The sequence below is a fragment of the Brachionichthys hirsutus genome, chromosome 11 (assembly GCF_040956055.1).
Source record: "Brachionichthys hirsutus isolate HB-005 chromosome 11, CSIRO-AGI_Bhir_v1, whole genome shotgun sequence".
Classification (NCBI taxonomy): domain Eukaryota; kingdom Metazoa; phylum Chordata; class Actinopteri; order Lophiiformes; family Brachionichthyidae; genus Brachionichthys; species Brachionichthys hirsutus.
Window position 1 is genome coordinate 4,535,942 of NC_090907.1, and position 142,245 is coordinate 4,678,186.

Below are 142,245 nucleotides of genomic sequence, written 5' to 3' on the forward strand. Positions count from 1 at the left end.
CCCGTTGCTGACTCATAATTACTCTGCCACCATTTTCTTCTCGCGTGCAGCGTAATGTGAAACCGTATTGACTCGATTCTTGGCTGCAAAACAAAGCTGGCTTCCACCTCGTTGCTCGAGGATGCTAAATAGCAGGGGCGTAACGATCGCTGCAAACACACACACACACACGTGCACAGTTAGTCAATAAATAGGTTTATTCAAGGTGGCATGAGACAGACAGGACAAAACAGTGCACAGAATCAGGTTTAACGTGCAGCTGATGAATGAAACAGTGATAGCAGGGCAGAGGACTATTGTTTCCATCTAGTGGCTGAATGGGGGGGGGGGGGGGGGGTGTCCTGCAGCTCCACAGCTGTCGCACTGATCTTTTCTCAAACAGGGGTCAAGCTCAAGGATTCTGGCTTGTCGCCAGGCGGGGCTGAGTTGGTTGTTGAATGCATACTGTTTCCATTACTGCCTGAGTTAGGACTCTTGTTTTACATCAGTCTGGTGTGAGAATGACTCGGTGCTGAGGGGGGGGGGGGGAAGGAGGGCGCTGCTGCTGCCGCCTCCTTCATGCAGCCCGGAAAGGCACAAACATTCTCAGGAATAGTGCAACAAATGGGATGAAAAAAAGTAGATGTGATCCTTGTAAAACAAAAAAACGAACAGACGGTGGCATAAAAACTCTAATTTACTGCTTTATTTTGGGTTCTTTACAAAAAACAATTACAGCTGCGACATGGACCAAATCATCTTATTTTAGTTGCTGCTCGTAAAATGAAAGCCACGTGAGCCGCCCCCCCCCCCCCCCCCCCCAAAAAAGTCTTTCCACTCGATCAGTCGCAGACTTTAACCTCGTCTTTCTTCGTCTTCTTCTTCTTTCTTATTCGGCTTGTCTCCACAGCAAATCAACCTTCTCCACTTCACCCTGTCCTTTGCATCGTCCTCCCCGACACCAGCCACTCTCATGTCCTCCCTCACTACGTCCATGTATCTTCTCCTGGGTCGACCTCTAGCCCTGTTCCATGGCAGCTCCATCCTCAGCATCCTTCTATAGTCCCTGTCTCTCCTCTGGGCATGTCTGTCCTCTCTGACCTCGTCTCCAAAACGTCTAACCTTCACTGTCCCTCTTATTGTCTCATTTCTAAACTTTAACGGCATCTTTTGTGTCTAAACAAGCATTTTTCCTAAAAATGACCGTATCTATATAAAAAAACGACCTTGTCTAATGAGGTGTAAAAATTCCGCTGCTTAAATACTACACTGTGTATAATGAGGTTATGAATCAGCCACTCCTCGTTTCATGCTTTCTATATGACAAATTGAGTTGGATGAAGGCGGTGTGGGGCTGCTGTATCAGATACGGCCTCCAGAATCAAGTTAAGCCAGATTGAGCGAGGGAGGAAATACATTCCAGACTCCGAGATGATATCTTACTGTGCGTCAGCGTCCGAGGTTATTGGTGAATCAAACCAAAAACCTTCGACAGTTCCATCGCTGCTAAACTGCCTCTCCAATACAAGCTCTCAGAGATAAGGGCTCGTTGGAGACGGCCCCCGAGCGTGGCCTTTGATAGCGAGAGATTATTATCATTAGGCTGATATCGTTCTCTAAAGTCGAGGCACACGAATCCAGATGCATTAGAATCCAGGCCGTGGAAGCATCTTTTGGTAGGAGCTAGCTGACACAGCACTTTAGGTTGGGTTTGATATTCTCAGCTCGCTGTTTGCCGTTTGTTTCTTATGCTAACCTGAGCTAATCAGCTGGAAAAATACTGTAAGGCAGTTTTAACCTCCCGGCTCCAAGGGCACAGCTAGCTTGGAAAGCTTCTAATGTTCTAGTGTTTCTCATGCAAAACTATGCTAACCTTGCAGCTTCATATTTAGCATTTTCCTTACTCCACTGCGACGCCGCTCGCCGGCTTGATTTACAATTAACAATTGGGCAAGATTGAATTTGCGTGCCTCTTGTTTCCCCAGTAATCAGTTTAGGAGACACAAGGTCTGACCGCACCACTGCTCCGTGTGCGTTGACCCTGACATGGGAAACCATTGTGCTTTTCTTTTTGTGTTTTTGTTTCACCTAATTGTGTTATTTTTTTTATTTTATTTTCTTGACCTGAACAGAGAATTTGTGGAAAGAGCAGGAAACATTTAGATTTTTTTTGACATTCATTGACTTGCAGCTGATTTGTTTTAAGTGTTTTAAGGTCAATGCTATTTACTTTCCCATTTGGTGAAGGAAATGGATATATGCTATTTATTTCTTACCCCCCCCTGCTAACCTTCACCCACTCCAAATATTGCTGCATGTCAAGTCTCTGTATGTCTTTGTAATAACTAGCCTCCCCCCATCTTTTATTTCACGCAGCCATCAGGCGAGCCGGTGGAGTGCGGGCCTTGTAATTACTACCTCTCACTTATTGGTTATCACGTATCAGGGACAAAGCCATAAACATCCCACGGAGAACAATGGGGAAGCCTTGCCATAGCGTCTGGGACTGTTATGAGTGTAATAAGAGAAACCTCGCACTTGAAGCAACACATCTGGAGCAGGGTATTACCTTTTGACAGGGAGTATAAAGGCATATTGTTGAGGCTCTGATCATGTAATTATCTCTTTATTCAGTATTTTCGGAGAATGAATGGGCGGTCACCGGAGACTCGCGGCAGATGGAGTTTGTAGTTCTCTTGTTTTCTAGAGACGTCTGATGTCCCTCTTTAAGTGATTATTGCTCACTTCTTAGCACAACTTGGAATGGTTATCCCGCTCTAATGAGAGGACAGTGCGCCCTAAAACGCCCCACATTTGCTGTTATGTCATATTATATAGCGCTAATAGGGCATTGGCCCGATTCATCACCTCCGTCCATCTGTGTTCCTCGTTCTCCATTATTTAATCATGAGATAATGTCCTTTGCAGCCTGCGGTAGGTAGCAGCAGCGACAGCGCTGCCATAGTCAGAGCATGATCATTCAGTTTGGTCTCTATCACAACGTTTTCTAATCACCCCGGTTCTTTTAGACACAAAAAAAACCCAGTCTGTTTGTGAATATAGATAGAAAAATACTCTACAGCTAAATACATTCATTTTATAGAATGCATAGATGCATAATGCCACATTCAATTTTTTTTACCTGCAGAGACCTTGTAGGTAAGATCTTTAGGTTTTATACAGGTTAAATTATTAATGTAAGTTTAATTAATCAGCACATCAACAACAGAAAATAAAATAAACAAATGTATAAAAGAATACAGAAAATATTTCACTTTGTATTAAAAAAATATTAGCCTATTATATTACAAACTATTGATATAGATCAATGCAAATGTATCCCAAGAAGAATCCAGGCAAATAATATTAGATAATAAATACAATAGATTAAACACAAACATGAAATGAAGGCCTTTTTATTGATGCTATAATCACGTCCTTTACGATTGATCTCATTGTGTAACTGGAAACGTCCATAAATGAAAGTAATAAACCCACAAAATAAAAATAACCCACTGCCAACTGCAAATTTACGACGGTCAAAGGCTGCAGATGTTTTCTGAAGAGTAAAACATCCGTTTGTTGCGTGCTGGTATTGCTGGTGTGTTGTGTCAAGTGAACATAGCGTGTGTATTCTGCAGTGTAAACATGTGTCTTATAGAATTCGTGCACAGTCACTGCAGCTGTTTGGGACTCTTGTATTTGTTATATTTGCACAACTAGTGTGTTTAGCTCCAACCAAACACTGATAGTGGAAATGGGGCAGAATGTCTCTGGCCGGCTGCAGGAACTGTTGACCACTTCGAGTTCTCTTTCAGGGGCAGCGGCGGGTTGTTCCCGACACGCTGCTGGACGATGGTTTATATAAACGGGATATAGTTTCTGAAGGCTCCTGAAGCCGATCAGAAGCGAACGGGATTCCGTCATTGTTGAGGTTAGGGTAGCTGCATCGGCATGTGACTGGGGAATGGATGGTGTTGGGTTCTGGTGCGATATATATATATATATTTATTATTATTTAGCTTTAACTTAGGACAGAAAGCACACAGTTATTTTTACATACCGGTAATTGATTATGTCCACCTGCTGTGAGATTGGCCGTTATTGACTTCAGGGCCACTGAGCGACATGGGCAGTTCCCACAGAAGATATTTTTACCCCCGCCACCCAAACCTGTCTGTCTCCCTGTCTGTCTGCCTGTCTGTCTTGACGGGTTAGGAGGTCCTGGATTTGCTCTGATACTATCAGTACTTCATTGCCAGATTGTTTAATGCACAAATTTGCACCTTTAATTTTTCCTGCTCACATACTGTATATTAAACCCAAGTCTTTAATGTGACATTCCTGGCATCTATTTTCAGATCATTAAATTCACCAACCTAAAATCGTTCCGTAGCTCAGTTTGATAACATTTTTTTTTACTTGATTAATGGTGCACTTGTGTAACCGGATGGGATGTAATTAGGCAGGCAGGTGTGGGATGGAGCACCTGTGGCCCATTTGCCACTGATTGGGGGGGGGAGTATATAGGTGCTTCCCTTCCCTCGTTCCTGTCTTTGTGTTTTCCCCGTCAAAGGCAGGTTGGCCATAGACTGTCGCTGCCTTGTCTCTCCTTTTCATTTGTTTTTAGAGTCTTAAATAAATATTTTGAATTAGTAACTGCCGTGCTGGTTTAAAAAGTATTTGCAATCATAGACAAACAAATCAATCGTAGGAACATAACACTACTTTGTGTAACAACAGCTGGTTTCTCTCTGAATTATCCCACCCCAACTGTGACAGAAGTACAAAACTGCTCCTATGGGATGAAGGTCGATGGGGTTCAATTCCTGCTGCTCAATCCTCAAACACACAAACACAAAGATAGAGCTACTGACGTTTACAACAGCAGGGAAGCGTCATCAATGGGAGAAAGAAAGGCTTTTGTGACGGGGTTTTATCACAGAAGTCAAAGAAGCAATGCTGAAACTTAGTGCTACACAGTTTCTGTAAATACGGCGATTCTAAAGCGGCAACAATAGCAAAAATATAAAGCAATCAAAAGCCATTCAACCGTGTTAAAAAGACGTAAACATACCAACGATGTTTGTGCTTATGCATTCACTCATGCAGCATGGGGGTGTTTGCGTTGGAAGGCCAATGGGGAACGGCTCAGTTTGTGATTGTCCAATGTTCCCTCTTTGTTTTTAAAGGCTGGAGTTTCTGGCACGCTCAAGACCTCTCCTGGGCGTCCTCGGGGAGCAATGCAGCTGAAAGCAATACTACCACGCGGTCGTACAGCTGCAGCAGAGCTGAATGGTTGAGACTTTCTGCCAAGGGAAAGCGGGGTCAGAGGATTTAGGAGTATTTAAAGATCCAGTTTTAAGGGAGGGAGGTGTAAACAAAGACTTTTATGTTGTTGTTTAAAGGATATGAGAGGAAACGTCGCCCATATTCCAGATTGTGTAATGGGAGAAGACGTTATATTGGTCTTTACCGCCGGCGTCCTGCGCCGGTAGGTGTTGGGGTCGATTGTGTTTCACTGTGGGTCAGAGTGCTGCTAGTGAATGAGTTTAAACTGTCAGGCCGACCCGGCCTGGCTAAAAATGGACTGAGGGGGGTGGTGAGGCAAGCAAGGTTAAAGGAACAAGTAGCATATCTGACTTGAAATAACACTTGCAGTTGCTATTTATTTTGGAGAGGCTTGTCAATCAACTTTATAAGCTGTACTTGGGAAACCCGACAAAAACATTAGCCTGAATTTCAGATTTATTTATTTAAATTACTAGTTCAAAATTGTTTGCTTTTTGTTTTGTTGGAACATTGATATATGAAGAAGGAAAGTAGCAGAATTAGCTAAAGAAAAACATTCTACATTTATGGAGAGACTGAGAACTTCTTGATATAACAGACAAGTTGGTGAAACTTTTGTATATTTTATTTTACCTCTCATACCATGGTTAGCATAGCGCACTTATTATCACTATTTATCTTACTTGTTTCCATGTAAACCTTAAAACAAAGCATATACATGCAGATAAATATAAAAATAATGCATTTATTTGTCCATATTTGGCCAGAGTCAGGTCAGCTGTGTGCGTTTGTCTCCAGTCTGCATGGTAAATTATGTGTGTCCAAATGATTTTGTGCAAACCAGAGCTAATATTTTCCTAATTTCCCTATCTTTGGACGGACAGAGCCACTGGTTGTTGCCTCAACGCATTCCTTTAATTTAAAATAATCTATACACTTCCAACAAAGAGGCATATTGGTAATTTGCAATTTCAATCTGACCAGCAAAAACAATATTGGCGGGGATTCTAATGACATTATATTTTCTTTGTGAAGCGTATAAAAAGGTAAATGTTTAACAGATATTCACACGAGCGGATTAGTAGAGGTGTTCAGATTCAACTCGCGCCCCCCCCCTTGCAAGGCCCTCATCCTTCATATCCAACCTGGCAACTAATAAACCAGCAACTCACAGAGGGCACATTGCTTCTTGGAAAAAAAAAAATAAAGGGAGAGGATTACTCCTCACAGCTGTGCAGTCCCGAGACCATATCTAAGGCGCCGCCGCCCGAGAGATCGACCCTTTTGCGGTTTCACACTAGCCTTCAAATCAATCACGTGTCAAGGCTGTGAATAGCAGGCCAATAAGATCAATTAACGCCAAAATGCTCTGAATCCGTGCCCTTCTGCTGCCCGTCACCACCTCCCGGGAGAGGCCTCTCAGATCCCAGGACATGAGAAGACACCGCTGGCCTGACCCATCATACACGCCCGGCCAGCCAAAAACTGCCCCTATCAATCTATAGGCACATAACTTAAGCCTGCACACACACACACACACAGCGCTGTGCCTATTTATACATCACATCCTGGCAACGCACATGGGAAAACAAGACCCCTGCACTATCAGTATATCCACTGTTGGCTGCCGCTCACCGCTCTGTCCCCTGTCTGTTGGCGGAGGGGACAGAGATATAAGATAACTGTTTAGGATATGGATGGCTGCCTGAGATAGCTGGAGACACCAAAACAACTTGATTATGCATTTGGCAAACACGGAGCAGTTGTTGATATTCTAGATGCTGCATTCCCGCCCCGACATTCCTGTAATTGCCTGCAGTGTCGTGTTATCAAATCATTACCGACACGCGTTCACTTCAATGAAACAGCAAGACGGGGCGATTCAACTCTGCCTCTGGTGCTTTTTTTAGTTGCGTGAGCGAAGTAAAAAGACGCAAACAGTAATGGAACCACTGCTGCGTGGATCTCGATCCAACTGATACCTCTTTCAGAGGAAAACTCCTGAGCACAAATAGACACCGCAGCACGATAAACATGTGGTGGGGCAAAAAATACCCCGAAGGCATCTACAGTAAATATGACCCATGTGAAATGTAAAAGCCTTTTGGTCTCGACTCCTTCTGTGAAAGCCTTCAGAAAAACTGAAAGCGACTGCACAGCAAAGCAAATGAATCTTTTTGTAAAGATTTAACCTGTCATTGAACTTTTTCTTTTCTCTGAGTGCGCTTTTGTGGAGGAAAAAGACACTTTCTTTACAAACGTTAGCTTAGCATAGAGATGGAAGTTGCTAAAAAAAAGAAAAGCTCCACCCAAATTTAAAATCAATTTGTGTTTTTCTCCACTCAATCAGACTCTCTGTTGGGGAAATGTGTCTGCAAAAACACTTGTAATTCAAATATTAACACGTGCACTCGTTTTGTGCTGCAGCCAAGACTCTTATGTTCAGGGGCGGGTGGAGACAAGGGGTTTCGGGGGCTCCATTAAAATGATGAAGCACAAATATCTGGTACCATTTGCTCTGTGTGTCTGAGCAGTTCGATTACAAGCTGTCAACCAAGCTCCAGCTGAAAGGAGAGAGATACCATGCAATGATGATGATGATGATGATGATGAAGCACAAATATCTCCTGCCATTTGTCATGTTTTCATGTGTTTGACCATTCCAATTACATGCTGTCAGCTGGAGAGAGAGAGAGAGAGAGAGAGAGCATGTGCATGCCAGAGAGAGGGCGAGTGACACATGTTACACGGAGTGAGTGAGTGAGAGGGGACACATGGTGAGGAGAGAGGGCAAGAAAGGAAGAAGGAAAGGAAAGACAGAACGCAAAAAAAAAGGCAGGGTTGAATGTGAGAGAAAGCTGGCAGCAGAGAGAGAACGAGGTTACTGTATATAGAGAGAGCGAGAGCGGCTCGAGGACAAGCACAAGGATATCAACTACCTTTGACCCTCCATCGCCTTCTAACGACCCCCCCCGGCGCTGGTACGTCAAACCAGTCCTATTAATAACCTGTGGACGGATGAGGGAATCAGGTGGACTCTCAGTGCACATATGAAGGTTGCATCTACGATGGCATCCGTGCGTATGAGCGTGACTGCATCATGTTCCTCGGATGATCGTCTTCAGTCTTAATCACCGCTAAAGTGACTGTCCTTGACTAAATTACCTTTTCATTCCCAAAAAGGTTCAAGCACGCACAAACAAAAAGTTCAAGTGTGACCTGGGCCCTCAGGTTCTTCCACTCTGGTCATCTTTAATCTGACTGATTGTCCAACAGGAGGAGTGAAGCCGATTCGTCCATGCAGCCAGTCTGCATGTGACTTATGGACTTGCAGAATGTTCTGGACCGTGTGGTCCACGGAGTCCGGTGCGGGTTACAGCGGATGCACGGGGTACAAACTGAGAGTCGTCTCTGAATTCTCCCAACACAGTCAAACGGGATCTTTGTGGGCGTTTGAGTCCAGGTTCCGACCCGCATGAGGATCTGGGACATCCGAGGAGCTGTGTGACGCAGATGAGGGCTGGACGGCTTCGGGACGGCTTCGGGACGGCCTCCCTGTGCAGTTTTCTTTTGACACTGGAGGGGGCCAGGAATCTACAGAGGTGTTAGAAGACAAATTCAGAGTACAATTAACTCATGAATCTATTCTAGATGAAAAATTATTGAATTTGCATGGCGTTTGAGACAGGAAGTGAGCTTTGAGAAATGTTGTTTGTCATCTTCATCCGACCACGAGGTTTGTTCACAAAGAACAACCGGCAGGAGCTGATCTAAAAGTCTCCCCCAACTCATCCTCAGCAGTTTCTCCCCTCTCCTCCCTTTGGCTGTCGTAATCAGCGTGTGTGTGTGTGTGTGTGTGTGTGTGCCCATCAGTGGAGGTGTGAGGCTGAACCTGCCCTCGCACAGGACAGCTAATAGGCTCATCCATCATGGAGGAAATGAGACAGGGTCTCCCTCGCTCTCCACCCAGACACACGCACACACACACACACACACACACTGCAGAGTTCTCCACCAGGGTACCTTTTCTTTATTATTCCAAGTGAACAAGGGGGCCCTTCATAGTCAGCATAATTTATCCAGTGTCTTATTTCACATTAAAAAAAATAAAATGAAAACGAAGCCCAGGGTTGCTGCGGCGAGAAACCTCCAAACCTTCCAGAGCGGGTAACGGCGGCCGCGGAGGGTCATGAGGAGGCCCATTCAGCCCTGGCTCTGTTTTGACACCAGCGAAAACACAGATCCATCAGTAGGACCATTTACAAACTCCCACATCGTTCCCATCTTAGTAATTTAGTTGATCATTTCCAGCTCGGGTCTGCAGTTTCAGAATACCTCACGGGCTGGAAGAGGCTGCGGGGCTTCAAACATTCTGAGGATCTTCTGATGGATGAAACTATTTAGAGCCTTCGGTGACGTCACAAACAAACCTACGAGTGACTCTTCTGGAATATTCCTGGTTTACCTGCTGTAAACGCCTTCTTCCAAATCACACCAAAGGTTGTTTTTGTTTTACAAGATTAAAATCAGGTGACAACATCCACTCAAATAGAACTATTTTGAAAGTCCGAAAATACTGACACAGAATCTTCAGCATTATTTCACTGTTACGCAAACTGTAAGGATAATTCAAGCACACACACACACACACACACACACACACACACACATTTTGATAAAAAAATAATAATTTTATTTGGTCCCAAGTGCTCTACCTAGACGTCTGCATGTTTCCCCAAAAGCAGGAAAATCATAAAACGTCCAGGATCCTAAATGACAGTCACTCAATGAGTTCCTTTCTCCCTCTCGCTCGCTGTCTCCATTCACCTCTCCTCCTGCCAGCCTCCCAGTCTCGGACCCTTTCCTGCTTCCACCAGCAGCAATGGGGGCTTTCTCTTGTTTCCTGGTGCTGGCGCTGCTGGATAAACACACAACCTCCCCCTCGTATAAAGGCCCAATTCTTCTCCATCATGTTTAAATATGGATACAAAGGGAAACTTGTATGATAATTTTTGGCATATGGTGGTGGGGGTCAGCGGCAAGGGTGTGTGTGTGTATAAGGGAGTTGGTGGGGGGGGGGTGCAGGCCAGACAGAGTTCTGCCTTGTTCTGATACTTGTCTAAGATTTAAAGGTTTTTGTTTTATTGAAGACCAGAACGATGCCGTGCGTGGGACAGCGGTTTGTGTTTTAGTGTGAGACTTTAAAGCATGCCCCCCCCCCCCAAAAGTCAGGCACGCTGATACGATAAGTTTTGGCAGGGTGTGCCGCAGCATAAGGCGGCTCTGTCGTGGAATTTGGCTGGCATGTAGAAAACTCACAGAGAAGTCCCAGATTAAAGGAAGCCTGAAGGCGATAGGCTCGCCTCTTCAATAAGGGGCCGTCTGGTCCGGGAGGCGGGAGCATGCAGATCTTTCATTTGTGATTTTGCCACAGAATAGAAACTGAGCCAGAATCTGACTCCTGCGATGGAGCATGCCAGAGATAACACGGATAGCCAGGGTGATGCCGATGACCTGCTGATAACCTGTAGAACACTTTGCTGTCCCTGTGTAGACAGCACTACGGTGGGACATGGGTCAGAAACACCGACTGCATCAAGTGATACTTACAAAAGATACAAACAGCCACATATTAATAATTCACCAAAAGAGTAAGGCTATAACAAGGTTCTTATAAAATAAGATCTAAGGGCTATTCTCATGTTACGATAAGAGATATGGGTTTTTTAAAAAGATAATTGAATGCATTGGAAACATACAGTGAAACCACCTGAGGTGTGAGGTGGCGTGTGATTGGCTGAACAAATCATGTGACTGTCTCACCTGAATCCTAGCAGGTAAAACCAAACTAGGATTCAGAGCCTGATCGCAAAACCTCAGACAGACCTCTGTCTGTTTTTCCATGTACGTAAGAGCTGAATTTATCATATGATGCTTATCGACGCTAGAAATGTAAGTTAGAGGAAAAGACATCAGATAGGAGTCGGCTCCGGAATTCTTTCCAGTGTGATCCTGATGATAAAACAGGATCAAGCTGGGATTCGAGTTGGATCCGGAGTGTGACAATGAGAGTAGGTGGAGTGTGGAGACGGCCGTTTAAGATGTGAGGATGTGGATTTTCCACGAGACAAAAAACGACAGCGATGGAAGACACCAAGGTGGAGATCAGACTCTCCGCTCTGCATATGGAGACTCCACAATCCACCAGAGGAACTCTGGGTCTGCCGCACATTATTATATTGCAGTGATGAATATACATGGAACCAAATAACTGTGAATTCCAGCCGCGTGTGTGTGAAGGAAAGCCGTAATGATCGGCGGCCGTGTGCAGACGCAATAAAGTGGTTCATTCTTCTGATCTGTCAGAATACAGAGCGCACATTCACCCGCCGCCAATGGACACAGCCTCCTCCGGTTCGCCCGGGAGGATATTATAAAAGTCCTGTTTCTTTTGTAAATCATCCCAAAAAAAAAAAATCTGACTTGCTATTTTAATCCAGTCTCACCTTCACACTGTCTCAAAAATGAAAAACTCCAAAGATCCGTAAAACCAACACATTAAGTTGATATTTGGCTCGACTGTTTCCATTTATTTTATTTTATTTGATTCCAGTTAAAGGAATGAATATGTTTTTTGTGGACTCCTGTGAGTACAAGTGATTACTCATGCCTACTTTACTGACACTTATGGACAACAGATGGATGCTTGTCCTAGAAATTAGAGTCCAGAGAAAGTCTTCTGTGCTCTTAAGTCTGGAGTGTTGCTTTTCACTCCACTTATTAAACCCCGGGGGGGTCTTTACTTCACTAATTACGGTGATCAAGAGGTTTATAATGTTATGATTTCATTGCCCTTTCCAAGGATTACTGGATTACATTTAGCTCACTGGATGGATTTTCATGAAACTGGGTGGGAGGGTTGGACGTACGTCAGGGAAGAAATCATAAACTTCAGGGCTGGATCCAGAGCTTTTTGCTCTCTCTCGCTTTTTCTTAAACTTTATGTTTCTATTACGCACAAACTACTTGACAGATTTTGATGTGTAGCCGGAAAAACGCTTTAAATTTCAGAGTGAATCTGGATAACGAGGTGGAATTATTTGGATGGTGAGCGTATCATTGTTTGGAATTTAGATTACAGGTAGGTTTTAATTTGTGTGTGTGTGTTGGGTCACCTCATCTAGCGCTGAATCTCAGGAGGAGATTATAAGAGACGCGCTGTAGGCAGGACGATGCGAGATAAACGCGCCCCTATGTCAAACTGTACAGCAGAAAACTGATCCCGGCGATAATAAAGATCTAAAACACTGCAGCTCAGGTTTCCAGTCGGTAACTCTGACTCATAACAGCCTCCTCAGTGCAGCGGGCATGAAAGAAAAACCTTGAATGAATATGACATATGGAGGAGGGACAGATATGGTCGGTGAGAGAAGCAGGAAGAAAACAGATTCCGGTGTCGTGACCTCATCGCGCTCTCAGTGTTATTCCCCTTTAAGTGTTGATTGGCCTGATTGCTAATTCTCCTGTCGTTTCAGATTCGGACGCTCCACCTATCACCTGGTTTTCTCCCAGTCCCAGTCCTGTATACCAGCATGCCTTTGCCTGATCTGGATCCCGGTTGGATCTCTGCCTGATCACCCAAGACCCAGAAGGATTTCCCTTTCTGCTCCTGGTGCGACCCCTGCCTCTCTACTAAGAGTCAAGACTAAGTAAGTTCTCTTAAAAAACGGCCGAGCGTTGCAGAGGGCGGCTGCTAAATATGACGCTGACCAAGGAGACGCTCCCAGTGAACATGGCTGATCCGACCCAGCGCTTGACCGACTGATGACCAACGAAGCCCGACTTGATGGTATGAAGTACCGTGGTCGTTTACTTGCTGGGTTTGGGTCACAAACCAAGCCTGCAGTGCCAACATTAACTCTGATCTGCTTCACTATGACCCGACTGGCCTCGGCCCATCTCACAGACTACGTGTTGGCGTCCCTCTCAGACGCGCTCACTGGCTCCCGAGTCCAGTGCGTTTCAGTAGTCGCACAGCGGCGCGCAACAAGCGAAGCCATCTGTTCATTACGAAGCTCTGTAAATCACAGATAGCCCAGCCGGAGCAGCTGGAGAACATCAGGGGGAGGGAGCCAGGCAATCATTCCTCTTCCTCAAATATGATCCGGTTTCACGAAATTAAGTGAATCGGTAGCAAAGTCATAATTCAGCCAAGTAACAGGTCTATTTATGGTATCGGTGAGTTGCTTTGCTTTTGGATCAGCCAGCAGTCTATCACATGCAGGATGCCGTAACACTATTAGCAGAGCCGGGGTCTGGAAGTCTGCCGCCCAGGTGCATGCTGGGAGGCTTCCCTTCTTTTATTACCAAGTTTTTAATGTTTAAAAAGTTACTAAAACGGACTCGACTGAGACCAGAGTGATAAAACAGGTGCGCTGCGCTGTCTTTGTGTACGGCGGCGCGGCGATGGTTTTTGGAATGCGCCCGCTGTGCAGGGCATGAAGCATGTCAAAAGTCAACAATGGGTTTAAATGTGTTTTTGATCCGAGGGAGCTCCAGCCCTGCCCCCCCCCCCCCGCCCCCCCTTCGCTGGATGTGAACAAAAAACTCTTCCTCTATAACAGATTTATTTCTCCTGACCTGAGAGGAACATGAATACACGAGTGTTGCCATGTTTTCTAAAATACACATTTGGGTCATAAACCATCGAGTTAGTGCATGTGAGGTAACTTCCCGGATTAAAGCCCGTTTCGGTCCAGGTTAGGCAGACGTGAGTTACGGTACGCGTTCACCGACAGGAGGTTTAACTTCCTACCGGGGGTCATTGTTCAGGCCCGCTGATTCACAGCTGTTTGCTCCAAACTCAGATAGGTGGGAGGCCAAGCTGGGACCAGAGCGGCCCAGGTCACGCTGGGCAATGTGGTTCCGCTGGGAGGCATACTGGGGTCTAATAAAGCTCCAGCATGTCTGAGAGCAGAGGCCCCCACCGATCCATGGGAGGGTAGTCAATCTGTCATGACCCATCAGGGAAGCGGCGGCTTCATTCCTGGCAGCGTTTGTTCTGCGCTGCCGCCCCCCCCCCCGTCCCATAAATACTATATGCAGTGATGACTAAGACGGGACGGCCGATTAAAGCTTAATCCTAAACTTTAATGCGACAAATGATGTTGAGTAACGTTGCATTACGTTTAGCAGCTGAGCTGAGCTGAGCTCTGCATGAACACGACATCTGGAACGGGAATGAAATGACCCCCTTTGATTCACCTGGAAGCAGAACTTACGGCGCAGATGATGAAAACACGCTGACGTCCGGTGAAGTTCTCACCGTTTATGTATTTTTCTTCCGACGCCACTTTGAGTCTGGGATCAGTTCGAGGGTTCTCCCTGTTATGAAGCAGTTTTTCCTCCTGTTTCCTTCGGGGATCGTTTGGCTCCCGGTAGAATCAAGAGTTTAGTCTACAGTCCTGCTCTTCTTGGAAAGTGCCTTGAGATCACTTTTGTTGTGATTTCACTCAGTATGAATAAAATAAAATTCAATCGATTATTAACTTCTGATGGAACTCGCTAAAATGCTTCTCAGAAGACTGTTTGAAATGAAATAAAAATGTCAGATGCGTTTGCTCGATAGCAGTGCTTCTATAAGTCTTCAGTTTTGACTCTTATTATCCGACACGTCGCCTGTGACTCGAGGAAGTGAAAGCACAGAGCCAATCTAATCTAATCCAATCTAATGTAATGCTCCCAGCGCTACATTCAGTTTAGCCAAGATCATTTCCATGTATTAGTCACAGTGTATCTCCAGCAATACCTGCCAGCGCTTGCTGCAGCCAGCCGCCGCCGCCGCCAAGTCTCTTCTGTCATCTCTCGATGTTTTTTTGACATCAGTGGACGGTGGAAGAATCCAGTAGAGAGAGAGAGAGAGAGAGAGAGACTCTGGCTCGGATATGATTTTGTTTTATCTGACAGGGTTCTCCAGCTCAGAGTTGAAAAGTGCATTCTGGTCAGATGAAGTGACGACTGCGCACTTTGCTTCACGTTGGATATGCGTGTGAATTGCAGCTCAGATGACCGGCTCCTTCCCGGCGACGGCACGGCGATGGGAGCCTCCAGGAGCTGACAGGTGTAGCGTTTGTGCTCCAGCTGCTGCTCAGGGCCAATTCAAACCCAGTCGCAGCGAGAAGGTCGCGTGTTCAAATCCGGCCTTTCAGTGAGGAGTTTGCATGTTCTCCCCGTGTCTGCAGCTGGGATAGAACGCATCCCGCGGCCCGGTTACGGATAAAGCGGTTGAGAAAATGAACGACACAGATCATCTTATTTTGGTAATAAAACAAACGGGATAATATGCAATATGTGGCAGGTGCCCAATGGAAGACAGATGACTTGAATTCACAGAGGCTACATATTCTGGATGGGAAAGATCTAAATGGGGTAATTTGTAGAAATGAAAAGAGTTTTTTTATGGATAATATTAACTTCAGCCGACGGGTGTTTCCGTTCCAGAGGCAGCGGCTCTGTGGTGTCAGAGTAGCACAAGTAGTGGCACAGTAAAGCACATTGTACACCACATTTCATACACACAGCAGGCATTCAGGAAGAAGAATTGTAACCTGAGTAAGGGGGGGCTGAGCCCCAGTGGGGGGGGGCAAGGCCCCTTCTTATATCTTCTTTCAGTTTATACAGTTGAACCGGTACCGATTTTATTTCAGCATTGCTTAGACATTTTAAGTGTTTTCAGTGCCTGAAATTTAATTTCCCTTGATGCTTTGCGCTTCAATTTGCGCCCCCACGACTTCGCCTTCAGCAAAGCTCACACTTGAACTTCTTTTGCCCTCGTTTTCTAGTGCAAACTATTTTAAATGCATTCTAGTGCAGATCTCCTGCGGCTGTAGAGGCTGTCTCAGATTTCTTAAATGAATCTGCATTTGGTCGGTTTTTGTTTGGATAGTTTATACAATATAGCACCGAACCTGCATGGATGGAATAGCTATACGGTGTTGCTTTAAGTGCAAGAAGACACCCCGAATAAAAGTGGCATCAGGGAGACTTCTAAGAATCCCGCGTGGCTGACATCGAGCTGACAGACGCGCCTCTCCTCTCCGCGCCCTCCGAATACTGCCCACTGTGTTTTCAGCCCACAGAGGAATGCCAGCTCGATGTCACGAAGGTCTGACCCTCTGCTCCATACAGCTGCGCATCCACGACCCAGACCAGCATGTGGAAATGTCACGCCCGGGTCGTCTGCTGCATCTGTGCGAGGAATAATCGACTCCCCGCGGATTCCAGTTTCAGGATGACCCGGCCTCGCTAATACATGCTAATGAATTCTGAGTGGACCGCATTTCTCTGCAGCTTGATTTCAACTGTAAGTCCATGCTAATGTTTAAAACATTTGACCCCCCCCCGTGTCCCCACGACGTCACCGTGTGAGGCAGCGTGGCCTCGGTCGTCGTCCGGTGATGAAATCTCTCTGCAGCGCCATCACAGAGCGCATTGGCAAGGGATTACCCCGACGAGCTGTGATAAAGTGCTCAACTGTTCCACGCTCGGCTTTCTGGGCCACGGGGGGCATTAGAGAGCGGATGGAAATGGAGGGGGGGGGGGGAAGAGAGAGACAGAAATAGTAAGCGAGAAAGACGGACGCGGAGTGACGGGGAGACATTGAGCGGAGACAGAGGAGGACAGACGGCCCGGGCAGAGGAGGAGAAATGAGAAGTGGCAGAAGCGACAGACTGTGAGTGTGGGATGGCAGCGAGGGGAGAGTGGGAGGAAGAGGGGCGAGTGGGAGAAAGAGGGGAACAGAGAGCATATTGTCAGTGGGCACTAATCGTCCCCTCGGAGGCTGCCAGAGACAACAGGTGAGAGCAGTTTGACTCCCTGCAGGCTCCATAAGGCTTCCAGGGCTGTGTGTGTGTGTGTGTGTGCGTGCGCAGGGGCCGCGGGAACGTCAGGAGAAGTCATCCAATGCCAACTCAAACGGCAAATGAGGGGCGCGCGCTGCACCATCAAAGGCTTCTTTTCAGAAATGCCAGCTCCTTGACTGTGCGTGTACAGACTGTGCACGCGCGCGCAAGTGTATCGCGTTCGCGTGTCCTTTTGCGTGTGTGCGTTCTCTCTACAAGGCGCACGCGACTTCCCAGAAATCCTCCGTATCCTCGTGGTAATAATGACCCATGTGCGAAAGCAACAACAAAGGAAAGGCAGCGTTTGATGTTTACAAGAGAACGTGGGCTCGCGTGACGGAGCTCGTGACGACACAGAGCAGCTGCTTCCGGGACTCTTCCGGGACTCTCACCTCCTCCATCCGGTTTAATACCCAGCGCGCGTATTAAACCGGATGGATCAATCAGCTGACCCAAGGCTGAAAACACACCTGTGAAATAATCGTGCGTAAAAACCACCTTGAAGCAGGATGACAGCCACACACACAAACGCGTTCTTCTTAAATCTCAAAGAAACAACGCTCCAAAATCTTAAATCTTTTACTTCGTTTTGTAAAAACAAAACAAAAGTGTGTGTGTTCGTGTTTTTATTGAGTGTATGAAAGGGGGGGGGGCACCGGTGAATGATTGGATTGTGTTTCTGCGGTGGATCAGCAGAGTGGAAAAGAGTTCCAGTGGAAATATGTAGAGCTCTGTTGTGCAGGGCACGGAGAGCAATGCGGGGGCAAACAAATGGACCGCAGTCACAGCAGAGCATAGAAACATCTGGGGGGGGGGGCAGATGTTCGTCATTCGTCGAGATCAGAATAAGAGCGATGGGGTTACATTGAGGAGTTTTTAGATTCGAGGCGTGTCGTCGCTGAACCCGAGTTATGATCCTCGTTACCGGACCGGCAACCTGAGCTCGGTTGGAGCTGCCAAAGAGATGCTTCTCGATAAGGAGGCGCTTGGAGCTGAGCTCTGCGCCACGCAGCACCCAGGAGAGGCCTTGAAGCTTTATTTTCCATTTGTCAACCAACATATTGTCCAAAACACTCCGAGGTTGGAGGTAATTATAATGAAAGAAGTATTCTGTTCAACCGCAGTATTATGTTTGGACTGCAGGGTTAATAGCTTTCCATCCGTCCATATCAGAACAACCCATAATAATAATAATAGTTAATGCTTTCTGCATCTGAACACTCTGTGTTTTTATTTTTTAGTGTCTTTAATTTAATTCATTGATTTATTTGAGCGTCTGAGGCCAACGGTGCGCAGCCACAATGAACAAAACAAAACGCCACACACCACTCAGGGAGAAAACCTCCGGCAGGGAAGCTCAGGTTTCCCCATGATGTCATAGAGCACCTCAAAGTAATCGCAGTTTAACACTCGCGATGTGGCTCATTGATCATGAGAGCCGATACCTCCAGAATTTGGAGTCACGTTGGTGTCGTTATCGGTTCGATATGAACCGCTAGTAAAACAATATTTCACTAGCGGTGGGTTCAGATCAGCAACATTTAGCATTTAGCATTCAGCAACCTTCCTGGATCCAGACGATGACCCGGATTATCACCAAATCTAATGGAATGTTCCTTTGGTTCTCCAAAACGAAGATAAAATAACAATCAAGATCCATTCTTAACTTTAATGCTACAATCACATAAAGCAACACCAGCAGAGGCAGCGAGTCCTTCATCATCTACAGTACATCACGCTCATCTTTACTATTTTAAACCTAAACTCTCACCCGGGGCGACGCATGAATCCCTAACATGACGTCATCTGAACGCAACAAAGATTCCGGGCTGCACAAACAGACATCCTCAAGAAAGAATTTGTGTAAATGAGGCATACCTCAAGGATTCCAGACTAAAGAATAAAATGCTCTCCCTCCTTTTCCTGCTGCAGAGTCGGACCAAATGACTCACGCCATGAGGAGTACCTGCGAGGAAATACCACATATCTCAGACTCCTTACTCCCAGCAGCAAAAAGACCAGTTCACACGCTGAGACACACACACACACACACTCACACACACAGAGGCACCGACCAGGACCCCCCCCCCCCTCAAAGCAGCATGCTGTATTGTAATTAAGTACATTAACAGATGCACCACAACTTCTTCTTTTTTTTTGTAAGGGTTAGAGGTTCTAAAGTGTTTCCCTGATGCAGTATTCTGTATCGTTCTATCCCTCGCCCTTCGTTTGATGTCCCGATCTTCAATCAGGCTGCAAGCAGAGGGAGGAGGAACATCAGAACACTTTACGCTCCATCCAACTCGGGTTTCAGGATGCTGTAACTTTCTCGACTTCAAACTGTTTCCTCTGGATTTTCTACTTGTGGTTCGAGAAGTTTATTTCAAGTGACGGCTGACTGGAGAGAGAGGGGGGGGGGCTGCGATGGTGGAAATGAGTGAAGTGTGAAAATTAAGCAGGAGGGTGGAAGTTCAAAATACTGGTTGCAGCTGGAGCCCAATAATCAGATTGAACTGCAATGATTCGGGTGGTGAGATTACTTATTTCACGGCTGGGGAGGGTTGTAGGAACTAGTTAAAATATTTAAACATGCATTAAATCAGAGGGGGGGGGGGGGGGGGGGGGTTATATGCAGAATCTTCCCCTAAAGGCATCTGCAGTTGCCAAAAAGAGACTGTGAATATGGGTAGATTGTTGAATTCAGGTGGCTTTTTTTTCTTGCTTGATTTTGTCAGAAAAAGTAAAGTCTTAAAACGAGATGCTTTTTGCAGTAAATAGAGCGAGCATGCTGCGAAAGCTAAAAGCCGACCGAGTCTGAGGACTCATGCTGCGTCCGGCTCTTGGCAATGAAAGGGGTCTGAGGTCTGGGCGCTATGGAGACTGCCCACTGGGCCTCAGCGGGGAGGACGATCACGCACACACGCGTTGGTTCTGTTGGACCGACCTCCAGGAATTCACTTATTTGTGTAACTGTTAAGAATTCAAGCGATGAAGGATCAAACCGTAACCAAAAACAAAATGCTTCCCGAGCATCACCTTGGATCCTCCAGGTCTTTCTTTTGTTGAAAAAAACAAAAAGAAAAGGTCAAGACCTTGCATTATAGCTGTGAGTGTGAGACCAGGAGCGACAGCGTCCCCCCTCCCCGCCCCACGGGTCAAACAATAGCCCCTCTGTCTCTGCTGTTTAATCACATTCTCACCTATGTGTCCCAAACACAGACGCAAATGACTGGAGACACAAACCCGCAGCCAGGGGAGGGCAACAGGGGAGGGCAACAGGGGAGGGTAACAGGGGAGGGTAACAGGACAGGGCAGAGCTGAAACATGGCCTTTGATGTAAATCCAGAACATGAGCATGTAACAAACGCTGATACCAAATTACACCCTGTCCTGTTTGATCTGAGAAACCCCACGCCTGCTTCGACAGAGGTAATGCGACGGTGTGTGTGTGTGTGTGTGACAGCATTTATCAGCGTGTGAGAGACAGTGTTTATTGAGATGTGTGTGGGGTTTTGTTTGCATATTTTCCTGCTTCGTGCATTTTTTTTTTCCCCACATTCAACCCAAAATGCAAATTGAACATTTTATTTTAATGACTACTGCACTCAGAAGTATTCGGCTCCCCGGCACGCCCTCGACGGAGCACAATTTAGAAACCAGGCAGTGTAAATTAGCTTCATGCTTGGATTCAGAGATGTTTCACTGAAAAGCCCAAAGAAGAATCGGCTTCAATATTTCAAAAACTGTCTCGATGAGACAGAAAAGATTTAGGATTCTGTCCTGAGCGATGAAACAAAACTGCCATTTTGGAGTCTATGGACCGAGCGGCGAGTCTGGAGGAAGAATAATGGTGCATATCCACAAAACGACACCCGGCTGGACCTGCAGCGAAGCATGGCGGGGTCCTGCAGATGCTCTGGCTCTGCTTGCATCCGTACTGGGTACTGGACACCTGCAGTGTGTTCAGGGTCAGGTAGAAAACATCTCACCATCTGTGAGGAAGAAGAAGCATGAGCACGTATCCCAAACACACCTCCAATAAGATTCCCCAGGAACGCCGCCAGAGGCCGGTGTCTGGGTATAGATCATGTTTGCAAAGTGCTTGAATCCGTTTGAGAGTTTGGGGAAAACAGCTGATCTCTTTAAATTCTTGTGTAAAGAACTGATAAATTACACATAAAACCAACACAGGTACATGCATGTGTGTGTTGCGAAGTGGCTTGAGCGTGGGGAACTCAACCCTGGAGGAGTCCTTGTAGTCGCCCGGGGGGGGGAAACCGTGCCCCCGACGACCTTGTGCGGCGTTCATCTTGTCGTCGCGTCTTCCACGCCGGACCTCCCACCGGCGATCGGGTTGCGTCTTGGCTTCACATCTGAGCCACGTTCTAATCTCACGGCAGTTGAGCGTGAATGGAACCACTTCTCAGCCTTGTAAGGTCACCCCCCCCCCCCCCCAGAAGGAGCCGGCACACCATGTTTATATGTCCCTCATTACTTAAATATGTCTGCGGCTCAAAGAGGCGCTCTGGGAATTTTATTAATTATATCTGACCTTTGTTTGACCGGGTCAGTCGAGAACAGATTCCTATTTAGAACGGCAGCCTGAATAAAAAACGAAGCGATGTCATGAGGTAACTATGAAAACACCATGGTTACCAGGATGTTTTAAAGGGACAGGCGCCTCTCTTTTGAGACTGACTGGCTGCTGGGGTGAATGATGATTCTCACAGATGAATGAGGATGAGGATGATCAAAGCGCTGTTAACCCTCGACACAGCCAGAAGTTCTTTGTTCAAAGATTTTTTTGGGGGGGGGGGGATTTGCTTTATTTCACTCCGTCTCAGACAGTGAAAACAAATGAATGAGGCAGAACAGATAAACACAGAACGGAAAATGATGTCAGGCCAGGAATGTGACACAATATTAAAAAAAAAAAATATCTAAAAAGGTCATCATTGAGTCAGATCTAAAAACCATTCACCCACTGACAGTGCTACTCTTTGTGTGTAAAATAAGTCATGAGGGTGAATCTTGATCAAGAGTTGAGAAAGCTACAAAAATCTGAATAAAAAATAAGACAACTGGTTAATCCCGGTAGTCCAAATATCTTGATTCGTCAATATTAATCAATATCCACAGATTTCGTCCAATCGGGGACACACACCTGGACGGTGTGAACAGATTCTGATCTTTTTCCTTTGTTTTGTTTTTTTGGTAATTATTCTACCCGTCTCTAGTTCGAGTTCAGAATCACGAAGGCACTGGACGGGGACGGGCGTGTGGCGACACTCTGTGGCGAACGCGTGCTACTACAGTCTGTTGCGTTTTTTACATGTTGCCGAGACTACATTACCCACACTGCCCCGTGCTTGATGAAACACGCACATATTATTCCACCCAAAAGCGTGCATGGAACCGTAGCTCAGGCGCAGTCAGTGACATCCTTTATTTTATTTTTTTCATTTAACAACCTATAAAAGTACATTTGGAATAAGATGATTGACAATTGGGCGCTTTCATTTAAATGACACTTAAAAGTCCATTTTCTCAAAAGTTAAGATATGCTGTATTTAAAAATGTATTAATTATTAATGATTTGAGTAATAATTTTTAAAAAATCGGTTTGAATTTTTTCATATTGATTCGGCATAAATGAAGGCATTTATGTTGAGAATTGTTTAATTCTACTTTCCTTGTAACAAACTAGTTTTATAGTGGCGTATTTGTACCTTTTCTTAATCCGAGTATCTCCGTCTCGTCTTTACTCTTTCACACCAGGCACTTTGGACGTGTAAGAAACCTTCAGGGCCTTTTGCACATTTTCATGGGGAGTAATATTTTTGACCACAGAAGAAACGATTACAGAATGATGCACGATCTGGACGTCCAGACGGTCTCGTGACCGTTCAGCTCCATGCTGTTCAACTCGTCGAACACTCCGCTGTCAATCATCTCCTGCTGCCACTTAATGGAGACGGCGCCTGTGCTGAAGTCCCTGAAGAACTTCTCATCCTTGGTGTCGAACTTAATCTTCTGCACCTCAGGGGTGTACCTGAAGTCGTCCACATCCTTGGCGTAGACCACGTTGGATTTGGGCACCCAGGGGGGTTCCACCATCCCGGCCTCCAGACGATGGAAATTGATGCTGTTGAAGAATGCGTGGTTTCGTGGGTCATCGCCGCTAGAGGTAGAAAGAAAGTTTACACAGTTGCACCCTGTCATAAAAGTTAAACTGCGGCCCCTGATGACATCTACTTACCAGCACCCGAGGCGATTCTTCACCTTCTTCCTGAGGAAGCGGCCGATGATATCTTTGGTGGGAGCATCAAAGCGTTTGTGTTCGAACTTGCACTCCTCCTCCAGAGTGCGACGAGTCACCTCCTCATACTGCACCTTTTCTTTGAAGTCCCTGAAAGGCAAGCGGCCGGCCACCATCTCATAGATGCTGCAGCCCACGGCCCACCAGTCCACAGACGTGCTGTAGCTGTCCTGCCTCAGGATCTCTGGAGCCATGTAGCCAGTCGTTCCAGCCTGACAAACCCAGACACAAGGAGGAGAACACATGAGGGGAGGCTTCAAAGAGCCGTGGAGTCGCCTTCATGCTTCTGGGTGCAACAGTAATTGCAATTTTACAGTTTGATCACTGGGTGACATTCCCGGGGTCACAGATAAGAGATGTGAAACATTATTAGCAGAACAAAGAGGTTCATATTATTTATTCTTGGTGAAAGGACTCGACAAGGCAGGGATCATCTGAAACATTTTACCGTTTGTCTCTTTTGGTTATTTTGGTTATGAAGCTGAGTGAACGCATAGAAGGAGAACCGAAGCCGATCTGTAGGACTGTTGGGTTTAAATACCACCAACTCTTCTCCAGAATCACCTCCAGCACTTTTAATTTCCGTCGCCAGCAGGACGGCCTGCTGTAAATCTCCTGACTCATCTCCTTCGACAGGAACGCGGCGGCCATACTTGGCATTAGTGGAGCAAAGATTAGCAAGATAATGCTAACAGGCTCTGGTCAGTCTGTACCTTTCTCAGCCGGGGCAGCGTCTAACTGGGGACGAGGTCAGGAACCTTTTAATAAGATCAATTTGGACAGATTTATCTTCTCTTGTCTTGTCTGTCAGACACGACTAAGAGTTTATCATGGCTGATAAACTCCTTGTGGTGGAGGGTGAACAACTACACAGCGCTGCGTAACAGCAATAGAATGTGATCGGATATAGACCGTGGAAGGTGAGGATGAGTTTCTGTGGCGACTCAGAAACCGCATTGCAGCACAAACTGCGGGTTCATCTGGGGACAGGTCACCACGCTCACCTTTTGGCAGATCGTTGTTCCCTTTGGCAGTTCCACAGCCAATCCGAGGTCCGACAGCCGGCATTGTCCTTTAGAGTCCAGCAACGCATTCTCGGGCTTCATATCCCGATAGACGATGCCCATGGAGTGCAGGTGGAGAACTCCGGTGGTTATCTGGGCCGCGTAGTAAACAACGCGGTCCATACGGAGACCGCGTTCTCCAAGCTCATAGATATGGAACCGGAGGTCTCCTCCGTTCATGAGGTCCATGACCAGGCACAGGTGGGTCTTGTCATCATAAGCGTAGGCCAGGTTCACAACAAAGAGGCTATTAACCTTCTCCAGAATCTTCTTCTCAAGAAGGGCGAGTCTCTCGCCACCTTTAGTCGTCAAGCGCCGCTTGTCCAGCTTCTTGCAAGCATACATCTGACCTGTGTGCTTTACCTGAACAGCACACACCTGGAGACAGGGTAAAGGTCATTTACTATCTGTTATTGCCAAGTCGAGTTCTACTACAGTAGTGAGTGTGAGCTTGGTCAAGTTAACACATGGAATACCACGACTAGAACTTCCAAAGTCTTTAGCATGATAGTTGTTGGGATGTCCGGCACCTACCTCACCAAATCCGCCTTTTCCCAGTGTCCTGAATTCATAGAAGTATTTGTTCGTGATCTTCTGCTTCTCGCACTCCTTCCACCGCAAGAACCTATAGAAAAAGGGGCTTTTCAGATATTCCGAGAAGGGTTTCCCCTTCAGGAAGTCTCTTGTGGCTTCTCTCAAAAGGTCTATCGTCACCTCGTCAAAATTGTTGTCTGATAATTCCTTACATTTTTCTGCTGCCTCTCCCGTGAGGTAGGAGAGAAAACACCGGGACTCAGGCCGAGAGAAGTTAGCGAGGATGCTCTGTTTGCTCTTCTGTCTGGGTTCGTCTTCGGCGAAGGTCCAGTGATTCATCTCCGTCAGGAACTCGACCGCGGCCGCATATCGAGGGTTGGCGGCCAGGAGGAACTGCTGGAACAACTTCCTCCCAATTGGCTGCAACTCACACAGCGACTCGTACCTCCTCCCCACCGCCAGTTGGAGAGCAGAAGACTTCTTCGGTTTGGGCAGCATCAAGGAAAGGCTCTGCTTTCTGAGCTTGTCGTGGTCTGCTTGTTGGGCCTTCAGGTAGGCCGTGTTGGCCACCAAGGTATCCAGTCCCACCAGGTCACCCATACTGGATGCGTCCCGAGATGTAGCTGGGCCCTGAAGAACTACAACAGTTACAGCTCAGCCATCCGCAGGTTCCAGGCACAACCGAGCACCCTCCACCTCTTCAGCCATGTCTCCCAGAATACTAAATGTACTACTGTCCACTGGGATTTGCTAATCTAATAGCCTCGTCTTCGCACGCTCCTTCGGCACTAAAGGGAAGCAACTTATGTGGTTTGAACTTAAGAGGCTTTAGGCTCATTTATTTTTAGAAGATGCTCGCGGTCAGTAATTGGGCCGCCCGGATGACACGGCGAGTTCGCAGATATTGACTGGTTTAAGGTGCGTTTGGCTTGAGATGAAGTCATTATGAAAGCCGAGGGCTTATATTACCAGCACACATTGGTCTATATCGAAGAATGAAGGCTTTACTGCTCGGGCAGTGATTAGTAAAGTAGACAGCCAAAGAAAGACCAGCCAAAGATGCTGTACTGGAGGATTTTAGCTGTTCACCACAACAAAGCCTTTATTTGTAAAATGCATGTCCTTAATGGTCCCTGGGTCTATTAAGCACAGACACGTCCCGTCATCGAATTCATTAGTGCAGTAAAAAAAAATCACAATTGCAAAGAAGAACCAGTTCAAAATGTGTATAAATGTTACTTCAGAATTCACTTGGTTGCAATGAATTAATCTTTTCAAGCGCTCATCACCAAGGCAACAGGATCAGACAGGGTGTCCCAACTGGTGTGGGTGCACAGACCTCGTAGGACACAAATAACTATGGAAAAATCCATCCCACAATACAGCGTCATGCTCCAAAGAAGTTACCATCAACAAAAAGTAAATCATTCACTGCATTCAAAGTTTAATCGAGAAACGGTTTTCGTGAGCAGAAATTACTGGAAAAAATCTGCACTTAATTATTTTACAATCTATTGACAAATAATATCTTTAGTATTTTATCATAGATGAGGGTATGAATTAAATATGAATCAATTCGACCGAAGTGATGATGGAATACATGAAATAAATAAAAAAACGTTTACAGCTGTGCACAATTATTTATTTTTAAAAAACAGTCGCATAGTCAAGATGTGCTGAACACCACCAGACAATAATGATAAAGTAACGGTATAACATGTGACCAACTGCAACAAAGCTCGTCCTTCGCTTAATGACTCTTACTCCTCCAGAGACCTGCGCCGCTTTGCTTTCGTCCTCCTGGAACATGCAATCAATCACAAGTAGGAAGGCGGCCGTCGATGGCGTGTGGGTTCTCCCCTGGACGTCGCAGTCATCCCTGTCACGCTGAGGTCTGATGACATTCAGACCCCGGGGGGGGGGGGGGGGGGGGTTGGTGCTTACTTCCCGATTCTCTGAACCACCCAGTCCTGCTGGCAGAGCGGACACCGGTTGTTCTGCTTCACCCAGAGGGACATGCAGCAGTTATGGAAGGAGTGGTTGCATTCTCCCCATACGACTGAAACAAGATTAACACAGGAGGCCGGCGGGGAGAGTGGGTGAATGATCTGGCCATAACAACGGCGTATCAGAGAAGACAACGTTTACACCAATGCTGCTGCGTTACTTTGTAGTGCCTGTCGGTGCCAACTACATTACAGAAAAACTGCTCCAAATATATTCATGAAACTTGTTGAAGTTACAAATGTTACACAATGACATCAGAAGATTTAACATTGAAATGGTGATCTGGAATGCTTTTCAACAGTCTCAAGGGAAATTTAATATTGTAAATGTATAATGCTGCAGGCGTGCAACCAAGATCAAATTGAAGATCCTGCGGTGCTGATTCAACAGGATGACAAATGTGAAGCCTATTCAAGAGTTAACGCGCTGCGTCCTGAAGGAAGATACCATTTTATTTTATTTTTTTACTCATGCTATTTGATTAGCTTGTTTGGTCACTTTGACAGCCCCTATCGAACTAGCTATAGCTAAAGCTAGCAAGTTAAATGACCCTGCCGGGTTGTAACTGAACACGACTTACCAACACAGTCCTCCTGCTTGTTTTCTGCCTGGCAACGGAGACAAGCATCTAAAAGTAATTAAAAAAAGAATAATAATGTTACACGGACATCCGGACCTGAGCGTATAGCATTAATGGGATTGTTAGCTAGCTACATAAGCTTAGCGCGGCAAGCTAACGCCCCAAGCTCCTCGGACTCACCCATCACTTGTACCCGACAAATCGCACACGTATCACACTCCACGTCCCAACTCCACATGGCGACAGCGTTCCACTTCTTTAGGGAAAACATCTTGTCCCCGCCGGATTTAGCGCTCGAAGAAGTGCTGTGAGAGAGGACTAAACCCGGCTCATCACCGTCATCCATTTCTGCTGCACACAGTATATATGGGGGCAACGTTAGCCAGGCGGCTAAGCTAAACAAAATGGTCGCAACGCTGAGATTGCTAATGCTAGTAGGTTGAACCAGTGAACTCTGGCGTCTTGCCTGAATAGTGACACAAGGGGGCGCTGTTACCCAGAATATCAAGAATATGGAAATAAGAACGTCAAGATTCTTGTGCTTGATGAACGCAATTTATTACAGATTAAAATCTGGATTTAAACATGCAGATGTATCAAATAATTATTGTTTCTCTTTTTTTCCTCAAATAGATAATTGTAAATCAAGCTTGAAAACAACGAGTAACGATAAAATAAATGAAGGATTTTACATGTGCATTTGTTTATGAATATTTTAATTAACTATTCTTAGAATGCATTATAGCAATTTCTTAGACAACTAATATACTTAATCACAAATAACATAGTCAAACGTATTGTTGTTATTGTTTTTTTAGTTAAAGGGATACATTTTTACCCAACTAGGTATTTCACGTTTGAATCTAATCAGTCTTGCATCAGTTTAGCAAGGCATCAGTCTAAATGTTCCTTCAAGCTGAAAGCAACCACATAAAGAGACGTTTTCCTTCAATATCAACAGCCAGAAGCTCTAAACCGACAACCGGAGGACTTCTGGTGCTCGTGAATCTGACGATCCTCCTACATCAAGTCGTAATGATGCCGTCTGACCTCTTTTCAAGAGATAACCGGCTACAAAAGCCGAGAAAATTCACGAAATAAAAACAAAGCATGTTTGTTCATTTGAAAAGTTGTTTTTCAAATGAATCTTCTCTGAAGCTAATCGCAGGTGGAGTTAAAATGTTTATTCCTGTTCCAACTCAGCAAACTGATTATTGGCAGATGTTACTGCGATCTCACATTTGGGTTGAATTACCAGAAATGGTTGCATTTTGTGGGAACAAAGCACCTCTTGAAGTCGGTGCAATCTTCTCTTCTTTTCATTGGAGAGCACCTTCATGCATTTCCCTGCAGCAGACGGGCAAAGCTGCCCCACAGAGACTCCCTGTACTCACAAACACCTCACAAAGGCTGAAAGGGAAGTTTCACACAGCTCTACTTTCCATTGTATTTAAATATTACAACATGTTTTACTATATTTTGCTCAATGACTGGTGTTTTCTGCAGTTTCAAAACGACAAAAGTGTCAGAAAAGCTGAAAAAAGAAAGTTGACTGTAAATATTACAGCGTGTTTGCGTAAAGCTGCTTTTACTATGAACCGTAATTCGATGGAGAAAATCAGAGACGCTTCACAAACAAAGACGCTGGCAAATTATTTATTGTGAATTGCTTCAAATGGGCACAGATGAGACAATGTAGGAAAAATAAAATATTTAATGTGTATAAAATAGAACAGACATTGTACTGAAGCAGCGTGGAGACATTCAGCTGCCTGCGACGTCGCACTGAACAGGAAGCTTTTCCCTCTATTGAAACGTCTCATTGATTGTTGTGCTTCCGCTCTACCAGAACAGACGACCTGATTGTTCCTCTAGTTTATGCTGGTTTCACGCTTTCATAATAAATTGTTGAAATTATTTGCTCCTTTTCACATACAATTGGAATTTTCCCTCATTACTGTGATTTATATCAAGTGCTCTGTTACATCACCTCTAATATACATATATAATATCCATTTAATTAAACGTGAATGGGCCACAGTGTCTCCTAATAAGGTACATTTTTACTTTTGAACAATTAAAAAACAATGAAGGACAATTCCTTTCCTAAAATAAACATTTCCTGGAATAATTTGAAATGACAACCAGCACAGGTTCACCTTTATATTAGCGGCTATAAGAACTAGCAGAGCCGACAGGCAAGCGGTCTGTGGTTGGGTTTGGTTGAGAATCAGTCCCACGTATTGATCGTCCGTCGATCGGATTCGTTTTGTTTCCGATTGCACCTCGCTTCCAGCCTGCTTGCAAACATCAGCAGCTGACGGGACTTTACACACAACATCAATTCAACACCACTGAGCTGCAGTCGACAAAGGCAGTCACTGCTACACAGTCCGTAAAAGGGACGACAAAGAAAGCCTCGAAGAAGCGCTGCAGGCAAACAAGTAGATCAGCACATTAAAACAGGGCTTAAAAAAATATACAGAACACATCTTCTTACAAAAATATATTAAATACACAAGACAAGCATGATAGAAATATGTGACGGCCTAAAGACAAACCCACACACAAAGAATACCCCCCCCCACAGTTAACCCTCCGCTATCAGCGTTAATGTCTGTCGTTAAATTAAGTTCAAGTATCTTTTATGTCTCTTCAAAACTTCATTGTTCAATCGGGCAAATGATGGAAAAACAGGAGGACTAAAAGGAATAAAGAATCAAAGTCTTGTTGTTTGATACAATTTCTCCGAAGAAAGAAAGAATCATATCATGAAGGGAACATCTTTAACTTTCAGATCCCAACTGGTGATCAGACGCAGAAAACATTTCTTTTCTCACTCACATCCAGACTAAAATCGCTTGTAGCGTCTGCAACGCTTTAACGTGTGAAGCTGCGGCGCGTCGCTGGTTTGAAAAGTTAAATAAAAAGGCGTGACGGGACTAATCGATCATTCTTACTGATTCCACTTCATCATTTCACACACACACACACGTGTCCAGATGCGTTGCGACGCTCTCAACATGACAGCACACTTTACCCACGACTATTCACAATCACAGAGAAATACAACTCCACACCATGTGCTATCGGGATTCAAAACGGAACACACCGTCCGCTCGCCGCAAGTGACTTAAGAGTCAAGAATATGTTAGCAGAACATGAAATACATACACACACACATATATATAGAATTTGTATCCATTTTTAAAACATTTGTATTCAAAATACATAAATTATTCAAAAAATTTCAAGTCAAACCTAAGAAATGTTCTTTGGTCAAAAAAATATCTTAAAATCTACAGGCTATAAATGTTATTTTACAGTAATGAAACGCATTTGTTCTCCAGATCATGAAACTGATCGTAAAACGGGAGCGCTGATACCACGTATCGATTCATATCCATCTGGAATGCTCCAAATATTTAAAGTGCTTCTGCATTAATCCCTCGGCATTTTAACGTGAAAGAAACTTCCCTCAGATAAGGCAGATCGGTCGGGTTTAGTTCCCTCTTCTAAAGGACACAGGGGCACAGATAGATAGAAGTCAATTGATCTATTTGATTATTGATGCTGGAGCAGAACCCTAAACAGCCGAGAGGGCGTCGTCGTCACAGCTGTCGATATAAAACCAGGTGAATAAAAAAAAAAAAGAGGAAATAGCAGCCTATTCACGCACCTTCTAATGGTGCCCTTTTCCACACAGCTGTAGATGTGAGAGGACAGAACTTAAGTGTCTTTTTAAGGGGACCTGTGATGAAGAGGAGGGGAGGCCGGTGAAAATGCCCGAGAACATTCTGGAAAAGCTCAAGTCCTGGTGCTGCTTCCCGCTGCGAGACTCGTGCTGTCTGGAGGTCTGGGCTCCTTCGGGACCGGGTTCGGGTTCTCTGCGGTGCACGGATACCTGCTGGCACCTCCCTGCCCTGGTTAAGAGGTTTTGCCTACTATGGGGTTGTCTCTGAAACAGAAGGGGGCAAAAAAAAATAAAAGCTTTGGTGCCGCATCTCTCCGCTAGCGTAAGCGCTAATCTACGTATTGCAGTCGTAAATGTCGCACGCAGTAGCAGCGGCCCGGACTTACAAGCTGCCGTACTGAGCCACGGTGTCGCTCCGGATGTTGTGCTGCCTCTGAAGCTCCTCCATGATGTTCCGGAGCTGCTTGAGCGTCTGAAAGGTCTCTTTAGGTTCGTGAATGGTGAACTTGGAGTACTCCTCCTGCTCCCGCTGGGGGCCCTGGTACACCGCCATGCTGGCACATGCATCTACAGGGAGGAGAGACAGGAGCGCGGCGTGAAGGTCAGGCTACGCCCGCTCTGGTTGTGTCCATGGTTGTGTATTTGTGCATCAGAGATCGTTAACGGTCATGCCGTCCACCCACGGCTAAGAGAACGTGCTGGAACTACGGTGCTAGTTAATTAAGACCCCCTTTTGATCCAAGAGCGAGCAAGCAGGAAGTAGTGCGTTCCACCAACAAACACTGACCCTCCATGCTCTGGAGCTTGGCATCGTTCAAGGAGAGGAGGGAGAAGATCCGCTCCGTTTCCCGGTCGCAGTCGATGTCCAGCTGCAGGTTGGCCAGAGCGGCGCTGAAAGAGGAGGAACGAGAAACATGAGACGCCGTCCAGGTCGGAACACCGAGAGAGAAGCCGGCGACGTATTCCTGCTTTGTTGGTTCACGCCGCAGGTGGTTTCCGTTTTCATTCATCTCTGCTCAATGCCCGCCCTATTCTGCCTCTGATTGGCCCGTAGGTATGTAGGTGCTGATGACACGGGAGAGGACTCACGCCGTGCAGGGCTTACAGCCCGCTGCGCTGCTACTCGGACTTTTGCAACACTGCCAGGCTCCACTGCTGTGATTGGATGGATGGAAAGTGGCCAGGCGTCCCTCGTTGCACCGGCTGACCTGGCCGAGGACCTCCAACCACTCGCTGGCCTCCACACAGTTTCCCGCTTGCACGTACAGAGGCTTCTCCGAGTCGACCACCTGGAACATCTGAGAAAGAAAGAGTTTCCATTCTTTACTTCAGTTCCCAGTTCAGCTCGGGGTTAAACTTCAGAAGAAAGAATTGAACGAGGGCAGGCTTACGTTTTTGCGGTTGAAGGCACTTTCATCCAGTTTCTCCACTGCCTGAATATTTTTGACATTGATGACGCAAAGGGCGTCTTTCCCTGAAAAACAGAAGTCGTACCGTTTGGTATGCGCAAGTGGTAAAAAGACATTAGACAGCGACAGCCGGACGTATAACAGACATGAGCTGCTGGTTTATGCTGCAACATTAGATAATATACAACATTATAAGGCACCTCGGGTATTTTTTCCCCCCAATATTATTAGTATTTTAATTTAATACTCAAACTGATTTGTTTTGCACTCTCGTTACTTGACACGCCCTCATTCCTTGAAGTGATGGTTTCCTCAAATCTTGACTCCTTATGTCACTTCATAAAGCCCAAATTAGGGCTTTCTTGAATCTCCTTTATTGGCTGTGCTGTTTAAAACAAATTCTGTATACATAACTAAATTTTAGGAAACTAAATCCATCCTATAAATTGATGATTGGAAATATATTTCCCGTGACCCCATCTGGTGGATGAGTTTGGTACTGCAATAGAAAATACGTCAATCCTATTCCATTCATCTAATCCTATATGCTCAGCCGCTCACACACACACACACACGCACACACTTTAAACATGACATATTTCTCTATGGAAATAGATTTCACCTTTGTGTTTGTGGTAGGAGAGCTCCCTGCTCGTCACTCTCAGCCACCTCTTCTTAAAGTTTTTCTTGCCGAGACGTCTTCTCCCCTGACCTCGTTTCTGCACCTCCCTGTGTAGAACGCAGACAAGATTCAAAAATTGAACCGCAAAACAGCAATAGTATTTCATTCTTTTGACCACATTAAAATATGATGGTTCTGATCTGAGATGAAAACACTCAAAGAATGAAACGGATTAAAAGACGGACTCATAAACACTCACCCCTCCTTGAGAACCACTGCGTCCTCCAGCCCACAGGACTCCTTGCTGACATTGGAAGAAATCTCATCCAGAAACTGGAAACAAGAATCGATGACGACATCAACACGAGGCATTTTATACGACGTAGAAATTCATAAACGCTTTCTGCTGACCGTTACATAAACAAGAAAAATACCTTTTTAACTTTTTCAATACACTTGTCTTCTTGGAACGATTTGAAGAAGTCATACATGTAGGTTTCTTTGAAACTAGACTATAAAAAGAGAGAAAAAAAAACAGGCTTGCATTTTATTTATTATGACCCAGTCAGAAAAGATCAGTTCTAGTTTTTGTAAACTATTTAATATTCCCCCGTAGACAAACCCTTATAATGGTCAGATTAAATCATCATTAATCATTAAAAACCATGCCTCATCATCACAACCAATCAGACGCTCTCATCTCGACTGTTCACCTTACCAGTTTTTTGGACAGACTCCCCCAGCTGCCCAGAGTCTGGATTGTTTTCGAGATGAGGGTGAGCGTGCGGGAAACCTCAGGATCCTAGAGTGAGAGAAAACGTACAAAGACAATAACGTCCTGAGGTTTTAGTCTTCGGTATACGCCTTAAACGTTGAGCTGCGGCGCCAGGCGGATAAACTTACAGGATGGTGAGGACGGAGTTGGAAAGATTGCGGAGAGAGAACAGCGACGGCGAAGAACCGCAGGAAAACGAAGCTGCTGACGGCCGAGTATTGAACATGAGGGTCAGCTGGAGAGAGAGACACGAGCAACCGATTCTACATTTGATGGTCACTGTAAATAAAAAGGACTCGACCCATTAAAGCGTCTCAACATGAAACCTGAAGGTTATAGGTCAATGATTTCTCCTCTTCAGGCTTTACCTGGGAACCGTTTGCAGGCCAAGTGTCTCAGCGACCTGAACACATCACACATAAGTGGAGGACAACTGGAGCTGGACTGGGTGATGGACGAAAACACTTTCTGGACGTAACCCTGAAGGTTCTCCTGCAGCGGTGACAAAAACATTTGGCAATTGTTGAAGAGAAGAAAGCAAAGGTTCGTAAAGCTCTCCGTGGACACATTTCTGAGAGGATTTACCTTGTTGACCTCCACGTTGTCTCCTTCCTTCAGTTTAACGGGGTCAATCTCACACGTCTTGTTGGATTCACAGATCTGTGGAAAGTTAAAAAGGACAAAGATTTAAAATCAGACCTGATGCATCAGAGAGAAATGTGTGTGTGTGTGTGTGTGTGTGCACGCTCATACCTCATCTATTACAGGCTTCAGGGTAACCGCCAGGTAATTCTTCCCCACAATCTTCATCATGTCATCAATGCAGCGCGTTGCCAGCGAGTTGCCGCGGAATATAGTGTTAGCCTCCCTGAATGTTCCGCCGACACAAACCGGACATTATAACCGCTCAGCTTGAACACATTGCCGCCCGCAGGCATCTAGCAGAGTGAGCACTCACTGAGTGTTGTCCAGCTCTAGCGCGGCCACAGCAGAGACAAAAGGCACAAAGCGATTGTGGTGGAGCAGCAGTCGAACCGTGGGCAGCACAGCTTCGTATCGCTCTCGGCAAATGTCCCCCAGGATGTGTGCTGCCGACGCCGAGATGGGCTGGAGACGGCAGGGAGAGGACGGAGCGTAAAGCGAGCACGCTTTTAACGGGTTTTCCCTCCGACATGCCCGAAGCTCCGCGTTACCTTCACATCGGGGGATTTGAGCAGCAGGTTGCAGAGTGGTGTGTAGCAGGAAGATGGCAGCACTGTGTCTTCTATGTAGGTCAGCTTCAAACGCAGCGAGCCCAAATCGTCGGACTTGGACTTGCTGCCGTTTCCCTTTGGCTGGAGGAGATACCTACGACACCGACAGAAGACCTTGTGTTACTGGAGGACTCGGTTAACCGATGGGAGGAGAAATAAAAACAAAGTCAACCAAACATGATACAATTAGCAGACAGACACACAGACCACATGTACCAGTCAGTGTACAGTAATATATCAAAGACAGCAGCAGGTCAACAAGGCTATAATAATGCATGGTTATGTATGCACTACAGAAATCAGGCACACGCCTTTGCCATCAGTTTTATTATTATTATTTATTGCTGATTATTTTCCCAGGTTTCACTAAATTGTGTGGATTTATAATTTTTATCGAACTGAATTTAGCAGAAGAGAACGATGCTCCTTTTTCTACCAGTGCACGTCTGTGTCGATACCAACAGGGGGCGCAAGGCCCCACGTGAATATGAGCTGAAGTACAGCGTTGAAAAGACGCAGCCATAAACCGCTCGATCTTCACTAGCGGTGCCGAGACGCGGACCAACAGACCACCGGTGTAGATTCCATGAAGCTGAACCGAGTCCGATGCGGTTCAGCTTTACAAAATGCCCATCATAAATGAAACTGAGCACGGAGTTCTGCCACCACGCAGAAAGCCTCCCACACACACACACACACACACACAGAGGAGAAACTGCAGCATGCTGAGAAACCTGGGAGGAGTTTTTCAAATCGTCGTAATAGAAAAAGGAACACGAGAAGTTGTCGACAGATATGGAAGATCGAGAAGAAGTCGGAGCAGCAGTGTGAGATTTGTTGGGTCTTTTAAATAGTGTTTGTTAAGATTGAACCTGAAGAGAGAAAAACTGGACCCGACTCCATCCAAGTTTCCGATCCAAGAATCCGATCTGTGGCGGATAATATTCAGGGGGCGGGACTGCTACGCGCTCAGGTCTCAGAGTTCCAGGGTGCTTCTCTGATTTCTAGATGAATGTTTTGGTTGTTGATCCTCAGTGATCACAACGATCCACATCTCCCACCGCCACAGAAAAGAGAGCGCTAAGCAGATTGATGATTTCCCGTCTGGGATTTCTATATTTGAGGTCCGACTACTACAGACGAGCTGCGACGTCACATTTTCTGTTGAATTATTATTTATTTGCATTCATATTAGACAGTGAAGGTTTTGTTTTTCTGTCTCGTTCTCACCAGGCTTTGTGGATGTGGTCGTTTCGCAGTATCTTCACAGGGACCCGGGATTCTCCGAGAAACACGTCCTGAGCCAGATTCTCGTTGTTCCACAGATCTACTCTGCAAAGAGAGGGGACTGAACTTAAAACAAGCATCACGCGTGTTCATTCAGGGCAAACACGCCACCGCAAAATAAAACGAAACGTTCCAACTCAAAGCTGCGACCGAGTGGTGCTTACCTGCCTGGTGCACAAGAGTCGACACAACGCCCGTCAATTAAACCACCTCAAATCCAAACCTCAACGCCATGCAGGAGTGTTTACCTTTGAATCTGTCTAGTCTTACCCAGTGAGCTACGAGTCCACTGTGAGGGGGGGGGGGGACACTTATCCTTAACCAGAAGCCAAAGCTCTCTATCAGTAGTCAGAACACACCAGATCCAAGTTTCAGAGAGATCATCTTTGTTCTGCGGCGATAAAGGATGGGAAACAACAGAAAGAGAGAAAGCATCTTACTTGATCTCGAGTTTTTCGATGTCCTCCTCCTCGACTTGGAAATGGGACTTTTTGGAGTAGCTGCTGGAGCGCGTGACCTGAGGACGAACGGGGGGGGCGCCTCAACTTTAGCGAAGTCGTGAGTGCGTCTTTAATGCAGCAGCAACGTAACCTGTGACGTGTGCAGACAGCAAAGTGTGTCGCTGCAGGGTTTACCTCAAAGAAGAAGGTCTCTTCAAAATGAGGGTTACTGGTTTTCTTCTTTACCTTTGTCTTCTTCTGGTCAGACCTGAGGAGACGGCGCATGGAAAGGATAATGAAAACCTTCCCTGCTGGTCAAAAATGGATTTAGCCTTGTTGTACGGAAATCTTAAGCGTGCTTTGTTGTACGTGTGGCATGCGAAGTTACCTGGCAGGTCCAATGAGTGACACGGTGGCATAGGGGTCACAGTTCTGGCCGCTGATCAAGGGCAGGCCCTGGCACTCGATGATGCTGCAGGAGGCCGCCGAGAAAGATACAAACTGAACGTTTATTATTCTTTACTTGGTAAAAATGGCTGACTTTTCCCCAAATGACTTCAATGGCTTGCATTAAGCACTTGTAGAAAAAAGGATGCAGGGAAACAAATACAAAAGGCAAAGGAAGCAAAGTACAATGGGGAGATTTCCAACCGAGTTCTCCACTTTTATAGCATTTATTTGTCAAAAAAAAAAACCTATGAAATTTTATGAGTTTTGTCCAGTGGATGAGTTCTCAGATTTACTAATGAGAATTCAATGACAGCATTACTATAAATTCCCAGTACCGCGATCAGACTTTAAGTAATATCAGATATAATATCTAACCCAAACCCTAACTTTTAATCGGTTTCAGGAATCCTTCCGCGAGCTAGTACCCGACCTGTTGGGGAAGCCTGATCCACGCACTCACTGGTGCGTTGCCCTCATGTTTGGTGCGCCTCGCTGTTTTTTCGCAGCCGTTGTTTTCAGATGACAACAAACAGGCAGTGTAGCCACCCTAAACAGGATGTGGCTGCTAAGCAGGGGCCACCAGAGAATTAGAATGAATTCAGACCATCAGGGACAAAGCAGAGCAGAGCAGATGCCAGGGTGTTTGTGCATCACCTTCCACAGCGCCATGACATTATTATTCCCTATAGCATCCATTCAGCTGCACCCCGTTGTGCTCCGCACATCTCTGGTGACGTAGAATGCTTAGATACCTGCAGTATTCATCGGGTGTGATCAGATTTACAGTGAATGACGGCAGCAGAAAGACGCTGTGGTTGCAGTGCGAGGAGCGCAGACTTCCTGCTCGTGCGTCATCGCTTCCACCGCATACCTCCGAGCATGAATGAAGAAACAGCACACGGAACCGGCAGCAGAATCATGAACACGGTCGGGTCTTCAAGCTTCCACCGGTGGCGTATCACGATGTTCAAGCAAGTGGGTAGAGCGTGTTTGATAGGGCGTCGGGTCAGCTGACCTCGTTATTGGATAAACGTGCACACCAGAACGAAAAGCGTGTTAAGTGTTTTCTCCTGTGTGGTTTTCAGGTACTTTCTTTGATTTCTGATTATTGAGACTAGATTAGGTAACGACACGTCTGACTCTCCCTTCCTGTCCATGTGAACACAGACCTTTCAGACCCCCCCTGCCAGCTTCCCCAGTTCATAAAACAACCAGAACAAACCCGACTGGGGGGACTCACCGGACTAGGAGGTGCTGACATACGGATCCGTTCTCTGTGATCACCTCGTTCAATCGCATCTCCAGGTGAACCTTACCCTGTTGGACACGAGGACAGCGACCGGTGAGAAGTCAGAGATGTCAGACACAAGCTAGCATGTTTGTCGTGAAAGACGTCCGCATGCCTTTGTGATTCTTAACACCTTTCCTTCTTTTCATCTCCCCATCAGTGTAAATATTTTTAATTTTGTTTGGGACACGTTTCTCCCGATGGAATTTCGGTCAAGAAGCGTGCGTTTAAATCTTCAGACGGAGCGCCTGGACCAACGGGCCGGCTCGATCTCACGCTCCGTGCCGTTCTAGCTGAATGCAGCCGCCAGCTGAAAATATTGTCATGACTCAAAAGGATCTTTACAAGGTCGGATGCGGTGAAGGCCGCTGGTCTCGCCTTAGGAAGTGTCACACAGAGCGAGCGAGCGAGAGAGAGAGAGAGAGAGAGAGATAAATAAAACGCCCACACACGTGCACTCCGTCTCTGCAATTCTGCACTTGGCTCAGATGGCAAGTACTTCTTTCTGGTAGGGCTTTAAGCCAATAACACCCCGACTATGCTGAAGTGATCCAAATGAGCCGACAACATCGGAGAGCGATGCTTGAATAGCAAGCGACCTATGGATTAAGAATATTCTATAAAAAATAAATCGTTTGTTGTTTGTCCTTATTTGCTGGAATACGAGTCGCCACTGCTCCCAGGCTGCCGACACAAACCTCTGTTTGAGCGAACGCTAAACCCGAGAGGCTGGCAGCAGCACCTGCATCACTGACGGATGTAACTTTGCAGCTGAAAGTGTCTACTTGTGAGTGAAGCAGCGTAACAGCACATGCCCAGAATAGTTTGGCGTGGGCTAATGGCAGCTGGAGCGAACGCATTAGCTATAGCCGCACAGAAGCGGTAGCTTCCCCCGTCAAAGGGAAGAAAACTACCGAATCTAGGACCGTTTTCACGCTGTCAGAACGAGTGAAGGTTGACGTACGAGCTTGTTGAACGTAGGTAGTTTACGGTCCACCTTTCACATGATCACAAGAAAGGAGCAGTTCCGCTGCAGCGATATAAAATACGACATCAAAGTCAACCGGTGACTCTCAGAATCTTATCCAGAGTTTTGAAGTATGATATTTGACTGCAGATTTCTGGGGTTTGGTTCCATTCAAATGTTGCTAACAGCTGTGCTAGCCGCTACACTGAAAAAAAAAAAAAAGCGGTTCAGTTCGGTTTTTTTCACAGTGTACATTTCTGTGTCTCAAATCCAAAACGGTTGCTTTGCATAGGATTCTTGCTAAAAAAGTCATCAAATCTCAGAAATATTTCTCTTAATGACATCTTTCGGCTTGTCCCGTCAGCGGTCGCCACAGGAAATCCACCTTCTAGTCGATTGCATGCCTAATTCTGGAAACAATGACATGAAACTACCTGAACTTCTGAGTTTGGATCCACTGGATGAAGGCTGAACCAGTGCTCCTTCCCGCTGTATTTACACAGCTCTTCCTTCCGGATTGATACCTTGCCTGGTAAATACGAACACAGAAACATTCATTGAACTACAGTTTGTTCTACCGGTGCGTGTGCACACATGCGATTCAACTTACCCACAGGTAGTTCCCTTTGAAAGACGCTTTTGGCATAAACATAGAAAGACAAACACTGAAACAGACGAGGGATCTCAAAGTAGAAGTCCTCTCCATAGAAAGGGCTGGGAAGAAGGAAGACATTTCAATTAGATCAGATGCTTTATTCCAGACAAATTCACTGTATGAACCTGGACTGTGTGGACGCAGAGCAGAAGCTAGGAATGTATTACATGATAAAGTATTGTCAGGACTTTCATTAATCACATGAAGGGTTGCGTTTGCCACCCAAAACCATTCAACCTCTCACTTCCTTTCCATGTAATTGATTATCTGTGAAGAGACTCTTTTGTCCTTGCCTAATTAAATGTCAAAATATAAAAACGCACACAAAAAATATCTGAAAAATATAATGAAAAAAAAAGGGAAGGCTTTTAAATTGGTGAAAGGAGATATTTTAAGAATGGACAGATGAAGGAGGACAGGCCACCAGCGTGAGTCAGAGGATTAATAAACAGTATTGATACAGCAGATTCATGTTGTGGTGACAGACTACAGGTTAACAGATTGCTTTGGTACTATTGATTTTTTTAAGGAACCTGTTAAACATTTACAAAGTCATTTATTTAGATGTGTTTAGCATGCCAATAATTTTTTTTGTCAAACCTTTGATCAGTTTGATCATCAAGTAATTCTCGCATACATTTGCTTTGTTGAAATGTACATCAATATCACAAAAAATAATCGGATTAACAGTCATGCAGGCGCAAAACAGCTGGTCCACTGCAAATCCAACGCACAAACGCACGCCTGTCGCCTAACCTGTCTTTTGATTGCAGCAGGAACCCCATCCAGTCATGGGCGGAACATGTTCTATAACACCGTCTGGGGATTATTTCTTCTGTTCAGCACAGGGCCGACTGCCCTCTGGGAGCTGGCACAACACCGAGTACTCGGGCATTTGTGTCACCTGCCCCTGCCAACAGCACAACTGATCTGCCTCAAGAGTCAAGACCAAGCCTGTGAGCTAGATAGGGTCATCTGACACGGCCAACTGTTGGTTAAGCACCCCCTCAGTGTAAAGTACATGTTACCTGCAGATGGACCACCCGGTCCAAACATACGGCACAGCCGTGCTGCGAGAGTTCAAGAAAAACTAAAAACATTTTCTGACAAGTCACCTCAAGTTTGTGAGTAATTATTTGCGGCCGGCATTATTCACCACTTCTGTTCCACTCAGGTAGTTTCCCTGTCAAACATTACTAGACTTTATGAGTCACCACACCGTTTCTATTCGTTCCATTTTCCCTATTCCAAAAAATTCAAACAGGATCTGGAAAAGCAAGCATCGCTCAATCCATATTCACTACTAATATTGAAAGCAACAGGCTCTACAGCCCCTTGAATCTGTTATTGACGCTTCTTGGGTGGTGAAATCTCTTAAGCCTTAGCACAGAGTTTGGGCAACACATCTAGAGGACGCCCACACACCTTCCTCACCATTGTATGGACTTATGCACTATAACCTCCTCGTTATGTACACGCTCCAATACCCACTGTACTCCCTTCCCTCCTGTTGTCGTCCGAACATCTAAAATAAAGTGAGAATGCCAGCTGTGTTGAACACATCTACCTTATCAGCTAAGGTATTAGCTGCATTTAGAGTGTCCATGCAGCTTTTAACCCACTCGAAGCAGGGTCCATGCAGCAGGCGCGAGTCAAGCACCATAAAAACAAACCTCACAGTGGGCCGAAAGCGAGCGATCATTAAGATGTGCAAAACAGAGTTTCTGGTAGTTGAGAGTGACACAGAGATAAAGACAGGGGAAAGCGTGGGAGGACACACTTCCTCAGAGACTGTAGAATTATTTCGAACGACACCCAATCCAGGAGTTAAAAAAAAAATGTTGTGAAATACCTGAAGAAGACAGGCCCATGTTTACAGCCAGATGGAGATAGAAACCTGAAATGCTTCCCGGTGTCCATCTCCCACACATTTCTCGGACTCGTTTGTGAACGTGTAGCGGTTTAAAAAATAACATTTGTGCTAATTTCATTCTGAATCACTAAATCTTTCCTTGCTTAAAACGGTACCTGGCTCAAATGTAGACTCAAGACACAAACTAACAGAAAATTAATTCCAGGGTGGAATGATTAAATCATGAAAATAATGGTCAGACTAATCAATAATGACAAAACAATATTTTCTGCAGAACTATATTCAAAGATATTAGAGTTTAATTAAATATTAAATCTATATACAGTAATATCAATATTGAAAACAAATAGTCGCTGCCACCAAGTGTTTAAACATCCACCACTATTTATATATATTTTTTAAACCATGTCCTGTGTAACTTTGTAATTAGAGTATGAAATGTTATGCAAGGTGAATGAATCAACAGGAAACAAGACAGTAAGAAAATGTGGTTTATAGAAATGTGAGCGAAGTACTCGAAGCTGCTTACCTGACGCTTTTATCAAACACCTTGGTGCGGAACACCTCCTCCTGATCCAGACTTATGGTGCAAAAGGTGCAGAGATCCCTTTGTCGGTTTGGACCTGAAACCGGCCCCAGGTTCTTAGCTTCACCTGCAGCACAGAGAAATCAACATCATTATCAGCATTCAAGTATCAATTCATAATGTTTAGGGAAACAGTAACTTTCTTCTCAAGGTTAACACAAATAATATTGCTGATTATTTTATATTTCTTCTTAATGAAAAAAAAAAAATCACTACAATTATCTACAACTGTTAGCAACGTCCAGGCCAGCAAAGACACATTTGGTTCTGCAGACGCATGTGAAGCAGGTAAAGTTCATAAACACGACAGCCACCCGCTGATCTTCTCCCCCCTTTCTACTCTTTGTTTCTACTACTTTTTTACAAATATATCTGCAACCGTTTCCAGTCCACATTTGCAAATATAAATTACAGCTTGATGCAAAGTAAATTAAAGTGTCTCTCCTAAAGTTTGACACGTCTGAAAAGCGATTTACCAAATATCCTGCTGTTAATCAAAAATGTGCAAACAGTGCTCAAAAAAAGCAGGTGTTATACAACTGGCAACAAACTGTATTTATATTTAATAAATCAAAAATAAGCACATGTGATTGCAATAATACATTTAATATGTTTTTACACACAACCTCACGTCCATACTAGGGCAAGGGTTCTTTCCATACAGTACGGCGGGGTAAGTTGCAGAGCGGATGTAGCTCAAGCAGACTTGAGGCTCCGATGTGGTTTTAAGAACATGAAACACCGACTTCCTCAGCAGAACCAGTGGCGACGGTTCAGCGCTGATTCACAAATGACAAACACCTTCATGACGCACCGCATTCGACTTGCTTCAAATCGTAAGCAGACCCTGAATGCGAGCAAATGTTTCCGTGCAACACAAACGCCTGTCCGTCACCAGATAATATAAAAAGGTGATTCTCAAGAATGATGAGAAAGTTACTTTTTTTTTTATTGACTTAATTTGAACAACAAAGCAAATAAACGACCATTAATTAATGATAATTTTAAACTGATATAAGAACACGTCTCCGTAGAAAGCCACCTCGACTGATGTAGGCTAAAGGAAAGGGGCAAAGTGTGAACCAGGAAGAATGGAGTTTCGTAACACTGCAAAGGGAGTTACATGTCATTATGGTTCCTCTATTTTGTTCTGCTTAATGTTGTCTCATTAATTCATAGTAGTGAAACGGCTGCCTTCCTATTGTGCATCCAAGCGTAGGCGCCTCACTTGCAGCAAGAAATGCGTGTTAGACTTAAAGACGCGTGTCAAAATTCAGAAAAATTCTGGTACGGCAAGTAACATCACGCTATCCATCATTTAAGTGTATAAATATTTTATATCAACATTTGAAAACGGGGAAAACCTTGAAACGGGTGTCCTGGACCAGCCTCACCTGAGAATGAGCATTTTACTTTAAAGCTGCAATCTGAACTCTGGTTAGGTGCATGACTAATAATCAAATAATTACACTTGGGAAGAGGGGGGGGTTACAACATTTACTTGTATATTTTACTGCTGAAGGCAAGACGCTGTATACATCAATCATGAACTTAATAACTGACTAATTAAAGTGACATGATAATTGTGTTTTAATGTTTCTTGATAAATGTCTTGGAGAGCAAAATGGATTCCGAGACCTGCTGAAAGATAATAAGTGCTGAGAGACTTAACCGAAGGCATCTGCCCTGCTGCCAATCATTCAGCATCCTAATGTGAAGCACGAGAACCAAAGACTTAATATAAACTAAGTATCTCATAAGACATTTGAGAAGCCGAATTTAAACTATTAAATCTGATATAATATTCTCTAATTATGTTAAATGAGAAGGAAGATCATCCGGTTTCCTTTTTGGAGAATAACTCAGAAATTTCTTGGTGATTTTTCATCAAACTTTCTCCAAATGGCAACCAAGTGATGCCGCTCGCTATTCATTGATAAAGTTGGTTTTATTATTTCTATATCCATGGTTACAAGTTGGACTTTGGTTCACTCTGTTCTCATTCCATGAGTAAGACATGTCTAACTGAATTTACACTGCTTTATTTTAAATATTTCTAAATAACAAAAACTTTATATATATATATATATACACACACACATCCCATATACTGGAGAGGCATCTTTAAATGATTGGAAATTTTATGTATTTTTAAATTTTTACTTTTCCAATTAACAAGAATTTCAATAAAAAAAAAGTGGAAACTTAAATAAGTCTATCTTTATCAATGAATTACACTCGTACGGAGGGGGGTTACAGGTTGTTATAACGATTGTTATTACGACGTAACGAACGGTCGCCGTGTTACCTGACCATCAGATGCCTGCAGTGCTATAACTGAACGGTTAGTTACGATGGACAGAAAGGCTGGAAGTAGCTAGCCTATTTTGCCACCATCGTTGCCTTAGCTTTTTATTTTTTATTTTATTCTTAATGCCCCCATTTTGAAAACATTTTCATTTCTTCAACCCGCATAAAAACACACAGCTCGTCTGAACAGCCGCGCTCTATGAATGAAATCATTCACAAGATAGTTAGTAGCTGCTGCTGCTAGCATGCTAGGCTAGGCTACCTCGGCGGTAGGCACCAGCCAGCAGACGGACGGACGAGTGGCGGACTCTGCCTCCGCACTCGGCGGACTGTTGATGGCACGCCGCGCCCCTCCGGCTTCCCCTCTCGCCCGTTCTGCCGAACCCCTCCCCATCCCCATCCCCATCCCCATCCCAGTGACAGAAAACACAGACTCGCCGGTCATACTCACATATTTTGCCCCGAAGACTCTGTAAAATCCGAATCCTCCCGTCGCCCTCTTCCGCCATGGTCAGAGAGCTGACTGGTGTCGCTGCTCCGGAGCATTCAGCGCTGGGTTATCATATCCGTTTGTGAGTGCAGGCAGAGTGGAGGAAAGAGCCAGCCCCACACTGCCGCGTCACACGCTGGTGCTTTAAAAAACACGGACAAATATAAAGCTTCCTCAACAATCCCCGTCCCTTGCTTCGGCTCGTACCTGTTGCTTCATTCCGGAGATGGTAGGAGGTTTTAATCAGATTTAAATCTCCTTTAAAGTGTCGCTTAAACTGCAACGACAGCGCTCGCGGAGATTGTTTGACTTGGTGAGCTAATCTTTAGCCACCAGAGATCTGGGCTGGCAGCGACGTGCTAGCGTGAGGCTAATGGCAAATGTGTGAATGAATCGCTGCTCTGAAGCTAAAATCCGAGGCGTATAGCTCGGTTTTCGGTTTAAGAGCTCAGTGAAACATGGAAATTATATTTGTGAACTATACTGTAAAATAAAAGAGAAATATAATTACTGGAAAATGTACGCAAAATGGTATTTAAATGCCGAATGAACCATTGCTATTCGCTTCTAACTTAGAAAAGTTCCCCATTAAGTATTGCAAGCTTCTAATTCACAAAAAAAATAATCGTGCAAGCATAGCTGTGACGTCATGCTGATAAACCCCTCGTTCAAAAAAAAGGTTGGGATGAAATGCAAAATACATAAAAGAAAATGTGATGATTTGATTTAAGACATTTAGTTCAATTACACAGAGTGCAAAGGATTGAGTTTTGTAAATATATTATTGAGTTTTATGCAAGCAGCATGTCTTAAAAAAAAGATGGGTGCGTTTTACTGGATGCCCTAAAACACCTGATTGGGTCATTAATTAGGTGAATTGGTAACAGGTATTATGACAGAGCCTCCTATTCATGGAAATGTGTGTGACAAATAGTTCTCCTGTTCTGAAGAACATATGCTGCCATTCAGATAATGTTTTTCTTTTTCCATGGTGGCCCCTGATTATTCTAACAAAATTATGATGGTAGCAAGCCACATTCTGCTGCCTTACAACAGCGTGGGTTTGGAATAAAAGCTTCCTGGTACTCGTCTGACCAGTGGGACCTGTATCCATATTGAAATAATGAATCACTGGTAGAAGAAAAAAAGAAAACAGACCATGAACTGTTGAACAGCTGAAGTCGTGTATTAACCAAGAACAAAACGGAAATCTAATTTGAAAACTTCAGCAGTTAGGTTCCTCTCTTCCCAACACAATGCTGCACTCCCCTTTCCTGACGGTTTAGAAACACGTAATAAGCATCAGATTCTGTGTTTATACGTACCCAACACAAAAGTGTCATCAGTTTGCACATTAAATATCCTGTATTTGTGCTGTATTCGTTCGCAGAAACATATCTGACCGCAGATTTTTATGTTTGCGAAAAGAACTGTCATGTTTTTCCACTTTCATGGAACTGAATATTATTCATGATTTGGTTTGTAATACTTAACTTGTGCAACAACTTCTAATCATTATGGGATGTTGTGATAGTTTTGAATGTGTGATTTATTTGCACAGACAATTCAAATGAGTCAGCAAAAAAAACACACCCGCAGACATTTTTGCAAAAGTTTCTTTTCCAAGTATAATCAGAATTTTTAATCTGTGCAATTAATTTATTCAATCCAGATCCATTATCTCCCTTGAAAATATGACATATGGCATCCTTTATCTCTCCCTCTATCTCAAGGTGTTCCTTTCGGTTGGTGTAAACACGGGTGGGGTTGTTATCACTGATGCTAGCTGGGAGCCCATCATGGCAGACAGGTAAGTTTTTACATATATTATATTTTATATTTATACTGATAGCAGTCTTCTATGTCATTATTAATTTAGCATATACTTACTGGTATAATGAACTCAGAATGATGCATGAGACCATCAGCTATGTTTCCAACTATTGATGAAAAGGAAGTTAAAATACTGCACAAATTGGAATGGCACCAATAGCAGCAAATGGGTTGTTTCTATAGTTTTTTTACACACTACACTGGTACATGGGCTAGAATGTTCGGTGTTGAACAGCAACTTAGACCTACAATTTATGATTCATTCCTTCTGCTGCATCATAAAGCCAGTCTTAGAAAAAAAAATTGAATTTAGAAACATCTGGAAATTTTGTCTCTGACACGAAATACAGATGCAGTTTGTGTGGAAGAATGGGGGAATGTTCTCAGACGCATTGCAGGTCCCTGACCATCAGCAGAAGGCCACAGCACAGCTTTATATTGAGGAAACTGTTTGCTGTGGAGTGGGATTTGTGCCAAACCTTAAAATCGAATATTTCTGTGACTTATTCTGCATGACTTCAAGGATTTTTCTAATCTTTCTTGCCATAGGCAAATAATTACCATTTCTTTGATCAGACTTAATAAGGACGATTGTAACGGTTTCGAAGATCAGCAACATTTATTGAAATAGTTCATGTTTATACATAAACACACAAAAGTGGTAACTTTGATCTCAATGGTGCCTTATGTTAAATATAAATCAGAATTATAATAATGGTGCTTAATGAGAATGGAATATCAAAGGATTACCCAACAGATTACCATAGTCTTACTATAAAGTGCAACTCACCATGGCCACTAAACTGAGTGGGTGATTCAGAAATGTGACAGCTGTACAAGTAATTTTGTTTTCCCCAGGCATAGATTTTAAACTCAGCTAAGAGGCATTTCAGTTCGGGAAGCCTTGTCTACATTCAAGTCACTCCTATCACTGAGTCTGCTCTATATGCATAGACAATGGGTAAAGTACAGTGCGATTCAGAAGGTCCTATATCAACACATAGATGGAAAACCACTCTGTAGTTGAATTTGGAGAAGATGAAATTGCAGCCTGTGTTATAATTAGAGCCGGACATTTATTGTCGCGTGAAGCCAAGTTTGTTACAGGCTTGGTTTTTTCAGGTGCGATGCGTAGAGCGCCGAGCATTGGTCCCTTTTTTTCACCATTTTATATTTCCCCTTCAACGGTGTCAGGGAAAGCAGTGGTTCGATACAGGGGGGTAATGGACTTTTAATGTTGGAATATGACATGTCTTGGTAAGTATTCATGAAGTCAGTTGTATCCTCAATTTTAGGCTTAATTTTATCGCTGGAAAAATATTCTGCATCTAGCGTTTCGTTTTTGATGTCAGGCACCCCCTGAAAGTCGCTGTCTTCGATTTTGATGGTGTCGTGTTCATCGTCTTGACTCGGGTGTGCTGAGCATTTAGAAGATGGTATGAATTTGTCATACTCGTATCCCTCCTCGTTTGTCTCCTGGTGTTTTTTCTCGTGACTTTTCTTGGTGGCGAGGTAGAGGAAACGCTGGGGACAAAAAGAGCAACGGTACTTCTTCTCTGGGTTGGGGCTCCGGGGTGTGTTATCAAAGCAAGAGCCGTTTTCCATACAGCTGTTGCAGATGTAATCACCACCGCCTGGCGCCTCACCGGGAGGACCTTGTTTACCGCAGGTGCGACAGAAACACGGGTGAGACCCAATGATATGAACTCTCAGACCGGTCTCTGTGATAAAAGAGCTGTCACAAATGTCGCAGTTGTAGGCAGCCCTTGGGCTGGAATTCCTGCTGAGGCTACGTTTCACCTCTCCGCTACCACCTGAGATGCTTCCATCTGTTGTCCAGCACATTTTATCAAGGTGGCTCTCGCTGGCAGTGGTTCTATCTCCAGATGTTTCAGGATAATGGTGACACTTGGCCTTTTTGTGTTTGAAGCTTAGCTTCTTCCTTTTCTTGTTCTTTGATTTGTATGAGTAGTATGGACGCCAAAGCATGTCAGCTGTGTCACAGTCATTGGGTTCATCACATGCCTCCGGCTCTGTGGCGGCGATGGCTTCCGGTCTAATCCGGAGTCTGGGGCTCTCCGAGTCTTCCCTTTCTGGGCGGCACTGACTTGTGGTTTCCTCCTCGTGAAGTTTTCTAATTCTCCTTTTCTTTCTGGGGAAAAGCTTAGATCCTTTTATTTGACGACAAATGATTGCTTCATTACCAATTTTCACCGTTATCTGACAGAGTGGCATGGCAGCACCGTCCGCGGACGGGCCTGGGCACGCAGGTTTGGCAATATATGTTTCCGTCTTTGCCCTCTTCACCTCGTCACGCACCAAATTCTCAGTGCTTGATTGAAGTATCTCCTTCGTCATATCCTCGACTCTCTTTGCAGAAGCTGATAGCTCACCTAACTTTTTAAAAGTGTTTAAAGAGTTTAAGTACGGCATGCTAGGACTCATGTGCTCGGAGTTACTTAGTACTGGAGGGCCGTCTTTGTAGTCCACTGCTGGAGAATCAGGATGCAAAGAAGAGTCATAGTTTAAGAAGGGTGAATCTGCATCCTCACTTCCGTTCTGCTTGCCTGTCTGAATGTCCAATTCACCGTCGAGGCTTTGGTTGTTGTCCCGGTTGCACGGCTTGTCGAAGCTGATGCGAGGCATGACATGCGCCACCATCTTTGTCGTTGCCATGAATGTCAGAGGGAATGGAGCGCTGTCGGCGTGGCCCATCAGACCATTTTCTTCGAGGAATGGAGGGTTGCCCTCTCGTGAAGCGGGGTCACTTCTTTCAACACCCTCCGAGTATGTCTGACTGTACGTCTTGTATTGCCTCTTTCTAAACTTCATTGGGAGAAGTCTGTAGAGTTTGATTGGATAAAAGCTGCTCTCAGATTTTTTCTTAGCTGCTGCCACACTGGGGTCAATGTCATGAAAAACCTTCTGATGGTTCTTTAAGATATAATATGTCATGAACACCTTCAGGCAGAAAATGCATTGATAGCGGCGCTCACCTGTGTGCCAGATTTCATGCTTAGTGCGGTACTCTGCCAAGGCAAAGACTTTGTTACAGTAATGACAGGGGTAGGCCCTCTGCCAGGAATGCACGTTCTCATGCCGCTTCAGACTGGATAGGGTGACATAGACCCTTTTGCACACACTGCAGTTATATCTCCTCTGACTGCCTCCTGGTCTTACTGCCCTCCTATCCTGTAAAGGTTCTGATTGGCCCACTTGAATTGGTTCTGGGGTGGAAAGATCAGCAGAATGGACCTGTGTCACCATTCTCTCCTTGTTCGGATCATCGTCTGAAAGGACTTTGGTTGGTATGTTGCCATTTACAACTGGCTTTAATGGCCGTCTTGCGGCTTTGGGGCAGACCTGCTCGTGGTTGCGCAGCCATTTGAGGTGTATAAATCTTCTGTCGCAGAACTTGCAAAACAAAGGACTGACAAAACATTTCTGATGTTTCTTTGAGTGAATGGTGAGAAGCGCTTTATTTGCGAACATCTCTGGGCAGCGGTCACATCTGCAGATGGAAACGCTGTCCTCCGTTTCAGAGTAAAGGGTTGGTGGACCTAAGTCGCGTTGAACACCGTCAGCGGCTGCAGGTAGTCTTGAGTCAATGATTCTGTCTGTTTCTGCTTCGGACAAAAGCGGAGGCGGAGTCAAGGTTGCAAAAGGTGTGACAGAAACATCATCATGTAATGTGGGGGTTATTGCATTTGGTTTATCTGCATTAAGGTCAGCTGGTGGGGGGAACGTACTTCTACCCAAGCTGCCTCCCAGCCTGTGGCGCTTTTTAAGAGGTCCGGTGTTCCTGTAGAGGAGTTGCTTTGGCTGTAATAATAATGGTTTACAGACATTGTTGTTGTCCCAATGACTGCCATCTTTGCCTTCAGCGTATTTGTTCACAGCATACGAGTGCTCCAAAAGGGCTTGGGTGATTTCACCGCGCCCATTGAGACAGGAGTTTCTGGGACCAGTTGATGGAGCCCGTCCCACATCTGCTGACTGCGTCTCCCTATTGCTTTGGAACAGAGGATTGAAAAGGTTGTCTTCAGGACACACTTCAGTCATAGAAAATGCATTTGTGATTCGTGGCCCTTTTGCATTGTTTATCTCCTCAAGCCGAGGAGCTTCTTTCTTGGTTTTTTTACGTAGTAGGGCTGCACTTGGGTCTGAGGATTTTTCATATACTTCCTGCCTCTCTTGTTCTGCCAACTTCTCTAAATAAGGAATTCCAAGTCTTTTTCCAGCTGCCAGTAACCGTCCGTTGTCTTCGGCACCAGGTGAAATCACCTTGGAACAGTAGATAAAGTTGAGGACACTGGCAAACACCTCCGACTTGAGGTCCATCAGCTCCAGGACTTGGCTGGAGGTCAGCATCTCGGGGGTCGTCAGAGCATTCCTGAAATACCCACTGCAGGCAGCCAGTATGTTCTTGTGGGCTCGAAACTTAACGTCCTCCACCACAATGGTGACATCACAGAAAAGGCCCTGTGAGCGCTGCTCATTGAGTTTGCTGAGCACAGTTAGAGGATGATTGCTATCCATCAGGTTCAGTGCATGGGGGACACCACAGTTGTCTAAAAAAAGAGAAGAGAAGAAGTAATGAGATAAGATTATCAGACCGATGTTGTCAAAGAGAGGCATGTGCTCATAGCTGTTCTTGGATTTTAACACTAGATGGCAGTAATATCTTAACATATGAGAAAACACTGATCAACAGTCGTTGGGTATTAAGTCATTATGATTCTGTTTCAATAAAAAAAAAAACGACATTAAGTGTAATCATTATGCTATGGCTAAAAAAGGCACACACACACTCTGGATATTAATACGTATATTACATCACACATGATTCATGTAATTTCTTTTCCATTCCAAGACTGTTTATTTTTTGTATTTACACGTAAATATTCTTCCCTGTACAATTCATGTAAATCACAAACTAATCCTAGAGCAGAGTCATGCGAATACCCATCAAATATATCATGATTTGTCTCGGTCAATGATTGTTTTATTTATTATTCTGCACGAGTCCTCGTGGCATTCTTGTTCTCCTTAAGGACGTTAATGTGACGTCGACACGTGGACTTCGTACACTTATACCTGTCTTGACTTCTGTCTATTGGCAGTAGAGGAGCATCCCTTTGCTTAACACGTATAACACGTATACCGTGTTAAGTAACGCCAATAGCTAGCTGCATTTATTTTTGCACATGCAGAACACTTTCCGATCAGAGCGGGAATGACATAATTTTTGTTCTGTAATAGGCCAGCATTTGTGAATCAGGTTGATCTGAACAACGCACTCCAATAATCTATAATCTGTGAGTCTTTCACCAATTTCAAGCGTATTCATTCTCCTTTTTGATAGAGGATGAATCACTCAGTGTGACATTCTCGTGGTGGGCTATTGATGTTGGAGTCGTGGTGATCTGAGACTATTCTGAGTCATAGTAAATCATGGCTCTTGCATTAATGTTTAATTATACACTTTAAATCCAGAGAGGAGTTAGTTCTTAATTCTACTGTTGGCTTTAAACAGGCACTGTGTAATTGAGCATTAACTGTCGTTCCTCTTGAGATGCTTTGACTCTCCACTTTGCTTGGAGGCATGTCTAGTTCTGCCTTTTGCTGATTTTTGTCCTGCGTGTTACGCATTATTTTTTTTAATTTGTTGATGTCCTTAATTTTACAACTAATAGATTTATGATATTCTGTGTTTGCACAAATATTATTTAGCGACTTTGTCACTCACTCCATTTTATATTAGTGCTTTCACTGGTTTCCGTTTTTCTGGTCATGCAACAAATACAATATGGCCGCTGCTCTGCACAGTCTCTCAGGCTGCTGAAAACACAGCCAGCCTTCCGCCTTCTCTCTCAGACAGGCCTCTGTTGTCATAGTAACATGCTATGGCGCAGCACTTATTGGGATTCAGCTGGATGGCAAGTGACTCTATTAGCTGTCCGGGTATCCGGTGCCCTCTTTCCCACAAGCATCCTCCCCTCTCTGAAAACCTGCAACATACGGCCGTCTGCGGAACCATCGAGGCTCGCCTTTGTCTCTGCTGGAGTATACTTTGTGTGTGTGTGTGTGCGTCGTGTCTTTGTCTGCAATAGAAAATCTACACAAAGGTATTTCTGATCTGATAACAGCAAGTGATGTGCCGCTTCCTTCACACTAATGCCTTCATTTCACCCAGGCTATTTTTCTTAAACAATTTAAATTTAAAAAAATGTATACCGATTGTTGTGGTTTACTGCCACCGCATTCTGAGCGGAAATTTTGAATTTGCAACGGTTGCTTATGGTTTTGCCACATCCCACCTTACTTTACCATCAAAGCTTATGTGAAATTTGTTTTTAACGGCTTGACCTTTAAAATAAATATCTCATATCTCATCACGTACTAAACCACAATCCGAGAAAATGACAGTATAGCATCGAGAGCGTCTTGTCAAACAAACAGTGAAACATCAGAGCAAAAGCCACTTCACACACATCTGCAAAGCGTACTCCTGTAGAATAAGGTTTAGAAATTGAGGGAAGCCATGCAAAACGTACCTTTAGTAAATCAGAGAAACTGATTCAGGAAAAACAGGAAAACGTGTTGTGGCATATCCCTTTTCAGCAGCCATCAATTTACCCAACTATACTTAGAAAACAGTTTTTGCGAGAGCAAGGCGAAAATAGTTTCTTCTACGATGGTCGCTGAACAGCGGCGATGCCAGAAGCAGACCTTGTTCTGACGTCTTTCTTCCTCTCCCTCCCTTTCTGCGTGCAGATGACTCCAGCGACAACGTCCTTGGCTTCTGTCCATGCAGCCCAGGTCCTGGACTAGTCGTCCTCTGATTCTGACTCCTCTTTCCCTCTTCTGTCCTGCAACCGCTGTAGGAATAACTCACCGCCTCTTCCATTTATACGGCATATACCTAAACCGGCGCAAGGCTCTGCCTGTCTGCTAGCTGGGCAACCGTGGCGTTCGCTTTGGAGCCACGGAGCGGCAAGCGGCAACTTTTATTAAGCATGTCAGGGATTGTACGGAGCGCGGAGAGATGCTGGATGCTACATCACACACCAGCCCTACACTCGATGCCACAGCAGGGGGAACCGCTCAGCGGAATTGCTGGTAGTAGCAGAGAATGAGGCGTACAACCAATGCAATATTAAATCTCCCCAGCCTCTCGCTGTTAACCGGGGGGGGGGATTCCTTTTGCATGAAACAAAATTATTTTGTAGCCCTCAAAGAATCAAACTGCACCTTGAAAGCATAATGCGACACCATCTGTTCCCTCCACATTCACCCAGACTCTGTATGTGAAGCATCAAAATAGACCAAAGCCCTCCTTCCGCGCTTCCGCAGTCGCTGTGGTTAGGTAATGCAGAAGCTAGAGAGGCGATGGCAGCGACTTCTCGCGTATCGCATCAGTCCCAGGTCAGATGTTTGTTGATGCTTTCTCTCACAATCACATCGCGCATGCAAACTGAATGTAAGGCTGATGTGGAAAAGAGAGTCCTCCTTTCATCTCTCTCTCTCGGTATACACACCTATGTAGAGGCTGCTGATTGATGCAAAAAGCAGCGGATGCATCAGCACTGCAGACGAGGGGGAGGGGAGGAAGCTGAACCCGACATGGCTCTGAGCGCCTCTCGCTAGCCTGCGAGGACGGAAGCAGCTCTTTTATTTACACAACTCAAGGTAGTCATATGACTGTGCAGGTTTGCTCATGCTGGCTGAGACCCACATCAAACGGGCTTTAGTATTTTTATGTAGCGCTGGATGCGAATGACAGCCTAGCAGGTGCCATATCATTATGCATGCGCTCCCTCGTATCCCCAAAGGAAGGAAGTGTGCACTTTAAGGCTTGTTTGAAACACACTTAAGGATCACCCTACGCTGCTCTGTCTTGTCTTTTTCTGTATTCAGTATCGCATTTCTGGTTTCATTCATGCGCAGTTAGCCGCAGACTCAGTTGTCTATTTTTGGTGCCGACAGCAAGACCTACTTAAACGGGGACCCCCTATGTTTCCTCCGTGATCAGCTCGGTGTACCAGCGTGTTGGGTTGTTAAACCGCTGCCACACGGGACGTACGAAAACCCAAAGAGGAGTTTTTAAGCTAAGTGAGGAGGGGGAGATGTGATGTCAGTGCATAAACTCTTTAATTAATGCCAGAAAATACATCTCAGAGTCTCACTGCAGCTGAAGGGGAATAAATATGCAGCAAACAAGACTGTGAGACTCCTGTTGGCCAGATTTATTCAAAGACGCAAGGTAGTGGGCAGTCCCGATCACCGATTAAATTATTTAACATTTTTTATTTTATATTCTGTACCATTTAAATGCCGAGGTCATCCTTAAGATGTTTACTTATCACCAGTCCAGAGTGTTGAAAAGCATCATATATGTTAAGGTTTGGGGAAACTGTCCAACTCAAAGTCAAGATAAATTTGAAATCAAAATTACAAATGGAAAAATACGCTACCGCACGACAAGAGTTAAGTTAAGAGTAAAGTTTTTTTGGCAAGTAGAACCTTGTCCCCCACATCAGATATCACAGCCCGGGTCTGTTTTAAACCACAGGACAAAATATACAGGCCTCTGCGCCTCTGATGCTCAGTCAGCTTCGCTGCGGCCTGCAGGGACGCTGATCAGCAGGGAGATGCAGAAAATAGTACAAGGCTGAGTAGGCCTCATCCTCATTCGCTAAGCATTCGTACTCTTAGCATACAAAGACACTCACTCCTGGTAGCACTGGTGCTGCTGCCTTAACAAGCACTCGCATGATAAATTGCCTACCAAAACGCTTCGGTACGGAAGGTGCCGCTGGGTCTGTCTCTGCCACTTCGGTTGACTCTGGAGGTCGTTTCAAAGGGAGGAAAGGAGAGAGGCTGCCCGGCTGCCTTCCTCCGTTTGGGCCTAGGTTAGGCCTTTACCATCTTCTTTCTCCTCTGCTGTCTGGATTTCTTTCCTGTGGACTACGGTTCTGGCAGAGATTCCTCGTTCCTGCTGTGAAGTCAGCTGCGTCACTTTCGCTGCATCACTGACCCACAAAGAGAAGCTGGAGAAGGAGGGGTAACATGGTGGATGATTGGTGGCAAGGGGTAAGCAGAAAACAAGCACCAAGCGCTTTAGGCTGCTCCAGCAAACTAAAGGAAGGAGGCTTCCGCTCTGCCTCAGCTGGGGCCGTTTCGGCTGTGGTATTCAGGAAGTGGGTCGGGAGACAGACACTTTATTGTTACGCAATGAATATTTTTCTTCCGAGACCAGACTCGGCTGAGAAGGTGGAACCCCAGTGTTCAGTGACTAATAATAGGCCGTAGTGGCTGCCAGTCACAGCTGCATGTGGTCAGATCAGATCATCCTGACAGCCGGCTATCGTCTGGGAAGAAGAATACGCCATATTGTGCAAATGTTTGTTTGTTTTAAATGTAAAATGTAAACATTTGGCATGTGTTTGACAGCAGCGCATTCGTCTTGTTTTCTAACAGAGGACGATTGAATGGCTTGTTTGTTTTCCCTTTTTGTTAGGAACAGTGCTTGCTAATGTAGCTGCTTTTTGTAATGTCTCACATGATGTCCCCTCTCCACTAAAGTAAGTGTTTGTAACAGGAAAAAAAAGACGGTGCGTACCTTAGTCATATGTTACTCTATCTTGCTTGTACAGGTTGGTCTCAGAGGTGTAGCAGATGCCCTTACAGACGTATTTGTACAAGGTTTCAGTCCGGAATACGTTGTATACTCGTTAGGCCTGGATACGACAACTAGTATTACACTTGTTTTGCACACGGTACTCAAGGGTTTATTTGCTTGATCCTCCTCCTCCTCCTCCTCCCAGGCTCCAGTTTCCATTGCCGGGTTGCTCCCTCTGCTGGATGCAAGAATGAAGACAGTGCTTTCTCAGGGCCATCACAGATCACAGGATGTATTTGAAAAAATATATTTAAAAATAGAGCATTAAACTTTTATATGATTTCAGTACTGTTCCAGTCGCTTACCGTAATTATTATTATTATTTTTTTAGATGTGGGCTTACCAGTTTCATTCAGAAATGGCAATACACCACTAAATACTGTATCGTATAGTTTGCTAATTTAAGTAAGTATTTGTGAGCAGCAGTATGGATTTACGCGAAGGAAGAGTACCACAGACACAATGTTAGCTCCGTTAGTTCAGGACATGTATGACAGTTGTACGACAGCAGTAAAGTGTGCAGTAAGAGTAACAAGGGGGTTTGGAGTAGAGGTGGGAGTGCACCATGCAGGAATCAGCTCTGAGCCCCTTTTTGTTTGCCATGGCGATGGATAGACTAACAGATGAGATGAGACAGGAAGCTCCTTGAAATATGGTGTTTGCAGATGACATTGTGATCTGCAGGGAGAGCAGGGAGCAGGTAGAGGAGAATTTAGAAAAGTGGAGGTCTGCTCTAGAAAAGAGGAATGAAGGTGAGCAGGAGTAAAACAGAATATATGTGTGTAAATGAGAAGATCCCAGGGGGACAGTGAGGTTACTAGGAATAGACATAAAGAAGGGAGAGGACTTCAAGTACCTCGGGTCAACAGTGCATAGTGATGGAGAATGTGGGAAGGAAGTGAAGAATCGTGTGAAGGATAGCTGTTTTGGAGGCAAGGTCAGAGAGAACAAACGTCAATGGTTTGGACATGTCCAGAGGAGAGACAGGGACTATATGGGTAGAAGTATCTTGAGGATGGAACTGCCATGGAACGGGGCTAGAGGTCGACCCAGGAGAAGACACATGGACGTAGTGAGGGAGGACATGAGAGTGGCTGGTGTCGGGGAGGACGATGCAAAGGACAGGGTGAAGTGGAGAAGGTTGATTTGCTGTGGTGACTCCTCACGGGACAAGCCGAAAGTACAGTTGTAGGAGAAGGCAATAAAGTACCAATACCAATGTATAATCTGGTATATTATTATAAATACTCAACTTTTGAAAGACTAAACTTGATTTTTTCTTTTTATTTGGAGTGGGTGCACTTTCATCACCTGTAAGGAGGCCATTTTGGATGCATGAATGTATCAATGACAACTCAGCATTTTTTGTCAATTCCCTAACAGGTTTGATAAATGTATGTCATCTGGTGATAAACATTGAATTTTGTACATTTATTTTAGCTTCCTGCATCTGTGTTTGTGTTGAGGGTGCCGACCCAGCGCATTGATACTTTATATATATATTTTTACCAATTAAGTGTTGCAGTGATTTTATTTGGAAAATCGTTTTGTTTTTTTCCTTAGAGATTTACATATACATTTAAATATCAACACAACGACAGATCCAATGTACTCGTCGTTAAAAAAAAAAAAGCGGATATCGAAAAATAAATATAAGTAATAATAACAACTAGTCCCTAAGCGGATGAATCACGCGGATGTATATTGCGGTTGTCGGCCCCTCAGCTGATGTGAAAGTAGCAGGGCTAGAGCGAGAGAAAAAGGAGCTGGTGCACTGTCTGTTACAACTACAACACTGGAACAAATAGGTAACATCATTATACAAAAGGTAGAATTCTCTGACATGTCAGTCGACGGTCTCTTGGATCTTCGAGACTATTTTATAGCGAAACATATCGGAGGAATTATGGTTCATTGCTGCGAAAATGTCTCGAATTCCGCTCCTGCTTTCCTGTTTTTTGTGTCTAAAAGGTATCAGAGGCCATTTCTTTTTGCTAGCTAGTTAACGTGCTAGCTGCCAAATAGACAACTTGTAAATTTTAACCAAACTTGGCAAGATGTTTTCAAAGAGACTGATTCTAAGCTTTTTCGAGAGGTCGTTATTTGTTGAATTAATCCAATTACCATACTGTCGAGCTGGCACAGCGTTAGCTAGCAACAAGACTAGCTAATATTAATTAGCTTGCATGCTAAGGTTAGCTCGCTGTAGCTATAACGCTGTTGTTCTATTTGCCAACGATTAACGTCAGCTACGTGACTGTCCCGCAGCAGCTAATTCGGTGTTGATGAGGTCGGTGGTTTATTGTCAACCGGACAGTTCGATGAACTAATGCCAATCAGTGGAATTATTTAATCTATCTAGTAGACAGGTGCCATTTTTTCTCTCTGTTAACTGTTTGTAAGTGAACAGTCATTGAGCAACATTCGCGATCTTATTTGGCTAACTAGCATCATCTTGCTAATGTTTAGCCCGATATTTGGCATCTGTTAAAGTCGCTTGGCTAAACAAGCGTATTTGATACATTTACCATATCTGCAAAGGGAACGTCGACAACCGAGTTATTTTGGAATGGCTAAGATTGAACGAAATACTAGCCAGTCTTCTATTGAGCAGACGTCGGCCTTCAGTCAGGTTAGAAAACATTAGTGATCCTCATATACTGCTAGCGCTAGTTAGCATAACTCGAATGCTACTTCTGGACTTAACTTCTGCGTTGACAATCGCTAAGGGAACAATACTGACTCGTTCAGCTCTGCTTGGTTAATGGTCAATATTTTAACATTTCGTCGCGCAGTATAGAGTGTGTGAGACGTGAGGCAATATTTTCTACTTAAAACTTGATGCTTGGCCAGGTAACGATGCGTCTCATGGCAATCATTGCACTGACTTCGCTATCGTTGGTTTTACTGATAGCCCGCTAGCTAACATTATATTACATGAACAGCTTTCAAATGATGGTCTAGCTCATGCTGCCATTTTCGATGTATACTTTAGCCACGTTCACCTCTTCTAGGCGTTTTTGTCGTTCCCGTCGTAGATGTCTCGTCTTGTCTATTAGGTAGAAATGTCATCGTTTCTTGCCTCAGCGAGGTTCAAATAAGGAAGCTGATCGATTTTGTCGCTGCGTTTAGTTTTATAGCTAAATTGATTGGCACACCGGTACGCTAACTACGCATTTCCATGTTAACCATTGCTACGTTAGCAAACGTAACTTTCACCACCAAGTATCTGGTGCGTGATGATAATCTTTCGAGCTTTTTATTGTAATCTTTTTCATTATCTATAGGTTTCAACATTCGAGTATGGGATTTGTTTTTTTTCTGTGGATATCTAAGTGATTGCGCTGCTGTCAAAAGGTATGATGTCCTGCTAGGATACGAGTAGCTAAACATGCTAGTTGTGGGTGGTAGGGAACTACGTCAGAAATTCAGGCCTCTCTAAATCGTGCAAGTAAATTTTGGACATTGCCGTGCGTGTTTCGTCATGTGGTATTATAGACTCGGTGTTCAATAGTGTTTAAAGATGCCGATAATCTTATATTCTTACGTTGTATTTTACGTGAGTGTCGTGCGCCAGTTACAGAACGGACGAATTAACAAAGACTAGGACGCACTGTAAGCGAAGGCCTAAGATGGCCTTTTTAGCTTGCCAAGTGTGGCGTATTTTTATGATCAATGATATCAGAGTTTAGTCTAGGGCTAAATTAGTAAATTACAACTCTCTATTTTTAAGGATCAAACAGGATTTAGGTTGTTATTTTACAGTTTTAATATAGGTTGGTACTATCCTGCTGTGTGTTCAGAACTCAGATGTTACTTTTGTTTGTCATTAACTCATACAACTTTCATTATATTTATTCATATGAAAGTACATTTTCTCTGGGGCTTTGATAAATTGAATATGGCAACTTAGGTACTCCAACAACAGGTCAATAAATGGTTTGACATGTTATGGTAATTTGATTAGTAGTTGAGTCTCTTTTTTGAAGAGTGAAACTTTGAGTGATAATTCAAACTGAGGAGTTTGATTTGCAGTCTGTCAAATAGTCATTTTATTTTGAGACATCTATCCCTGGATATTATTACTTGGAAGGATATTTGCTTTCTGTGATCAATATTGTTGCTGCTCTTATTAGCTTTATACAGCTGTTTTTACTTCCTTGAAGTTCTGGAGGAATTGTTTCACCTTGATACAATTGTATTGTTTGCTTAAATGATTTTTCAAATTTAATGAAATTGACTGCTTTGTGGAGGAATTTTGTATCCTGTTATATACAGAATTGGCAAAGGTCCCTGCTATTCTAAAATTATCAAGACCGGTGATCTTGAGTTTTCAAAAACTGTCAGAAATCACACACAGAATATAAATTGAGGATAACCAACCGTCCTACCGAAGTCGTTGGCGATCATAGATAAATCAACCACCAATGCTTTTTTTCGTTATTTTAATGACTTCTTTATCTTTTATTGCAGTGAATGGTAGTGTCTAGAAAGGGTATGTCCCTTCAGGAGAGAGGTGCCAATGTCCAACCGGCCTAATTCCAATCCAGGGGGGTCACTGCGCCGTTCACAGAGGAACACTGCTGCGGCCCAGCCACAAGACCATACAGTCGCAGGAAGGTGAGTTTACCTGCATTCTACCAATCTCAATGCAATGCAAGAGGATTTAATCATTGTTTGTGGGGAACATCAGTTGACGTTCTCATGAATTAAGCAACAGATAGCAAAATAATATTTACACGTGCTTGATTTATGGTGTTTGTCATTAATTTTGCTTATTTTGGCGTATTTGATGAAAAACGGAGCTTGTCTTGTGATTTTTTTCCTCAGATAAATGATGCTAAACTCTGTTAACTTTGTCTTACTACTCAAGGCATTAATGGTCACAGTTTACATAGATAGCCAGCCAACCATAATGAATGGATAATGAAGTCTTTCTTATATGATAAATTATTACAGAAACCCACACTGTCATTTGATCTTGGTTTTCCAACCTTACAGGTTGCAGTCAGAGCAGGTGAAACAGAAAGCAAATTCCCCACCTGAAAGTAGAAGACCTAATTCTAAGGCTTCCAAAGCCTCAGCCACTGGCCAGTCCAGAGGGCACGGCTCAAAAAGGTACCCCTCCTCTATACTTGGTTCTTATTGTGTGTGAATGTGTTTGTGGGTTTTTATGTCATTCAGATGCGTCATAATGTGTTAAACTCACAATGACAATGGAATATTTTGCTCCTTTGGATTAGTGACCACGATGAATGTGAGAATGTAATTAATTGCTGTCCATTGTTTGAAAAGTTAACTCTGATGGTGTCTCTTTTTTTCTCCCTGGCAGAAGCAGCCTTGCTTTGTCAGTGGAATCATTTGTGTTGCAAGAAGGGTCAGAGGCTGCTGGAACGTCTGAACAAGAGCAACCAGGCCACCAATCAAAAAGTGAAGGCACTCGAGGGCTGAAACGAAGCGAAGCTCCCGACCAAATTAGTACTTTTGGACCCTCCCCTGCCAAGAAGTCCAAATTGCTCCCTCCACCTCGAGATAATACCTCAGAGACCAAGAAAAGTTCAGCTAAGTCCAAGAAGAGATCACTTGCTTCAGAACAGACTGCTTCGTTAGGTCAAGGCCAAAGTAAGAAGAGTGGGGCCTCTGGGGCCTCGACAATTCAGAAACGGAAAAAAGCAGACTCTCTCCCCGGCCTAAGTAGCACCGCAGGGCCCCTCCACAATCGTACTGAGGGCAGAACTGCAAAACCCACCAAGCTGGCGTCGAAATCGGCAGCCTCAGCCAAAGCTGGGTGTAGCAACGTGACGGACTCGTCCTCCTCTGCCTCCACCTCTTCTTCTTCCTCCACCACAGGCATAACCAACACTGCTACGCAGGGTGCGCGAGTCAAACAAGGAAAAGATCAGACCAAGGCACGGCGTTCTAGATCAGCCTCAAGCCCCTCTCCACGCCGCAGTACCCGTGAAAAAGAGCAGGCCAAAACACCCGGCTCTTCAAAATTTGAGTGGGCAACACGCTTCAACCCCAAAGTCAACTTGCCAAAACCCAAACTGTCCTTGCCCGGCTCCTCCAAAACAGAGACCTCCAAGCCAGGGCCTTCTGGATTACAAGCCAAACTTGCAAGTGAGTCTGGTTGAGTTTGGCCACAATCACATCCTCATTCGTTCCTTACAGTCACTAATGTTGAACAGAGGTGGATTTCAGATGTAGCCAAAGCCTTTCCAGTTAACTTGCGATGTAGCATTTTATAAAGGCAGTTGTTGACACTGAGATGCTGGATAGTAAGGCATGCATGTTCTCACTACTGTGTCCGGTTCAGGAGGCGAGTGTGGTCCTTGCGGAGTTGGTGAATTAGCTAAGACTTCAGAATTCAGCACTGATATCCAGAAACTGAAGAATAGCTAAACAAAATGTTTAAACTGACATTAAATTGTCAGTTTGCAAAAAATGTATAATTTCCCTGGTATAGTAGCCACAGTAAAGATACTCCTCATTAGTACTGTCAAAATGTATTATAGCGTTTGCTAGTTTGAAGGTTATATATTTAGCATTGCAATCAATGTTTGATGTATGGTTAAATTGGGGCAAGTATTGTCAGAAAAGTTTGAATTGTTTTGGCTGATGAAAGCTCAGGCCTGGTACCAGTGACACGCGGGGCAATACGTTGTTTTTGTTGTTTTGTTTTATTCAAACAACCGTTTTTGATAGAGAGCTTATATTTTTGTTAATGCCGTTTAGGGGACACATTTTCTAATATTGGCAATGTGTCTGGATTATAATATTTCCATATGTGTGTACTTGTTACATATTTATAATGTCACAAACTAGAACCCTGGTCAGAAATATCATATATGCGCCATCATCGATACTAAAGACATGTTGGCAGTTACTGTATTTGACATTTGTGGAAGAGCTCTCAATAGGCCAAGTAAAAAATATTTTATACGATGAGCTAAAAATGGCCTTAAATAAAGAAATATCTGACTAGAATAGACGGGCTAATGTTCCAGTAGAAAATGTAATGTGTCTGTTGAAGTTGGATTGAGCTGTCGGTTCAGTGTGGAGTCGGGCTTTTCTTGCTAGGTGACTGGATAGAAACTGAAGTGGGCTGTGTGACACAGGCACAAATGCAGTGACCCCTCCTAAGTTGGCTTGGTTTGTCGACCCATCAGCTGATTAGGGATCTGTGTACGAGCAAGGAAGGACTCGAACTGCTTCGGTCATGAGAGAAAATGCCTTCAACTGTCTCTCATTATCCTCATCCGTTTATCTTTAGCGTCACAGAGTTTTCAGTCGTAATGGTGGGTAAGCGTGTGATCCAATGTGCTTGTGTTTCAGATATTCTGTGGTTTTTAATTGTGCATTTGCCATTTTAATCATGTTGAATTTGGTAAATTTTCTACATGCGGTACACATTTTGAACTGAGTTGGTCCAGATAACTTGAAATTAATTTGGAATATGCAGCAAACGAGTGCAGAAATGGGACTTATGAGGAATTAATACTGGCTCTGGCTTCATTGAAATAATGTTGAGACCAAAATTAAATGATACATTTTCAATTGTTTGCTTTGGTCTTTTTAAATGCTTATTTATATACGAGTGAATTATGAGTCACGGATCCAGCATGAAGGTTGTCCTGTCATAGGGCCATGGTTGGGTTGCTATTAATACCCATCTAGTCAGCGGGACAGGACTCTAAACGGGCAACGATAGGCTTACTGTTTTGAGAAGTAACACCCAGACTTGGTCTTTGCACCGGACCTACACAGACCTGGATTATTGATGATCATAATATTGAGGGATGCTTAACAGCGTCCTGCTTTAAAGTACGTCATCAGGAGTTCATAATTTAACCCAACTATTCTCTGAAATTTAGGGATTTACACTCCAGTTATGAAAGTTGCATGGCATGTTTCCTCTTGCTTTTAACTCACAACTATCGTGTGCATTATGATTGACTTTTTTATTGATAATAGTATGACGTTTAATCATTAGTTTGGATGTTACATGTCGCTTTCGTTATGGCAGGTTTGAGGAAATCCACAAAGAAACGCAGCGAGTCTCCTCCAGCAGAGCTCCCCAGCTTTCGGCGGAGCACACGTCAGAAGACCACGGGCTCCTGTGCCAGCACCAGGTCGGGACGACTGCCGTTTAAAATCGATGCCTATAAATGTGGAACTTTGTAGCGTTTACTTTTGTGAATTGGTTCACATCGTTGAAAAATAGAGGCACCTCTCAGAAGATATATTCAGCAGCTTCGTAAACATGAGTATCCAAAAGGGCCAACAGTACGTGAACAAAAACTGAAACCATGCCTTTCAGGAGGGTTGGACGTCCGACAGGTGTCGTGGGGGTCAACATTCTGGTTCACTGATGAATGTGCAATTGATTTTGACTTCAATTTAATTTAAGATCTCGTGATGATAATAAAATAATATGTGCGATGATATATGAACAGCTTACTTTAAATACTTTGTTGCCGCTCATATTGTTGATCTGGTTTTCATTTTATGGCAGTCGGCGAGGCTCAGGCCTGGGCAAGCGCGGGGCAGCCGACGCTCGCCGACAGGAGAAAATGGCCGACTCTGACAACAACCAGGATGGGGCCAACTCGTCAGCCGGCCGCGCTGATGAGCCATCACAAGGGGCTTCAGGTACCAGTCACTCCACCACGGCTTGTTTAACAGCATTGACCCTTTACCAGTGTAAAGTCTAGAGATTGTGTGAGCTTTAATTTTCCCCTACTTGAATTTTGATGTAATTCTTTTTTGCGTGTCCAGCTTCAAGCTCAGTTGCTGGAGCAGTGGGCATGACCACATCTGGAGAGAGCGAGTCTGATGACTCTGAAATGGGAAGACTTCAAGGTAGAGTACTCTCAGATTTAGCAGTCGGCTTCTCTTAAAATTTAATTTAACCCCCCCCCCCCCCCCCAAAAAAAAACTTTTTAAATGCATCTCTTATTTCAATGTTTTGACTTGGACATAATAAACAGTGCTCTCAGTTTTATCTCTGTATAGTTGCTTTCTAAACCTCATTGTTTTGAACCCAATAGCCCTGCTGGAGGCCAGGGGTCTCCCCCCACATCTGTTTGGGCCCCTGGGGCCCCGCATGTCGCAGCTCTTTCACAGGACCATTGGCAGTGGAGCCAGTGAGTACAAATTTCTTAAGCTTGCGTCACCGGTCTCCTCATTTGGAGAACTCTAAATGAATGTGCGTCTGTCTCGTAGGCTCCAAAGCTCAGCAGCTACTGCAGGGCCTGCAGGCCACTGGAGACGAGTCTCAGCAGCTCCAGGCGGCCATTGAGATGTGCCAGCTTCTGGTGATGGGCAACGAGGAAACACTCGGTGGATTTCCTGTGAAGAGCGTGGTGCCCGCTTTGGTTGGTCTTATTTTTACGTGCTTATCAAATGATCCGTGACCGTTTGCTGCCGTAGGAGTCGTTCATCTGTATTTAATGTCCTATGCGTGAGGTGAAAATGGTTTTCTCAAATGTTGGCCGTGTGACCGGAGTTCCCGCTAATGTCAGCCGTTCTTGTGCTTTTGTTTCCAGATTACGCTGTTACAGATGGACAATAACTTCGATATTGTGAGTATGGTTGAACCAGTTACTGTGTGTACTGTGTTCACTTGTGTAAAGGCGCTGGCCTTTTTGTTTTTACATGTTTCTTGATCTCTATACAGATGAACCATGCCTCTCGTGCACTCACGTACATGATGGAGGCCCTCCCACGCTCCTCTGCTGTGGTGGTTGATGCTATTCCTGTCTTCCTGGAGAAAGTAAGAAGTCTTTAACTTTAACTGCTTGTTGATGTGCAGCGGTGGCCTTTTCAATGCGTTAATAACTTGCTCCTTGTTTCCAGCTTCAAGTGATCCAGTTTATTGATGTAGCCGAGCAGGCCCTGACAGCTTTGGAGATGTTGTCAAGGCGACATAGCAAAGCCATTTTGCAGGCTGTAAGCTATCACTCCGTCGTACCCTTAAATCACTCTTTCCGTCACCATGACACCACGTTAACATCTATTATTTATGTTGTCCTCTCAGGGCGGGCTTGCTGACTGCCTCCTCTACCTGGAATTCTTTAGCATCAATGCACAGAGAAATGCTCTGGCCATTGCGGCTAACTGCTGCCAGAGCATTACTCCAGACGAGTTTCACTTTGTTGCTGATTCTCTGCCGCTGTTGACTCAGAGACTCACCCACCAGGTGCGTCCATTTCCTTTAAAGATTGTAACTGAATAAGGGGGTCCCTAATTCAGCCCAGTGCAGATAATGTCGTGGCCATTATCTTCTCATTTAGCTTGCGTCTTTGGGTGTAAAGTGATCAAGGGTGATAAACAGCCTTTTGAACTGATTACATGTGACCAGTGAGACTTTCTCATGTTTCTCTTTTTTCTGGTGAAGTCTTGTAATTTATCACCATTAACTGTTTTAAAGATGTTTTGCCACTTCTTCCAGTGTTTAAATCGGTGATTAGATCAATTACTGTGTGATCTCCTGTAAGGACTCGCTAATATATATTTAACTCCTGCAGGATAAGAAATCTGTGGAAAGCACTTGTCTATGTTTCGCCAGGCTGGTGGACAACTTTCAACACGAAGAGGTTTGTCGCTTGAATCCTCTTAAAGACATCTGCCGTTTTGTTTATCCTTTTCTGTTTTTCCTCCTGCGTTTGCCACCCTACGGGTCAGTTAACGTGCGCTCGTATGTCGACAGAACCTGCTGCAGGAGGTTGCATCCCGGGACCTGTTGACCAACATTCAGCAGCTGTTGGTCGTGACCCCTCCTGTGCTCAGCTCGGGGATGTTCATCATGGTCGTGCGCATGTTTTCTCTCATGTGCTCTAACTGCCCCTGCCTGGCTGTCCAGCTTATGAAGCAAAGTGAGCAAAAATCTCGGTCACACTGTTGCTAACTTGCCTCCTCTCTCATTACTGTTATGGAAATGTTCTTCCAGTCATACTATTTGTACTCACAACTTTGGGAACTGTTGTATAAGCAGCCCGATAACATACTAATGGTTCTTCTGTATCTGATTGTCGTTTTTATGCTCAGACTTTTGTGTTGCTGGAGGATGTCTGCTTATTAGCTGATTAATCTTTTCCAGCTCATTATCTGGAAATCTCAGGAATATTCTTATATGAAAATCTAAATGCAGTTAAATATTAATATCCAATGTATTTGGAACCAAACAGCCCACATCTCTAGCAAAAAGGGGAAATCATTTATTTTTAATAAATGTCCCACCATAAGTAACGCATTGACGGAATGTATCATTGCTATTGATCATGTGAGTTTACAAACGTCACTGTACAAGTTACGCAATCAATACCAGCAAGGTTTGTCTCCACCATGTACCCTGATCATTGGGAGACCGCGAGACGTGAGGTTCGATGTGGTCCGGGCCTAAAACAACCTCGCTGATATCGCCGTCCTGTCCTGTTCCGCCGTGTCACTCTTTTTTCTTTTTTTTTTTTACAGAGATATCAATTCAGCTTTTTACTAAATTCTCTGCTGCCTTGAAGGCGCAACAACCTGCTGTCCTTTTATCCATACCTTTTTAGGTGTGCCCATTGATGGTGTTGATAGGGATTCTGTTTATTTGCCAACCAACTAACAAATAAACAAGTAACTTTAGCTTCCAGCTAGCTCGCTGTAGCCTTGATATGCTACTGTTCACTGTCCATTTTAAGTTTAAGCAGACGATCCTTTATTTCTGCAATCTTAACTGTAGCGATGTGTGCAGAGGAAGCCATCTACATTTAGTCACACTAGGATAACATGCTTGTCTTGGATATAATCCGTATTTGCTGTCGTACTGATTCTGACGTACTGTTACTGTTTGAAAGTAGGAATTTTGAACAACGCAACTAACAAAAGGAAATTCTTTGTCGTAATAGACATTGCAGAAACGCTGCGTTTCCTCTTATGCGGCACATCAAATGGAAGCTGCCAGGAGCAGATCGAACTGGTTCCTCGGAGTCCTCAGGAGCTCTATGAACTGACATCCCTCATATGGTAACCGCTCTACTTCCATTCTGTCATATCACACGGACTGAGAACACAGAGTAATACGTTAAAATATATTCAACCAAACCGGAGTGGGTGCTGCTACAGTACACAGTAATTCTGCTTCTCCCAGATCTTGAACCTCAGGTTTAATACAGGTTTTTTTTTTTTAACCCCATCACTTTAGACCACAGATTAAAATAAATAAATAAAAAATTTGCTCAGTGAAAGGTCTCTTTTCATTAAGAAGTGTAACCAGTCGATTTCGATGCTGAAACTAAATCCACAGTATTCTGAATTCCTGAACTCCCCTTTCTTCTTCCAGTGAGCTGATGCCCTGCCTACCCAGAGAGGGCATCTTTGCAGTGGACTTAATGCTAAAGAAGGGAAGTGCACAGACGACAGAGGGCGCAATCTGGCAGTGGAGGGATGACCGGGGACTGTGGCATCCCTACAACCGTATCGACAGCCGCATCATCGAGGTATAAAAAACGCCAGAGCTGACTTTTGACCCCTATGTCTTTTAAAGCCTCCAAATTTGAGAGGAAGCAATCTCGGCTGGGATATTTTATATTTTAGAATCTCGCCACTCAAACTGAATATCTGCTACATTTTCCCATGAATGTTATACGGGTGAATATTGAATTATTTAAATGGCTGGGTTGCATTCATTGACAACATTCGGCCTATTTTCGTTATGTCGGCATCTCGGTATATTTACACACACAGTTATGTGGGGCATAGTCATGCGGGACGCTGGCGTGGGGGGTATATTTGATGATTACCTTGCCCTACAGACAGCCCACCAGAATGGGGAGGATGAGATCAGCTTGTCAACCCTGGGCCGTGTGTACACAATTGACTTCAACTCTATGCAGCAGATCAATGAAGACACAGGAACAGCACGCGGTATCCAGAGGAAACCAAATCCTCTCGCCAACCCCAATATAGGTAATCCACATTTTTGAGAGCTGTACACAAAGAATATTTCATATGCAAAAGGAGAGTTCAGCAAATAAACCCAACCTGCTTGCCGTCTTTCTCCAGGGGGCCACCAGGAGGTTCGTCGAGAAGATGCGCGAGCCCAGTTGATGAAGGAGGACCCTGAGATGGCAAAGTGCTTTATCAAAATTCTGTTTGGGGTCTTGTATGAGGTGTACAGCTCATCGGCTGGCCCCGCTGTCAGACACAAGTGCCTTAGAGCCATCCTCAGGATCATCTACTTTGCTGACGCAGAGCTGCTGAAGGATGTGCTGAGGAACCACGCCGTGTCCAGGTAATGCGGTTTTGTGCCTTTGGGCTACAAAGTGACAGATCTTAAGTTTGCAAGTAAGTGGACTTAATGTGTGTTTGATTTGTTTCTACAGTCACATCGCCTCAATGCTATCCAGCCAGGACCTGAAGATTGTAGTAGGCTCTCTGCAGATGGCAGAAATCCTCATGCAGAAGCTGCCGGATGTCTTCAGTGTCTTCTTCAGAAGAGAAGGTGCTGTATAACCCAGATAAAAGCTAACAGTGTTTCCCTTCACGTTCATCTTCAGCCAGACGCGAGTGAGGAAGTTCCATTGTGCTGCAACTGATAATTTAAGGCTTAATTCATGCGTCTTTCTCTTCCAGGTGTGATGCACCAGGTGAAGAACCTGTCGGAGGCTGAGAGCTTTCTTGTCACCAGTCCCCCGAAGGCTTGCCCCAGCGGTACCACCAGCTTGTGCACGACCACCATCAGCACTGCGTCGACCACGTCTGCTAATAATGCAGCTCCTGATCTCGGATCGCCCAGCTTCCAGCACAGCATGGAAGACTCTCTTGACCTCAGCCCACAGGGGTGAGGACGGCGCCACGTTTTGGCCTAAAACCAGCCGACTCTAATTCTGTTTCTTGACATGTAGCTGAAAAGAGTATAATTAAAATTAAACTGTTTTAGTTGTATATTAATGGTTACTCTTCCATTACTTTTGCTCCCCTATCCAGGCGGTTAAGCGATGTCCTTAAGAGGAAAAGGTTACCCAAGAGAGGGCCCAGAAGACCCAAATACTCTCCCCCAAGAGACGATGATAAAGTAGACAATCAGGGTAAGTTTTGTTTGGATGTGTCAGCATAACGTGTATTCCTGAACCACTTGTATAAAACTTGTTGCCGCCATTGGTTTATATACTGGTAGTGCTTTCTTGTCCTCTTCAGTAGCTTGTGTCCGATCTATTCAGCATTGGAAGGATGCGACAATGACTTTGTGTTCTCGGCCTAGAAGTAGCCCTCCTAACTTTTTTTTATTTGATTTGTTTTACTTTTAACAGCAAAGAGCCCCACCAGTACTCAGTCACCCAAATCGTCTTTCTTGGCCAGTCTTAATCCCAAAACGTGGGGCAAGTTGGGTGCCCAGACCAATAACGCTAACTCGGAGCCCTCGCGTACAGCAGGGGTGAGTGGCCTGGCCAGGGCCCCTCCCAAGGACTCCATTTCAAATAACAGGTACATAAACAAGGTTTCCAAAGTTTCATCTCCTGTTATCCTGCTCATGAGTTCATTTATGTGATTGATGTCAAGTGTAAATACAGAATGTGTGAACTATTCTTTGGAATTATCGTTTTGTAGAGACAAAATAAAGGCCTGGATCAAAGAGCAGGCAAGTAAGTTCGTGGAACGCTACTTCAACTCGGAAAATATGGACAGCAGCAACCCTGCACTGAATGTACTCCAGAGACTTTGCACGGCCACTGAGCAGCTGAGCTTGCAGGTAAAAACGGTCTTCTTGGCAGTTGATGAGACAAATTCAAATGGAAAGGAAACAAATTCCCTTGAAACAAATTCTCAACAATGTTAGGCACAAGTGTTTTTTTTAGAGGTTGCAGATTGCATGATAGAGCCAGAATTGTAGTTTAAAATTCCTTGCTACTTCTCTTTGTAATACCAATTCGTACCCCCCCGGGGTCTGATGGCATTGCTCCCCCTGTAGTCGGAGGTGTGAATGGCAATTTTTTAGTTTCTCAAGCTCTTTTTAGCATTTAGTTTAGAAGTGTACTAACAGAGCTCAGAAAATGAAAGGAATTTTTCTGTTTTCCTTATAACTGAAAAATGAATTGCTCTAAAAGAAAAAAAAAATACAAACTCCATAAGCAGATGAGGTGAATTTCCTTATTTCATTATAAAACAAGGAGACGAACTATAAAATATAATCTTTTTTTAATCTTACAATTATTTGTTGTCTTGGTTGAAGTCAGTCCTTGATTCATCAAATAAATATGAACATATTACCTGCCGTCAAACTTCCCTGTGTGTTCTGGTCCCAGGTGGACGGTGGTACGGAGTGCCTGGTGGAGATCTCCAGTATAGTATCAGAATCTGACGTGTCATCGTTTGAGATCCAGCACAGCGGGCTGGTGAAGCAGCTCCTCATCTACCTGACCTCAAACACCGACAGGGACCTACTCAGCCGTGACGTGCGGCTCAAGAGGTTCCTGCATGTGTTCGCTGGCTGTCCGGTGAGAGACGAGAGCGTCTTATATCGCTGCATGTCATTTGTTCACATTTGGGTTTTTGTGTATGTGTGTGTGGGGGGGGGGATGTGATATGAATGTAAGCCCATCACTTCAAACGTGGCACAAACGGATCTCGAAATGACTGACCTTTCTCATAACCGACTGAAAATGTATCTAATTTACATTTTATTCTATATAATAGAAACCACACAATCAGCAGTCGAGTGAATCCTGCTTGCAGCAGCGCAGAATGAGATGGAGGTAGTGCCCTCTGTCGTCAGCTGGCAGCAGTTTGGTGAAATGAGACCGTTACCGACCGTAACAAACACACAGCAGCAGAGCGAGCATGTTGGTTTGGTCGACATTGAGCTTTGGGACTGATTTGAGAACAAGCTTTACAAACTCTGATCGGGCAACGCTCACCGGTAACATTCAGTGTCTTACTGCCCTCCCACAAATTAGCTTCCCTGTCTCTGTTTCAGTGACATGAACTCGGTTAGTACCAAACAGCCAGCACAGAATGCCATGGAGACTATTTAGAGATGAACCCGAGCACCTTTCCGAGATTTTCATGAGACTCCAGGCGCAGCGCTTTAACCCCCTAAGCAGCCACTGCTGCTGCTGCAAACACTCTAATTAGGAACTAATAAAAAGATGCTAATAAAAAGAAACGCCAAATGTGAAGCCTCGGACCCTAATTAGAGTCTCTTTGTTTCATTCACAGGTTCCAGGGCTGGAGCTCGTAGGTCGGTTAGACCCTGCAGAGAACAGGCCGTACCTGGCAGTCGTGCACAAAATGAACAGCTGCTTGAGCCAAATGGAGCAGTTCCCAGTCAAAGTGCATGATTTCCCCAGCGGCAACGGCAACGGCAGCAGGTATGCTGGTCCACTGTCCGGGTTTAGACGAACAGTTCGGTATGCAAGTACTAAAAACAAAGTTTTTTCTCTTTCTTTGTCTCTGCAGGGGCTCCCAGGCGCTGAAGTTCTTCAACACGCATCAGCTCAAGTGTCAGCTGCAGAGACACCCCGATTGCACCAACGTTAAACAGTGGAAAGGTGGCCCGGTAAAGATCGACCCCTTGGCCCTTGTGCAAGCCATCGAGAGGTATCTTGTTGTCAGAGGTGAGTTAAGTTGTCCCTTAAACTTTATTAAGTGTTTTTTTTTTTTTTACTGGGGTTAATTATTCGAAATCGTGTCTGTGTGTGTGTGTGTGTGTGTGTGTGTGTGTGTCTGTGTCTGTGTGTGTGCGCGCAGGGTATGGCCGAATCAGAGAAGAGGATGAAGACAGCGACGATGACGGTTCCGATGATGAAATCGACGAGTCGCTGGTGAGAGACGCCCGTTCATGCAGTGATGAGGCTCATATCTGTTTACCTGATTCTAACGCGTCATTGGTCTGTGATCCAGGCAGCACAGTTCCTGAACTCTGGCAGCGTTCGTCACAGACTGCAGTTCTACATCGGCGACCACCTGCTGCCGTACAACATGACGGTGTACCAGGCCGTACGGCAGTACAGCCTTCAGGCAGAAGAGGAGAGGGAGTCCACGGACGATGAGGCGAACCCGCTCGGGCGAGCCGGAATCTGGACGAAAACGCACACAATATGGTAAAGAAAAAGTAAAACACGCCCGATACGTGTTGTGTAGACCGGTGTTGTTCTACCAAGGCCAACGCCGGTGTCTCGTCCGACAGGTATAAGCCTGTGAGAGAGGACGAGGACGGCAGCAAAGACGCTGTGGGTGGGAAGCGGGGCCGAGCCCAGACTGCTCCCACCAAGACCTCGCCTCGCAACGGCAAGAAGCAGGATGAGCTGTGGCACGGTGAGAAGCTTCGTCATCAGTGAAGGCCTCGTCTTCAGCTAATCTCTGCGTTCATGTAACGCGTGAATCCGGTCGGTCTGCTTCCAGACGGCGTGTGTCCCAGTGTCGTCAATCCCTTAGAGACGTACCTCACTTCGGAGCCACCAGAGATCATGACCTTCGATGACCCCTCTTTAGAGGTCAACCTGCTGCTCAGGGTCCTGCACTCAATCAGTAGATACTGGTTCTACCTGTTCGACGTAAGTCTCTGCGTTGCGGTCGAGTAGTTGCGTGCACTCAGAATTGCTCCTAGTTGATTTCTTTCTTTAAATGGCGTCATTATTTTTGGTTTTCCCAGAATGCTGTGTGTAAGGAGATCATCCCGACTAGCGAGTTCATTAACAGCAAGCTGACGGCCAAAGCGAACCGTCAGCTGCAAGACCCGCTGGTCATCATGACGGGGAACATCCCGACCTGGCTCATCGAGCTGGGGAAGTCCTGGTAAGCGTTTGACCCGGAGGAGGTGTTTGTGTATGCCAGACGGGATTTACCTTTTTTCTCTCTCTCTTTTTTCCCAGTCCTTTCTTCTTCCCCTTTGACACCCGGCAGATGCTGTTCTACGTAACTGCCTTCGACCGTGACAGAGCCATGCAGCGCCTATTGGACACAAACCCTGAGATCAACCAATCAGATTCTCAGGACAGCAGAGTGGCGCCACGTCTGGACAGAAAGAAGGTACGGTGCGGTACCAATATCGAAATCTCCTTTTTGCCTTTTGATTTCCTGTGTGCCTGAATGGAACAGGGAATTACCTCCTGCATCATGCATCTTACCGACCTCACTGGAACCTTTGTTTCTTTCTGCCCCGGTTTCCAGAGGACGGTAAACCGCGACGAGCTCCTAAAGCAGGCCGAGTCTGTGATGCAGGATCTGGGCAGTTCCAGGGCAATGCTGGAGATCCAGTATGAGAATGAGGTATTTAAAATGCGTTGCTGATGATATTTATGTAGCTGTGATTCTGAGGCTGGCCTCTTTGTCTTGTCCCAGGTCGGCACGGGGCTCGGGCCCACTCTGGAGTTCTACGCTCTGGTGTCTCAGGAGCTCCAGAGGGCCGATCTGAGCCTGTGGAGGGGCGAAGAGGTTACGCTGGCCAATCCTAAAGGTACCGCTTGTAAACCCACGAAGAGAATGTTCACGTCTGCTTTACTGTGTGCAACGTGACACGCATGTTTGGGAGGGCGTGTGCTTTTCAGTCGTGTATAAATTGCTACAACCCTGACACAAAAATGTGACTGGGGGGTGTGTGTTCAGTGTAGATATAAAGGCGTGTGTGTGTGGTGATGTATGCTGTCATGTTACACGAAGCCACACTTGTGTGTCTGTCTTAACAGGAAGCCAGGAGGGAACCAAGTACATGTACAGCACCAGGGGACTGTTTGCTGTTCCCTTCGGCAGGACGACCAAACCAGCACACATCGCCAAAATCAAAATGAAGTTCCGTTTCTTAGGAAAGCTCATGGCCAAAGCCATCATGGACTTCAGATTGGTAACGACTCCTGTTCTCATGCAGACATTTAGGATTACTAAGGTGTCGGCTTCACATTCTTTTTTTGTTTACTGCCCCCTCCCCCCAGCTGGACCTGCCCCTGGGGCTGCCATTCTATAAGTGGATGCTACGGCATGAGATGTCTATAAGCTCACATGACCTGGTGAACATTGATCCTGGCGTGGCCAAATCCATCCAGCACCTGGAGGATATTATTCGCCAGAAGAAGAGGCTGGAACAGGATCGCTCACAGGTGAGAGAATCTACCCGTAGAATGTCATCGCTCTCCGGTTTTAGCCCCGACGCGTCACAGGAAGCTCAATCGTATCTCGACAAAGGGCCGAGGTGTCGGCTAATGTCATCGTGTACGAAGCCGACCTCCTGATAGAGGTCATATCTCGACTTGAACCTCCTCAGGGCTCAAACCGCTGACTGCTGGTGTAGAGAGTGACCTTTCGGTTTGTGTCCAACAGACGAGGGAGACCCTCCAGCAGGCGCTCGAGAGCCTGAACATGAACGGCTGCTCCGTGGAGGACCTGGGGTTAGACTTCACCCTACCTGGATATCCTAACATTGAGCTGAAAAAGGGCGGCAAAGACGTCCCCGTCACGATTTACAACCTGGAGGAGTACCTCAGGGTACGCGCACAGTTAAATATATATAAACGGTCACACGAGTTCATGTTTTCTTTCCTCTTGAGAGGAACCCTAATCCTTTCTGTTGCCTCCCTCCAGCTGGTGGTGTACTGGACCCTAAATGAAGGAGTGTCCAGACAGTTTGAGTCGTTCAGGGAAGGGTTCGAGTCGGTCTTCCCCTTGCATCACCTGCAGTATTTCTATCCAGAGGAGGTAATGTTGGCACTTTGCTGTGTTTTAATTAAGCCCAGTCCAGAGCAGATATTTCAATGGCTGTCGTTCGCCCATCAGATTCTTTTTTCTGTTCCCAAATGTTGTTGTTTGTTCTGTACTGGCGAGCCGCGCTTCTTCAGCTGATGTTCGCTGTTCCTGTTTTCCTGCCACAGCTTGACCAGTTGCTGTGTGGCAGTAAATCTGAGACGTGGGATGTGAAAACGCTGATGGAGTGCTGCCGGCCAGACCACGGCTACACACACGACAGGTGAAAACCCTCTCAGCTCAAGAGCGAGCTGCCTCCGCGTACCTATGAAGTCCAACACTGAGTCGTTTAGCGTTGCTGAGTCACGTCCATCCTCCAGCCAACAAATGCTCCTTCTTTGGGTTTTGCAGCCGTGCCGTTCGGTTCCTGTTCGAGGTGTTGAGCAGCTTTGAAGCTGAGCAGCAGAGATTATTTCTACAGTTTGTCACAGGGAGTCCTCGACTGCCCGTTGGAGGTGAGTCACCACACACACACACACAGATGTTAGCACACACCTTTAGTCTTTGTGTGAGCAGAGAGCCCTGACATTAGATGACACCGACGTCACTAAATGATAAAATGAAAGCGCGCCTGCGTTCGTCTCACACCCGCCGTTGGGTCTTGTGTCGAAGGTTTCCGGAGCCTGAACCCCCCTCTGACCATCGTGAGGAAGACGTTCGAGTCGACGGAGAACCCGGATGACTTCCTCCCCTCAGTCATGACCTGCGTCAACTACCTGAAGCTGCCTGACTACTCCAGCATAGAGACCATGCGAGAGAAACTGTTGATTGCAGCTCGCGAGGGCCAGCAGTCCTTCCACCTCTCCTGATCTCTCCACATCTCACATTCAAATGCCTTCAACAGCGACTGATGAAAATCACAACTTCCTTTTTAGGTTTTTTTTGTTTTTTGGGTAATCACATACATTAAGGCTACGTGTACGGCCTCGTTAGAGAAAGCAGCTTGCAGAAAAATTAAGACTCTAAATATATATTTGCTGCCCCCGTCTCTCAAAAAAAAAAAATCTTAAAGTAAAAAAAAAAAAAAGGAAAAGTGTTCCATGACTCAGAAATTAAAATATTAAAAAGAGAGTCAAACTTATATTAGTAGTTGAGTAAAGTTAAAAGACGATAACATCTGGGTGAAATTTTAAATTCCATTGCTATGTGATATTTAAGAAAAAAAAAAGGGACGTCTCCTTTCCAGACGGGTGGACATAACAGGGCGGGGTGGGAGGGGGGGTCCATTGAACAAGCTAGGTTTACTTTAGCTCCAAAGATCATTTGTACAGACTAATTTGCAGACTTTGCTCATTCTACACATTTGATAGAATAGTTCTTTGTTCTCATGTTCCTCTCGGTTCGTCCGGTCGCATTTTGTTCTGTAATATATCGGCCCCCAGTTTGTGCATTGAATTTGAGTTTTGGTTCCCCCTCCTGTGTGTTCGTGTGTTTGCTTCAAGTTGCGGAAATGACAGTTGCATTTGTTTGAATGCGGGCAGCGATGAGTGCATATTATCCCTTTCATCCCCCCCCCCCCCTTACCCAAGTTGAGATGGTGTCCTGGCCTCATTTTTCATTCTAGAGCTTCAACTCGAGTGAAGAGTTGTTACCGATGTGTTGATCAGGTGATTTGTTTTGCTCTTATTTTGATAGTGTCTTTCTGTTGGGCCCTGACCGATATGTGGGGGTTTCTTGGTAGATCCAACTCTGAGCAACCCTCAACTCACAATGTAGCGGGACGCAAACGTTTGGCTGGTCACATTGAATTGTTTCATGGCCAGATATCATTTCAAGTTCATTTATGGAGTAAAGTTTATTTGCAGTTTCGCACCTTGTTTTAGGTGGGAATGTCTGCTTTACCTTTTTTTTTCTCCCCTCTTTCTTTCTATATCGTCTTTCTTTCTTGCTGTAGTTGATTTTAATTTTTTTTCTTTGCACTGCTGGCTTGGAACAAACCGTGGTGTGCACCTGCAGTCAGTGGCCAGGGGAGGGCGCCACTGTATTATCTCCTGGCCCAGTCGTTCATGTGCTGGTTTCTAAGATCTGCAATAATTTACTGCATCAGGTTCATGTTTTTACCTGAACATAAATAAAGTATCTGTTTGACTCATCGTTGTTAGTTTTGTTTATCCAGACCTTCATCGCGTTAAGACGCTGTAAGCGGTTCGTTTTTCAGGGTGACTGGAAAAAAGGGAATTTTGAGCTTTATATAAGCATAACAAAATGCTTTAAGACGGGAATTACCTTTTTGTGAAGACGTTTACTTCGAGCTCCTAAATACTGTATTCTGTTTATTTACTGAAGTCCTCTAAAACTTGTCACCAAGTTTAGCTCGTTTACTTGGTGCTCTTTTAAAGTCAAGAGAATTAAAAATCCATTTGAAAGGAAATTACTCAACCCAAATATAAGACTTGATTGTCATTTTGTAAATGTGGAGGAGACTGCAGACTGACGTTGCTGTTACCGATGGAGCTGGTGACGTAATTCCACATGGCTCGGTTTAATCTTTTCCAACCAACAATCAAGATCACGTTTGTCCATGAATTTATGGCTGTAAAATGTATATTTGTACGAGGCTCTAGCAGTGATGAGACCCGAACGGAACATTGCAACAAATGTTTTATATATTTCTATTTTAACATTTACTGGATGCAGCGGGAGCCCTGGGCCCCCGTACAGCTCTGCTTCTAGCTACGCCCCTGCTTCAAGGAGCTGTTGTGGACGTTGAGACTCTTGAGGAGGCAGAGCTGCTCCTCTTGAGTGTGTTGAGTGTTAGAGGGAGCATCGGTGTGTGTGTGTGTGTGTGTGTGTGTCGTCAGCTTCGTCGTCACTATGACGGCGATGGCCGAGAGCCCTCCCTCTTTCCTCCAGCATCCCTGCCGTCTCTCCCTCAGCCTCTCTGCTCCCAGTCTGTCTGCACGCAGCTGAGGCTGAGCATCTTCACCACCTCCTCCTCCTCTTTCTCTCTCACACACGCACACGAACACACCTCCTGATCAGTGCTAAGCCCGGCCAGTGCGAGCTCTGAGGAAAGAGGAGAAACACACACATCAAAAGAGAGAAGTGCTGAAACCAGAGATGAGGACGAGTGCGTTCGGTGTGCCGGCTCTTCCCGGCTGCCGTCCCGTACAGTTTGTGAGGAGACTTGCGTTCCCGGTTCCCATCCTCTTCCTCCTGCTGCTGCTTCTGACCGGCAGCAACAGCACCGGAGCCGCTCTTCCTCCCTTCCAGCTGGCCCCGGACACCCCGGCACCGGCTGAGCCCACCCCGACGCAGGCTACGCCTCGCCCGGACCCCTGCGAAGGCCGACCCTGCCTCAACGGGGGCTTCTGCCTGGCCCTGCCTCCCCCCGGCAGGCCGGAGGACACCTGGGAGTACACCTGTACCTGCGGCCAGGGCTTCGCTGGGCGCAACTGTGAGGTAAAATCCCGTCCCGCTGTGTGAACAGAAAATGAATGCGCAGCCTGTGTGGTGAGCTTTGGACAACTGTGAAGTAGATCTGACGGCTTTTTGGGCCTCAATTTAACTGCAGAGGAATAATTCTGATGCTCCGTGTGTTCCTGACTTTATGAAGCGGAGCTGTCTGGACTGACAGACATGATCTCAGGTTCCTCAGCGTTTCTGCTTTGTGTTGAGGAGCCATTATCATCTTCCTCTTACATGAGACATCCTCATCTCATCCTCAATGAAACCTGCATCAAATCTGAGATTTGGTTCGCGTGTTTCCAGACAGATGAAGACGTCTTTGCGGGCTTTCTTCCTCCCTGCGCTGGGATGGCGTGTGTGTGTTTCTTTTTTTAAAGGGAGCATGTGCTGACAATGAGACATGGAGACAAGTACTGCGTTGCTGTGGCAACAGGAGGAAGGGCAGCGGCAGGAAGATGAAAGTGAAGACGCTGTGCTAGTGTTGTGTGTACATGGAGCGTATAACATGTTTTTCTTTAGTGTTTTTTCCCTTTTTTATTTTTAAATCCATTTCAAATTTCATTAAACTCTTTGATAATATCAAGTGTAAGATTTTAAACAACACAGTGATAAGAACTCAAATATCATCACCTGTAATCCGTGTGGTATCCATGAATGAGATAAATGCTGCTCTCTGGTAGGCCTCACAGCATCTCCTAAAGTCTTTACGCCTGCCTCGGCGATCCTGGCCTTCTCTTTGAGTCTTTGATTCTGTCATTGAGATGAAAGTTAGTAAATCTATTTTCCGTGCTCTGAAATCAGTCCCAGCAATTTATCAAATCGTTAGAAGACGGATACTAATTTTCATTGGTGGAAAAACAATTAACATCCTTCATCGTCGCATTCCTTTGCAACGACATAGTTGAGAACGTTCAGACTCCTGAAGCATCGCTCCTGTTTCAGGAGCTCTCGACTGATCTCTGAGAGGAACCTGCTCTTCTGCAGGAGGCTCAATCAGTGTCCAGCCAGGTTTCTGAGGCACGTTGGGGTTAAAGAGGGCATCTGCCGGCAGCAGAGCGGATAGACGAGTCTCCCTCGATATGACGGAGGGGAAATGGCAAGGTGACCCGGGTGAGTTTCAGCAGGACGGCCAACAGGTGGCAGCCGGAGCCGGCCTGGCGGGCCGGGTGTTGCATGTAGGTCTGCACACAGTGTGCTGCCTATCATGTGGATGCAAGCAGAAGAAGGGATGGAAGCCTTTTAGGGAACGTTCGGGCAGGGGTCCGATCGTTGCCCTGGTTTAAGGCCTCAGAATAGCTCTGCTCCTTTCAAACCTCGGAGGACGAGGCAAGTCTGGACTCGCAAAAGGAGAAAGGAAGATGAAAGCTTTCAAAGAGAACGAAGAAAACGTGAGAGGGAGAGCAAGAGGAAAGGGAGCAGAGTGATGACATCATGGTGTAAATGAGCGTAACTGTCAGGTTCTCATCCTCTTCCCCCTTCTTCCTCGTGTTATCTCGTAATCTGTGTCGAAAGGCTCGCCATTCACAAAGCGGGGAAAGGAGCGTAGAGCAAAGTCAATCTGGGAAATTCAATTTGTACAGTATGTTCAGGATTACAGTCACGGCGATTAGATTAATGATATTCCTCAGCATTTCTTAAATTATCTGGCAAAGTTGCTAATCCCCTCCTCTCGCTCGCACTGCACGAATCAAAGCGATGCAAAGCGCAGTTGTTGTTGCCGTGACATCATCAACAGGTGTTTGAAGATGCAGGGCCAAAGGGCTCATTGCACCGTCTCTGCCTCGAGTTAATCTCCGCGCTTCCAAGCCGGTGATGGAGCTGATGATTTCAAGATCTGAAAGTGAGAGTTTTGCTCGTCGGCGTTCTCTCTCTTGACGCCTCTTTCTGAAAAGGCGTTTTCTCGCTCGCTGTGATCGTCGGCTCACTCCCAGCCGCTGTCTCAGATCACATTAAAGTGCGTTGCTGGATTCATGCATTTTCATGCTTTTTGCTGAGAGTCACAATGATTGATGCCACAGCGTCTGGTTAGCTTGGTTTAGCTTAGCGTAAAAGACCAGAAATGGAGGGAAAACAACTAGCGGGGGGGGGGGGGGGGAGGCTCGTCGAATTAGCATGCCTGAGCTGTCGCTGATATTCATGCTGACGTCCTCGGATGCTGTAAGACGGAGCGTCCTGCCTTTGGACGGGACTCGCTCGTTTACACATCGAGCGTCACCCGGCCTTTTGACCGTGAGGAACGACACACGGCCTTCAACATGGCACTGGCCCACGCTTGAGAATGTGGAACGGGCTCTGACACTTTTTCGGCAGATCATCCTCTGCTCTGTTGCCCTTCTTGCTTAAAGAGGCAGCAACAGACGCAGAACAGACGCCGCTGTCACCCCTCGGAGTCAGACGGCTTGTCAGTTAAATCCATCTGAAACCATGTTATTTAATGAAGCCTACTGGGAGACCAGCCAGCGGGGTGTGTGTGTGTGTGAGCATCCTCTGTTGGCTGCTGACAATAAATGGCAGCTTAAACCGAGGAGAGGAGCGAGAAGCAGTCACCAGCCTCGGGGGTTAGACCCAGATTATCTTGTATTAACAGCTGGGCCCGGCTGCCCATCAATAGGGGAGGAGAATTTGCCGGGGATCGTACTTAAAAAGTACTTTTGAAAAGTATCTTTACAGCCTGAAATAATGAACAAGTTCAGCGAAATGTTTTTTTTTTCTTTTGTTCTAAAAAATGGACTCTGTATGTAGAAGAAAGATCAATATTAAATGATTATATTATTTGCATATAAAATTACGGTAATGAAAAATGAGGATGTGATTGAACTCAACCCGGGAGAACTCCGTGGTTATTAACGTGGTAATTAACGTGGTTATTGATGGAAACGCTTGAACGTAATTGGTCTTCAGCTCCAACAGATGATGTCAGTAACTGACGGGCAGCGATGGCCGTTGAACTTAAGTTTTCCAGTCCAGGGCGGAGAGTCGGACTCTCATCCCGAGAGAATCGATCGTTTCCAGTTACGACTCCTGTTGATTCACTCTGATCACGTCAGTCCTTATTAATCAGCAGCCAATTGCCGTTTATCAAAACCATTTGCAACAAAGATATCAAAATTACCATATAAATGAAGCGTCTTGCAGAGAAGCGGATAAACAAATGTGTGTGAAGTATATAGTTTTATGTGAAGAGACTTTCTGTCTTTTTATGGCCAAAATGACCTTTAATGGACACCAATTAAAACTCCCAGCATCAGCTTACCTCAGGCATTCATAAAGTTCACCGGACACAACTCTAATCGCCTCACTTGGCTCTTGTTCCGTTTGCGTCATCGCTCTCCCTGCCTCCGCCTCCATTCGCTCTTGTTCCCTGCAGGCAGCGGTGCAGATCGTGGTCAGATGGGCCGACGCTCCTGACAGCATTTTCTTCCACCCCAGAAACAGAGGCGGTGAGAGAACAGCGATGACACATGTCCGGTGTCACACCCCCCCTGCTGTGAGACCCAGTTTTTATTGCTGTGTCTCTGTGTTCCCTGTCTGGGGTCTCCATGGAAACTGAGCAATGATGAGGGGAACTGAAAGATCAACAGGCTGAGGGTGCGTAAAGCAGAGAATAAAATGTCAAGAGCGACTTCTTGTTGATGGCCCTTTATCGCTGACAAAGGGAACGGATGAAACCATGTGACCCACATGAAGCACGTCTTCCTTCCTTCCTACGATCCACTCATCCGAATAATGGCCTTCCTGCTGTCACATCCTGCGAGGCAGGTGCGATGAAGGGCCACGATTTACGTCAGATCTTTCAGGTGACAACTGGAACAGGATGTTCCACCTCCAGCCCTCCAGTGACTAATTCCCTGTGGCAGCAGGACCGGCTCCAGACTCATTTTTAGCCCGATTTGCAGCAAAGAGGAAACATGGTTACCTCAGAAGCTGCGTACCTATCGAAAACAATAAGAAAAGTGATCTGAAAATCACACTCGTGGTCTCTGGTGAGCAGCGGAATCACCGGAGAGGCGCCTCGTGTCTTTGGTTTAGTTGCAGAAACTGTTTTGCTTTCACGGCAGCGACCCGTTCAATCATGTCGGCGGTCGGTGTCACCTTCAGTCAAACGGTGGATGTCGTGTTTAGCAAGGAGCCTTCTGTGTATCTGGGTCACTGTGAACGGCCAACTCGCAGAATGAAATCCGTCTCCATCAGCAAAGACCTTTATACATTTGTTTATACTGTAATTCACCCTTCGGACGCAGTATCTGTACAGGGAATGGAATATTAGTACCGTGTTTTACATTCGTAACTCATGTTCCCCACTACTTAGTAAGCCAGATCGCAGTGGGCAGCTACGTTTTATACTGAAAGTAATGAAGAAACAGCAGGAGAGACGGCTTAAAAAGCAGGAGGAGGGCCCCAATCCAAATCATTAAGTATTCTGTGTAGCACAGCGACGCCTGCATCGGATTTAATGGTGTCGGCAAGACAAGAGAGAAACTAGAGGAAAAGAGCCGCTCACCCAGTGGTGTTAAAGCTATAATGTCCTTTAACATGTGGCGAGGGACTGGGATTAAAAAAAAAAAACAGATTTTTTTTTTTTGAATCTGAGAATTTTTATCGTCCATTTGAAAATTATGTTTGTGGTAATTTCAACGAATGCGGTTTGGTCACTCTGTACTGATTTTTGAGTTTTGAGTTTTAACTCTGAAAAGCCAATTTGAAGAGAAATAGACACAATTCATCGAGCCAACTAATCCCAAGTGGGCACCCTCGTGTTAGAAGACTAAGCCATTGCTTTAAAAAGGAGAGCAAGGATTGGGGAGAAAATGACTTCTGGAAGAACGCCACGGCTGGGTCAACACGTCCGAGAACACACCATTGGCATGCTGGAAGCGTGCCAGCGCTGGGGGGGGGGGGGGAATGGCAGCAATAAGCCCTGGCTTAAACGCCACTGAAAGCCTGCGAGGACAGCGTGAACACACACACACACACACACACACACACGCAGCAACAACTCCAGACGGCTCTGGCTGAAGACTTGGCCGCCATCCCACAGGACCGGAAGCAGCAGCTATCCATCAGGAAGAGGATTACTGCTGTCGCCAGGGCTGACACAGAATCACCTGAGAAACATCATCAGTGTTTTTAGAGTAAATCTGTATTTTTTTAATTACTTCATTGCCATTGAAAACATTATTAAGTTAAGAATGGCTGGTATATTTACTCTGTCCTCACGGGCGAAATGATCTATCAGGCGGGTTTGCTGTCATTGTAAGGAGAAATCTGCAAACCGGAGATGGAATGTCAAAAAAAACTCTCCAAAAACTTTCTGTCTGTCACTGCTTGTACTCCAAGAGCAGCCTGTGATAAAATCGCAAACAGCCTGAAAGCTCCTGATCCATTTCGGTTCCTGTCTGATAGAATAGAAAAGAGACAACGGCGTCCCGACGCCGAAAGAAAGAGACGCTTGAGTCCGCCGCAGCCTGGGCTCCACTCGGATCGGTATAAATAGAGCTTTGCAGCACCTCCTCTCTTAAATCATTCTGCTCACTTAGTATTCTCCTTACTCTTCTTCTCCTCCTTCGTCTCTTGATCTCAATTTCTTGCATCAATTGCATTCTATCTCTCTGCCTGCTTTGGCGTTTAGGCAGGGTTGGGAGGCGACTGTCTTTGGAGGGATGGGGTGTTGGGCAATCATGGGGGGGGGGGGGGGGGTATTTAAAGCCAATTGTTTGATGACAGCACAGGAGCCCCCCCCCCCCCACAGAGCAGAGTAAATGTTCTCCTGCTGAGCGCAGATTTTGCACGAAAACAATGAAGCTCCAATAAAAACTGAAAGGAGATAAAAGTGCAGCGATTTAAAGGACAGTTTCACCCCATTAGCATGTGTGGTTTTTTTAACCTCCTATCTTTGCTCGATTTACATCTATTTATGCATCACGGCAGGATTGAATTGTATCAAAGTGCTCGGACTCGTTTGTGAAGGCTGTGCTGATCCAGGTTTTGAAATGAGGACTTGCTCTTTGAAGCCACTCGGGCCAGGAAGCGATGAGGAAGTCTGGGAGCGATGGAGGGACGGTGGACGCTTTGAAGTGCAGGAATAGATAACATTAAAGGCTCGCTGGGAAACGAAAACACCCTTTCTGGCCGCAATGCGAGCATTGTACCGTTTCACTGGATGAATGTTGAACAGATGGCCGCAGATTGAGGATTGTTTATCCCAGAAGGATCAGGGATGTGATTTTGTAATTTCTTTTTTTATAAAGAATAAAGGAACAGTGACATTCTTTGAGCCAGATTTTCTTTAATCATTTCTTCGTCTAGCTGTAGTTAATGTGTACTTTAGGCGCGGCGTCAGCGTGCAGCATAATCCATCGTTCTGCTGCTGCACTTCCTCTGGCATTGCTGTGAATAGTAATAATGTGTTTTTATGAAGCTTGTATGATTGGCTGCACACGCTGGCTTGTTGTTCATCTCAACATTGTGGCTATCTATTTGCATGCGGTGAATGGCTCTGTCCAGTCGGTGTTAAAGTTGGAAAAACCCGAATCTCCCCGGACTCCGTGTCCAACAATGGATCCGATTCAAAGCACCTCCGTGACTAAAACCTCCTCCTACTGTTACGCCAATACAGACGCCGTGGCTTCCTCTCTCCATCAGCGCTTACATGACCTTTCCGAGATGCTCATAATGCTTCCCCTCATCCCATTTGCACGTGGTGTGACCTGAGATCACCACTTCTTCCTCATCAATCATTCCACAGATAGCGGGACTGACAGCGGACACTCCTCATTTCACTTTCATGTTATACCCGATTTAGCTCAGAGGATAAAACAGAATCACACAGTGACTGGATCTTCTTTCGAACAGTTATTTAAGAGATTAAAACCCAAAGGAGAAATGATGAAACGTATCGTGATAATGCATCTGTGAAGTCTCTGGGCTGGGCTTCACACCGAAACCGTTGCTGTTGGTTCTGCTCCCAGCTTTTAGTGCTGAAATGGAGTCTGTGCTGCCAGAAGCGATGCAGCCGGATGATGAGGGGTTTCACTCTGGCTGGTTTTCTGACTGACGGGTGTAATAAATCATGACAGGAATAATATCTGCCCGGGATGCGGACAAATGCTAAACATAAAGCTCATAAAGCTGCGTAATCCCTCCCTTGAATAGTAATGAGTTAATATTGCCAGTGGCCCGGCGACTTCCTGTTTAATAATACAAAAGTGTTGTGACCCGCAGAAGTTAGACATTGTCAAACATCTACTTCCTTCATCCAATTTTCCAGTTCAAAAGTCGCACCTCAGCCAATCCCAGGAAAACCGACAGGCTTCCAGGCGATCGCACGGCTTTTAGAGACAGAACATTTAACACTCAGAGCCTCCGGAGGTTTATGAATCTTCTTTCGACCTGACAGCTGTTGGAATACGGGAAGAAGCGGGGGGACATGTGGTGGGAAATAAAATTATAATGGACCCCCTTATGGTGGGATGCTAAACACTGATGCACCGCACCGGATGGTCTGTTCTATATCACAGTGCTATTATATATTATAATGACATCATTAGAATAAATAATAAAGATGGATATTCGTGCTTAATTCTGTCAAAATGTCAATTTCTTAGTTTTATTTACACACATATACGCTGTCTTTTGGTAAAACAGAGTATGTATGTAAATGAGATGCACTTAATCATGTATTAAATGAAGAAGAGTTTCTTCATTATATGGATTCTTCTTCTAGTATTTATACATCATCCTGCTCCTCCTGCTGGATTCACTGGAAGTCTCTTTGATTAACTAATCCAAAGCACTTCCCTGCTTCGTTGATTGCTGACTCTTCAGTTTATTTGTTTTATTTCATGCTTCGTTCGGCCAATTTCTGAGTCATCCCTCTCATAAAGCAGAGATGCAGTGTTGGGACTTCCTATATGGACATAAAGATAGAAACGCAGGAAGTCATTTCTATATGTCAGCATGTCCCTGTGGATAAATGACAGTAAGATATTTCCCCCCCCCCATGATTGGTAAAGCTAATTATGCACCGGCAGCACTTTTTGACGAGATTCCTGATTTCCAGGTCTTCTGTTTCTGATACGATCACATTCCAAGGCTCATGAGAGCCGACTGTCGGAGGGAATCGGCTCCGTTGAGGGATGCTTTTCACGCATTATTTTGCCACTATCATGAATTAAATATCTTGTTTTAACTGGAAACGCGAGCTTTCATTAAGCACTGCACATTCGAGATAAAAATTACTGCTGGCTATATGAAAGTTTAATTTGGTTCATCTCACTAATTGCTGTGTGATTGATTACATCATCACAGTGTATTTGTTCCCTAGCTGCTATAGTGTGCTTGTAATTTCCTACCCACTGTGGTGATGTGGTGTGTTTCACAGCTGTTGATGTGTGGAGAATAATTGCACTTTCTCTCTCCGGCCTTGCGGTTCTTAATATTCACTCCGTGTTTCTGAGAGAGTGCGACGTAAAAAGATGCTCCAGTTTCACTCCGTAGCATTGAACTCATCAAACGGCGAATTCGTGACATGCTCGCTCTTAAAAAAGTAGCTGGCTCTAGATCAGAAGCATCAATTTTTAAACCACATCTCTCATTAGTAATACATGAAATATCAGACCATTAATTTTCCGGTGATCGCCAGACTGCAGAGGGGCAGCGCTGTGTGATAGCCTCAAACGCTTTGAATGGAACGATAAGGTTCTCCTCGTATACTTTTCAGATTAGAAGCATATTGGCTGTAGTATAGAATCTGGAACAGCCGGCGACAAGCCAGTTTAACTGTACGTTGAAAGTGGTGCTTTTATGGTGCTCTTTGAAACTATTCCAGTGTATAAAAGTGATTTTAAACAAGGAAAGGTCAGAATTCAGAGAACGATTAAGGAAATGCTATTTGTATCTATCCTCCCTCCACAGTGGGCGGAGCCATTAGTCTGAGTGAAGGAGGAAAAGTGGCAATAAACAGCCCAGATGAGGAAATAAGTGGATCATTACATGACTGATCGTTTCACAGCGCGATGGGATGAGCAAATATTGCTAATATGTGTGCAGAGGACAAGTGTGATCGTGACACACACACACACACACACACACACACACTGTAGTACTGTGGGCTAATTGCTCTAGTGTGTCCTAGCTACTGTTTCCATGGGAACACATCTCGATCATTGTAGCTGTAATCATTTCAAACACTAAATGTCCATATTATATATGTATGTATGTGTACAAAGCATATCATATCAAAAACGGTAGAAACTTTTAACACTGGAGCAAAAAATAAACAAACAAACATGACTCCATCATGCTGCTTTTGCATCTCCAGTATTTTACTGTTTTTACGCTGGAAGGTCCTGATCCTCCTCGATCTTCACGCGAGGATTTTCACACACCGTCACTTTTGTTCTTCTCCTTGCATCACTTCCTCTAAGCTGCTTCTCTCCACCAGCCGAGTTTGTATAATCTGTTTATCGCACACACACACACACACACACACACACACACAAATCAGTCTGATGCACTTTGCTTTCCTGTAAAAGCCTCAATATGACGCAGCACTGCATCAGCAAAACATTTCTGTTAACACAGTCTTCCTCAGGTGTGCCGATAAACAACATCGATCACTTTACCTGCTGGGTCAGGAACACTCACCATCTCAGACTCATCCACCCATCTTTGTTTCTCCTCCTCCTGAGATATGTTTGGTACGTCTAGAATTCCATTCCTTTATCAGATATAGGGCGTGCCATTGTTTGTCTCTTCCATTCCTTTTGTTGAATTCCATCCCAACCTAAATAAAATGTGCAGGATTGCATAGCACTGTTTTCAGAAGACATTTTGGTACCAAATGTTTGCAAGTTTGCAAATGGATCACAGAACCTTGACAAGCAGTTAATTTGGCATTGGATAATAGCGTTCTATGAATCCATGTGGCGATATAGATGAAGGGACTAATGTGGGTTATTATCATCTGCTTTAAAGAAATAGATTTTCATGCAAGAGCCCGAGGCGTCTGCGTGTTGGAAAATAACAAGAAGACAGATAGGTATTCTGCAGCTCTTTGCTGCACCACGACTAACTGTGACCTCTGTCTCGAAAATTCAGCTGACTTAGCAACCCTAAGATAGTTTTAAGAGTATTGATCATATGTAAATGGAGAATATCGGGAGAAATTCTGTTGGGATGAACAAAAAATGAAACACATTTTTGACTATTGTCAAAGACCGAGCATGGCTTTGAATTCTCTATTGGACTAAGCAGAATAGAATAAAACAGCCAGATTTTTTTTTAACAGCTGTTATAAATTACAAGAGAGCTAATGGGTCGTATTATTCCGCCCATTCGTAACCCCTGTTGTACATTTCTCAGTGAATTGTCAGTGTAAACCTGTAATGGAGGCTGTGAGTATGGAAAGCGACAGACAATAAGGTCTTGAGATGGACTCTAATCCTTCCTCTAAGTCAGACAAGCCAACATCACTGTCCTCTAAAGGTTGAGAACCTCCCTGCTGCTGTTCAGCAGCGATAAGAGCGTCAGTCGGCCGACGCCGGTCGGTCGGGACTGACGGGTCTGCTGTGCTTCGGAGCAGAGAGAAAGCTGGATAGAGACACGGCGAGTAAAAACCTGAGCGATTAGCACTAATGAGCTGTGACTCCATCCGTCGTGGAGAGCGCCGACTGTTAATGACCCTCTGTTTCTGTGCCTCTGACTGTTTCCAGCTCTCACGCTCACATGCGCATTTGCAGGCACAGCCATACACACCATATCAGCATCATTACCATCCATCTCTTGCATGGGTTTTTCTTTTTTACTCAGAGTTTTTATGAAAATAAATAAGTTTCAAGTATAAGCAGCTGAGGCTCCAGATACTTGAGGTAGTTTCAGCGCCTGCAGGATTATAGGCGTTGCTCTGAAAGCCAAGCAAGAGGCAACGCAGCGTCAAGCGGTAAGCTGCGTAAGCCGCTCTTTGTCCTCTTTCACCTTCAGCGTCTATAACAGAATGTTTCCTTCCAAATATGATCAATTATTAATGGGAGAAACCAGCATGAAGGAGGCTGTCAAGGTGCATTTTATTCATTGCAGTATGAAGAGGAAACATTGTTCAAGCATGAAACACAAGTGTGTGTGTGCGAGTGTGAGTGAGTGTGTGAGAAATGCAGTCGTGCAATGATTTCTCTTTAGGACTGAGAATGCTGTAGACAATTGCAAAATGTGTCGTCGTGTCAGAGAGCTGTAAGAGAAGTCGCTGAATTTCTGCAGATAGGTTTGGACATTCTCCTTGAGCCAAATTACAATTAGTCTCTGTCCCATGATTTCAGCTTCCACTTTCAAAAAGGCGAAGACGGCAGTGAAATGATGCTTTTCTTCCTGTTTTTTTATTTTATTTTATCTCTTATTTCAGTTTTTCACAGACCCGTGTGCCAGCAGCCCCTGTCTCCATGGAAACTGCAGCCGTAACGACGGCGGGGAGGGGAGGGAGTCGTCCTACACCTGCAAGTGCCTGGAAGGGTACGAGGGGGAGAGGTGCGATCAAATCCTATTGGACCTGCCGGCTGCCGACTGGGACCCCGCCAACCCCTCCGCCCCTGAGTTAGCCACCCCTGCAGCCTCCACCACTATGGCTGCAACTCAGCCATCGCAGCCAACCACCGTCCCCTCCACCAGCACGCCGGCGCCTCCCACACTGCAGCCATGGCAACCAAAAGCCGGGCAGAGGTTGCTGGTTGTGCCATGGGAAGCAGACAGGGTGAGATAACTTCCACTCTAGAATTGAACTCATCCAGTTTTACATACTCTCTTTTGATGTGTAAAAAGCATTGTGTGTGTGTGTGTGTGTGTGTGTGTGTGTACAGGTGACAGAGGGTCTGCACTGTGTGAGTCCTGAACTCTGTGAACTGACATCAGGAACTCTGACTCTGTCTCTGGAGGTGCCTGAAGAGACGGCGGTAAAGTGAGTTTTGACTGTATATAAACAGGAGGAAGACTTGATTAAATGTTGCCATGGAGTCGGGTCAGCGCCGGTTCTGGGATGCTTTTTGCACATTATATGTAATACTGTGAGATCTTTTTATTTCAGCACTCATAATGCACGCTTTTACTCTTGTTGCTTTGAGCATAATTTGATGTGAAAAACATTAAAATTTTACTCAAATAAAACAAGAGATTAATTTATATAAGAATTATCCCGATGCTGCTTCATTTAAATGTAAGATCAAGTGCTTTTCATTCATCCGGACTGATTCAAAAGGAAACACACACACACACACACACACAAAGGTGGATGAACATTTTTAACTTTCCTATTACCGTAGTTTTCAGTCACTTGCTCGCCATTGTGCCTTCATCCTTTGTTATATATTATGTGGAATAACTCCATTCACAGCGGAGGTGGGATGAGGGTGAATAAATAGAAAGGCCTCTGTAGGTGTGCAGGACCTTTAGAAGACGTTCTCAGAGTGACTATAAAAAGAAACGTGAGCATCAGAAACTCTTGATATCCTGACTCAAGAACCATGTACCATAAAAAAAAATGAACCAATCACCTTCCACCTCACCTGCATCCCACCACTCCAGGTGTATTCCCTCGACGTTTGCTCATGAACAGTCTCACAATGGCTCGGTAAACAAGGGTCAATGAATAATGCAGGAGCAATTTTCAAAATGGATGTTGGATGTCCTTGACGTCCCCGCTCATGATAGATGGCTGGCACGACTCGGAGCCCTGATCGCGATCTCAGCGCTGCAAGCGAATCTGCTTCGCTTTCATATTGACTAATTACACAAGACATCTGAATTCACGCCCAGACGCCTGCAGTGAAGGACGCTTGTGTCGAAAGCACGAGGCGAGTTGAATGAAGAATAAATACCTCCTTGAAGTGCAGGTATCTTTACTTTTTCCGCTTTCACCCCCTAGATTAAAAATAACTCCTGACATTTTTTAAAACAGGCGACAAACCCTACTGTTAGAAGATTTTAATTTTGCATTCATTTGCATCATTTGCACAAACCAATATCAAACTGTCATTTTACATAAAAGCGCCAGATGGTTTGCTTTAGTGCGAGGTAGCCGTGGTTTGTCGCGGTATCTGAGCTCATTGTGCCGTCCCTCAGGCTGACCCCAGACACCCTGCAGAAGAAAAGTATTTTCAGCTCCTACCTTCCTGCCTGCCACCTTATTTTGGTCATCGCTCACAGTCGGATCCTCGGGCTGCGCTGCTTCGTCACCTCGCCATTTTGAGACTGCTGTCAGGTTGATCCATATTGATCCCTAACCCTGAACATTTATTTTTATGCCCTAAACTCTGCCTTGCAGGCCTTCTCTGATTGGTTGAGGTCAGATCATCTTAATTAAAAGCACCGCTAATGAGTTTGACCAACTGCAGCCATTAATCCTCTGACTAGTGCTCTTGAAATCCTCTGTGATCTATTAAACTGTAACTATTATATCTATGTTGGTGACACAAATTCAATATCCATGGACCTAAAGAAGAAATCAATGTTTTTTTAAATGATGATCATGGAGATATTTGAAGAGATTGCCAGCCAGGATAAATAAATAAAATTAATTAACTTTACACAGACAATTCGTATCACAATTGTCTAAGTCTGGACTTTTCATAGAGAATTTCTTAAAGTTAGGAAGATAGACAGAGAGAGAGAGAGAGAGTTGATGGAATACTGCCGGGGAGAGAGAGAGAGAGAGCTATTGATCCCAGGCTCTCTCTACTCATCTGCAGTCGCTTCCTGGACCTGCTGCCGATGCCGGAGACGGATGGTGACGTCTGTCCGAGAGACGGAAAGCTGACAGATGAGTCGTTTAGGTCAATAAAGGCGTCACCTGAAGTCGTCCGATCCGTCATCACCGAGAGGATCTCACACCGTTAGCAGAATGGAAAGCGACATACACGTTCAATTTTTACTTCAGGTGTATTTAAGATCAATACTCTCGACAAGTTAGTTTTATATAGAATGTAGAAATTACATAGAAGATCAGTTCAAATGTTTTATCCTTCATTTAAATTCGGCTTTGCCTTTCTGATTCGTCTTCCCCCTTCATCTCCTCATCCTCTATCTTTGCCCCTCTCCAAATAGGGTGGTGGTAGACACCAGCGGGGCCCCGGTGCTGTGGCGTGTGAGCGAGGAGGCGTTCCTCCATTCCTCCATTTTGAACGGCACCACAATGTGGTTCCTGCAGGCCCCAGATGGACTCGTGGTGCCAGACAAGCTGCTGCCGCTGGGACAGAACTACTTCCTTAGTGAGTGGCCTCCAGTCTTCTCATGAACAAATGTTTAAGAGACTGTATAACGAAGTTCATCAGCTTAACTGAAATTCAGATTCATACCTCCACCCATCCATTGTTTTTCCAAGAAAAATGTCAAGTCTCCAAGGAGTCAAGGCCCTGGTGGCGGCGGTGGCCAATAACTCTGCTGAGACCAAGGATGGAAAATGCTGATCTGTGATAAACCTTTACATAAAAAGAGTTGCCAGACATTTCCCATTTGAGTCCATTCACCCTACCGTAATTAAGTATCAATTCTCAGCAACATATAGCAGTTTAAATTAAATGATAAAACCAATAAACAGAATTTTTTAACAAATAATAAAATATAAATATGTAGAAATGGGTTGACATATTGGGATGTTTATGTAACCAAGCTTGTTTCTATGCAACCATTTATCTTCATGAAATTGTAAGAAAACACAAATATTAAAAAATATTTTAGAATGAATTACCCCAATATCTGTCTATATATCATTTATTTTTTTCAGGTTTGTGCTTTCGACAACCACAGAGGAGATAAATAGAAAACATCCCGAAACACCTTCTAATTGCTCATTTACAGCTGAGCCAAAAACATCTGAGGATTAATGAACCTGAATAGATTGTCTTCACAGCATTAATTTCCAAAATGCCAGTGGGAAGAGTTGCATAATTCTTTGCCGATATGAGCCAGAATATTATACTTGATTATGTATTTTATCTTGTAGTTTAACACACACACATTTCAGTGTGAAAACATGGTGCGAGCTGCAGTGGATACTGGAGGGAGGTAACTGGAATATCGCTCTGTGTGATCAACATACCTGATGCTGCCTCGCTGTTGACCTTGATGCGTCTGCTAACTCTTTGGCAATACACCGCTGCTTTGATGAGAGAGAGAGAGAGAGGGAGAGAGAGATGACGACATTGGGGAGTTTAATCACAAGGTAGAAAGGAAAATAGAGGGTGGGAGGGAGAAAGATGGCAAAAAGGGATGGCTTGATAGACAGGAATTAGAGGGAAGGGCAGGGGATGCGGGAGGAGGGACGAGTGAAGGTCAAACAACAAGAGGAAGACGAGGGTGCATGTGAAGCATCAATAAAGAGGGAGGAGCCAAGACATTGCGTTTCCCTCTTCACACAAACAGGAAAATGTGTCATTCAACACAGTCGTGTGGTTTAAAATCCTTTACTTGTCATGACTATTGTACAAAACCCTCAACTCTCATGTGAAAGGTGTGCTGCGCGTTGGCGCCCCCACTGCCCCGGAGGTCACCCTGCGGCTCAACCTGATGGTGAAGGCCAGCAGCTGCGTGGAGCCCGGCAGCAGCTTCAACGACCCCCAATGCTCCGGGAATGGGAAGTGTATCACCCAGCTCTCTGAGGTAAGAGATAACAGATGCAAAATGTTTCAGAAACTGCAAGACACTGGAGAAAAATTTACATTTTGTCAGGAGGCCATACATTTTGATATCTGGGCCGATTGTTGTACAGCAGCTCCTTTCAAGCGTGCGTCTCTGTCTTTTCAACAATAGTGATACAGCATGCAAAATAAGCAAACACTAAGTTTCTGTATATGTTTTATAACCCATCAGTGCATCGAGTGGTGCAAGCACATTTTGGTCATTATTCACAAATCTATGTATAGCAAGAAAAGAAAGAGATAAAAGTGCAGAGCGCAGCAGAGACCCGGGGAACGAGCGAACAAACACAACGCAAGATCACAAAACACAGAAGTGCGATGTGACCAGAAGCTATCATCTTTTCATTGTAATTGTACAGCTCTACTTTATTTTAGATTTTAAGCATCGCTCAAAGTTAAAAATACAGCGGCGCCCTCCTCTGTTCTCATGTCACACAAACACTTTGAGCTGTCTCTCCCAGTATCATTCCAGCTCGCTGTTTCAACAAATCAAACGCCACTGCTGCTTGTTACCGCAACGCTGTGACACTGAAATAATTTACAACCTTCAAACTCATTACTGGCTTGCGGGTCTGCCTTCTCTCCATCTTCCACAGCTCGTCCTCGCGCCCCACTGTTTCACCTCCACGCCTCATTGATTTGACGTGTCTGAGTTGTGTTTTTTTTTTTTACAGAGCACTTTCTTTTGCGAGTGTGAAGACAGCTACACTGGAATCTTCTGTGAAGAATTGGACGCCTGCCACCACCGACCTTGTCGCAACAATGGTACCTGCACCGACGTTAGACAGGGGGACAATGGACGCAACTATACCTGCACCTGCCCTCCAGGTGTGTGTCTCTTTGCTTTTAGGACGTCTTTGAATGAGAATGCCGGAGCAGCGAGCGGACTGAAGCGCCGATCTTGTCACACTTAGTTTCGGACAGGCAGTTTTAAGAGACGGCTTCTAAATGTTAGAGGTGACCACTGAGTGTTTGTCTATTCCTATCAGGGAACTTGGCATTATTGTATAACCAGGTGGCTCAAAGTTAATACATTTTCATTTTAAAAACTTTTTAAAAGACTTAATTTCTTTATTATACCTGCTCATGGTTTTATTAAGCATTTTAGTGAGGAAAAACATGATTAAACTCGCCTTGATTCAGGTTATTTCAATCCTGTGAATAAAAAGTTTGAATAAAAACAAGGAAAACACAAAATACAATGAAAAGCACGATTCGTAGCAGAATGACGATCAAAGTATTTATTCCACTTCCTGCTCTTCCTGTTTTTTTTTTTTTTTTCTCTATTCCCGACACTTCTGTCTGCTCTTGACTGAGGATGATGTGAACTGTGTGTTGCCCAGGTTACGAAGGCGACCGCTGTCAGCTGCCGGTCGACCACTGCATCTCTCGGCCCTGTAAGAATGGAGCCACCTGCTTCAGCAGCTTGGCTGGACCCAGGTGTTACTGTCCCGAAGGTAGACAACCAATCGCAGTGTTCCAGTCGAGAGGCTGGAGTGAGCCGCATTAACATTTAGATGCTTGTAACACACTTAATATGCTGTCATTTTTCTGCATTTTAAGCTGCGACATGTTCAGCATTTTATAAGGAAGTAAATAAAAATAGCAACACAAAAGAGTCTGTATCAGCCGAACAAGCATCTCTGCTGAAAAACATTTCGGCTGAGAACAGCAGGTACATCCAGCAAGATACGCTTGCAGTTATTCGACTCGCTGTGAGTCTGCCGTGTCTTTAACGGTATCTGTGCCACCGAGATGCTTAATTTAAACCTTCCTCTTCTGGTCTAATTAGTTTTCATAGCCTCGACAAACCTGCCTCAGCCTCTCGAGGGAAATCTTTGACCGCAAAAACTTCTGCAGAAGCAGCGTTTCTCAACAGGGTCACGCTAGTTTGTGATCACCATGCACCATGTACCCACAAACAGTGTACAGAGAGTGCTTTAAGGTAAGGTGCACACCTCGGCTCAAAGCGAAGCGCGTCAGATTAAAAGCAGCAAATAAACCTGTAGCCATTCGTTATAAATGCCATCAAAGTCCAGGGAAGCATTTAAAGTCCGACAATTAAAACGCGAGTATACTTTTCAAATTGATTATCTTTATGAGAATAAAGGTTTTTTATGCATCAGACCAGAAGACTATTTGGAGTTAAATATTTAAAATGTTATCCCAGTGTGGTTTGGATTTAATCATATTAGCTGAGATCAAAGCTATTAATAGCTAAACACTACTATGGTTTATAATAATGTTGCTTGGTAGTGAAGAAGTTTATCTTTATTTTAATCCGATATGTTTAATTATACAACATTACTGATAATATGTGCCAACTCATACTGGCACAATAATATAGTGTCTGGACGTCGCCGCATAAATAAAGGAACCGGAGATGGATGTGAAACCTGGCATGAAGGCTGCTTTATTGTTCCAGGTATAGCACCTAGTGGGGAGATCATTCTCCAACTAGTGTGGGCTTCACTTGCACCTGACTGGATTGTTAATATGCAGCTGCAAAAAAATCCAACAAGGTTTAATTTGGAAAATAATTTATAATCTGCCAGAGTTATTTTCACGTAACGAGAGACACAGCAGTGAGAGCGGCGTGAGAATGACGGCAGCACCTCGCTGGTGTTTTAAATGTTTGCTGAGTTCATGAGAGGATTCTATCTCAACTTTTTGATGGGCGATTCTGTTTTAATTTACAGGTATAATCCATTGATCGTTTTTGTTTTTGTTATTTAGGCCTTTTACCTAATAGAGTATCGAATACCCATTTAAATATGTAGTCCTTATTTACAGATATAAAGATGCCATTGACATCGTCTACCAGGACACGGAGAAGCAGAGAGAAATCATTCATGCTAAAAGTGTCTGCTGTGGATTTATTCGACAATATATAAGAAAAATAATCCACGGCCCAAAGGAGCAAAATCAGATATTAATGAAACATTTCTATTTTAAATAAATGCAGACATTTTCTGCACAGGAAGTAAAATCTGAATTAAAGTAGGTAATCCATAATAAATGATGTCTCATTATAGGATGCTCTGTGATATTTTGGTCAATAGCGAACCGGATCAATGCCGGGATGCTGAACAAGTTGCAACACAAAAAACACACGTCACTTGAACAGAATGCCACTTCCTGTTCAGTCGCGCTGCACGTCGCTCAGGTTAAGGGTCAGTTAAGGGTCAGTTAAGGTTTGAGTTAATGGCACGATTGTGTGATATTTCTGTCCTGAGATGAAAACCAGACAATCACTCATTTTTGGTGATCGATTGATTTACAATAAAGTTTTCATATCTGGTTGTGAGAAACACACGAGAGGATGATCCTGAAAATTTAAGAGCTCGAACAAACAGATTGTCGGCTAATAAAAGGTTTTCCGTGATGCTTCATGACATAAAAACGAAAAAAAAATGAATTTGCCCCGTTTCTGGCGCATTAAACTTCTAAATCTAGAATGAGAGAAGAGGATTAAAAGTTATTCCCGGTCCTTCTGCTCATGTTCCTTGAGGACAGAAAATATTTGATTGGCTTCCTGTGGAGGAGGATTATGCAGTAGTGACCTCCATTGGCAAAGAAACGACAACACACTCCTGCAAGAAAATGAACACGTAAAGGAGGGATTCTCATTCTTGTATCTTACTCAGTGCTTCCCCAGGATCTGCCATCCCACAGTAAATCACCTCAGAGGTTTTGTCTGTGTTCCTGCAAAGACAGAAGCAGTAAATAAAGTGATGGATGGCTTAACAGCTGCAGCAGCTGCTATCAGACATGCATCAACTCTGCGATCACAGGGCCACGGAGCCTCCCGGGAGATGTGAGGGGAAAAGTTAGGAAGGAAAAGAGATACAAACTTCTGCGTTCTCTGACAGAACTGTGACAAAGCTTTTGTGTTACTGAAGGGAAACTGACACAGAGAGCGACGAATTGGCCAAACTTAACCAGCTCGGCTTCAGCGGAAAACACCGTCCAGCCATTGGAAAGCGTAGGATGGAGCCGTCCTGCCAGGAGGGCGGATCTGTGCCGCAGAATTTCCCATGCTTTCCCTGGCAGCGGCCTCCGTCGGAATTTGTGCTAAAAGGCTGGGAATCTGGGGAAACAAGATGTCTGATACCGAGTCAGTGAGAAAAAACAAACTAAAAAAAAAAGTTTTGTGACAGAATGCGAAAGTGTTTATCTCCCTTTTTACCTCCCCCACATCCCCCCCGAGGAGCTCGGTAACAGACTATCTGAAGGGAGGCAGAGACATTTAAATAGAGTCACCCTGCAGGGATATGACTCGTCTCCCTGCCAGCAGGATATGTCAAACTCCAGCAAGTTCCAGAGAGGACCTGAGCTAAGAAGAGACTAAACAGAATTATAGCTGAGCTATCCGTTCACAGATAATTGTTTTATCCCATAATTCTTCTGGAAGTACGCCCTCCTTCTATTCCATCCCGAGCCAGCCATGATAAGATTAAACAATTCAAGAAGAAGCATGGCCATTTCCTCACAGACAATCGTTTTAATGCAGTTTTTCCTACTCGAGCGGCGACATCTCATTAAATAAGCACTCTGCTTAAACCGTGAATACCGTAATAGTGATCTGCGATCATCTTGTTGTGGGGTATAAAGTATTTAAAGGATGCAGAAGCAGTAATGGTTCATTGAATCAGTTGTTTCTGAATGGGATTTCGTTGCAGTTTATTGCTGCATATTTGTTTGTTTGCGTAAATTAAAATGACACAAATGTCTTTCGGATGTTAGTCCAACTGGTAGCGATGAAGAAGCCGAAGCTGAATATCATCATAACATGAATTTTATGGCTACGTTTTGCACTTTGACTCTTATGAGCAATCTTTCTCTCACAAACACGAACTTAATCATCCTTTCACCCACAGTTACACACTGACCGGGGGGGGGCAATGTTACTGTGCCTGCCTCCAGTCGGAATTAGCAGGGTGCATGGGTTGAGCTAAATTTAAACTCTTAACCGGTTTTAACATCGGCGGGTTCCAGAATGAACAGACTCCTCTTTGTGGGGCGGGTTTGGGTTGTCCGTAAAACAGACAAATAAACAGAAGATAAAAGCAAGAAGTAGAGGAAGACGGGGAGAGGAGTTGAGCTGAATCGGTGGAAGTCTTGCAGACACATTTTCCAAGGAGTTAAATCTAAATTAAAGCCGAGACAGAACCAATTCAAATTGCGACGCTGGACTTCACGCAGGGCTTGTGTGTTTGCATGTAACAGATGGAAATGTGAAAGAGAGGAGGGTGGTGGAGATCGGAAAGGAGGCAGATGAGCAATAGAGGAAGGGATGAAGAAGATTTAGGCAGTGGGCAGAGAGAAAGAGAGCCTTAGGTGAGACGCTCTCCTGACTCCGGCAGATTAGTCGAGTCTCTACACGACCGAATGATAAATGTTCTCGATCGTTGGACGTCTCACAGATCAATTGACGCCTTTAGAGTCATCTCTTCATTAGCTCAGGTTCAGCCGTTGGGGGGTTCACGACGGCGTCGCTGTAAACCAGGAGACACACGCGATGATGGTGCAGCAAGACGCCCAGTGCAGGAGCACGTGATTCTGCATTCTGCAGTTCTCACGAGGAGGTGAAGGAGTGGATGCAAGAGGGTGGAGGCTATTTTTAGATGGGGAGGAGAGGTGAAAGTAGCAGCCGCACAATGCAGGAAGAGGCGGTTTCAACACATAATCGGTAACCCGTGAAGGGAATTGGGCAGCAGAGGTTCTAGGCACGAGCGGACGCAAAGCCATTTCAGTGCCGTAATACTGTGAAAGCACAAAACTTAAACTCTCCTCTGAACTGCAGGAGGTTGATCTCTGTTCAGCGGCTCAGGAGGAACATTGACATCAAGCTATAGGTAGCGGTTTTTGTTCTCAGCGTATGGCTGCGTGGTTGATCAGAGCTGTCGGTGGCACCAGGTAGCTACAAGCCTTCTTTTAAGAATTGGACACCAATTCTTAAAAACAAAAAGTCTGCATCTGTGCTTGAGGGACTTTGAAAGGGGAAACCACGGGTAGCCAGGACAGCCGAGCCGAGCGGCCGTTAGTGGCCGTTAGACCCGCCCGCATGCCGGTCAGGGCTGCCGGACGTGCCGACATGTATAGCGGTGAGCTAATCAATGCTACGGTAGATTGCATAGGACCAAGAATTAGTCTCAACACAGCTTCCTCTCAGCTCAGGCAGAAGTCGGAGAGCCTATCATGCAAATTTGATTCAACCGCTGCAGGAGTTTTGGCTGACGTCCACACAGCAGGCAAAACTTCTCGTAACCACCTGACGTGCTTCTTTTCCTTTCAGCCTGTCTCCGACACTTTTTTTTCTGACGGTCACTGAATGTTTTCCGGTAGATAAGGACATCTATAGATGCTAACATTTAGAGACACATTGGTAAATAATGAAGTTGCACTGGCAGCAGCAGTTCCATCTGTTTCCCTCCAGGCCTGTTCCCGTGACTTTCTCTCACCCACCCACTCGTTCTATTATTTCCCAATCTCACCTCTGCAGGCTACCAGGGTCCTCGGTGCGATCAGAGGGTGGACCCCTGTGCCTCCAGCCCCTGTCATAATAACAGCACATGCTACGCCCAGGGCCCCGGCCCCCTGGGGTTCGGCTGCAGCTGCTCAGCAGGCTTCACCGGCCCCACCTGTGCCCAGCTGGTGGACTTCTGTGCCCTGAACCCTTGTGCCCACGGCGTCTGCCGCAGCGTGGGCAACAGCTACAGGTGTCTGTGTGTCCCAGGTGAGCGGGGGGGGGGGGGGATATTAAATGAACAGTACCTCCTCCATGATGAAAAAAACCTGAACTGAAAGATGTAGCTGAAGCATGTTTGTGCTGCTAATGTCTGCTGCCAGATTGTAGATCGCCACATTAACTTCTCAGATAGGTAAACCTAACCCTCTGCCTCACTCGCTGTTATTTGTCATCTTCCTCTGCTGCTCTTTGCAGGTTAAATTTGCAGTTTGGTACTTATAAGTGTTTTCTTCGCGCCAAAGAGGAGAGCTTGTCTGGATTTTCCCACAAGCTTCACACCGCAGCTGAATATGCAAAACTTAAGTATATATTTAAACTTGGTTATGGAAGATATTCAATATTCAAGGAGGGGTTAAAAAAAACAGGATCAAAACATCCCTACTTTTGGCTCAGTTATTGGACTTTCCCCTTAGAATTCTTAATATAAATAATCTCAGACTCAGTCTGTCCATAAACATCATCTGGCTGCATGATGAGTTATTTTCAGATTAGATGTTCGCAGCATGTGCCACCACAGATTTGTCATGAACTCAATCGAGTGGAATAACGACCTATCATTATCCATTGTCTCGCAATTACCGTGCTGCGAGACGGATGACTTTCAGAGTGATGCATAAACATGATCTGCCCCTTTTGCTCTTCATCTGTATCATCTGTCAGCTGGCCCTACGAAGCAGGCGCCAGTTTTATTTTATTTTATTTTTTATGATTCCATTAATTCACGCTCGAGTTGCTTCCTTTGTGATGCCACATAAACCAGGAACCGTACATTCATGAATCAGAATGAGGATTTCTGGTTGGCTATCTCTGCTGGCGGACATGCAGCTCAGCCGGTTTTCCACTGTCTGATATGAATGATGCATTTCAGCTGAGCTATGAGGTTTGATAACTGCGGAAGTTACCGACCATTGACCTTTACATCAGCCTCTCTGTGTTTATTCAAATATTTCCTCCTCAGGCTGTGCCCCTGCATGTGGAACAAATGTCCATTGCATTCCAATTATTCACATTCCCTACATTTTCTTCCCGTTTCTCTCACATTTGTCTTCCTGTTTGTCCCTTTGTCCTTCCTCGTCTTTGTCTTTCTGCCGTTTGCCTCACCTCATTTCCCTCACAACCTCTGTTGTCTGGTTGCCATGGTGAGGTCGGTGCCTTACCGTGTGTGTGTGTGTGTGTGTGTGTGTGTATATGTGTCTCCCAATCTGTTGTCTGTGTCTATCGCATCCAGATGCTGCTGGATGATCTAATACCTCGACTCAGGCTGTAACGATTGGTGAAATTGGTGATATGCAATTAGTGTCCCAGACATTACAGCACACACACACACACTCAGAATGGTTGGGATCGAATGGACCTTTTATCCTGCGAGGTGGCGTCCGAGACGTCTATACGTTTCCATGTCTTTGCATGACTACAGCAGATTGTATGCTGTGCTCCGGGTTCCGGTGAGCGCCTGCTGGCTGTCTGACAGAAAGCTGCTGGGGAGCTGATATGTAGAAGGATCCCTCCTCCAGCTTCCTGTAATCCAGCTCACACGAGAAGCTGCCAGCCCACAGAAAGCAGACAGAGTCTTTGAAAGGCACTTGACATTTCACTGACATTTCAAAAAGAGGACCCCGGAGCCTGTAACTGGGCTCCTCGTTAACTCCCAGCTCCACAAATACGTGTTCGCCGTGGCACGGGGGGATTGTTTGCTGGGACTCCTGTCAGCACCGGGACCCAATAGAGAGATTTGATGAGTCAAAGTTGGCGAGGAGTTCATCAAAACAGATCATTTTGGTCACGTAAGAACTCAAGGGAAGCCGTTCCTCATGTGGTTTTGGGTCTTCGTCACAGATGAGGGAACATTTCTTTGAAGTTGAGAATGTGAGCGGGTGAATGAAGGCCAGTCTAATGAATGAAGATGTCGCAGCACAGTCTGTATTTTAATAGATGTTAATATGCCATTAATTCCTACTCGTCTCTTCTGAATATGTTTTGTAATTTAGATCAGTTTAGTCAGTTTAGGGATTTACCACAATTTGCTTCTAATTAAAGCATTTAAAAAAGTGAATGTCCATTAAGCCTTTCCCACTGTGAAACACCACTTTCTGAATATTATTAGAGCAGTAGGAGTTATTGATCGCCTATTAATCATGTGCTGTCCATGTTTCCCAGCGTTGCAGGTTTATTCTGCCTCAGTACACAGCTGCCATCCCATGGAAAACAGAGTGCACTGCATGCCATTTAACCTTATTCTTGTTGTCACGGAAACTTGTTGGAAAAATACAGGAATAGACCGGAATTCTTGGACATTTAATATTTTCTTAATTGGTCGATACGTGCAGATTCTACTACCACTACTGTACTTCGGCTTGTCCCGTAAAGGGTCGTCACAGCAAATCAACCTTCTCCACTTCACCCTGTCCTTTGCATCGTCCTCCCCGACACCAGCCACTCTCATGTCCTCCCTCACTACGTCCATGTATCTTCTCCTGGGTCGACCTCTAGCCCTGTTCCCTGGCAGTTCCATCCTCAACATCCTTCTATAGTCCCTGTCTCTCCTCTGGACATGTCCAAACCATCAAATTCTGGCCTCTCTGACCCTGACAGATTCAAATATGTGTTTTAGTGGCGCTCCATGATGAAGTTATATCTTTATACAGGCCACCAATTATTTCTTTGAGGCTAAACTCCAGATGAGTGCGATAAGTAGGTTATTAAAATCTCTGAATCACGAACAGGAACTATGAGCAAGAACAACGAATGAGTAACGCGTTGTACTTTCTGCTTCACTTTGAAGCTCCCTGGCACCAAACTGTGAAATGGCATTAATAGTGAATAGGAGGAGCGGCACGGATTAACCGAGTGTGCGTGATTAGCGCCGACCAGCCCTCAGAAACCAGCTTAGATGTTGGGAAATCCAGATCAGGCGCTGAAAACAAGGAGCTCCTGTTCTCTCTAAACCACCTTGGTGCAGTCGTAGTAGAATAAGGTTGAAGCTCCAAGTAGGAAAATATGGAATTAAACTGACTCGTAAAAAAAAAAAAAAGGAGGGCTGCATTTTTGTCATACAAACCTCCAACAGAGTGAAACTGCACAGTCTGTCCTGCACTGTACCCAAAGTGTATCTGGGGTCAAACTGACCACCGGAACCAAAGATAACTCCTAATCATGAACATCATGAACGTCAGCGGGAACACTCCTACATTCATAACGGTTGGAACACCTTTGGGAATGTATTGAAAAAGTATTTGATTTTAATTACAGTACTGTTTGTTTGCTGCTGCTGTGTGTGTGTGTGTGTGTGTGTGTGTGTGCCATAAAGGCTACCATGGCTTGTACTGTGAAGAAGAGTACAACGAATGCCTGTCAGCCCCCTGCCAGAACTATGCCACCTGTAAGGATCTCGTCAACGCCTACGAGTGCGTCTGCACGCCACAGTTTGAAGGTATATTTGCGTATAAATGTGTTAGCTTATTAGCTTTACCTCATAGACATCAGCGTGATTTCTTAGGGGCTCCTCGGTGTGTGTGTGTTTACAGGTAGACACTGTGAAATCTACAGGGATCCGTGTCTGAAGATGCATTGCCAGAATGGAGGCCACTGTGAAAGTGCAGGACTCAATGCTTCCTGCGTCTGCTCACCTGGATACCTGGGTAAGCTGCGACACCATCAATTGTATGGCAGTGTAGCTGCCCATTAGCATGATTTAAATGCAAAAGTTCTAAGGCTGAATGTGAGAATTATATATATTTTTTATAAACTGATGAGAATAAATGAAAAGCCTTCCTTCAAGCTTTCATTGAAATCAGTGCGGCAGTTTCGGCCCCTGGATTTTGTTGCTCAAGCTGTTCTTTAACAGAAGCTCACCTCTCCACACAGGGGAGAAATGTGAGGTGGACATAAATGAGTGCGAGAGCAACCCTTGTCACCACGGAGGCTCCTGCACCGACCAATCAAACGGCTTCACGTGTCACTGTCCACCTGGGTGGGTGGGTCCCAGCTGTGAGATCCGTAAGTCAGCCTGTCAGAGAACTCCTGTCCAGGTATTGATCTGAAATCCGACAGGTGAGAAGTTGCATGCCTCTGTGTGTGAATCAGACCTGCAGTGGAAACCAGCACACACCGAGGACACCTTGACCAACATGCCCCGCCACTCCCTCTATATCATCATCGGGGCACTGTGCGTGGCCTTCGTCCTGATGCTCATCATCCTCATCGTGGGCATCTGTCGCATCAGTCGCATCGAGTACCAGGGCTCGTCGCGCCACGCCTACCAGGAGTTCTACAACTGCCGCAGCATCGATAGCGAGTTCAGCAATGCTATCGCGTCCATCCGCCATGCCAGGTGAGCAATTTTAGGATTTGAAGACCTCTGAGACTTTGAATCAGTCATAACTTCTGCTTTATCCCGACTGAGCTACAAATAATCAATAACATCCAGGTCTTTTGATCTAAAACATAGCTCACAAGTGCGTTGCTCACACCTGACATTGCCACGTAGAGCTGAGTGTCATCAGCATATGGGGTTAACGCTGATTATGTTGACAATAATAGCGAATAAAATAGAATTCAAATAATATTTTTAAATATACATTTCAATCTTAATGTTTGACTTTTCTTTATTAGATTTGGCAAGAAGTCCAGGCCCACCATGTATGATGCCACTCCCATCGCCTATGAAGATTACAGTCCAGAAGACAAGCCCTTGGTTACCCTCATCAAGACGAAGGATTTGTAAAATGCAACCATACCAGCATGTCGCAAGCTTTACCCATGACAAATGCATATGTGCGCGTGCACACGCACACGCACACACACACACACACACACACACACACACACACACACACAAAGTCAGCATACATCCTAAAGTATTTCTTAAACAAACATCAAAACATAATTGAATGTAAAGCGCAGAAAATAAATCCAGAACATACTCTGTACACGTCAAATCTGGAATTTGATACATCTATTTTCCTGCCATGATAAGGCTTTATTGTAGCATAAGAGCAACTTTGCATTACTTAAGTTATGAATAATGGGCAACTCTACCAGTAAACCTTTGCTGTACAAGAGCTATGACTTCAAGTCTTCACCAGACTGTCGTCTGTCTGTCTGTCTGCCTGCCTGCCTGTCTGTCTGCTGGTGGCTACCAGCAACCCAAGAGCCTAAAAGTGCAATCTCAGCAAACAGCACTGACAGCAGTTCTTACAGGTGTTTTAGAAATAGGTGCATCCCCTCTTGATGCGTTCACTGTATCTTTTTCTATATCTACAAAAAAAGAAACTGCAGTAGGCTGCCTTACCACGCGCATGGTTATATTGATGTTCTCCCTGCATTGTTTTAATTCTTTTGTTTTGTTTTTATTGTTATTTATTTCCCTACAGTTGTATTTCTCTCTTCCTTTGGGGTAATTTGTGGTTAGTATACGTACATGTATAAAATGCTAGTCACAGACGTTTTCTTTTACATATTGTCCTGTTCTTTACATGCAGCTTTTCTCAATGGCGTATATGAATAGTGAAGAAAGTCAGTTTACTGCAGTACTGTGACTACTTTACCATACTACTGTATGTATATCAGTGATATTTAGGATAATAGCTAAGTATACTTCTCAATGCACAGAACAATAGTTGGTTTTCAGTGTACAAAGTCACTGCTAGTATTGACCTTATTGAGTTGCTTGTGGCTGAGAGTTCCTTCTCTGGTGTGGCTTCCTGCTGGCTTTAGAGCGGAGACGAAGGAGGACGATATCTGCTACAGGATAAATGTGCTTCTGTGTCCTGCCAGTTGGGAAAACTCTGTATGTGCAGCTGTGCCGTTCCTCTCAAGGTCAAACAATGTTTTATCACTAGACTCAGAATACTTTTTCTCTCATTTTAAACACAGAAATCACTTGATTACCTGTTATCTATGTTGAACAAAGTAAACAATAAAGTTTCAATTGAACACAACCTGCTCTACTCGCTTGGTATCTCACGCCTCGCTAAAGGCCTCTTGGTATCTAAGTGATGACACTGGATGATTACTGAGGTTTATTCCAACCTGGCATATTTCCATTCAATCTGGTTATTGTGACTCAGCGGGTCACACTAACTTTGCTTTTGCTTCCCCCTTTGACGAGATTGCAAGGAATGTGGGCTTGTTTCAATCGCTTTTTGCGTCTGATAAAGTGAGCGCAGAAAGAAAAAACAGCTGTTATTGATTAAAAACACAGAGATATACATCCAGTTCTGTTTGCACGTTGCTTTCTTTGCTACGTGTATCAGGGTGAATCCCTGACGGTTGAAGCTGAAGCAGCTGGACTCCTTCGGTTCTGACCGTTGGAGAGTTTCTTCACTTCGTGGAGTGACGGACCCTTTAATCATGCTTTTTTTGAGTCAAAGATCCACCATTATACTAAATTTCATCCAAATCCTTTGACAATATTCCAAAGATGTCTTGCGAAAAAAACTAACTTGGACCTCTAGATGACACGTGTACTTAGCTTCTGCAAAACTAATTTGTATTTATTCTGAGATCGGTATCATCTGTGGGTGCATCATACATTCCAAGACTGGACACATCCTGTTCTAATGTTTCCCCTTCTTTGACTGCAGGAACTGACCTGTTTCTACTCTTTCCATCTCCTCTTTTGTATCGATTCATCTCCTCCTCTTGTTGAATTAAATAAAGTGAAATAGTTTACTTGTACAAGGCCATATGTCTTTGGCAGCAACGAAGCTTCTACCGCATGTAGCTCTCTGTGCAGTTAGCGATCGTGGCCTTCGCAGGTGGGCGGCTTTCTCCTTTGGAATGGTAAATGCAAAGCTGTGGCAGGCTGCTATAACTTGCGCTATTGTATAGTTTATTGCACAAATTCTTGCTTCCCAGATTCCTAAATTCCCAAAGCTCGTCTGACCCATAGAACCGCAACAGCCACATCTATGACAAGCATGCGAGGTTGAAATAAACTTTAGCTTAATTTAGTGATGACTCGAGGAAAATCCAACATGCAGCGAAACATTTTCAGCACCGTTGTTAAAACATGGGTCAATATTCACATGCTTGCTGGGAATGGGAAAAAAAAAAGAAGCTAATGCCTTGTAGCGTCTGTTTTTCTGCCGTGTCCCAAGGTCATACCCACCAAGCTGAACCACCAGCCGTGGGAAAGACCTTTTATGGAGTGTTGTTAATGTGAACACCCTCGTTGACCTCAGGCTTTATCCAGATGTTCCCTGTGTAAACATCTCTCAATACAGACTGCGACTGCAGAGTCATGTTGCTTAGCACGAATTTCCTGAATTTATGAAGTCTCGTAACACGTTTTCTATTTCAGGGATTCTCAGATGCTTTTTTAGATCTCTCTCCTGATCACACGAGATCCTCTAACTGCGCTGCAATATCAATAAAAAAAGGTCCAACTTATTAACAAACAATCACACCAAGCCAATCCCAACGCAAACATAATCAGGTGGACAAGACGTTGTTGTTGTTGGAACTTAATAAGATTATAAAACGAGTGGGTATGAATGAAGCAATTCATTATAGACTTTGTTCTTAGCTGCCTTTGTGAAGCTTGGGGATTATGAGAATGGGGAATTTTAACTATCCAAGTTTTTGTTATGAGTTTTTTAAACAATGCCATGACATTTATGTTAAGTTTTTTATATGACCATTTACCTTTTAACTACATCCCTCTACTGGCTGACAAACTGGATCTGGATGATTTCTGAAAAGAACTCCAGGGTCTCATGGAAGTTTTCAACAAGCACACAAGTGACTCTCTCACTCCATGCTTAGTGTTTATGATTAAATATAGTGTGAGTCTTTTTATTAAATCAAAGCCTAACCTTATAACAAACAAGAACACTCTGAAAAGTCTGAACGGATCATTAAACTCAAACAGTTTCATGATACCCCCCCTCTTATCTGAAACTTCTCATTCATCAGTAGAAGTTTGTAGTAGCACAACCTGTGAGAACTAGAAAGGTATTTCTAAAGAAGAGCCCGATAGAGAAGTGATCAACCTCCTGCTTCTGCCCCTATATCTGGATTCAATTCAGAAGTTGATGAGCTTTTTCTTGCAACCCTCCAGATAATGGCTACTGGGTTCCGCCAAATACTGAAACCTGGTTGATGCAGATTTTTGTTTGGATCGGCATCAACTCCCCGAAACATGTTAGTTTTTTATTTTCATCAAGATCTATTATTTAGCTCCTGAGAAATTGATGAATGTGTTCAAAAAAAGTTCATCTCGCAATTTACAGAAGAGGATTGGGATTTTTGGAGAATAAAGGCAAAACTCTGAAAAATCCAATTCAGAATTCTGAATTCTGAATCGGAAATCTCTCAAGATTCCAACTATATTCTCTGAATCCTGACTTTAATCTAAATAATTTCATAATTAAATTACACAATTTGTGTAATTTAAATCCTTCTATTAGGATCTTGTTGAAATCTTTTTTTTTTTTTTTTTTACAACATTCTGCGTCCTTGAGTCACCTAAACGCATCCCTTATGCTCAGCCGGCCAGGGAGCAGCTCGGAGTAGCGCCACCTGCCGGTCGGTGCGGTAACTACAACCAAGGCGGAGCAACACATCCTTTATTACGGAGCAGTCCGGAGCAGAGAGAGAGGGCAGGGAGGCAAGCCGTGGAAGCGACCAGATGTGAGCCGGACTACGCAGAGAGAACAAGCTGTCTAAACACGGAGCGCGTTTTATTCTGCTAACATGTGGCAACCAGCGTCGGAGCGCCTGCAGGTAAGACGTGGGTGTCTGTGAAAGGCGCTTCTCGTCGACATGGATCCGCGCTAACCGTTAACCCGCCGCGCCGCACCGCGCCGCGCTGCGCACGGCTCCAAGCCTGACGACGGAGGCTTTCCTTCACCCAAACGGCAGCGCATCGACTCCCAAATGGCACAAACCGCGTTGTCGCGGCTTCAGCGGACATTTCCGGCTATTTTCTCCGCGCGCGGTCGATGCTCCGTTGCGCGTAAGCGTGCCTATTTACGTTACGCAAAGCGCAACAATTTGCGGCCGCGTTCCTTTTCCTGACATCCATTTGGAGGTTTTCCCATGAAATTTCAAAGATGAACATAATCCAAGCAGTTCATAGAAACGGATTTATTGATTCTTTAAATGATCTCCACGCCAACACGCTGGCTGTAATCAGGCCTCCGCCTCCCGCTGTGACTCCCATTCTCCTCCACATTGAGATGCGTAATCTCCATTCCTGTGTGAAATTCCTGAACAACGGAGACTCCGGCCGGTGACCTGCGTGGTTGCGCGTCCAGACGCCGCTAATGACACGTAGTTTTAGATCCGTGGGGGGGCCCCAAGCCGCGCACCGCGCCTGGCTTCATGTCTCCTGCAGACCTAATGTTCTCCAGATGTCGGCCTGCCTGCCAAGTGAACTTGCACAACCCCCCCCCCGCGCTCCTTTGCCCCGGCGTCAAGAAGATGAAATCACGAATGATTAAAACGGAGTTTCTGTGTATAGATATATGCGGAATTACCAAATGATCCCATAAACACGCACCATGACCCCCCCCCCCCCCCGGACTCCCTTTCATGTGCGGGACAGCATTTAACAAGCTATTAATGATCAGTTATTGATGAATTTGAATGGATCCACTGCGCAGTGAAAGCACTTTTGTTCATTCATAGCGCTTGTGAGTCATTTATTTTTACTCCCGTCAATGAAATGCGGCGATGCGCCCGTCGGTCCACTAGAGGGCGGTGAAGAGACAGAAGTGTCGCCGAGGGGAGGAGGCTGTGATGAAGTGTGTTGTAAAGAAGATGCTCAACGGTGGCTGTTGAGATGAAGAAATATTCTCGGTTCTCTTTTGCCTTTTTTATTCGATACTTATGTTTTCCATTTTTTTATTTCGTGTTCTTGTGTTCCACTTATTTAAGCTTTGACTGCACATCACTTTGTGTCAGTCAGCTCGTTTTTTCCCCCAAGTGCTCTATAAATAAAGTTCTACTCGTCTTGCTTGAGTTGTGGCTAGACGGCCCCTCGTGGTTTCTGCTGGTACTGCTCCGTTATGTCCATATCATTTTTAATTTATTTTGCCAATGTCAAGAAAAACAACAATGACCTCAAATAAAAATATCCATGCACGGACATCCCATCATTTAATCGTCTTTCATTGACTACTCAAACTAAATGATGATGGTTCCAAATGCAAATCACGAGGTTCCAACTTGTCCAGTGATGTTGACATCAACATTGATTTAATAATTCCGACTTTCTATAGTCAGTCTTCTGACATCATTGACGTGTGACCACGTCTTATTGGGGGAATCTTTGAGTTTCCCTGTGACATAACCAATCACAAGTTGTGAATCGCTCCCCAACCGTGACATCAGTTCAGCATTAGTCATCTGTGGCCTGAAGTTGGTAAAAAGAGTTTGTCATGCTTTGGCTCTCCACTGTGACACACTGATTGCTGCCATTTTAAATGATTGATGGATTTGGAAGGATAAAATTAGCCCAGGTTGCTGAAACCTTTAGAGAAATAACGATCCTGGTGATTGATGCCGACCACGGCCGCGTAAACGGCCAGGACCGCTTAAATCATAAGCCAAACGTAAAATGTAGAAGTGGCTGTAGAACTCGCCAATCATCTGATTTACATTCTTCACCTCTTTAGAGTCGGGAATCATTTTCTTTTCTGGAGCCAAAGTGCTCAGGTTTCTGCACTAGTGTTTGTGATCTCCCATTTTGTTGTTTTCCGGTGATTGAGGCATCTGTCCATATTATTCCTCACTTGTGCTGCCCTCTGTTGCCATAGCAACACAAGTGCTGCATTTTTTTGTCTTACAATTGTGCAAGTTGCATCCCCAAAAGTGAGCTGCTTTTTAATTCCACTCATGAGGTGTTGTGGCACGGAAGTGTGTGTTGATGGCCCCCGCCTGATGTCCAGGTTCCCCTGCTCTCCCAGACGGAGGCCATGTCGGTTCAATAAGGATAGGCAAAAATAAGCATTGCTTCAGCCTATTCCTTTATGATTGATTTGTTTCTATTCTGGAAATGTATTGATTTAATTGTAAGAACCAAATAACCGATGCATTCATTCATATATTGCACAATATTCATTGGACCGGGGGCAAATTTGTGTTTCCTAGACCCAAACTGGCAGGCGTGTGAAGCACACACACACACATAGCAACATCCTTTCCCCCCCTTTATTTTTTTTTTTTGCCGCGTCTCCGGCCACCAAAGATCACGTTGGCTCTGTCAGCAGCTCTTTTTTTGAAGTCATGATTTCCCGTGTTTGAGACTTGAATGGTTCTGACGCTGACAAACGGCGCCGAGCACAGATTAAGACCCGACAGCGCAGGAAAAAGCTGAGCGAGCTCGAAAGTCGGTGACAACCCGCCGCCGTCTGCAGCTTCAGTTGTTACCGGCTCGTCTCCTTTTATGTAGTTTCTGTCTGTCTGTCTGAGGTTGCTTTGAGGCCACAGCTATGTTGTTGAGTCTATGGTTTTGGTGGCTAAAGAAATCGACGGGTAGACACGGCACACGGTTCCCACCCCTCCTTTGACGCGTTGTTTTATTAGCCAGTGCACATTTGCCTCTGGGTTGACTGGTTTGGCTCTTGGTATTTGATGAATGGGCATCGTCTCCTGTCAGCGGCAGTTAGAACTTATTCAAGGATTTGCCTTTGACGGAGCGTCTCATCCTTCCTATGAGTCCGAATAGAGCAGTCTCAGCTCTAATTTAGATTTTGTTCTTTATCTTACCTGCCTTTGAATCCGAACTCTACCAGAGATCCTCCTCTCTGGCCTTCTCTTCCTTTAGGGTCTTCATTGTCGCACTATTGGGCCATTTCCTGGTTAAAGGGCTTCTGTAATCCAGCCTTGAACGGAAGCGTCATATAAATCCGACACTGAACATTGTCTGTCAATATATTTGAGAGCTGTTGTTGTTGTTGTTAGCTTTAGCGATCTATTAGCTGCTCTTTGGCAGTCCTACCCTGTCGTGGGTCAACTAGCCTATGGCTGTTTCTGAATAAAAAAAATATACGGTATTATACTGTAAAAAAGATAAAATAATAATGTTTTATTGTTAGTATTGTCGTTCTAATTTTTTATTTTTAAATTTAAATTGTCTGTTCGTGACAGTGGCCTGTCTTTCCTTTTTTGTCATTAGCTCTTTTTCCTTTGCCCTGCTCTGTGTAGTTCATTAAAGACGTTGCTGTGGGTTCATTGTTTACATGAAAGACTTCTAGATGTTTTTTTTTTTTATTGCCAGACAGAGATTGCCACCCCCAGGATCTGAGGTTAGTGCCCACTTCCTCCTGTAAGCAGTAACCCACCAATGACAACATCCGATCAGTGCCCGTCTCCCGCCCACGTGCCCTCGGGCTCCAATCATGGCTGAAATGACACGGGTCTTTCTCTGCGTAGGGACCTCCCACAGCCCACTCTGGGTTGAGCCCGTTCAGACACATTTCCTCTTGTAAACTGTCCCAGGATCAGACGGGGAGTCTGTAAACACACCGAGGGAAGAGCTTAGAAAGTTGAATTTCTTGATCCTTACCGTGTAAAGAAACGGAGGGCTGCGTCCCGCTTTTAGCTCATGGTGGTAAATGCCTGGCCCGGTGGGTGAACCTCCGGCTCCTCCTCCTCCTCCACCTGTGGACCTGTGGACCTGGAGGGAAGGATGTGTTTGTGCTTATTAATGGCATCTGAGGCACAAACAGGATGGAGATGGTTGCCAGTCCAGACTGATGCGAGGTTTGTTCACAGTAAAGGAACTGAGTGTGTTTGTTGGGCCAGCCGGACCCATCTAGAGGAGCATCCAGTTTATTTGTAACCCCGGCCTCTGTGCTGCTGACTTACTGGAAATGTCATGACCGGAGGGTGAAAAAAAAACAACCCAGACTCAACATTCAAATTCACAAAAGATCTTTGTGGGATGGGTGGTATTGGTTTTGAGTTTTGTCAACAACATATTCTGTTCTTGCTTTAATATGATCCTGCGGAGGTCTTGGCCAATCGCGCTACAATATGAACCTGTTCTCAAGGCTGCCTCCTGTTATTGTCTCGAGCACAAGGTCAAGGTTGCGCGAACGCTTGGATGACGGGATGTTCACAGACTTGTGTCCCAGGAAGGTGGCGATGCTCCAGCAAACAAATACACAAGGAGACCGCTACCGTTAAAGGGGCGTCTTCATTTGCTTTGCCTGCCATGTGGCTATTTCACACGCACACGTGGCTTCTTCACCAAGTGAATTGAACTGTGGGATCGTGGGTCAAATCTTAAACAAACACACGTGTAGAAAGAATGGTTCCTTCTTTCATTCATTCTTCTTTTGCATTGCACATTTTATCACGCACACACATGGTTGTCATTATTTTTTTCCAGGCTTGTGCAACCATAGTATCTAAATTTGCAGAGAAATGTAATGTCTTAACAGCATGACGAATGTTAGCAATTCTAGGTCTCTGTTCCGTTAAGATGGAATGCAAGAGACGTTGGACCTCACGGATTAATCGGGGGTCACGTCTGCTGTCTATCGAGTCAACTAGTTGAGTTGTACGAGTTCCAGACCCCACGACAGCCATGTCCTGCAGCCCCCCGACGGACCTACGACACCCCGTTCTGGGGTTAGCTCATGCAAATCTGTGTTGGGCTCCTATTTTAACCTCCGCCAAGGTTATGTAATCGCCGGCGGTTTTTTTTGTCTCTCCATCCGTCCCACCGTCTGTTGGCAAGATAACTCAAAAGGTTTATAGACATTTTAACATTGAAAACCTCATTTACGGATTCTAAATCTGTTAAAAATAAACATCAACTCCGATTCACTTTTACTTTTCATGGTTGGTGCAGTAAAGACACCAAGAACAATTTAGAACCTTTTGGTGATGATCCAGATCACCGTGTGGACGGTGTAAATGAGCTGCTCTGCGGAGGTTAAGGAATGAAATTTAAAACGGTCTCCAAACAAATAAAAATCCAGTTTATCGTGCCTTTCAGACACAGAGCGTCTATCCACCTCTGATGGTGTCTTCACATGATGTCCGGCTTTCTACTGTCATAATCACGTCCCGGTAACCCTTGCTGTCAGTAGGCGTGGTGGGGGTCTGCTTTCAACCCTGGCTCTCTAACCATGAGATTGACCCTAGAACCTCTCTCCTGTTAGAACGCTTCCTCAAAGGAACAGAACTTTAACTTGCCACGTGTTGCCTGTTAAGCTCGTCGCAGCAGGCGGCAAACCGCACCGAGACGCTCTCTGAAGCCGGCCTGCTTGATGGAAGGTTGACTCAATTCTCCGAGTGCTTTCCTAGATTTAAACATTTGTAATGCAGATATTACCCCCCCCCCCCCGGTTTTGTCTGTGTATATCCAAAGCGGTACCCTACCCTGTACTGCTGGAGGCTAACCGACGGAATGCAGTGCTTTGTCGAGGTCGGAAATGTTCTCTCCAGTTGACCGATGTTGTTGGTTGATGCAGCACAATAGATGCTGGCGATGTGTTGATCATTAACACTTAAAAGAAATTAGCCCCTTCAATAATGAACCTGCTGTATTATGGATACTCTGGGAGAAGAGAAAAATGTCAAGGAAAATTACAACAAAGAGTTTATTTGAGCGTCAGTCATGTATAAATATTCAGCATGTGGAGTCAGACATTTGCATTCTATTATACGCATGAAGTTTATTATGAAGATGGATTGCTCATACGTCACGCTCGAAACAAAGATTGTTATTCTAATCCCGAAAACAAGGCTACAAATTAAAATTTGCGGTTATCTCGTGACGGCAGCCTTTCTTCGCAATTACATCTGAAGCACAGACGGGACCTTTGTCTTGTAGCCCGGCTTTAAAACCCACCCAAACCACGATCAGAACCGACACAGACACGACACCCAAACCGCCACGTCTCGATGATGGAGACAGAAAACCTGCCTGGGTTTCCCGTCAAAGTCAGAAATAGAATCAATAACAGCAGCGATTCGATGAGAAAGCTAATAACCCCCCCCCCACATAAAAAAAAACCCAGTGAAAATATTATGAAGAAAATTCCAGTGTTGCTCCTCCAGCGGCCCCCCAGCTCAGGTCTTTTTCTCCTGGTGGGGGGGTGAAGGAGTCGGGGAGTGCTCCAAACTCCTCCGCTCCCGCCTCCCTCCGTAGCGGGGCCAACCGCAGGAATGCAAGCCGCTGTCAGGAAGCTGTAAAGCGCTGACGCGGAGGTCAACGAGCATTTACACACATGTGGCTTTACTTTCACAACTCCATCTTGCTTCTCTCCTTCATCTGCTCCTTGTTTTTGTCTTGCCTCATCTTCCTCTTTTTGACACCCCCCCCCCCCCTCCCCTCCATCTTTATTCTATTTAAAATTCACTTGAGGCGTTTGAGGCCTCCAGCGGTTCCTCCGTTTCTGCTCCCACAAGCTGCGTGTTGTACTGTCGGAGAGCATCGTAGCTGATGCTCCTTAATTAGCCTAAAACGACATGTTAGTTTAGTTGTGTGCATTTATTAATTATTTCACCAATCATACAAGTAGGATCCTAAAATGTAGTATATTAAAAATCCAATAAAACAGCTTATATTATGACTAACCTTGAAATAGTAACATTTTATTGCATATATGTATTTTTTTTACTGTCACAGATATTTATACGCCGCTATTTGATGCAGTGGTGTAGACTTTAGAAACTGGACTCCAAGCCGACATCTTGAAGTTGATTTGAGGATTTGTCTACTTGGCTTCAGAAACCAAACAAACACTAGAGATTGATGCGAGAGCCTCCGTTGGCAGGTTGGTCTGTTTTCAGTGCCGGTTGCATTTAAAAATGGAAATTTTTTAGGTCCGACATTGAAAACAGCTGTGAAATGACAGAGCAGTGGAACGAAAAAGTGAATGGAAGAAGTAATGTGTAAAGAGCAGTGGCCAATCGTGTAAAGATCCTCTGACTGGATGACTCTGTTATTGCCAGCATCTCGTCCAGACAGGGGTAACAGTCAAAGACGGGATCTTCGATTGCAAAAAAGGTCAAGAAAGTCAACACAGAAAGTCCCCGTGCTGGAATCTGAACCGGTGCATTCCTATAAAGGGGACTCGTGCTTTTTGGCAGTTCAGTTCAGTCCCCCCCCACGGATCAATAAATTCCATTTGTGGAGATCCAGTTTTTGCCCCGCTTACCGATCTGTGTAGCCTCCCGTGAAAAAGTGGCGATGTTCCCGACAGCAAAGGGATTCATAATAAAAAACGGTTCTCCGAGGCTGGAGCGGTCCAAACGACGGCAGAAGTTTCCGATCAAACTCGATTCATTTCATTGCTGGAAAACATCTACAGTCTTCTTGGACAACCTGCTTGGGAAATGTCCAACATCTTTGGAAAGATCAGGCTGCTACCAAATCACACAGGGTTGTTTTTGCCTCGTAGTTCTTCTACAGAGACCCCAAAGCATCTATTTATTAATTTTTTTAAATATCCTTGGACAAGATTTTGTGCCGATCAGAGAGAAAATGTTGAGATTCCAGTTTCAGTTCCTCAACTTGTTGTCCCTTCAGGCCGCCGTTGCTGGTTAAACATATTGCACAGACTTTAACAAAGCTTTTCAAACTCGTGTGGCGACAGAACTACAGAGAAACAGATTAAAAAGATTCTGATAGTAAAATTATTTAAATGCAAACGGCTGCAGGCGTGTAATTCATCAAGTTGATGTGTGAGAAGGGCTTTTTATTAATAGAGGAGGCCTGCAGATGCACAAAGCAGCAAGTTTGGCTAATCAGTCTTGTCTTGACTGTTTTTTGTGGAAGCCCAGAACTTCCTCGGTCCCCTATCCACGGCGTGGTTCTGTGCAGCGGAGCTCCGTTCATCCGCTCCTCACGTTCCAATTTCAGCAGAACAAACGCCTCGCTTCCAGCCTTCATCCCCAGTTTTCAACACTGATATTTATTTTCTGTGTGTGTGTGTGTGTGTGCATGCAAGCAAGCATGTGAATATTGAAAACCACAAACATGCTAGCTAAATGCTAACCTCGACACATGCAGCTCACTGGTACATCTATCCCCCCCCCCCATCAGCACTTCCAGACCATGCTGAAGACCAAGCTAAATGTGCTGACGCTGAGGAAGGAGCCGTTGCCCACGGTGATCTTTCACGAACCCGAGGCCATCGAGCTCTGCTCCGCCACGCCGCTCGCAAAGGGCAGGACCCACGTCGGATACAAGGTAGGATGACGTGAAGCCGATAATCCCTGAAGCTCCTCCTCCTCCTCACCGCGGATTCAATATCGGGGCAAACGGAGCCGTAATCCAACTCTTTCACTCTTTTTTTTCCATTTGGACACGTTTAATTTATTTCCACCACCAACCCGCAGAGAGTTCTGGACATTTTTGTGCCTGAATCACATCCTTGAATAATTAATATGAAATGTGTGTTGTGCCGACACCTGTGTGTGTTTATGTGTGTGTTCTGGTTTGTGTTTCCTCCTCCCCGGTTCTGCTTGGCGGCGGATTCGGCCTCGCTTTGATCCAATGAGCCGTTTGACTCGTGGCCCATTCTTTTTTGCTCTGTCCTCCAAACAGAAAAGAGACACGGGGGAGGGGGGGGGGGGGGCTACAGATTGAAATAACTGTCATGCTTTGTTATTACACATAACATGTCCAACCGAGCGTCTGTGTGAGTCTGCCCGCCTCGTGCCACGCCGTCGCCGTGGTTTAGCATGTTGAACGTTTCTCTGGTATAAGTGAGTTAGATTTCTTGTCCGATGACGACCTTCTTATTGAAATTAAGCAACTTCTTGTTTTGCTTTGTAAATGATCGTGAAGACGAAATGTGGCCGAGAGCAAAAGTGACGAGTTCCTTAAAACTCCGTAAGTTGAACAAGAAGCGAAAGTCCAACCCGACTTTTTTACTGGCAGAGCCGATCTGTTCCGTCTGGCCGGGGAAGACGCAGACAAAGACGAGTCTCATGGACTCAAAATCAAATCAAAGCTTTTGTCTCATCTTTGTGTCTCTGAAAGATTCAGTATGTAGATGTATTGATATCCAATAAGTATCACTAAATCTACATAGCCAGGTCCCGGCCACTCTTACAGTGTCGCCTCTCCATCCAGAGCTGCTGTTCCTCTGACTGTCATCCCGTTCAATAAACGTTCTGCTTTATCTCTCTTGAGATAAAGGTGACGGTATTACTCAGTTTCAGCAGCTTTTTAAAAGCGAAAGCTTCCATCGTCGCAGCGGGCTGCTGCCCAGATACGTACCGCTTCAAAGAAATCAGACGCACCTCTTTATTAATCCAGAGGGATGCCTCTGTCTGATCTGGATCTGAGCAGCCAATCACTGATCAATACAACGCCACAACCGCGGTTAAAACCTTTTGATGAAACACCAGCCACACAAAATTTCCCTCACCTGTCTACGACCCCATTTTCTTGCGCCTGTTGGCATGAGCGGCTTCCTGTCTGACTCACCACCTGCCTGTCTGCATACCTGTCTGACTCACCACCTGCCTGTCTGCATACCCGTCTGCCCACCTGCTCCAAGACTTGATTTCCTTTCACGCGACAAACCCGAGGAAACAATGGTCTTTATACATGCGGTGCCAGCCGTCCTGCACGGCTCTTTATACGCAACCACTCCATCCAATAGCATTTATTATCCCTGTGGAATGTTATATAACCCCAACTCCCCCTCCCCTCTTTCATTTGTCACCACTTTCTCCTTCGCTCTTTTCTCTCCGAGCTCCCGGTTTGCAGGCGGGCTCGGAAGGCGGGTCGAGGGCTGCCGTCCGCCTGCCAGAGCTAACGGCTTGCGAGGATGAAAGACCGTCTCTCATCGGCCTGCTCCTCTCAAAGCAAACCACTCCACGTTAAAAAAAAAAGCTTATTCAGTGTACTCCATATCCTTATCAGCTCCACAATCGGACGTGCCGACGGTGAAATTACTGTGGAGTTGTGCGTCCTCAGCTTGAGGGGCTAGAGCCTGGCCTTTCTGAGGGATTGATGGCCCCTTGTAGATTGTGGAAAGAGTCCGCTGGGAGTTAGAGGTTCAGGGAACCTCAGCTTCCGCGGCAGAGTGCCCGGTATGTCCTCCGCTCCGGCCCCTGTTCTCAAACCTTTATGTTTATACTCCAAGCCACCTGCCTTCTGCTCCAACAGGAATTAGGTCTCGTCCTTAGCACAAAGTCGATCAAACAAAGTCGACTGTTCAAAACGTCTCCTCCTCACGGGTCTGCCCACGGACCAGGAGGGAGGGAGAAACGGAGTGCTTTTCAACAATAACTCTTATAAATGAGTTTTTATGCAGTGATCAAAAAGAGAGAGAAAAAAAAATCAAGATTATGTTTTTAATAATAAAAAGAGAAAGTCAATAGTGCACAAAATGTACTCTTAACAAATGGATAATTAGAAAAAGGAAATGAAAAGCTAAAAAAAAACACCTGAAGCAAATTCTCGGTTCATAAAAATGTCACAGAATGATATAAATCAATTGAGAAAGGCAGAGTTTGTAAATCCACACTTGAACTTTCTTAGAAAAGGAAGGGAAAAAGTTCAAACCCATCAGACCAAGAATTACGAGAGAGCAGGTGTCGCATCTTCTGGGTCAAAAGAGCAGACGGTGATACGTCAGATAAACAGATTACCCATCTCTAAACCACACTGAGATAAGGAACGGAAGAAAACCAGATGTCAGCGAGAAGACAGGATGTCTCTGGTCGAACTGGAGGGTTGTCTTTCAACACAAACCTTCTGAGTAAATGTCAAGATATAAAGGAATTAAAAAAAGCCTAGCGCTATCATATATTATATTCATGCATATTAATCTTATTCAGAAATCTCATGAACTGAAATTAAGCATTCAAACAAATTGAAAAACATTAAAAGGCTAAAACCAAAGCAATAAGCGTTAGAATGGAGAGATAAAAGTGATGTCTCAGTCATAATCTCATTTTAAGTTGAATGAATTGGGTGACTGAATGAATGAATGGGGTCCGTGTCCATTTAAATTTTATTATGCTGCTGTTTAAAAGTCAGACGTTTCGTTTTAAAGCTCTGTTGGTATCGGTTCATTGCACCGGGGGGGTTGAAAGATGAAAAGAATATCCAGCATATCTTGCCTTTAAGGTGGGATTGAAAGTCATTAGACTAATTGCTGTAATACAATTAGCGGCGACTGAATTCCATTTAGCTTTAGTTTTGGGGGCCCTGGTTGGGAGCGTGAAGAGCAGAAGGTTTGCCCCCTCTGGGCATAATTTCACCCCTGAGTAAACGGAGAAACGAAGCGCTTATGGTGATTCTCCCACGCTGACGTCATCGACACCGTCGGGTCGGAGTGAACTGTTCTGACCGGCCTCTGTCTAATCTGTCAAACGTTCTGTCTCGCTGCAATTTATATTCTGATGTCACTGACGGACCGTTCCGTCTTCTCCAAGAGAACACGCAGCGATTATCATCCTCTGATGTGATAAGCAGCGGTGCCAGCGCCCTGCTGGATCAGGCTGTCTCTTCTGATGCAGCCTTTGTGTCGGGGGGGGGGGGGGGGGGGGGCTTCACCGGGTTCCACGAGGGGGGGAATCGGACACGAAAAAGGAGAAGGCGAAAAGCAGTCACTCGCGTTATAATACGCCAAAAGATTGCATAGTTCTTAAAATTGTAATATTTTTGAATTGTTCTCATTATTTCTGGATTTTCACAATATTGAATTTGACTATTCTCATAATATTATGACTTTTTCCAAGCAAGATTCCAACTTTATTTTGACGTAAGTCTTCAGTTTTATGTGAAGTTCTTCCAGAGTGATGCAATCGGTTGATAGCGGACGCTTTGCCGTTGGACAGATGATATGCAAAGAGGAGAAGTGCTAAAGCTCGGTGCCGGATAGTCGTTAATGTTTCCAGGTTATTTATGTTGGTTATTGTTATGGAAGCAGAACGTAAAGCAGAAATATGGAGGCTGGGGGGGGGGGGCAGAGGCGCTGAAAGGGCCACGGTATCTAGCGTATTCCTGCTGGCGCCGTTGCTGCAGACGAGGCATCGTTTCAGGAGTTCCCTCAGATCTGCAGATCCCACTCTGCTCCCACTCTGCTCCCACATCGCCCACGGTGCGTTCTCAATGCCTCCACCTCAGACAAACTATATGCTGCCACCGTTGCAGCTGGCGAATCCGAACCTATAGCAGGCTGCTTGGAACGGGATGGGAATGTGAAAGCTTCTTTCATGTAGACTGAGGAGCTCCTGTCTCGACTTACGTTTGAAACACTCGGACTCTGTTTCGGACCGGCGCTCGCGCCGACGCGCACGCTCCTGCAGACAGGACTCAGAGCATCGTCCCCAAAACCCAACACAAACAAGCAAATACACATAGCAGCTTTTCTTTCTAAACACCCTCATCCATCTCTGCATGCCACGGCAAGCGGAGCCAGCTGTACTGTGCTGATTCAATACGTTTAGAGGAATGTTAACAACCTCCTGAGGAATGCTGCATGCAGACCCAGGGGCGGCGGGGCGAACGCCGCTGTGGGTTAGCTGGACAACACACCGTACGGTGTTTACGCAGGATTCACAGTCTGGACTTTACAGGACGGAATATTTGCGGCGTTAAATCAATAACGTTATATTGCAGGCGGTTTCCTTGTATTTAGATGGTCCGCATGGAGGCGAAGGGACTCTTGAGAAATATTACCGGCCGCAAATGATGCTGAAAACGCGTCTTTGAAATCTAGACCACATATTTTACGTGCATCCCTGCAAATGTCGCCCTCGTGCTTTCTGGTTTAGCTTTCTCCTCTTTTCCAGTGGCTATTCGGTCGCATCCTTTCTTTTCTTTTCACCTGTAACTGATGCTTTGCATCTGTAAATTGCGCATGTGTTTTTCTGTTTAGTCATGGCTGTGGCTGTTGTAGTTAGACATATTAAATAAAACAACTGAAAATCAGCCCTAATATGGAACAAGGACATCTTACAGTTGACGTATAAACCTTTGCGTTCTCGCCGCTGAACTCGAGCATTAATTATTCTGAGTTTGTTTTTTTAGCGAAACATCTCGACGGGTTCCAATAAAACTTTCTAGATGTGCGTTCATGACGATCGGATGCCAGTGCTGGTGCCTAATGGTGAAACGTTCCCAGACCTGATCCCACTCTACCACCACTTGTTCTGCCTCCAGCCCTTCCTGTTGTATTCTTCTTTCTCGCCACATTGCCCCCCCCCCCTGTCGGAACAGGTATCTTCTCTTCCTCCACCTTTTCCCATACCTCCTCGTCTCATCCTCTATTCCATGCTGATCGCTGAAACAGCTGCAACTCCAGCGGCGGCAGCTGAACTCGGCTCTACACCTTTTGTGCACAGATGCGTGCCTGTGAGCTTACACATTCTTACAGTCTTACTCACACACGCACACGCACACGTTGACAGTGTGTGTCATGCTGTGTGTGAGCGGTCCAGGATGTTCCCGTCTCTCTTCCCAACGGCTCTCTTGCGGGTCTGCGGATGTTTTTCCTGTTTCCCTCTGTGCCTCCTTCACTTTCATGCAACTTTTGCTCGCATGCATTTTACTTTCCATCACTTTTTCTGTCAATCTGTTTACAATTGTTTTCTTCCGACCGCTTCCTTTTGTTATTGCATAAATGCGGTTTTTCAGGCATTGTTTGATTTGCATCCAGTCATTTGTCAAAGAAATGATAAATGTTCAAATCTGTTTGTGTTTTCTCTCACTAAACACAGAAACCGCTGTTATTGCCATTTCTTTACAAGGCAGCGGTGGCAGGGGGACTTTGTTGGCGTGCATGTGCTACAGTTTGCTTTATAGAGTCTTCTGCACTGTTTTAAACGTGGAAAGAAACATCATTTATAATGAAGAAATACACCAGGACCTAGAGAAGTGACCCCCTTTTGACCCTGTGCCCCCCTTAAAAATCTGGCAGTATCCACTTGTAACTCAATATTTTGTTGTTTTTGGACAGTGCCGTACTAAATGCATTCCCATTGGCCATCTTTAAGCTAAGCTAAGTTACCAGGCACTTAATTGGACGAGCTAGCGAGACTGCTGATGAGTTTGCCGGTCTCTGTCGGTCATGTGACCTTCGCATTCTGCGTTGCACGTCTGTCAGAAGTCTTAAAATGCAGGAGTAGAGTCCACTCGATCTTGGGGTCTTTGATGCCTCGGCACATATGCAAATGCTTAACCACAGCGCCCCCTCACCGTCCTCTTAGTGCCTTTGATTTGTCTGTCGCGTGCCCGTACTGTGCACATTTAAACGGCAATCTGCTGGACACTGTTTTCGACTTTCTTCTTCATCCCTCAGCCTGTCAGTCTGCTCCCACCCTCCTCGCCACATTCCTCCCATGCAGGCCTTCATTCCTGCATCCGATCTTTATTCACGTCTCCGCTGCTTCATATGGAATCAATATTTTCAGTCTGACGGCATTGAACTGGTTAGATTTAGCTTTTAGAAGGGACCGCGGGACAGCAGAGGGGATGTGAGGATAGAGGGGAGGGGATACAGTTGATAGGAAATAGATGGAGACAGGGGAGGGATGGAGGAGAAACACATGGCGAGTTGAAACAAAGGGAGGTCTCTGAGATGATTTAAGCCCGTCAGCGGTGGGATGCTGGAGAAGAGTCCGTCCGGATCAGAGGACAGCAGATGTTTTCTGGTCTTCGACTGATGGATTGATCCAGAGCTGATGCGTGGAGACCTGGTTTGAGGAAGTTTGAATAATGGCTCTGCTTCCTCAGCTGAATTTACAGTCATGTGATTAAGCATATTTCTTCATATTTCCGTCATAACCCTGGGAACTGCGTGACGCCAACACAATCTATAAAACTCACGCACCAAGGCTGTCGGCTGCAAATTTGTCCACTTGTGCGATTCGCTGGAGTCCAGAGTCCGTGTGTGTTTGCCGCCACCGGCGATGTCTAAATCTGGGTGTTCAGCTGGTGCCAGGTATCAGGTAATACTGTGTCCTTTCAGTCTGAGTTTGATTATCTCGGTGTTCACTCAGAAACTGCAGACGTTTCTACAAAGGAACCCAAGATTTTGGTTCTGGACCAAAACATTTTTAACACACTTCTTAGTGTGTGATAATTCAGTGGGCAAGCATTCCTGTTGTCTGCCAGACTTGAGTTTTTTAGGTTTGCGGCTCTGCGTCAGACGAGTTGTTTTGTTGTCGGTCTTTGGGGCTTTACTGTTTCCATGTGCACTATCTGCAGAAATGAAATTTATCACCATTTCACAAAATTGGCAAGAAGGTCTGCGGACAAAATGCGTTTCTAAAGCGATTAGATCTTGAAGTATGAATCCGTTACTCTTGTAGCTTTCAGACTCTTTTTTTTTTTGTTGAGGAAGTACTATGGCATGAGAAGATGTAATCGTCTGCTTCAACAAATTTCCACATCTATTTGTGTTTTAATGAACGTTTTGCATCATGCCCCAGCTCTTTTTGTAGCTTCAAGCATCCTATGAGGATCCCACAGGTTTATCCTGTCAATCAGTCCAAATAGGAGTCAATACCTCGTTGGAAAAGATGAATGGATTGTTTATTCATTCATTTTCCTAACGCTTTTCCTCTCTGCGGAGATTCATCGATTAAATCGAGTAATTCGATTAGAAAAAAGCTTTGATTGAAAAAAATGTTTTGCGTATTAAAAGCACCCATTATTACAGGAAGTGAAAATAAAATACTTCCTCATAATGACTTACTAAAGATATCTATATTTTTTTGTTTGCTATTTTTCTCTTACTAGCTAGTTGAAATTCCTCTTTTTCCCCAATTCTCTTGTAATTAAAGTAACTTCTTGAGGCTACCGCATCACGAGGATGTGGAAAGACGAAACGTTACACTCTTGAATGCGTCCCCACCGTTGGGCTTTTGGAGCGTTACGGCTAACGCTGCTGGCTGTCTGACGGCGAGGTTAGAGCGGTGTGACTGGCCGACTGTTCTTACAAGCTGAAAGATCCCATTCACTCAAAGTCATAGCAGAGAATGAGGGCAGGTCGTCTTGTCGGTTGCAGACTAAACAAAACCCGCGAAGGAAGACAAGTCGTCGGATCACGTGATGATGAAAATGGGACCTGGAGTTCTACATTGCATCATTTTCCGGAGCCCTTCAGTGATCAGACGAGAAAACATAAGAACTGCGAAGACCTTGGTTGCATTTCGTAAGATAATTTAATGTCAAAACGCAAGCTTTTGTCTTGATGGCGGGCAGATGCCCATTGAGCCGTGAATACAGACGTCAACACGCATCTCTGCTTGAGTATTTACAGTTATTATTGCGTTCAAGATAGCTGTTATCAGATTTTCGGTACATGCTAGTCTGCCATATTTAAAGTATTCCCCAGACCCAGTATAAACACAGACAGGAGTGAGAACTATGAGCACTGGACTCATTGCAGGCTCCTCCTCTGTGTATTTTTATAAAGTTGTAAAGAACACCACACAAGTCAGCCGTTATTCCTGGACCGCTCTGGAACTGGCCCGCTTCCCGTAGAAAACTCCGGCTTTGTTCACGCCTTAACGCTCCGCTCTTATCCCCGTCTATCCCCTCAGTCCATCACGTTACTGTAATGCCGTGTCATTACTATGGTATTCTAATGGTGGTTGTTGCAGCCACGGGTCAACCTGGTGTTATTTGTCTCTTCTCATGCTAATACACAATATTAGAAAAGACTCTCATATCCACCAGAGAGAATTAAATCGCCTCCGTTCTAAGGTTAACGAAGCAAACAAATCACTCTGCAGTTCCATCCTCAACATCCTTCTACAGATATAGTCCCCGTCTCTCCACTGGACATGTCCAAACCATGGAAGTCTGGCCTATCTGGTCTTATATCCAAAACATCTGACCTTCACTGTCCCTGTTATTGTCTAATTTCTAATCCTATCCAACCTGGTCACCCCCAAGGAGAACCTCAGCATCTTCATCTCCGCCACTTCTAACTCCGCCTCCTGTCTTTTCCTCAGAGACACTGTCTCTAAGCCGTCCATCATGGCTCTCCTCACCACTATCTTGTAGACCTTTCCCTTCATCCTCGCTGACACTCTCCTATCACAGAACACACCTGGTACTTTCCTCCACCCGCTCCAGCCCGCCTGCACATGATTCTTCTCTTCCTTCCCACATTCTCCATCACGCTGCACTGATGACCCGAGGTACCTGAAGTCCTCTCCCTTCTTTGCCTCTATCCCTTGTAACCTCACTGACCCCCTGGGACCGTCTCATTTACACACATATACTCTGTTTTACTCCTGCTCACCTTCATTCCTCTCTTTTCTAGCGCATACCTCCACTTTTCTAAATCCTCCTGTACCTGCTCCCTGCTGTCACTGCAGATCACAATGTCATCTGCAAACACCATATTCCAAGGAGCTTCCTGTCTTACCTCATCTGTTAGTCTATCCATCATGGTCATCCAGGTGGTGAAGGTAGTTTTCAAGTAGTTTTATATTTATTCCCAGAAAATATTTGAATATTGAAAACTGCCTTAAAATGATTTGAGTTGCTGTTAGCTTTCTTTGAAAGATAAAAAAAACCCTGCTTACTTGTGACTTTTGCCTTCAACTTAGATGACCTAGTTGTCAGATTGTTGCTGTCTGAAGTCGGCGAGTGTATATTATTGTTGATGAATCTAATAGGATCTCTGCGTGTCTCATTTCGTACAGGTGACCTACCTGGGCAAGGTGACTATCTCCGGGACCCAGTTTCTGTCTGGCTGCACAGAATCGGCAGTGGTGGGTCTGGTGGAGAGTCGTGCTCTCGCCCAGCAACAGGGAACCCTTTCCGTGGGCAACTCTCTGCTGGAGATCCGACCTTTCCAGGTGCGCCTTCACCACCTGGATGACCACAGCGAGGCCTCGGTGACCATGGACACCTACCAGGTGGCGCGGATCGCCTACTGCACGGCCGACCACAGCATCAGACCCAACGTGTTTGCCTGGATCTACCGGGAGATCAACGACGACCTGTCCTTCCAGATGGACTGCCACGCCGTGGAGTGCGAGAACAAGCTGGAGGCCAAGAAGCTGGCGCACTCCATGATGGAGGCTTTCCGCAAGACTTTCCACAGCATGCGCAGCGACGGCCGCATCCACAAGAGCGGCTCGTCGGACGACTTCGCCGAGGACTCGTCCACCCCAGAAGACTTGACTCCTGATGACGGTTGAACTGAAACTCACCTAAACTCCTGATCCCCATCCTAAAAATGTGAGGGGTCACCAGAAGGATGGACAGATTACCTCCTCTCTCTCTCATTCTGCCTAACTATCACTTGCTGTTATCAATTTGGAACCAAATCAATGGACCCTGTTAACGACACGCCCAGGATAATGAAGTAGCTTTTAAATACTGTAAAGCAAATGTTAATCAATGAAAAAAAACTCAGTCATGACAGATTTCCAGTCACACGCAGGTAAAGGAAGATGCTGCCACTTTGGACAAAGGGCCCTCCAAAACACCCAGGGGCCTTTCAAGCACCTCTGTAAATGCCCTCAAGAGATTGACTCGATATTTCCATTTCCATTTCCAACCACTGCCACACCTGCACCCGGCAGAGACACTGTGGTCCTTAACACACAACAAACAAACAAACAAATGGACCGCAGCTCATCCTATTTGCTACTCTTGCCATGTTAGGGGCCGAGCAGAAACAGGGCCCGAGCAGAAACAGGGCCCGTGACCTGTTTCAGGCCCCAACCCAGAGTTTATGAGACTGTCGGAGCGCGTACGTTCTTCAAATCTTACATGCGGATCTCGACTTTGATTATAGTAAACGATGAGGTAAAAGAAAAGCTAAGCCTTTAAGCACTATTCATATCATCACTATGGTACCTTTTTGTACGAAATGATTCACCGGCGTGGCTGTTTTCTCCAAGCGGAAGACGGAGCCAAAGCTCCTCTGTTCTATCGGTACTTAAAGATTCAGAGTACGTTTGAGGCACCTGTGAGAATAAAGAAGGGTGCTACGGTGGGTGTTACATGTACGGAGTTCTCGCCAGGCTGAAAGCCCGGGCCTGTCTGTTGAGTATACCAAAATTCAGGCTGGGCTTTGCCTGTCAGATTATGTGCCTCACTTCCCTCTCGCATTAGTTTGGTCTAATACAAAGGTCCCTGTGTGTGTGTGTGTGTGTGTGTGTGTGTGTGTGTGTGTGTGTGTGCGCTGGTTTGCTTTTCTGTGTGTGGCTGTAATGGCTTACTTCTGTACCGTGCATATGAATGTACATGTGAGTGCCTGTGTCTGTTTTGTGAAATCTAAAACAGCTGGAAGCTGAGACTCCTCATCTCCCCGGAAGAATTGAGTTTGGGAAGCTTGAGAGGCCTTTAAAAAAAAAAAAGAAATCACACATGGTATATGTTTGCCACATGTTCTTAGTTTTATCTTGATTTAAAATGAATCGGTGAGAGTCTAATGTCGGAGACGAGGACTGACACCTCCCGGTCTCTGCTTGAATGTACGACGAGTCCAACGTGTACCTCCCAGCCTCCCGTCTTGTCCTCATGACGTCACAAGACAGCCATAGGGGACAGAGGAGCTCCACGCCGACGGAAGCGCGCGCGCTCTCACCTACACACACACCTGCATACCATTATACACGTGCATCGCATTTGAATCTCGCTCAATAAGCTTCTGTAAATGCAAATGTATCAGTTTCCAAATAATAGCCTAAATGTTCGCTATATAAAAAAAAAAGAAAAATGTTGAGAAGCGTCATGCGATACAGAAACAGTGTTACGAAGCCTACTGTGAATCACGAGCGGCGAGCCTGACGACGGCGGCTGTGCGTGCGCGAGTTTGCGTTTGGAAGGGACTGTGTGTGTGTCGTGGTAAACCTGGTGGGAGTGGGGCGCGTGGACAGGTTGGGGGGCGGGGTGTGAAGAGTGTTTATAAAGCTGTAGATTACTGTCATGTCTGTCTGAATGCTCAGACGCGCTTTAAATGTTTGAGAAAATGTTACCTTAAGTGTTTTCTATACAGTGTTTGCAGAGATAAAGGCTCAAATTGCATATAAAGCATTTACCAAGATTCAAGCGTGTCATCGCGTGGTCCGGTTTCTTTGTGTTTCCCCCCCCTCCTCTAATCTGCATCTCACGTCCACGTTCATTCAATCACCAAATCCTGAATAATAAAAAGGTTTGTGTATATTCTCTAAAACTCCTCTGCAGGTTCCCAAGTGCGTGCGTGTGGGAGGATAAACACAATGCATGCTCAGAATCAGAACAAACGGAACTGGTAAACGGATGACGCTCTGACAGGGTGCCAGGGCACATGTAGAACGCATAACCACACACACACCAACTTTCCTGAGACCGTTTAAACATCTGTCTGAGCGCCTCTGCTCCGCTTGTGTGGTCATGATACCTTTAACAAACTCACAAACATGAGTTTGTGAAGGGACAGGGTTGAATTTATCTCCATTCATCACTTTCCTCTGACTCGTGAGTCTTCTCTCTTCTTTTTTATTGCGTTGCTGCGTTCGGCCCTCCTGCTGAACATGGCAACCCGCTTTTTACTGAACGTGTCCACATCACTATCACGATAACGAGCTGCTCCCTGTTTCTGTGGCTGGCGATCATTTTACAGCTTAAGAGCTGCAGAGAATTGGAGGCAAAATGGATGCTGTGCAGAATGATAATGTGTGCTGAATGAGAACACTGCCCCCCTCTGGCAGGAAGCGCTACGGCGTTTTCAGTCTCTTCATAACTAACTAAGTCCAACTACTCGGGATGAGCATTCCCTCATTCAGGGTAAAGATGAAAGTAAAAATTAAAAGAAATCAATTAGCAATTTAAAAAATAATAATAATCAGTCCTATTTTTGTCAGAAGTACTTTGCAGGTCTCAATCATTCGCGATAACTTCGCCATAATACAGGCGTCATTGTTTGGAGGCCTCTTTGTCTCTGATCTGAGTGTGCGCTCCCCATCTGACCCACTTCCAGCCGTGCGGCAGCACAGAGAGGCCCCCGTGGGGGCCCAGAAAGAGGCCACCGTGGCAGCCTGCGTCTCTGCTCCAATGAGGCGTCAGTTAAGTCGGCTCACAATCCCACAGTGCTACCGCTCCAGTTGGCCGCTCTTCAGCCTGGAAGCCCCAGAAGCTCCCATCCATCCACCAAGGGCCAGTACGCCCGGGGGCCTCGGCACAGCGCAGGTCCAGGGCCTCTCCGGAGAGCGAGAGAGAGACAGGTAGAGCACTGTAAACAAATGTGTGTAACATGTGTGTGTGAAATGGACCAGAAACTGTCCACAATCTTTCTGCCTCTGGCCTGACAGATAAAGCAAAACGCAAATTGCAATGAGAAGGCATGGGGGTTAAACTATAAGTGATTGTTGTTCTATATAACCGCTGCTCATTCAGTACAGGCTCTGGTCGTTTATTTTGGCATGGAGATATTACATTAAAAAAATAAAAAACTTAGTATTAGAAACCTGCATTATAAACTGAATATAAAACAAAATGAAAGACCTCATTTGTGACTTCAAAATAAAAGGCATGACTGATAGGTGCTGCAATGTCCTAATAATTAGCTTCTTTGTGCCGTCTTTACAGGATAACTATTTAAAACGTTTATTGTTGATCTGTTTGACATCTCCGCTGGTTTCTTGTCCTCTGTGGTCCCGCTTCTCTCGGTTAATCAGCAACAAGTAATTGATGGCATTAGAGTAATCTGTTCAATTTTGTTTTTTTTAAATAGACAAATTTTCATCAGACTTCATTTTTGCTCTTAAAGAATCCACCAGTCATTCCAGGAAACTGTTGAAAACATTACCAGGAAGAGGAACGTAAAATTAAGTGGCACCATATTATATAAATAATATATATATATAAACTAGTTTAGATTCTAAACTAAAGGTATGGATCTCCCAGACTTGAGGATGAATTAGTATCAGGTATATTCTGTCTCTATGACCTATAAATTATTTCCTCTGACTTGGTCCAGATACTCCCCCCCCCCCCCATCCCTGCAGCCCTCATATAATTTAAGATTCCTGTCATAATGAAATGTAGCTGGAAAGAAGAAGGCTCTGGACTCTGTTGATCAGAGTCCTGAAGATTTGGTGTACATCTCCATCATAATATGCTGAGAGTAACATACTGATTCGGGGGGCAGATGAACAGGAAACATCTGGACATGGATTCCTTTGGGATTATTAAGGGTCGCCGAGTCCTTTATTACTCCATACGAAAGGGTCTGAGATCTGGATTCGGACCCAATTTTTGCCTGTAAACAAAAACACACATGGACTTTTATGTGCTGAATAAAAGAAGGAAGTGTCGGAACAGATGCGGCGAGGAGAAGAAATGTAGAAAGAAGAGTGACAGTAGCGAGAGGGGCTCGGGGTCATCTGGTCGGGCATCTTGCAGCCAGATGTTTTGGGCAGACTGTTAATCCAGCTGTTGTATCCCGCTGGTTGGACCGTAATTAAACTAATTCAACGTAAACAACTGAGCAAAACGTCTCATCACGTTTGAATGATCACAGGCAGAAACAGATGCAGCCTTTAAAACAAATGTCTTTTTTAAACTCACTCAATCTCAGATTAATTCGAGGTGTTGCCTTCATTGTCCACTTGGTGTTGCTGTAGATCAGCGTTTTAAAGCGCCATGGGCCGCGCGTCCAAACGCAAGACGAACGAGATCAATTATTAATGATGGCACTGAGGGGAATTCTGCATGCTAGTATAAAAATCCTAAACACGTGCCATTAAATTTATTTAGAGTCGTTAAACCAACACTGACTGTTTGCCTATAGCACATTTTGGAATTATGCTCTGGGCTGCTCTGGCATTTCTTTCCACATGTGTGCAGCACACCTGGAACAGATCTCACCTCTGAGGGGTCTTAGAGTTGAAAATGTCATGGATGGATGTCTCGTCACATTTTCTTCCTCTCCTACATGTCAAAGCCTCCGAGAGACAAACAGACATAAGCAGATCGTGATGTGATCCTTAATCCTTATTCCACCATGCAATCAGTTTTTGACCTGGATTGAAACCACTCTGAGTCTCTGACGTATAGAAGGAAGTGAATGGTGCCAGGTTCAGGTTAGAGGTTGTGCTGTCAATGTGGAAATTCTCTATCTCAGAAGCTTATTCTTCTAAGCAGGTTATACCCGAAGAAGAACCGCAACATGTTGCTCTGACTTCTGAAGTGTTACATGTGTGGCTCCGCTAACTCAACTTTAAAGCCTCAAAAAGACTCTGCAGGTCGTTGGGAAGAGGAGGGATGGATCCTGCAGAGGTGTGTTATTGTTTCCATCAGACTGCATGTGGCAGGTGTTGGCGTGAAAAGGATTCATATCCTTAATCCAAGGTGCGAAATGGAATTCATTTCTGTCCTATCAGTAATAAGAGTAGTATTTTAGGATACTGACATGGAGATGATGCTCTTGAGAGAAAGTATCTTGCATGTTTAATTGCACAGCAAATAAGAGGGGTTTTATTTATTTGTAATCATAGGCTTGGCTTTCTAAATAAAACTGTTACAGCATGAAATTATTATAAAACAACCTTCTGGAAGTATAAAATAAAGTAGTGTTGTATAACTGCAAGGAAGAAAAACATAATCATCATCCTCAAAGACGCACAATGGAAGCCGAAGACCCGCAGCCTCTTAAAAGCCTCGGAGAACATCAGAAGCCGAGCTGAGGCTCATGTTACCGCAATTCCATCTGGCTCAGATAAACACGTCTCGCAATCTCGGCTCGGCTCGGGGCGCTCAGACGCGTCCAGGGAGTCACCCTTCAAAGAAACAATCGATGGCCACTTTCAGTAAATAGAATGCGCTGCCCCATGGTTTGAAATTCTATGCTCACTTTGCTGAAAGCAGATTTAGTTTGACTCACCGATGAGGGAATGTTTTTATGGTGTTGTCAAGCCATGTTGCAGCTGTGGGTCTTAAAAACTTTGTGCACCTAACAACTGCTTAATTATTCAAGAAGAGGACCAGAACACTTTAATAAAATTAGCTTCAGGTCAGTGTTACATCTGATCTTTGTAGCTTAGTCCAACTCCACGTCTGAGTCTGTTGTGTTCGACACTTTCTGGCTCTTTCATCAGAATTTGTCATCATGTTTGATGAGACGATGCTGTGCTGTTTCACAGAATCTTTATGTTTGACACTGATTAATTTCATTAATTTGTTGCTGGCCATAGTATTGATTTCATTTTTTCATTAGTTCTGCTTTTGCGTTTCCCTGGAGGAACCCTAAAATTCCACCGGATGTGCTTTCTGCCTTTGTATAGTGATTGTTTTTTTGTTTTGTTTGTGTTTGCTGTTAAAAGAAATGGTCTATAATATTGCATTTTTAGTTAATGAGTTTGGACCCACATCTGTAATTTTTGTCCAACTTAAAAGTGCATATCTACTTATTAATATATTGTAATTTGAAGTAAATGTTTCTGTTTATTGTTGAGTCTCCCAAAGGACACCACCAGACAACAGACGCGCTGTAAATACACCAAGATCATGGTAGTTCTATTCAATGATCAATACGCACCGAGACTCATAAAGATCTTGGTGTGAATGAAATATTCATCACATTCATTTTTAAAAACGTGATTCACAATATATTTATTTGTGTTTGCCCTGTTATAGGAGTTATAGCATCAGGCGACCGAAATAAGCGACCGTCTTGTATATATAATACAACTAAAATGAAGAAGACGGTGGTGTAGTGGGTAGCGCTGTGAGAAGGTCACATGTTCAGTGATTGATGCAACCTAATAATGTGACATCATAATGAGATGAATTCATATGGAGACAAGAATGTTAGGTAAACTTTGGAGGGATTGTCTGATCACCAAAAAGGAAGGTGTTTTTATTTTTGTAAAACCTAGGAGATCCTAAATCCCTGTGATCTCATGAGTTTCATCCATCTGTTATTACTCCTCCAGAGGGCGTCTGAAAACACTGAATGCCAGGTCGCTCGTGGTCATCTCGAGTGCAACTACTATTAAAATAACATGAGATGAATCAGGAGGTGCAATGTGTGAAGAAGCGTTGGTATAAGGCCCAGATGATGGGGTCTCTTAGTGAAGGACATGGTGCCTTTTGACTGCCTCATGGCTGCTCTTTGAAGACTCTATCGGTGCTATTCTTTCTTTAACAATGCTTTCCTGCCATATTCAGTGCACTACTTACAAAAAACCAATAAGAGGAAGCAAAATGTCAAAGAAACATAAAAATCTGAATGAAAAATAGATCAATATTTACATTCTAAGAGCTTTTTGATTGATCGTCGCCCACAGACAGCTATGTGACCTTATTGATGATAACAATAACACTGAATTGATGATTTAGTTTTAATATAAACAAAATAGTAACGTTAAACCTCTAAACTTTGCATGCATTTATGGTCTTGACTGATGACATTTTTACATTGTCCCTGCCCTAACATGCACTTTGAATCTGTGGTAAGCAAAACAACCCGAGGTTGCACTTGAGCACTGCCTTTAGAAAGTCTGACTCCAGTCTGCAGCCTGTTGATGTCAGGGGTCGCTCCCTCAGCCTCTGCGATAGACCAGAGAGAAATCATGCAGAACCACTTGCTCATATTAAAACGAAAGGCTGGCCCAGTGATAAGGAGGTGACATATTGAAAGAGCCAAGAGCATACAGATAATTTACATAAAAGCAGAGCGTTAGCATTAAAAAAGGCTTCTATATTAAGTCTGCAAATTTTGTGGATTGTATGTCTGCTGGAGCCTGAATATTAACCCTGAACGCCACACATGACAAGAAATGAATTTTCCAGCTGAGCGGTGTAGTTAGCCGTCTGACCGTCCAGTCATCCGCACGGTTAGAGACAGAGACCTGGACGGGGGCACAGGGGTGCAATAAGTAAAACACAAAACTGACAGCGTGCAACAGAGAAGGGCCCTCGGCCAAAGGGTCAACAAAGTCCAGCAATCCTTGAGAGTGGATCCAATCAGCACCATCCGTCTCTCATCTTTACTCTCGCTAACAGAAATCACAACTAATTACGATTTCAGCCTTTACCGCCCCAGGTACCCAGCTATATGTCAGACTTGCAAAAGAGCAGCGTGGTAGCACACAGAAACTGACTGAACTATTTGGGGGGGGGGGGGGAATGAGAGATGTTTAATGTTAGGAAGTTATTCCAGGCAACGTTCGCTTGAGGTCAAAAACAGCTTTAGCTGAAGTTTGAAGGGGTTGGTGAGGTTTTAAGCTTCACTTTGTGCCCTGAAGATGTGCCTGAGAAGATCTGAGTCTCTTTCATGAGTCAAAAGTGAAATCTACTTTCTATAACCACACAAGGATTTGTTCGACCCGCGATGCTCTGGCAACGCAGTCGGGGTGTTTCCCGCCTCTCACCCATAGCAAGCTGGGATAGGCTCCAGCAACTCCCATGACCCACAAAAGCGGAAAAGCTAAAGAAAATGTATGAATAAAGAAATTATTTGTTGTATTTGACCCCTACCTGTTGACCTCTTCAGTCCTTATTGTCCGGAGGTGGTTATATCACCCAGGTTTCTGTTTGTTTTTGAACGGGCATGTTAAAAAGTTGTTGATGGATTCCGTATAGAAGTAGATCTTGGCATGAGGTAAAGTTGATTTAATTTTTTATCCAGATTCTGGATAGATTTTTCACCTTCTTTCTTACGAGATATCTTCCTCATCAATCACAATAAGAGAGCGAGACTTAGACAAGGCAATGCAACTAATATATAGCTAAGTTGACATCAATTCAGTTGCTGAATGGATGCAATTTTTTATCAAAATGTGATGCTGATGCACAATATAAGATTTACCCTGTGGCAAAACATCAACAACAAATATATGATTATTAAAATTTTATTTCACGTGGCTAACTGCCTTGAGCTAAGAGCAGCAGGGAGATGACAACACGTGACACAGTCTTGTTAAGGTCAGTATATCAAGCGCATCCTTCTATTTAAATGATCAGAGCCTCGCTCCCCTGGCTTTGCTGCAGCTGATGCTCATTTAGCAATCACACATGATATGTTTCTGCTTCAAACTGGCTCTTCAAACCAGGAACATACTGCTGTTGCTCTGTTGGGGTCTTTGTTGGGTAGTTTCCTTGTTAAGTAGATGCTGGGGGGGTCAATGCTGTTCCTGAATAAGGTGAGTCTCTGCTTCTTGTTGTGTTTTCGGTGAGGTAGTGTAGCAGCTAGATAATTACCAGCCTAATCTGGGTGGCTGCTAATTGTTTTTCTTTGCATCTGTGTGTGTTGTTACCCTGCATGTGTGTCATGGTGCTTTCATTGCACTGAGATGTTGTGATAAAAATGTGAGTTGTTTCGTCTCACTATTACTGGCGTCATTGAGTTTTGCCTCATTGCTAACATCTGGTTTTCCTTAAGGGCATGAATACTATCATATTAGCATATTTGCATAATTTATGCTATTTTGCACCATTGCCTGTAATTCTCACTCTCTCTGTGTATATATATTTTGTTCCTTTTAAATGGAGAGAGAATTTAGTTTTTGATTTGATTATGTTATGATGTGTGCCTTAAGCTGTGGGCCTTCTCACGATTTTATTATGTTCGCATAATGATAATAAAGTATCTTGAATCTTGAATGTTAGCTTCATGGTAGTTTTCACTTTGCTTTTATCACATGGCCTCATAGTCCAACTATTTGCACACATGTCATGTATTCCTAAGCGCAGTAGAATAGCAGGACTAGTGCTTTCTCTGCTGTGCCCTGTGTGGTTTGTCTGAGTCCATGTCCTCAGACTTTATTGGGTCAGTGCTCCTGAGAACAGAGTAGGTAGGCCTGCTGTGAAAAAAGCCTGTGGAGCTGCAGTCCCACAGTGAAAACTGACAACAAGGTTAAGAGCGGTGCTGTTGGGTCCAAGGACAATCGTACCGCGTTACACAACACTGAATTGGCATCTACAATTAAAAAACAAAACAAAAAACTACGTTCTTGTCCATAATGTGATGATACAGTTCCCACAATCCTTTGCCATGCAACTGCTTCACTTTCCTCATGAGTGTGACGCATCACTGCACAATAAAGGCCTCGGCTAGATATGCACAAAGTAACTCGGGGCCATTGCCGAGGTACAGCGGCGCTGGCTGCTCAGATGAACTGACTATTTTTTGCATTATTGCATGATCGAAAGCGTCTGTATCCAAGAGTATTTTATACTACATATATACTCTATCCTTGCATCGTTGGAACCAATGGACTGATTCTACACGACGCCCTTGGCCGACCTTTACATGACTCCTGTTAATGTACAACAAACAGCATTCAGGAGATCACATCTCAGGAGGCCGTTGCTCCAGTTGGAAGTATATTAGTAGGCTAATTAATTTAGCCATCCAGGTAGTCGTTATCCTTCACAGAGCTGTGGATAAAATATTCATGTCGAATAAAAGTAGGAAAGGAAAGCAAAGATGCATGTATTACATAAAAACATGTCTCCTACTTCTCTACTCGCCTCTTGTCCTGTCCGCCATCAGTCTCAAGTTACTTTCCCCTTCATCATCCTGTGTCCACCGCCTCCTCCAGTCAGTTTCATTTTTCCTGACACCTTCTTTTCTTCTCGTCCCCCCCTTCTCATCCACTTCCGCCTCGTTTTGGCTTATACTCAAGAGAGGAGTACTACTTTGTGAGGTTTTTAGTAGAGGAGAATTTATGGCTGTGTCCTCACTGGTGTCACGGGATTGGAGGATTGATGTTTTAAGGTGTTTGGATTTAAGAGTACCACCTCCGGTCTGTTGTTTAATCTCCATTACTGTGACCTTCAACTGATGCAAAGAAATGAGAGATCACTTTCTTTGGGTTTTATTTTTTTTATGCCACTACCAAAAAGGGGAACATCGAGTCATTCGTATCCATCTCCTAAAAAAAACATTTACATATTATTGTTGGACCCTAAAGGAGTGCATCACATGATTTGTTTCTTCAGTTTGCTTATTTTTAGGCAGAATCAAACTCATCCACATCAATTCAAGTGAAATGGACTAATTAAAGGAAAAGATGGGACGTTAAACTCATTGACGCACTAAAAGGATTCTTACTTGCAGCTTTAGTTACTACATCCATTGTTCGTTGGAGGTTTCAGGCTTCCCTTACTTCTCTATCAAACATAGAAGTGATGCGACTCGTGTTTTTTGTTTATCTTGTAAATCCAATTAGCTGCTCACACGTAGGGGAAAAAGTAGAAAATCGTTCGGTGGTTCTAATGACAGTTTAAATCTGACAAGCACTGACTTCCCGGTTCACTTCATCTAAACAATTAAGCCCCAAGCGAACTCTAATTTACTCACACAGGAGTCATTCTCCATCCCATTTACACACCCAACTGTCTACGCCTGTAGTTGCTGAATGTGAAGAGGAGGCAGAAGATTGTGATATTGGCAGCCACTGGCTGTGGCTGACCGATGGCTGGTCATCTTTGTTTGGCAGATACTTTCTCTTCAAGAAACTTTAACCTTCTGCAAAATTTTCACTTTGTGTGTTGCTGATGCTCTTCACCTCCTCCCTCAGCATTCATTTTTTCTCTTCATCCTTTTCCCTGCCCTCGCGTCACTCCCTTAACTTTGCTTCCTGTTTGTTTGTTTGTGTGCGATACGCCTCCCGGTCAAGGACAGATGTCTGATAGGTTGTCTTAGCAGAATAAGACTGCAGGGGAGGATCTCAGCAGACGGATTTTGATGATGGGGTGGAGGAGAGTTTCGGTTTCTCCCAAGATGGACAAACCCCGTGTTTACGCCACAGGAAAAAGATAAAAACTCTTGAATGGCTCCGGTGAGAATGGATCAATGACATCACAGAATCTTTTAATGAATTTCTCTTGAAAGATGGCAGCTTCAGTACACTGAAATAAAAGATAAGCCGTTATCTGTGTTGACACGTGATCCTATTTGGATTGTCAGATGAGGGTGCCCTTAGCTGCTTTCATTGGTGTGACAAGGATCTGGGCATCTTCACTGTTTCAGATGAGACTAGGATTTGCAATGATGATCTGTGAGCCAACATTGGGAGTGAAGATTCAGCAATCCATCTGAAGTCGCCTCTGATTTATTTGAATGTATGCTCTGACGCCCTTAACAAGGAGCACGAGTCATGAGGGGACAAGTGTTTTATCTGGTCGTAAATGAGGTGCAATTGATTTCAGTCCTGTTTGGGTAAAAGCAGAAAATCAGGATTCCATGCACTCAGAAGGGTATACAGTAAAACATAATGAAATAAAAAAAGGTTATCATTGTCCAAATGTAGATTTGATGACAAATATCTTACTAGCCTATTTAAGTCAAACCAAAAATAATTAGAATTGTGCATAACCCCTAAAGTCGTCCAGTAACAGGAGAAATCATCTTTCTTTAAGAGGTTTGGTCTCATTTGAGATTTGTAACATCACATTAAAAATATCCACCAGCTGCAGTGATAACTTTGTTTAATAAATAAATAACATTTGCTAATCATCCTAAACCAGCAGGATGACATTTCCACGTTATCTTTTGTTCCTC

At 44.8% G+C, this 142,245-nt stretch overlaps 7 protein-coding genes across 7 annotated transcripts; 3 read left to right on the forward strand and 4 right to left on the reverse strand.

The window, feature by feature from the left end:
- Nucleotides 1–23,030: 23,030 nt before the first annotated feature.
- grk7b (G protein-coupled receptor kinase 7b) lies at nt 23,031–25,688 on the reverse strand. Its single transcript, XM_068745735.1, has 4 exons — nt 25,089–25,688; nt 24,495–24,932; nt 23,431–23,702; nt 23,031–23,352 (listed from the first exon to the last, which is right to left on the reverse strand). Exons 1-4 carry the CDS (start codon nt 25,686–25,688, stop codon nt 23,031–23,033), a joined length of 1,632 nt encoding a protein of 543 aa, XP_068601836.1.
- Nucleotides 25,689–26,708: 1,020 nt separating this feature from the next.
- rnf7 (ring finger protein 7) lies at nt 26,709–28,053 on the reverse strand. Its single transcript, XM_068745451.1, has 3 exons — nt 27,856–28,053; nt 27,676–27,723; nt 26,709–27,147 (listed from the first exon to the last, which is right to left on the reverse strand). Exons 1-3 carry the CDS (start codon nt 28,019–28,021, stop codon nt 27,029–27,031), a joined length of 333 nt encoding a protein of 110 aa, XP_068601552.1. The 5' UTR covers nt 28,022–28,053; the 3' UTR covers nt 26,709–27,028.
- A 3,549-nt stretch (nt 28,054–31,602) lies between these two features.
- On the reverse strand, nt 31,603–45,793 carry rasa2 (RAS p21 protein activator 2). Its single transcript, XM_068745256.1, has 24 exons — nt 45,736–45,793; nt 42,918–43,041; nt 40,471–40,574; nt 40,295–40,389; nt 38,846–38,922; nt 37,544–37,627; nt 37,351–37,423; nt 37,156–37,232; nt 36,659–36,760; nt 35,369–35,522; nt 35,134–35,282; nt 34,929–35,043; nt 34,761–34,835; nt 34,544–34,667; nt 34,304–34,410; nt 34,119–34,202; nt 33,835–33,912; nt 33,660–33,733; nt 33,401–33,507; nt 32,761–32,843; nt 32,459–32,667; nt 32,157–32,260; nt 31,756–31,936; nt 31,603–31,633 (listed from the first exon to the last, which is right to left on the reverse strand). Exons 1-24 carry the CDS (start codon nt 45,791–45,793, stop codon nt 31,603–31,605), a joined length of 2,469 nt encoding a protein of 822 aa, XP_068601357.1.
- A 2,431-nt stretch (nt 45,794–48,224) lies between these two features.
- zbtb38 (zinc finger and BTB domain containing 38) lies at nt 48,225–57,451 on the reverse strand. The gene is made up of 3 exons (XM_068745736.1): nt 57,394–57,451; nt 56,399–56,455; nt 48,225–52,178 (listed from the first exon to the last, which is right to left on the reverse strand). The coding sequence occupies exons 1-3, from the start codon at nt 57,449–57,451 to the stop codon at nt 48,709–48,711; spliced, it is 3,585 nt and encodes a 1,194-aa protein (XP_068601837.1). The 3' UTR covers nt 48,225–48,708.
- Nucleotides 57,452–59,076: 1,625 nt separating this feature from the next.
- trip12 (thyroid hormone receptor interactor 12) lies at nt 59,077–79,104 on the forward strand. The gene is made up of 41 exons (XM_068745635.1): nt 59,077–59,100; nt 61,766–61,912; nt 62,625–63,412; nt 65,319–65,424; nt 65,808–65,944; nt 66,071–66,154; nt 66,343–66,438; nt 66,518–66,669; nt 66,841–66,876; nt 66,972–67,067; nt 67,151–67,243; nt 67,332–67,493; nt 67,822–67,890; nt 68,004–68,169; nt 69,187–69,304; nt 69,621–69,777; nt 70,093–70,246; nt 70,343–70,571; nt 70,663–70,781; nt 70,913–71,120; nt 71,267–71,367; nt 71,590–71,764; nt 71,888–72,029; nt 72,583–72,774; nt 73,496–73,647; nt 73,736–73,893; nt 74,027–74,100; nt 74,180–74,379; nt 74,466–74,593; nt 74,681–74,832; nt 74,931–75,073; nt 75,151–75,307; nt 75,449–75,547; nt 75,620–75,734; nt 75,964–76,118; nt 76,207–76,371; nt 76,592–76,756; nt 76,853–76,966; nt 77,140–77,234; nt 77,363–77,466; nt 77,624–79,104. The coding sequence occupies exons 2-41, from the start codon at nt 61,815–61,817 to the stop codon at nt 77,818–77,820; spliced, it is 6,051 nt and encodes a 2,016-aa protein (XP_068601736.1). The 5' UTR covers nt 59,077–59,100; nt 61,766–61,814; the 3' UTR covers nt 77,821–79,104.
- A 967-nt stretch (nt 79,105–80,071) lies between these two features.
- On the forward strand, nt 80,072–107,570 carry dner (delta/notch-like EGF repeat containing). Its single transcript, XM_068745636.1, has 13 exons — nt 80,072–80,413; nt 91,815–92,159; nt 92,266–92,363; nt 94,505–94,668; nt 95,910–96,058; nt 96,771–96,924; nt 97,440–97,553; nt 102,602–102,835; nt 106,155–106,277; nt 106,372–106,485; nt 106,712–106,843; nt 106,931–107,177; nt 107,459–107,570. Exons 1-13 carry the CDS (start codon nt 80,072–80,074, stop codon nt 107,568–107,570), a joined length of 2,328 nt encoding a protein of 775 aa, XP_068601737.1.
- A 3,974-nt stretch (nt 107,571–111,544) lies between these two features.
- pid1 (phosphotyrosine interaction domain containing 1) lies at nt 111,545–129,943 on the forward strand. Its single transcript, XM_068745589.1, has 3 exons — nt 111,545–111,574; nt 119,859–120,005; nt 129,443–129,943. The coding sequence occupies exons 1-3, from the start codon at nt 111,545–111,547 to the stop codon at nt 129,941–129,943; spliced, it is 678 nt and encodes a 225-aa protein (XP_068601690.1).
- Nucleotides 129,944–142,245: the final 12,302 nt, after the last annotated feature.

Excerpts from the sequence above, each read along its gene's own strand:
- grk7b (XM_068745735.1), bottom strand. The coding sequence starts at position 25,688 with ATGGGTGACCTGGTGGGACTGGATACCTTGGTGGCCAACACGGCCTAC. Across the intron at positions 24,933-25,088 it reads GAAAAGGCGGATTTGGTGAG|GTGTGTGCTGTTCAGGTAAA; the intron begins GTAGGTGCCGGA and ends CCCTGTCTCCAG. Across the intron at positions 23,353-23,430 it reads AAGAATCGCCTCGGGTGCTG|CGGCGATGACCCACGAAACC; the intron begins GTAAGTAGATGT and ends TTCTACCTCTAG.
- rnf7 (XM_068745451.1), bottom strand. The coding sequence starts at position 28,021 with ATGGATGACGGTGATGAGCCGGGTTTAGTCCTCTCTCACAGCACTTCT. Across the intron at positions 27,724-27,855 it reads TTGTCGGGTACAAGTGATGG|ATGCTTGTCTCCGTTGCCAG; the intron begins GTGAGTCCGAGG and ends AATTACTTTTAG. Across the intron at positions 27,148-27,675 it reads CAAGCAGGAGGACTGTGTTG|TCGTATGGGGAGAATGCAAC; the intron begins GTAAGTCGTGTT and ends ATCTTGTTTCAG.
- rasa2 (XM_068745256.1), bottom strand. The coding sequence starts at position 45,793 with ATGGCGGAAGAGGGCGACGGGAGGATTCGGATTTTACAGAGTCTTCGG. Across the intron at positions 38,923-40,294 it reads ATCCAAACTCAGAAGTTCAG|GGTAAGGTTCACCTGGAGAT; the intron begins GTAGTTTCATGT and ends CGTGTCCAACAG. Across the intron at positions 33,508-33,659 it reads GCAGTGGTTCTCAAGGAGGG|GGAGGTGCAGAAACGAGGTC; the intron begins GTGAGTGTTTAT and ends CGTTCTACACAG.
- zbtb38 (XM_068745736.1), bottom strand. The coding sequence starts at position 57,451 with ATGGAAACTGGAGCCTGGGAGGAGGAGGAGGAGGAGGATCAAGCAAAT. Across the intron at positions 56,456-57,393 it reads TCAAGCAAATAAACCCTTGA|AGTCAACCGAAGTGGCAGAG; the intron begins GTACCGTGTGCA and ends AACGACCTCCAG. Across the intron at positions 52,179-56,398 it reads TTCCGTACCGAAGCGTTTTG|ACAACTGTGGTGTCCCCCAT; the intron begins GTAGGCAATTTA and ends CTCTTTTTTTAG.
- trip12 (XM_068745635.1), top strand. The coding sequence starts at position 61,815 with ATGTCCAACCGGCCTAATTCCAATCCAGGGGGGTCACTGCGCCGTTCA. Across the intron at positions 66,670-66,840 it reads AGAGCGTGGTGCCCGCTTTG|ATTACGCTGTTACAGATGGA; the intron begins GTTGGTCTTATT and ends TTTTGTTTCCAG. Across the intron at positions 75,308-75,448 it reads CACGTCTGGACAGAAAGAAG|AGGACGGTAAACCGCGACGA; the intron begins GTACGGTGCGGT and ends CCCGGTTTCCAG.
- dner (XM_068745636.1), top strand. The coding sequence starts at position 80,072 with ATGAGGACGAGTGCGTTCGGTGTGCCGGCTCTTCCCGGCTGCCGTCCC. Across the intron at positions 96,925-97,439 it reads TACCTGCACCTGCCCTCCAG|GTTACGAAGGCGACCGCTGT; the intron begins GTGTGTGTCTCT and ends TGTGTTGCCCAG. Across the intron at positions 106,278-106,371 it reads CTGCACGCCACAGTTTGAAG|GTAGACACTGTGAAATCTAC; the intron begins GTATATTTGCGT and ends GTGTGTTTACAG.
- pid1 (XM_068745589.1), top strand. The coding sequence starts at position 111,545 with ATGTGGCAACCAGCGTCGGAGCGCCTGCAG. Across the intron at positions 111,575-119,858 it reads CAGCGTCGGAGCGCCTGCAG|CACTTCCAGACCATGCTGAA; the intron begins GTAAGACGTGGG and ends CCCCCCCATCAG. Across the intron at positions 120,006-129,442 it reads GGACCCACGTCGGATACAAG|GTGACCTACCTGGGCAAGGT; the intron begins GTAGGATGACGT and ends CATTTCGTACAG.